At 45.3% G+C, this 138,951-nt stretch overlaps 36 protein-coding genes across 36 annotated transcripts in view; 14 read left to right on the top strand and 22 right to left on the bottom strand.

Annotated features, from left to right (window-relative positions):
• GLAREA_04507 (P-loop containing nucleoside triphosphate hydrolase) overlaps positions 1-2,778 on the bottom strand; it is a gene marked incomplete at both ends in the record, with an annotated part of 4,908 nt that extends 2,130 nt beyond the window's left edge. The window contains one exon of the mRNA XM_008086884.1: positions 1-2,778. This exon is cut by the window's left edge and continues 2,130 nt beyond it. Coding sequence (XP_008085075.1) covers positions 1-2,778 — 2,778 coding nt within the window.
• Positions 2,779-3,152: 374 nt separating this feature from the next.
• Positions 3,153-3,842, top strand: GLAREA_04506 (NADH:ubiquinone oxidoreductase 20.1kD subunit; the record flags this gene model as incomplete). Its single annotated transcript, XM_008086883.1, has 4 exons — positions 3,153-3,287; positions 3,365-3,388; positions 3,444-3,755; positions 3,819-3,842. 4 exons carry the CDS (start codon positions 3,153-3,155, stop codon positions 3,840-3,842), a joined length of 495 nt encoding a protein of 164 aa, XP_008085074.1.
• Positions 3,843-4,295: 453 nt separating this feature from the next.
• Positions 4,296-6,123, top strand: GLAREA_04505 (uncharacterized protein; the record flags this gene model as incomplete). Its single annotated transcript, XM_008086882.1, has 6 exons — positions 4,296-4,392; positions 4,450-4,651; positions 4,715-4,770; positions 4,828-5,031; positions 5,114-5,707; positions 5,759-6,123. 6 exons carry the CDS (start codon positions 4,296-4,298, stop codon positions 6,121-6,123), a joined length of 1,518 nt encoding a protein of 505 aa, XP_008085073.1.
• Positions 6,124-10,040: 3,917 nt separating this feature from the next.
• GLAREA_04504 (uncharacterized protein) lies at positions 10,041-10,575 on the top strand (the record flags this gene model as incomplete). Its single annotated transcript, XM_008086881.1, has 2 exons — positions 10,041-10,342; positions 10,398-10,575. The coding sequence occupies 2 exons, from the start codon at positions 10,041-10,043 to the stop codon at positions 10,573-10,575; spliced, it is 480 nt and encodes a 159-aa protein (XP_008085072.1).
• Positions 10,576-13,210: 2,635 nt separating this feature from the next.
• GLAREA_04503 (uncharacterized protein) lies at positions 13,211-14,078 on the bottom strand (the record flags this gene model as incomplete). The annotated part of the gene is made up of 2 exons (XM_008086880.1): positions 13,211-13,548; positions 13,598-14,078. 2 exons carry the CDS (start codon positions 14,076-14,078, stop codon positions 13,211-13,213), a joined length of 819 nt encoding a protein of 272 aa, XP_008085071.1.
• A 1,530-nt stretch (positions 14,079-15,608) lies between these two features.
• On the bottom strand, positions 15,609-16,982 carry GLAREA_04502 (uncharacterized protein; the record flags this gene model as incomplete). Its single annotated transcript, XM_008086879.1, has 2 exons — positions 15,609-15,653; positions 15,705-16,982. 2 exons carry the CDS (start codon positions 16,980-16,982, stop codon positions 15,609-15,611), a joined length of 1,323 nt encoding a protein of 440 aa, XP_008085070.1.
• Positions 16,983-20,508: 3,526 nt separating this feature from the next.
• Positions 20,509-22,477, bottom strand: GLAREA_04501 (uncharacterized protein; the record flags this gene model as incomplete). The annotated part of the gene is made up of 2 exons (XM_008086878.1): positions 20,509-21,918; positions 21,971-22,477. 2 exons carry the CDS (start codon positions 22,475-22,477, stop codon positions 20,509-20,511), a joined length of 1,917 nt encoding a protein of 638 aa, XP_008085069.1.
• Positions 22,478-24,310: 1,833 nt separating this feature from the next.
• GLAREA_04500 (P-loop containing nucleoside triphosphate hydrolase) lies at positions 24,311-27,712 on the bottom strand (the record flags this gene model as incomplete). The annotated part of the gene is made up of 10 exons (XM_008086877.1): positions 24,311-24,407; positions 24,484-24,502; positions 24,654-24,729; positions 24,851-24,937; positions 25,206-25,568; positions 25,744-25,992; positions 26,038-26,388; positions 26,824-26,937; positions 26,984-27,194; positions 27,249-27,712. The coding sequence occupies 10 exons, from the start codon at positions 27,710-27,712 to the stop codon at positions 24,311-24,313; spliced, it is 2,031 nt and encodes a 676-aa protein (XP_008085068.1).
• A 702-nt stretch (positions 27,713-28,414) lies between these two features.
• GLAREA_04499 (Adenine nucleotide alpha hydrolases-like protein) lies at positions 28,415-30,620 on the bottom strand (the record flags this gene model as incomplete). The annotated part of the gene is made up of 2 exons (XM_008086876.1): positions 28,415-29,422; positions 29,469-30,620. 2 exons carry the CDS (start codon positions 30,618-30,620, stop codon positions 28,415-28,417), a joined length of 2,160 nt encoding a protein of 719 aa, XP_008085067.1.
• Positions 30,621-31,706: 1,086 nt separating this feature from the next.
• Positions 31,707-33,630, bottom strand: GLAREA_04498 (C2H2 and C2HC zinc finger; the record flags this gene model as incomplete). The annotated part of the gene is made up of 3 exons (XM_008086875.1): positions 31,707-32,950; positions 33,066-33,429; positions 33,487-33,630. 3 exons carry the CDS (start codon positions 33,628-33,630, stop codon positions 31,707-31,709), a joined length of 1,752 nt encoding a protein of 583 aa, XP_008085066.1.
• An 831-nt stretch (positions 33,631-34,461) lies between these two features.
• On the top strand, positions 34,462-35,622 carry GLAREA_04497 (uncharacterized protein; the record flags this gene model as incomplete). The annotated part of the gene is made up of 4 exons (XM_008086874.1): positions 34,462-34,587; positions 34,651-35,033; positions 35,097-35,228; positions 35,328-35,622. 4 exons carry the CDS (start codon positions 34,462-34,464, stop codon positions 35,620-35,622), a joined length of 936 nt encoding a protein of 311 aa, XP_008085065.1.
• A 7,551-nt stretch (positions 35,623-43,173) lies between these two features.
• GLAREA_04496 (fungal cellulose binding containing protein) lies at positions 43,174-44,028 on the bottom strand (the record flags this gene model as incomplete). Its single annotated transcript, XM_008086873.1, has 4 exons — positions 43,174-43,218; positions 43,272-43,510; positions 43,582-43,888; positions 43,975-44,028. 4 exons carry the CDS (start codon positions 44,026-44,028, stop codon positions 43,174-43,176), a joined length of 645 nt encoding a protein of 214 aa, XP_008085064.1.
• A 2,254-nt stretch (positions 44,029-46,282) lies between these two features.
• On the bottom strand, positions 46,283-48,829 carry GLAREA_04495 (P-loop containing nucleoside triphosphate hydrolase; the record flags this gene model as incomplete). Its single annotated transcript, XM_008086872.1, has 2 exons — positions 46,283-48,430; positions 48,521-48,829. 2 exons carry the CDS (start codon positions 48,827-48,829, stop codon positions 46,283-46,285), a joined length of 2,457 nt encoding a protein of 818 aa, XP_008085063.1.
• Positions 48,830-49,147: 318 nt separating this feature from the next.
• Positions 49,148-49,850, top strand: GLAREA_04494 (uncharacterized protein; the record flags this gene model as incomplete). The annotated part of the gene is made up of 3 exons (XM_008086871.1): positions 49,148-49,629; positions 49,693-49,753; positions 49,809-49,850. The coding sequence occupies 3 exons, from the start codon at positions 49,148-49,150 to the stop codon at positions 49,848-49,850; spliced, it is 585 nt and encodes a 194-aa protein (XP_008085062.1).
• Positions 49,851-53,868: 4,018 nt separating this feature from the next.
• GLAREA_04493 (uncharacterized protein) lies at positions 53,869-55,340 on the top strand (the record flags this gene model as incomplete). Its single annotated transcript, XM_008086870.1, has 2 exons — positions 53,869-54,883; positions 54,934-55,340. The coding sequence occupies 2 exons, from the start codon at positions 53,869-53,871 to the stop codon at positions 55,338-55,340; spliced, it is 1,422 nt and encodes a 473-aa protein (XP_008085061.1).
• A 1,719-nt stretch (positions 55,341-57,059) lies between these two features.
• On the bottom strand, positions 57,060-59,577 carry GLAREA_04492 (E set; the record flags this gene model as incomplete). Its single annotated transcript, XM_008086869.1, has 2 exons — positions 57,060-59,060; positions 59,110-59,577. The coding sequence occupies 2 exons, from the start codon at positions 59,575-59,577 to the stop codon at positions 57,060-57,062; spliced, it is 2,469 nt and encodes an 822-aa protein (XP_008085060.1).
• Positions 59,578-61,626: 2,049 nt separating this feature from the next.
• On the bottom strand, positions 61,627-62,346 carry GLAREA_04491 (uncharacterized protein; the record flags this gene model as incomplete). The annotated part of the gene is made up of 2 exons (XM_008086868.1): positions 61,627-62,268; positions 62,344-62,346. 2 exons carry the CDS (start codon positions 62,344-62,346, stop codon positions 61,627-61,629), a joined length of 645 nt encoding a protein of 214 aa, XP_008085059.1.
• Positions 62,347-63,242: 896 nt separating this feature from the next.
• Positions 63,243-66,020, bottom strand: GLAREA_04490 (Metalloproteases (zincins), catalytic; the record flags this gene model as incomplete). The annotated part of the gene is made up of 3 exons (XM_008086867.1): positions 63,243-63,731; positions 63,780-65,712; positions 65,767-66,020. 3 exons carry the CDS (start codon positions 66,018-66,020, stop codon positions 63,243-63,245), a joined length of 2,676 nt encoding a protein of 891 aa, XP_008085058.1.
• A 1,215-nt stretch (positions 66,021-67,235) lies between these two features.
• On the top strand, positions 67,236-67,752 carry GLAREA_04489 (lambda repressor-like DNA-binding protein; the record flags this gene model as incomplete). Its single annotated transcript, XM_008086866.1, has 2 exons — positions 67,236-67,391; positions 67,444-67,752. The coding sequence occupies 2 exons, from the start codon at positions 67,236-67,238 to the stop codon at positions 67,750-67,752; spliced, it is 465 nt and encodes a 154-aa protein (XP_008085057.1).
• Positions 67,753-67,997: 245 nt separating this feature from the next.
• Positions 67,998-69,494, bottom strand: GLAREA_04488 (uncharacterized protein; the record flags this gene model as incomplete). The annotated part of the gene is made up of 1 exon (XM_008086865.1): positions 67,998-69,494. One exon carries the CDS (start codon positions 69,492-69,494, stop codon positions 67,998-68,000), a length of 1,497 nt encoding a protein of 498 aa, XP_008085056.1.
• Positions 69,495-69,733: 239 nt separating this feature from the next.
• Positions 69,734-70,540, top strand: GLAREA_04487 (uncharacterized protein; the record flags this gene model as incomplete). The annotated part of the gene is made up of 1 exon (XM_008086864.1): positions 69,734-70,540. One exon carries the CDS (start codon positions 69,734-69,736, stop codon positions 70,538-70,540), a length of 807 nt encoding a protein of 268 aa, XP_008085055.1.
• Positions 70,541-70,674: 134 nt separating this feature from the next.
• Positions 70,675-72,271, bottom strand: GLAREA_04486 (ALDH-like protein; the record flags this gene model as incomplete). Its single annotated transcript, XM_008086863.1, has 4 exons — positions 70,675-70,819; positions 70,875-71,311; positions 71,362-71,755; positions 71,811-72,271. The coding sequence occupies 4 exons, from the start codon at positions 72,269-72,271 to the stop codon at positions 70,675-70,677; spliced, it is 1,437 nt and encodes a 478-aa protein (XP_008085054.1).
• Positions 72,272-72,936: 665 nt separating this feature from the next.
• Positions 72,937-74,849, bottom strand: GLAREA_04485 (FAD/NAD(P)-binding protein; the record flags this gene model as incomplete). The annotated part of the gene is made up of 3 exons (XM_008086862.1): positions 72,937-73,775; positions 73,824-74,687; positions 74,732-74,849. 3 exons carry the CDS (start codon positions 74,847-74,849, stop codon positions 72,937-72,939), a joined length of 1,821 nt encoding a protein of 606 aa, XP_008085053.1.
• A 2,380-nt stretch (positions 74,850-77,229) lies between these two features.
• Positions 77,230-77,970, top strand: GLAREA_04484 (uncharacterized protein; the record flags this gene model as incomplete). The annotated part of the gene is made up of 2 exons (XM_008086861.1): positions 77,230-77,530; positions 77,582-77,970. The coding sequence occupies 2 exons, from the start codon at positions 77,230-77,232 to the stop codon at positions 77,968-77,970; spliced, it is 690 nt and encodes a 229-aa protein (XP_008085052.1).
• Positions 77,971-78,191: 221 nt separating this feature from the next.
• GLAREA_04483 (Transthyretin (synonym: prealbumin)) lies at positions 78,192-78,599 on the bottom strand (the record flags this gene model as incomplete). The annotated part of the gene is made up of 1 exon (XM_008086860.1): positions 78,192-78,599. The coding sequence occupies one exon, from the start codon at positions 78,597-78,599 to the stop codon at positions 78,192-78,194; it is 408 nt and encodes a 135-aa protein (XP_008085051.1).
• Positions 78,600-79,554: 955 nt separating this feature from the next.
• Positions 79,555-80,629, top strand: GLAREA_04482 (P-loop containing nucleoside triphosphate hydrolase; the record flags this gene model as incomplete). Its single annotated transcript, XM_008086859.1, has 2 exons — positions 79,555-79,932; positions 79,988-80,629. The coding sequence occupies 2 exons, from the start codon at positions 79,555-79,557 to the stop codon at positions 80,627-80,629; spliced, it is 1,020 nt and encodes a 339-aa protein (XP_008085050.1).
• A 1,258-nt stretch (positions 80,630-81,887) lies between these two features.
• Positions 81,888-84,039, bottom strand: GLAREA_04481 (MFS general substrate transporter; the record flags this gene model as incomplete). The annotated part of the gene is made up of 4 exons (XM_008086858.1): positions 81,888-82,526; positions 82,588-83,071; positions 83,120-83,620; positions 83,666-84,039. 4 exons carry the CDS (start codon positions 84,037-84,039, stop codon positions 81,888-81,890), a joined length of 1,998 nt encoding a protein of 665 aa, XP_008085049.1.
• A 1,090-nt stretch (positions 84,040-85,129) lies between these two features.
• On the bottom strand, positions 85,130-85,783 carry GLAREA_04480 (uncharacterized protein; the record flags this gene model as incomplete). Its single annotated transcript, XM_008086857.1, has 1 exon — positions 85,130-85,783. One exon carries the CDS (start codon positions 85,781-85,783, stop codon positions 85,130-85,132), a length of 654 nt encoding a protein of 217 aa, XP_008085048.1.
• A 718-nt stretch (positions 85,784-86,501) lies between these two features.
• On the bottom strand, positions 86,502-91,429 carry GLAREA_04479 (P-loop containing nucleoside triphosphate hydrolase; the record flags this gene model as incomplete). Its single annotated transcript, XM_008086856.1, has 2 exons — positions 86,502-91,291; positions 91,375-91,429. The coding sequence occupies 2 exons, from the start codon at positions 91,427-91,429 to the stop codon at positions 86,502-86,504; spliced, it is 4,845 nt and encodes a 1,614-aa protein (XP_008085047.1).
• Positions 91,430-96,334: 4,905 nt separating this feature from the next.
• Positions 96,335-97,747, top strand: GLAREA_04478 (Retrovirus zinc finger-like protein; the record flags this gene model as incomplete). The annotated part of the gene is made up of 9 exons (XM_008086855.1): positions 96,335-96,377; positions 96,697-96,716; positions 96,771-96,805; positions 96,862-96,875; positions 96,936-96,950; positions 97,003-97,046; positions 97,102-97,224; positions 97,279-97,494; positions 97,562-97,747. The coding sequence occupies 9 exons, from the start codon at positions 96,335-96,337 to the stop codon at positions 97,745-97,747; spliced, it is 696 nt and encodes a 231-aa protein (XP_008085046.1).
• Positions 97,748-98,677: 930 nt separating this feature from the next.
• Positions 98,678-104,071, top strand: GLAREA_04477 (uncharacterized protein; the record flags this gene model as incomplete). The annotated part of the gene is made up of 1 exon (XM_008086854.1): positions 98,678-104,071. One exon carries the CDS (start codon positions 98,678-98,680, stop codon positions 104,069-104,071), a length of 5,394 nt encoding a protein of 1,797 aa, XP_008085045.1.
• A 314-nt stretch (positions 104,072-104,385) lies between these two features.
• GLAREA_04476 (Clavaminate synthase-like protein) lies at positions 104,386-105,680 on the bottom strand (the record flags this gene model as incomplete). The annotated part of the gene is made up of 4 exons (XM_008086853.1): positions 104,386-104,511; positions 104,577-104,710; positions 104,761-105,499; positions 105,549-105,680. The coding sequence occupies 4 exons, from the start codon at positions 105,678-105,680 to the stop codon at positions 104,386-104,388; spliced, it is 1,131 nt and encodes a 376-aa protein (XP_008085044.1).
• Positions 105,681-106,908: 1,228 nt separating this feature from the next.
• GLAREA_04475 (Thioredoxin-like protein) lies at positions 106,909-107,530 on the bottom strand (the record flags this gene model as incomplete). Its single annotated transcript, XM_008086852.1, has 3 exons — positions 106,909-106,977; positions 107,093-107,174; positions 107,307-107,530. The coding sequence occupies 3 exons, from the start codon at positions 107,528-107,530 to the stop codon at positions 106,909-106,911; spliced, it is 375 nt and encodes a 124-aa protein (XP_008085043.1).
• Positions 107,531-108,429: 899 nt separating this feature from the next.
• On the top strand, positions 108,430-109,707 carry GLAREA_04474 (HIT/MYND zinc finger-like protein; the record flags this gene model as incomplete). Its single annotated transcript, XM_008086851.1, has 1 exon — positions 108,430-109,707. The coding sequence occupies one exon, from the start codon at positions 108,430-108,432 to the stop codon at positions 109,705-109,707; it is 1,278 nt and encodes a 425-aa protein (XP_008085042.1).
• A 667-nt stretch (positions 109,708-110,374) lies between these two features.
• GLAREA_04473 (uncharacterized protein) lies at positions 110,375-112,006 on the bottom strand (the record flags this gene model as incomplete). The annotated part of the gene is made up of 1 exon (XM_008086850.1): positions 110,375-112,006. The coding sequence occupies one exon, from the start codon at positions 112,004-112,006 to the stop codon at positions 110,375-110,377; it is 1,632 nt and encodes a 543-aa protein (XP_008085041.1).
• Positions 112,007-115,624: 3,618 nt separating this feature from the next.
• Positions 115,625-117,891, top strand: GLAREA_04472 (P-loop containing nucleoside triphosphate hydrolase; the record flags this gene model as incomplete). Its single annotated transcript, XM_008086849.1, has 2 exons — positions 115,625-117,610; positions 117,664-117,891. The coding sequence occupies 2 exons, from the start codon at positions 115,625-115,627 to the stop codon at positions 117,889-117,891; spliced, it is 2,214 nt and encodes a 737-aa protein (XP_008085040.1).
• Between the last annotated feature and the right edge of the window lie 21,060 nt (positions 117,892-138,951).

Here is a 138,951-nt window from a genome sequence, read left to right as displayed (position 1 = left end):
TTCAGTAAGATTATTCTGCAAAGGGGTTCCGGTGAGTAGTAGTCGTGCTCGAGTATTGAAAGTCAGCATTGCCTGCCACCGTTGTGATTGAAAGTTCTTGATGTTGTGAGCTTCATCAAGAATCATGTAATGCCATGGCCGTCGCTTAAAAATCGCTTGGTCGCGAAGAATTATCTGATAAGATGTGATGCAAACGTTCCACGCATCTTCAGCTTTCCATCCAATACGTTTCCTCTTTCGTTCTTCCTGCGACCCGTAGTATGTAAGTACTTTGAACCCCGGGAGCCATTTCTTGAACTCCATTTCCCAATTGAGAATGACACTCGTGGGCACAATAACTAGGTGGGGTCCCCAGACTTCATGCTCACAGGCCAGGTGGGCCAGCAGAGATATAGTTTGTATTGTTTTTCCAAGACCCATCTCGTCTGCTAAGATTCCGTTGGTATGATTGGCGTACAAACCAGCAAGCCAGTCTAAACTGTAATGCTGATACTCTCTGAGCGTGCCACGCAGAAGGAAAGGAATGGGCGTTTTCAGGTTGTTCGTCGGCTGTGGTGTACCACTTTCTGTAGCTTGGCGGCTATTTTCATGAAGTTCAACAGATGATGCCGAATCAAGTTCCGATTGACGAGTTTCCGCTGTGTTTGGGGTGGGCTGACTACTGCGATCGGGACTTCCGACTGCCAAGTCGTGAGCTACTTTTTGTGATGAAGTTTCCGGTATGGTGACATCTGCAGACGGCTCGACAACTCTTCTGTCATGATCTTGATGTTCTATCTCCTCTGGTTTTGCTACTCCACTAGCTGCCATATCCTCTTCCATTCCTTGGGCGGCAGCGGTTTCATCTGCAGACGTCGACTCAACTACTTCCTCAACATCGACTTCCAAGGCCTTAATATCAGATGGGGCAAGAAAGCCCAAAAGACTGGCGTCACCCGCATCATCGCTAGCGTCACCATCTTCCTCTTCGTCGTTGTCTTCCTCGTCACTACCGTCTTGATCATCGCTTGAGCCTAAGTCATCGTCCATATCAATTGACTCGTCACTATCATCCAGAATAGGGCCTGCTTCTGACTCTGCATCAAGTGGCGCCTCTTCCGCTGCAGCATCGGGCATTTCAATATCCTCGGTGGCATCTGGCAGGGGTTTTAAACTTGAGTACTTCTCCCGAAGCTGCTCCTGTGTAAGCTGTTCATCTTCCACTGCATCTGGGGCTGGTTGTTCTTCTGCTTCGGACTCCTCAGAAGACATATTACTTTCCCCATCATCGATTTCAGAATCTAGCCTCTCTTCATCCTCCCCATCCGATGAGCCAGTGTGTTCGTCTTCTGATGTCATTTCGGAGTCCCTGAATGCTCCTTGTGCCTGTAACTTTAAGGTGGATTTATCAACAGCTTCATTGAGGGCCTTTCGGACTCGCTCTTGCTCCTGAGCCTGCCATTCTACCAACCGCCGCCGATTAACCTCTGCTCGAGCATTACCCCATGTTGCCTGAAGTATCCTGACCAAGTGTTTGTAGCGGTTTTCGCCAGCCTTTATCTCTTCGGCTTCCAGCTGCTCGCTTGTTTTCGGCTGCTTTCTTATCCACTCATCTCTGCAGGCTTCTGCAAGTCGCTTGGCCGTGGCTTTATGCTTTCTTTGCTCGATCTTCATCAACCTCCTGAACTCAACTGCGGCTCTGTTTAGGTGATCTCGATGCGCGTATTGTTCTGGAACAGATTCGGCCTCTGGTGGCTCGTAAGCTTGGCATACACCTTCACTCAACAAACCTCCCGGCTCTGCTGCATCTTCCAGTCGTATAATAAGGCTGGCATCCTTGAGGACTGACTCGGGGGTATACTCCGATCCATCCTCTACATTGTACAAACCTCCCGCCTCCACGGGCACGTGTCGTGCGCCGGTGAAGAATTCTTCCAAAGTAGGGTATTGCCGTGGTCTTTTAAGTACCAATCCAGGATGTACTAACGGTAAAGATGTCGGTTTCACTCGAAGTTTGATTCGTGATAACTTAGTTTTGGGACTCTCTCCTAAATATTCGTCTTGCTTGGTAGGGGAGCTCAGAACTTCTACGTTTGTTTTTATGTCTCCTCCGCGTAGCGAGCGCCGACCCTTATCAACTGGCGGTCGACTAAGGGTAGTCTGGGGCGCTTTGGGGGGAGGAGATTGTCTTTCCTGGCGCGCGGGAGTGTGCCTAGGTTCGCTGGCCATAGACTTTCGATGAAGTCTTTTGGGAGATGAGGCAACCTTTTGATTGGAATGGTTTGCTTGCTGTTGACCACCGGCAGAGTTTAACGCACTTGATTTCCTCGTGCCATTCGCAGAAATGGCAGCTCCATCTCGCGCTTGGTGTGACCCATTCAAGCTCCCATATTTTCGCGATGATGTCGTTTTTTGGGCATGGCCCCTGGTCTGACGCTTGTCTGAAGGTGGTTGCAGTTCCAGAGGTATATGATTTGTCCTCCCAGATTTTCTAATTCCATCCTGCGTAAATGTCGAAGGTCCCTCTGCGATTATCTTCTTCCAAGGTGGTGACTCTGGTTTTCGACGCGGAACCGTCGCGGTCTCGCTGACTCGTCGCTTTTTGGTCGGAGGGCCCTCGTTCTCCAGGCTCTGTGTATTCTCGCCATTTGTCTTGGTAGCTTCAAAATTAACCAGCGCCTCTGGCAGATCCGATAGCTGTGTAGGAGTTCTTGGTTCGTTGAGGATATCGACTGCTGATGTTGTGGAGTCCAAGGCTGTTGGCTGACTCTCGAGAGCATCCGACGCGGTCTGTGTCATGACTTCTGGGGGTAAAAGACCAGGCACTATCGCTATCTCGGTGGAAAGGACATCTGAAGAGATGCTTGTAACGTCGGAAGAAGCGCAATCACTCAGGCAATCCTGCGGTGAAATTTGTGCATGCCTGGACGTTCGTGGCGTTGGGGATTGACAGACTTGTGAGGATTTGATGGCTATCAACACAAATACAAATTTGGCAGCCCCGAGGAGCAGTCGTAGGGATTAAGCGAGGCACTAGCGGCGCTTGGTGGTAACCTCATCCGCGTCGCAGGTCATCGTACCTCAAGACTCAGAACACGCCCGCAACGCTCTAGGAAGCTGAGAACCTCAGTACTTACAATTAATCTTTGCCGAGCTGACAGGTAATAATAAAGATGTTGTCAAGACGTCTCGCAACTGCCCGTCAGCTGAGGGCTGCGGCTCCGACAGCTCACCGGGCACTCCTCGCCCAGAAACGAAACATTTCACTACGAGATACCGCCAGAGCTGACGCTGAATATCCTCACTTGGTGGGTCACTACCGATAGGCCGTGAATTGTTTATATACGCGGTATCAAGAAGCTAGAGCTAACCTTATTGTATGCAGACTGAAGCAGAAGATCCAGAAATGGTCGGTAGCTACATACCCCTCAAATTTACGAGCAATTGATTGACGTGATTGTTAGAACGGAGGATATATCAACCCACCTCCTCTTAAACGACAATTTCGCGATCCGTACGCCGATTGGTGGGACAAGCAGGAACGTCGAAACTATGGAGAGCCTGTTCATGAAGACAACGATATTCTGGGCACATTTTCCCCTGAAGAATATACGTGGGTAACGCCAGGAAAGGGGGCATTCCAGATCGGATGCTTCGTTGCGGTAGTTTTCAGCTTCTGTGGGGTCGTGAGTATGTTCTACCCAGATAAACCTTCGGCGCCAAGGGAGTTTGAGGGAGGACTTGAGGCGGAATTGGGAGGGCCCGGTGCATTACGTGTGAGTCAAGAATCGGCAGTCAAGTTTTGCGGTAATTGGATCTTGGGCTAATGAACATTACAGGCTAGAGCTATTGGGGAGTCGTGAAAGATCAGTCGGCATGTGGATCTGTACATAAAGGAGTTTGGCTGTTAACATTCATTGAGCTCACCGAGGCATAAGTATTAAAATGCGTGAAATCTGGAAATATTTCTTGGAATCAGTCTTCTCGGGCCATTTGCTCAGGTCGCATATCCAGAATCACATGTTGTAGGTGTAGGTTGAGAAAGGAGGGAAGGAGCGAATGATGCCACGCCGATGACGCCAGCCATACTTCCCTTACCACATTTCACCCTGCCTATCTCATCACTCTTTCCGTGACTGTGCCAGTTTGTCTAGTTTCGATCGCATTCCGATATTCGTTCAGGTCGTACTGCAAAGCCACTTCTTCTCCGCTGCTGCAAACACCTTTGAATTGAAACCTCGCATCGCAGAATTGGATTCTATTTCGTTGTTCGACTTTCAGACTTACTCGTACATCAAACATATCAAGAAACCAAGATGCGCTACCAAAACTGGGACGTCCTTGTCTTCCCAGACCAGTCAAAGATTCCTCTACAAGAGTTCAAAACGGCTTGTCAAGTCATCCAGGATCCTGGTATTTTCATTAGCGACATGCTTTTAACCTTTCAAAACCACTGATCCAGTTCAACAGAGTCACACAGCTCGCAAACCAATCCTCTCCTCCTTCCAACGGTTACCTCCTTTATTCCGGCTCTCCCTGCTGGGGCAAACTTCCGCGTGTCCATTCATTCATGGCACAACCCAGATATCAGCAGATACATACAGACCTTGAAGAAGTCTACTGACAATGTTGTATTTGAAGCTCGAGTGTTTGTGGACGGCCGGATCGCAGGGTATTTCACCTCTTACTGAACATCGTATCTGGAGACCTTGAAAAACTAACAGATTACTCTCAGTTCGAAATGGTTTGGTCAACATGGCCCGTGGCCAACCATAATCGATCTTAGCATAGGTATGGGGACCTTCAGTCACGAAATCTACTTAACGATAAAAGTGCTAAGGACTGTAGATTTGGACAAGCACGGGGACTTCGAGAAATTAAAGTTCCCTGCCTTTCACAAAGAGCTGCTATCCCAAAGTTATTGGAACGCAGGTGACGATCTTGGTCGTGTCAAGGTTATCATCGCAGAAGGGTTTGCCAGGGACAATCTCACGTACCCTTTTGAGCGGATTAAGAATCTAGTATCCCTCTCTTTTCAACACGCTCCGCTAGGTAAGCCTTATGCAACATTTTGTTTGGGATTGAATGACGACCAAAGTCGGTTTCCGGGCTTAGCAGCTGACAGGCTCAGTAGAGGTCTTGGAGGCTTCTGGTATCGCATGGCCAAATTCATCCATGTGGCGCCAGGTTTCCATCGTCGGACCATACTATACGCAACAGTTTTCACCACAACAGAACCGTGATGCGATGGAAGACCACACCCATTCTCCTCGTCGAGCAGTGCAAATGAATCAACCCAACGCCAATGTCAATATTGGATCTCTTTTCAACCAAAATCAACAAGCATTTCCACGTCAGCCAACTTTCGATCCATTTACTGAGCCTGTCCATAATGCCTTCTCGTCATGGAGGAATGGATCCTCCACCGATTTATCGATGCCAGACTACTCGAAATCAAACACCCGAACAAACAGCAGCCGACAGGTCACAGATCCGGTGGTTTCTGACAAATTAGTTGGCAATCACCAGAACATGCATGCGGCGGGTGCGTATGAGTCTATCTGTGAAGCATTGGTTCCAAGAGCGCCAGACAACACTCCTGCCAACGGGGAGCGCGAGGCTTCGGAGACCTCGAAAGCAATTGCCGTGGCTATGACTGCACTCTCTGACTCCACCTCCGCTGCTGCAATTAAGTCTTCGGTCAAGAGGGCAGCAGAAATAAATTTCGGTACGGATTCCGGCGTCGCAATAAAGTGTTTACAGCTGACATTTTTATTAGTTAAGCCAGAACCAGCCGAAACATCCAACACTCGGAGTGCCGCTCGGTATCCATCAACCACCGAAAGTGTGCAAAGTAGGAAAGAAAACATGCCAGATTCGCCTCACAGCATGGAGTTACGACTTCCAAGCAACGAAGGTTTAGCCAACAAAATACCTCCATCATTTCAACCTCCAAATCATGGTGCCAATAAACGACAACGTATTGTTACACCTGCTGCCTCGAAAGTCATAGATGATGAGGATGAACCTAGATCTTCTCCATCTGTTCGAAAGGTATCGGGCATGAGTGTGAAGCAGGAGAGCAATAACGAAAGGGGTGACCACGATCTCGAAAGGCGAATCCTGGGTGAGATTCACGCTTAAGTGACGTATTACTAGACTTATTTTTAGCTCGTACTTTTTTGCACCGGGATTATCTGAGGTTTATGGATAATCATGCGTATTTATTGAGCGCGTTGCTTTCCCAGAATATGTCTGCGTCGCTTCTAACTTGGTAAAGGACAACTTCATGTATTATGATTAGTGTTTTCATCAAAGAAAGGATTTTAGTAGGGAATGGTCTTGAAGTGTGGTATTAAACTAAAGGGGGGGAGGGTGGCGGAATGGCTAGGAAGGTTATTGTCATTTTAGATCATTCATAGAAACTTTGAGATAATACAGTACGAGTACTTTTCTCTAATTTTGAATGTCAATGCGTGGAAGGTTACTGGTAGCTAGTGGCGTTATTGCACAGTGGATACTTGGAGTGAATCGAGTTAAGTTGGATTCCAATAGGTTCACAAACAAGCCAAGATGACTCGACTTACATATCAAAGTCCGTATGAAAACTCTGAGGAATGGAACTATATTTTCTTTCGCTCGTTTCTGGCGGGTAGAGATTTTGTGCCAAGGCAATAGGTGTACAGCCGGAAGGGGTTGGACGATAAGGCGAGATTGGGATATACGACTGAAGATATTCTAGCTCGTGGTTGGGGGTTAGAAAGTTTAGTTTGTTGAGGGAGAGTTGTGAATGTGTGATTCGTTTTATTTGGGGGAGTTGGTGGTGTTGTGGGAGCGTGGGGAGTTGAGGTCTGTGATGTGAATGGGATGGAATGGCGGGAGGCTTTAGATTGAGGTAGGTGTCGGAGTTTGAAGATGGAGAATAATGTTCACTCAAGCCAACTACACCTTTGTCGGTTCAAAGCATGGATATGCCTGGGGAATGGAGTTTCCTCTGTCACACTCCCTTAGGCTATAGACACATGTATTCATATGTGTATAAATTCTGGGATTTAATTTCGTGGGAGATTAGACAACTATGAAGCTGTAAATGAGTAGTTGTACAGCGCCGAACCTACCATATTTATTCTTGATCTATGGAGTCCATGACAAGTAGGTGAGTTGCTGGCCGCTAGATAATAAGTATTTGGAGTGGCAGGCTTGTTCTGTTGACGAATTGGAAGTAGATACTCTGTCTTGTGAGGTACAGCATATTGAACAAATAGTGAACGTTTGCAGGGAGGTTGAGAGGTGGAAGACGAACGCCACTAGGAGAGTTAAATCTGTACTTAGGCTTACTCCTCTCCTCGAGCACGACATCACCAGAATGTCCTTTGGAATAGTGCAGCATTTAGTGAATCAGAGAGTCCTGAAACACACCAGTAAATGTATTTACTCCTCCCCTCCGGCAGAGCACGACAGCCCATGGTGTCTTTGGGATAGCGCGGATGAAGTGCAGTCACCAATCCATAGTAGTAACCCCCACGGCAAATGCATCCCTCGGTGTCCCTACGCGGCTGTCTTGGTTGTGCTCGGGACGCCATGCCTATTATTTTCATAGCTTACCCACCCAACCATCACGGTATCACAAAAAAGCAATTTAAGAACTAGAAAAACCGTTGCTCGGCTGCAGGCCCCTTTTGACCACTGAACTTTTGCTCCTCGTAGTTATTGAAAGGGGGTGATGCTGTCAAAAATGTACGTCCGGCGTGGTTGGTGTGACGCAAAAAGATCCAACTGCTTACCCCCAATTTTGGAAGTGGATGGCCCAAACAGAGCATGGAAGGAGGACGGTAGATCTTTGTTGGTGCGCATCTCTGTTCGTCATTTTCTCACCGAGATCGTCTTTGATACTGTTGGATTGGCGTTGTGTCTGTTCTCCATCTTCCCATTCATGTCTTTCAGCTGTGTGTTGGTGGGATGTTTACGAGATTGTTTGTTGGATTTCCCATTTTATCGTGGAAATGGAAAACCGGTATCTGGAATCCCATGACCTCAAGACGAATAGGAAACCGTTGGCCGCATCCGTCGCCGTCACTGCGTAACGAATGGAGATAGATGGATATTCCAAGAGCGCAAGTGTCAATCCATGCCCTATGAATATCTTGAGCCTCTCATGCGGATAGTTCGGGTATTATATGTGGTGTTCAGGTCAGGGATGGACGGTTTCTATGATTCTTGGGAGTCGTGATAGGGACGGCTAGTGACAAGTGTCTGTTTTGATCAATCAGTTTAGAGATAGACAATGTTTTGTGGGTAGGAGATTGAATCATGGAACCACTTGTTCTTGACGCATGCCGACAGGTCCAAACTTGGGGAGAGTTTCATCCTTTCCTTCCGAGATGATTGGGCGTTGGAAATGTCAAGTGTCGTTTTTGCCTGAGGGCCAAGGTGTTGGAAGCAGAAGAAAGGTTGTTGATCCCAGACGGTCAGTCGGAATGACTGGCTGCGTCCGTGTTCTGATCGGCATCTGTGAGGTCATTGCCGTGGGGCTGATCGGTCCCAAACGCGGCGAAATCTTCCTTGCCGACGAATGCAGAAATGGACGAGGTCGGGAAAGGAGAGCCGATGGGGGTTGTGGTCACTCTTTTGAACAATAATAGACGCATTGGGTGGAAGAACGGTGTAAGGGTGTATCAAATCAGAGTTCGCTGGTTCGTTTGGTGAAATGATTTCAAATATGGCGCGAGGTACGAGTTGTCAATAGTCCTGGTGCGACGCAAGCCACCAGTTTGAAGGGCTTGAAGGCCATGTGTCCGCCACAGCTAGGATGAGATAGGCAAGAGAGGGGATTCAGGGGACCACATGAGCCACACGAGCGGTGATTGTGTGTAGAACTACTTGATGTACTTAAATACACCAGCGACACGACGCGACTATACGAACAACACCACAATATACTAATAATATCACCTCGGTATCGAGTTATTGTGGTGTAGTCGAGCTGAGTGGAGTTGAGAGAGAATCAAGAGGGGGGAGAAGAGGCTCCGAGTGAGCCGGCAACAACAATGACTTTGTCGTGTTTGTTTGGCACGAGCGAGGACGAGGGACCTGCACCTACTAAACTGGGGGGAATCAAATCAAAGGAAACACGAACAGACACGACCGACGACTTATCGCGCACTTTTGAAATGACTTGAAAGTACACGTGATGATACAATTACACAGTATAGCATTTCGTAGATGACCATGCAGTGATAGAACCAAGGTTAAACATACGACTAAACCTTACTATGGCTCGTACCGTCCTTCGTAATCTGTCCAGAGTCCTATTCCTTCAATGACGTCGTGTCTGCCTCGGAGCCTCGCCTGTGAAACTGATGATAGATTTTCCGTACTCATCATGTTTGCGTTCTTCTCACTCTCCTACGAATAAAGTTGCCCTCTCACACGCAGATCAAAACCTAACACTCATCAAACTCCCACTACACCACGACTCCACGACTCCTCCGCGCGCAGATACGCTTGTCGGGTCACAGACAAACTTGTCTAGTCTGGCAGAATCGACTTGTACGGACGTAGAAAAAGAGCGGAGAGATAACCCACTCCGACAGGGTCTCACCCGCCGATCCAAAGGTGGATCCGAACCCGCCGCTGCAAGTGGCTGCAAGTTCCCTCTCGAGCCTCCTGCTGCTGCTTGCTGCGCTGCTTGCATCAAACCCACATCCACCAGCAACTACCTCCACGCATACCACAAATCCTTTAACCACAACTTTTTCAGCACGACTTTTCATCTTATTCACTGCAAGCAGATGATCCAAGATACCCAGCTATCCTCACCACGATTTTAGAGGGCTTAAGGTTATATCACGTCGACCGTTTTCAATACCTGAATCAATTATTGCAGCAGCGCTGTGGACCTCATATACCATTTGATTCTCCCACCTTTACAGCTTCGCGAGTTGAGATCGCACACCTAAGACACAACGGCTTCTCACGGTACACCATCTAAGGACGGCGGCAAAGAAGCAGTAGAGAATCACGGAGGAGATAGAGTCGCAAACTCAACTCAACCACCAGATATGTCTTCAATAACATCACCACATCCCCAAGCCTTACCAGCGTCCCTGCGCTCCAGCGGTAGCTCATCCTCCTCCTCCTCAGTTCACGAGGCAGACACCGTCACACCACAACAAAACCTCAAGAGGCCTCGTCTGTTATCGCGGAAATCAAGTGGGACCATCATAGTACCACGTGAGGCACGTACGGAAATGAACGATGAAGATGAGGACTTTGATGAGGATGATGCCAGAGCCATGAGCCCAAGAAGGAGTTCGCAGGATTTAGAGAAGATGGGACAGGAAGCGAGAGCGCATTTAGATGCGTAAGTTGATTATTATTGTCCTTCTGATTGTCACGGTAGACTAATTACGTGACAGACATGCCAAAACCCTTCAAAAGTCCCTTTTAGAGATCTTTAATCGGATCGAAGCCGTCAAGGAGGAACACGACAAGCTAGACAACAACAACAAATTCTTACAAAAATATATCGGTGATCTGATGTCGACGTCGAAGATCACTTCAACGGGTGGCAGCGGTGGAGGAAGGAAGAGATAAAAATCATACGATCACAGCAATATAGGGAATGTGTCTCGGGGAGGAGACACAGATGGAGAGCATACATAGATACGAACCTCTTCGATGACATCAAGATACCACTTCAACGGCAACATACCCAGATCAGCCGCCCACATTTAGGGCGGATTTAAAATGCTCAGCATAGCAAGGCATAGCATAGGAGACCACGGCGTAATCAATCATTTCAATTTCATCACTTTATATCAAATCATATTTTCCACAGTCTCGACAGAATGCTCTTTCTGGACATCGACTTCACTTTCGATATGTTAGATGCGCATTTGTCGTCACTGGACTCACTTTCGTCAACTTGAGCAAATGTGGGTCGTCGTACTCACGTCATTTCTCATCATACGATACGTATCAGGCAACGAAAGCAATCGGTCAATCATCGAGTCGACATCCTCAAAGGCAAACAGCCTCTCATCATCTTGTACCAAAACACCCAACAACAGCGGCGTCCTGAATACTTTTTGCATCATGTTTCCCCACGTCCGTCATTACTTTCACAGCACAAACATCATACCCGCTTGCTTTTAGGCAAGCACAACGGAGTAGTTTATTAGCACTACAAATTCGCTGCCGAGAAGGAAAACTGGAGCAATGGGTGAGCTAGGAATTTGTATTATAGTTTAGGGAGGCTTTTTAAAAATAAGATCATGATTTGACTTGAATTGTGTGTTCATTTTTGGGATTGTGAGTATTATGTGCTTGAAGGGTGATCTATGGAAGGTTTTGGGTTTAGATTACTCTTTTTGTGTGGCAGGATAAGACTTCCAAGTACATCTCAAGTATTCCTCCTGACCACGATGAGGAATAGCGATAGAGATACTAGGATGGCGCATCGAAGTCTCTGTGGGTACTGGAAACTCATGTGTATACGCCACCAAAGAAAATTTCATATCTGGAAGACTTGTCCTGGAAGTGATATAATCACTATCACGACATCAGAACCTTCGCTGTTGGGGGATTTGGCTTGGGTGATGGAGGTACTTAAGAGAGGGTTTGTGTGTAGATGAAGAGAGATGTACCCGCGTGTTGAGTAATGTGAGTGGTAATCGATACTGGGGTGGAAAGGTAGGGTATTAATCAACGTTCTTGTTGCATTTCACTTGGGAGTATTTGTGTCGACAAGAAAAAAACTTCACTGAAGAGTATTTACATCGAGATCTAAAAGAATTCACTGAAGACTATTTACATCGAGAGGTTAAAAACTTTACTAAGGAAGGACTATTCACATCTACACAGGAAAACTATCATCTCCTCTACCTCCCCTAAACCAAACATAAACACAACCTGCTATAACCTAAGAACAAACCTCACTATCTTACCCACAACCTCTCCTCTAATCCCTTCCACATACGGATCTCAAGATAGCGTGGATCATCAACATCAATACTTCCTCACCATCTACACAGCTACACTCCTACGTTCCTCAAAGGCAATCCTTCAAACAGCGAGGCTGCCACTTGACTGGAGATTACTCTGTCTTTGCAAACTCCTATTCTAGCAACACCTGTAAACATCTCAACCCACGACCGCGAAATTGCGAGTTCATGAGGCAGTAGTAGACATACTCTGCAAATAGAGTCTGTGGAAAGGGTGTTCAAGGGATTGGGGCTATTCATTCCTTGCATGACCGTTCTTTCTTTGGTTTGGCATGTCCCTGCAACGAATCATGTGATATCTTGGCTATCATATACAATTGGTGTTTTCACTGTTATTTAGAATATCCTATGTTGTTCAATCTCACCAACGCTGGGCAGGTGACTCTGGTTGAAGTGAGATTTGGAGCTGTGATTTGCGATTTCTGTTGCTATCCAAACTTTGTCTCTGTTAAAGCGAAAAGGCCGTTAAAAAAATTCAACGTAAGCCTTTTGGGTAATGGTATTCCTTACCCTGAGAGAAATAACAAATGGAAGACTGGTGATTAATGCTACCACGCGTACAGGAAAGTCGATTATATAGTACGCGTAAGACTCTTAATTGATGCTACGACTTACTTCTTTTAAGTCTGCTCTAACTAATATGAAAAAACATGGAGAGGAACTGTTTATATATACTCATAAGTGCTGGATTTGAAAGAGATGATAGAACATAGCTTGGAAGTTCTGAGTCTTCTTGAGTCAGTCAGAAAGAAGACTGAGAAATGTTTTCATGAATGCCTGCTCAAAGTCTTAAACTACTTGCTTGACCAAATTGGATATAAGTAGAACGGTTTAACGGGAAATTCTGGGAAAGACTGACCTTTCACTGTTATTTAAACGACCCCCAATTTATATAAATCCATCTTGTTGATTCTGTAAGTACACAGTAGACGAATGTGAAATAGCTTCTCACGAGTTATTGGTAACAAAATCGTCTCAAGGGTTGCTAAAGGATGCTGTGATAGACCTTAAGATTAATAGTAAGAATGTATCTAGTTTAATAGATATTTATGTTAAGTTTCTCGCACCACAGATCTGATTAGCTGGGTAACGCATATAGTATCATACTCTACACCTCAATGGTAAACGCCAAGTGGTTCAATCTAGTCCTCACTCACTACCTCAACCATACGTCCTCCACACCCACTCGAGCATATTCGCTAGTGATCAACTCAACAAGCATCTATTCACCTCCTTTCGAAACCCCCCGGCTCAACCGCCAACACAACAACCAAACTCGTAACCATCAAACCCAATGTCACACCCGCAACAAGCGCCACACTGCCCCTACTCGCCGGAAACTTGCCTCTGATAACCCAATGCTGGGCCTCAAAGTAGCGATGAAACCCGACGCCGAGGACAAGGATCGAGATGGCGAGGAACGTCGCGCCGAGGGGTTTGCCCATCTGGCGGATGCGCGTGTGGGCGGCGGCGGAGGTGGTGTTGAGACGGAAGAGCTGCGTGATGGCTATGCCGATGGAGGCGAAGGCCAGGGAGGTGCGGAGCCAGGCTAGGAATGTACGTTCTGGAGAGGTAGGTTAGTATGGGTAGAGGAAAGGGGAGATAGAACGAACCAAGTGCCAAATGATCGCGCGCTACACTTCCTTTATTCTCCAGTTCAATACTCCCGTATTTACTGAGGAGACGAGTCCAATAACCATCTCCATCTCCCTCTTCCTCTCCTCCTAGCACTTCCCCCTCATCTACACCACCACCAGCTACATCCCTCTCCCTCACCTCCGTCCCAGCATATCCTCTCTGCCCACTCACATCCAACCTCGTCGCCTCATCCACACCCTCATCAACCCCATCCTCCTGTCCCCTCCTCCTAGCCATATCCCCAGACAGCTTAACCTTCCTACTCCTCGCCCCGTCCAGCAGATCTTCAATCCTTGTTTTACTATCCACGCGCCCAAGCGGTGAATTCGAGTTTGTATCTGCGGATTTGCGCGTGGGCAGCGATCGCACTGATTGAGTTTTTCGAACTTCAGTTTGTTTCGCAGATGATGGCGACGACGTCCGAGGACTTTGGGACAAAGCAGCTTGAGACGCCATATCCGTATACCCTCCCCACTCCAATCACGCCTCTCAGCCCAACCGCTCTCAATTCAGGTACTCAATCAATGCCTGTCACCCAGTTGGCCGAAAGTACAGGAGTGGACGGTAGGTAGGGTGTTGTGCTTTCTCCATCACAAGCACGCAATTGTTGCAGGTGGGGTGCAGCGGTACTGACGAGTGAGTTACGAGGTGTGGTTTTCAGTGGGGTGGACAGACCCCGGATTTGGATGACAGCCCACTAGCGAGGGAGCTTCCGGTTGTTGTGGCTTTCCCTTCAAGTTAGAGGTATTCGTTTTAAGGACGTGAATTGTCACAATAGATTAGAGTTTTCTTTTTCGAAGTGAAATGCTCTAGGTCCAAGCGATATTATGTGATTCATCTGTATTTCCATGGATATTGACTCACATCATTGGATTCACAAAGTATCGAAGAGTATACCGGATATTCACAGGAAACACATCCAGACCAGAGTACTTACTGAATCACCCACTCACCTACTCACTTACCATCCCATGCCAACCCAAGTCACCTTTACCTCTTTACGAAGAAAACACAACAATTCATCACTATCAATCTCGCAAAACTCAAGAACCACAATCACCTACAATAACTTCACTCACGGATCAGGCAAAAAGCAGCGAATAGGAATAATTTTCGTATACACAAGAAACTAGAAACCCAGATATTTACTTGACTTGACTTAACTCCTTGACGAAGATGGAAGGCGGATAAGGGATGCAACAGATCGAACGTCTTTCCTTGTTTCTTCTCCCTTCGTACCACTAGAACTACCGAAATCTCTTTTGGTTGAATACACAAAGGTCCCATAAGTATCTACACCCTGCAGAACCAGCCACAAGCAAAAACCATATTCCTTTTCAAGTTGACAGATTTGGATCATTCGCTCGATATAGCAGCAAACGCCGAAAAGAGCCGAAGGACAGAACATACGTAGCTATGCAAAGTGCGCCAGCGGCCTTTGGAAAAAGGCCGTAGAAATGAGAGAACCGACGAAGTATCTGTTAAGGAAATTCTATGACACAGGGTATGGCGGTGTCGAGCGTTCAAAGCTCCTTATAACCAAAGTGATGGCCAATCGAAGGAATCCGGCACCTCCATGTTAAGAGCATCCATCCGCTTAGAACACCCCTCACGCCTTCCAACAAACATCAAGAGGGAATCCACCACATCTAGCCACTGTCTCAGATGTTGTGCGTAAGAAAAGGCACCGAGCCACCAGACAATATTGTAACAAAACATTAACGACATTGGATACAAAGGAAAGAAGAGGTCCAAAAGGGCCCGAGTTTCCAGAAGGCGATATAATCGAAGCACTTTAGATAACTCATTTAATGACTTTTGATCTAGCTGTGGCGAGTATGTGATGACCGACAGACTTTGAAAGGCCCTTGGATATATGAAGAGGCGAGGAAAGCAACAGTCGTGACTCGCAAATTTTCAAGTGTACGAGCAGCAGGGTATCCACGATGAGAAAGTTGGTAATGTGGATTATAATTCTTTAATTCTCTATGAGAACTCGAAGACTGCAGATCCACCCTTGGTAACACCGGCCTGGAATATGTTAGTCATTGAATTCATCTTAAAGTCATGGGTTGAACTTACTGTGCATCCTGTTGGAGAGACAACACCGTTGGTGTAATATTGTCCATTCTTGTACTCACACTTACCAGTAACATCTCCAGTAATTTTGATGTTAAAGTCAAGTGTTCCATCTGGGTTGGTTGGAGCATTTGGGAAGATGGAGAGGAAGGTACCGAAATCGGTGGTTCCAACGCCCATGTTTACAGGAGCCCAGTTACCCATGTTGGAGCCAGCGGTTCCCCACTTGCAAGCATCAGAGACAGAAGCACCTGCTGGGTTGATGTAGTATTGAGCAGAGGTAGCAGCTCCTTCCCACTCGTAGTATTCAGATGCGATAGGGTTGGTGACTGGTAGCGTGGCACCTCCAGCACAGTCCAATGGAACAGTCTCGGACTCGCTACCTGGGTAATCGGTACGGCAAACGGCGACGTTCTTGGAGAGCTTGTTCTTGACGGAAACACCTCCGGCACCTTTCTGGCAGATGGTCTTGTAGCTTGGGCGGGAAAGCTCGAGCATACCGTTGCTGTTGCAGTAAAGTCCTCCAATAGATTGTCCAGTGTTACCTTGAGCAGATGGCCATTGAGACTTTTGGTAACCAGGAGGGCAGGCGTAGGAACAGAAAGAGTTCTTTTCGCAACCACCAGAGACACCAGTGTGAATCTCGGAAATGGACTTTGCTCCAGCGGAGTAACTTGGAGTCTTTTGGATACCGATCCATCCCTCAAGACCGAGCCAGTCAACATAGACAGCTCCGTAAGCCGAAGGGAAGGTAGAGCAAGGAATTGTACCGCTTGGGAACTCGGCGGTAACATCACCATCACCACTTGAGGGTTTGGATGGGGAAGAGCTCGTGGCAGCGGCTTGGGAAGACGAAGAAGATGCAGCGACCGGGGCGCTACTTGGTGTCGGAGTAGGGGTAGGGGTTGGTGTTGAAGAGGTGGTCGGCTTTTCCACAAAGACAGCAGCCTTGACGGCGCTTGAACTTGGCACTGGTGTGGAAGATGGTGGTGGTGGAACAGCTGAAGTTGAGGGTGCAGGAGCTGGAGCAACGCTCTGAAGAGTGTCGCCAATAAGGACATATTTGCCCGACTTGATACCTGCTTGGACGTCGTCGTAAGTGATGGTTACGCCATTGAGCTCATATACGGTGACGACTGGGCCAGCAACAACAGTGGTGTACGCAGCGTCGCGAGCTTCGACTGGTGTGCCTCGTTTTCCGTGGAGTCGGGCATGGTTATGCTGAGGCTGGGCGACCGCGAGAGTTGCGGCGCTAAGCAGCGCGATTCTGGAGAACTTCATTGTGAAGAAGCGTATTCGTGAAAGAATACTAAAACTAAAAGACGGTGGTCTCTCGGAGACTGCTGCAGGGGTTTTATATGGAAATCTCGAGAGTCATAGACTTTGTGTCGTGATCGAAACTGTGAATTAATTGTTAGTATTGACTGGACCACCAACTCATCTCGCGACCAGGACAATGCGAAGATTACTCGGCACAAAGGAAATCCCAGCACACAAAGCGAATGCAAAGCGATCGAAGGATGCGACGTACAATTTAACAAGCGATCTCGACAGGCTCTTGAGTTTTCGCGTTCTTCGTCGAAATGGATGGATAGAGTGGTAGGTTTTCTGTAAACAGTTCTGGATTTCTCGTTGGAAGCGGATAGAGGAGGTATTGGATCAGGATGTTGGAAAGAGGGATCGATAATTCAGCAGTTCCTAAATGAGTGTGGTCGAGAGTCGAAACTCTCTAGTTGGGATGGAATGTGATGGTCTTCAACGGGGAGGTCGACGAAGAGAACGAGGAAGATAGGGAGGTTGAGGCAGTCCGCCAGCGTGCCTGGAAATTGAGTGTCGCGGCTAGGCTGAATTAGGTTTAGACTAATTCTGGCCAGGAACAAGCCAAGCAGAGGCCAATGGGAGGGAGGGTAGTTATTAGCGAGCGGGGCAGGTGCGACTAAACAAGGGGAAGTGCGTTGGCATTGGAAGGAGCGATCTAGGAACGGACAGGGATGCCAAATTACTCACGAAGGCAAAGGAGGGCTGGCCAAGTGGTGGGAAGTGGTGGTGGCCAGTGAAGCGTCCAAGATCAGCATTCAGGGGCGGAAAGGAGAGCGACTTTTCGTAATTATGTTTATTAGGCTGTTGAGTGTGCGTTTAGGTGACGATCCTCCTATAATTGAATTCAAATAGTTGGATAGTCCAGCTCTTGTTAGGACTGTTGTGGTGATGTCAATTTTTGGAGCAAGTGTTGCTTCGTTTGGTCTTAATCAAGTAGTCACTGCATCACGCAGTTAGTATCGGCCGAATCTTTATCTTTTGTCTCAAGATCATGAAGATTTTCTGCTCAGCTGATGGATTCAGACGCTGTGTAATTCAACCTCGTCTGTTCTATCTGCCACCAGCCTGCGCAGCGACTCGGGAGAACTGCAGATTGACTGAGCAAATAGAAAGCGGAGTGACGGCTACCAAACAAACGGCCGAACAGTCAAACGTCAATAGCAAAATATACCAATTCCTCTTCTTCAACTGCAAATGACTCTTTCTCTAAGTCACTACCGGTAATCCAATCTCATAATCACCCACCGACGACGTAACCACCAAAGCCAAGTGGATGTCAAAGGAAATGACAATTTGTAACGAGCAAACAAGTCCGCTCAGCGTCGTCAACACTCTCCACAACAACAAGCCAAATCTCTGATCAAACCACCGTTGATATTTGGGATATGCTTGCCCGATCGTGGAGTCCTCAAGATTGCGATCTTTCGGAGAAAAAGATAGGTGATCCTGAATCCTGTTCAGGTAACCTAGTTCAGCCTTCGTGGGGTATCACGAAACTGGTCGACTTGATCAGCTGAATTGTTAGGCGGAACGTAGAATCGGATGTGTGATATATTCGGAATTCAATCATTTACCTTTTCTTTCATTGAATTCTCGTCATAGGAACGCTGTAAATACTTGTATACATTACCATATCTTCTGGACCCCTTACAAAACCAAGACCCTTGCAAATCCAAATTCCGAATCACAAACATTACTTCAACCATCTCCATATCATCCAAACCTCACAACCAAACCCTCCATCCTCCCCATCCCCAAACCCCAAACAAAACAAAAAACAATCAACAGATCTCCCTTCGTCGATCATCTCACCCACGGCCCCAACAAACCCCAATTTAGTCCACGCATAAATAAGCACCCAAAAATAACGCCATCCGCCCTGAACTAAATCCAGGAACAGCATTTTGATTCGCTCACTTCATTCGCCTCCCACACTTGAACATCGTAAATGCACTTGCGCATGCAAATCTACTAAGATCGTGCATGCAAGATCACGATGAACTCATCGCGCGGTTCGAGGTTATTTTGGTGAGTGATGGTGGGATTTGGGTTTCATAAATCGAAAGGGGAGCGCTTGGAGTGAGGGTGAGCTAAGGCGGTTAAAGGGGGTGGAAATTAGGACGAGAGACTCGGCGGCTTGAGAGACTTGACAGTGATGGAGTAGTGTCATGTGATTGGAGTTTTATTTGTGAGGATGCTTTATCAATCGTTATATATACAGAGAAATCATCAGACTTATAGTCACTAGATATAATACTGATTTTGTATCTTCTTTAGTAGAAACAAAATAACAAACACGTGACTAACCCTCCTCTCAATCCCTCTCCACAAACATCCTCAAAAAGCGGTGCGGCAAACCACATACACAACACGCAACATCCTCACCCAATCAAACCCCTCATCCCATCTATCACCACTTAACCCCTATCTCACCTGCCATTTTCATCTCATCCCAACAGTACAACCTCAAGCAATCACATCCGTCCGTACAACCCCAAATAATCCGTAACTCTGTATCTGCCCGACAGCTATCTGCCGCCCGACTCCCGACAGCTAGAACATGTCACGCGCGTGGTCGTGCTACGTATCCATGTGTTTTCGGGTGCGACACTTGCTGAAGACCGGGTAGGTGGTGGAAGGGAATGATGTAGTGTATCTCGGAAGTAGTTGGGCTTTTTGAAAGTGCCGTATTTATGCCTCAGTTCATTGAGTGTTAGTCTATACTGAAACCCTCTATTCAGAAGAAGAGGTGTTATGAAGTACTAGATAGTCGGTTAGAACATGTAGGTCCTGCTATCTTCAAACAGCCATCTGCAGCAAAAACACCAAGATCGGCCATGTACACAAGAGAACTACGCATTCTTTGCAGGATTAGCTCTTTCCTCTTAGCATATGCTGCTTTCGTGTACAAAGCACGACATATGTACCTGCCGCAGAAGCCATCGCAAGACTTCTCAAAGATAATAGACGTACTACAAATAACGTGGAAAACTTGCTATCAAAGTAATACCGTACTAGAATTCATTTCTAGCTATTATGTTTATCGTAAGGGTAAGTAAGAGCTTTCAGTATCGAAATTGTCGTAAAATATATCAGGATAGAAAAGGCATTCCGAGAACCACCTGGTAGAGTGAAACTGGCTTTACTTGGTGTATGTTCGCGCTAGCATCGACTATATTCGGTGTGTATACAGTGTACAAAGAGCGGCCAGTCATCAGAATCTAGAATTAGCTAAAAATGTTGAAGTAATCAAGAACAAGTTGAGATTAACATAAGTTTTCAAACATTTCTATTACAACATTTCTATCTCTCACAACTCACCTATATAACCACCACCTATTCAATCTTCCTACTAACATATCCCGACCCCCAAATACCCAAAAACACCTTACCCAAAAAATGCCAAAACATGCAACGCTACCACCCAATGACCTCGCATCCAAATCCCATGGTATAATAGTACAAACCGCGCCCCTCAAAATCCCACCTATACAAGTTGCAATCCATTACCTGTCGTCATCCGACTAAGACTCAACGTCCTACTATCCCCCTTCATCACATCCCCAAACGTGCCATCGCCCCAATTCCGCTCCTCATTGGGCGTTTGGAAGACCTCGTCACCGTAGCCGGCTTCGTCTTCACTGTCGTCTTGTTCGAAGTGTTCGAAACGGGCTTTACCTTGCGTGTTTAGGTTTAAGCGGTCATTCCCAGAAGACGTGACTTTTAGACTTTGGAGTTGGCTTGAGAGGGTCTGGACGATGGCTTCGAGCTGGTGGCGAGCTGTTTGCTCATTGACTATTAGGTTGGTGAGGTAGGTTAGGTGTTCGGCTGTGAAGGAGCCGTCTTTCGAGATGGTGGGGGAGGAAGATGGGATGCCGCGGATGGTGGTGGATGTGGAGAGAGGCCGGACGGTTTGGGAGGTACTGTTTTCGTTGTTTGATAAAGGAAATGTTTCTAGCGAGGGTAGTTGTTGGGTATCAGTGTCGACTGTACGTGGTCGACTGCTTCCATATGATGAGGAACGGAATTGGCTTCCATATGACCCCGTGTCGAGTGTTCGATGTCGAGTTTCATGTTTTGGCAATGAAGCCTCAGATGTGCCCGTAGCTGGTCTGTGACCATACGACACACTATTATATTTATTTGATCTTCTTGGAGGATCTTGAAGCTGTAATGCTTCGGCAGATTGATATCGATGGAGCTTAATCACAGCCTTTTCCATCCTCTGCACTCTATTTTCTAGCTGAAGAACCCGAGACTCCAAACTCGCTGCTTGAGTTATCTTCATGCCGGCCATTTCACCCATAGGTCCGAAATTGAAGGGTTGAGGAGGTTCTTCGGGTTCCACGTGTGGATCCTCACCATCGTCGGACAATATGGGGTCTTCGGCTCGGTTCGAGGACAAGGGAGATATCACCCCTGGGTCATAGCTTTCTCGCCAGTATCGGATTTCATCACTTCTCCGTCTTGCTATGGCAGGTGAAGTGATAGCTCTGAGTTCGCCCACGCTTCTGGAACGTCGGTTTGGATGGCTACCGCTGGTAACGGCCATGCCAATGCCAGTGTCTGCTTCCCCAGCAGATACGGATTTGCTTCCTCTTGCATGGCTACTAGCAGGACGAGGTGATAAGCCTGTCCAGTCACCAGCAAACCCAGCTGCTTTTGTTGGTGTCCATAATCTGCTAGGTGTGGTAGCTCTCCTCGCCCGCGTCTGCCCATCTGTCTGTGTGGAGTCTCGCTGGTTTGTCTCTGGATTTTCGCGCATCGTGAAGTCCTCTGGATCGAGTACAATCGAGTGAGACCGTAATGCGCGGTTATACTCATTTATCGGCAATGAGACTGAGCGAGTCTGGGTGTTGGAAGAATCTCTCTTGTTGCGAGTGAGCGCAGACGGATCCTGTTCAGCAGTCAGTAAAGCTTTCGCCATAATTCATTCTCCTTTTACTCACACTGCGGTGCTGATCCGCACGATCCCCGCCATCCTGACTTGGAGCCGTGGTAGTGGAGGCAACGCTCTTCCGCTTCTTTCCAAACAATTTGCCAAACACCGTCCTCAGCGACGACTTCTTCCGCTGGGGAGCTTCCATATTTATCTTTGAAGGAACGCTTGTCGTCGACATTCTCGGGGCTCTTGGAGGACTTGTGCGTCTAGCTGGCTTCTCCTCTAATGGTTTCGCGGCTACTGACGTCGATTCTAAATGGTCTGCGGGAGCACCCACTGGTAGTGCTGGTCTCTCCATTATACTCTCCAGATCGGGACTGTTGGACGACCTCAACCGGATTTGTTCTTCTCCCTTGGATCCTATGGGTACTGCAATGCCTGTGCCTGGGGTTCTAATTGGGAAATCCTCGTCTTCTATTGGAATTGGATTCGATATTGTCTTTCCGCGGATCGACCCTGTCTCTCGACTCGGCGCATCCCCATTCCACTTTCCAGAAGCTCGAAATTTACTCATTGTGAAAATCTACAATCTGTCTCTGACAATCCAGAATCTAGAGAGAAGTTGAGGCCAGACTTGTTATTGAGGGGTATGCATCTGCAGGCCAGCTCTTGCGCATGCTACCGGTGTCGGATATTGTGACAATCGAAGAGGGGTGGGCGATTAGAAATAGATCGAGGCGCAATCCTATATAACCCTCATTCCAGAGCACATAACAATGGGAAAGGAGAGAACAAAAGTCGGCATGTTGACAAGAATGCCCATTAACCAACTAAAATCATCAGTCCATGCGTGGGCGCATCACGTATCATATATCCTAGGTCGACCTGTCCTCGGTGTCCTGGAGTTGTCGCGATAGACAACAGGGAGAGATCCCTGAAACTTGAGCTGGCATGAGAGCGGGCTGCTAGGGATGGGAAGGGACAGGGGAGGTGGTGTCCACTGTCCATCAACGCGTGCCGAGCTCGAAAAGTCCCTACGAAGGGGTCGAGGTGTATTGAGAAGTGGCTCGAACGGGCGAGTATGAGAAGCGGCTTGATAGGAATCCGAGACTAGAAGACTAAAGTATATGATATTGCTCAATTATACTTGTGTTTATATTTTTATGCTATCTCAACCATTATCACTTGGAATAACTTGCAAGTGCTTTCCCTTATGCAAGCAGACCCCACTAAGGGACCACAGGACCGCCAACTCTGTCAAAAGACCCTTCAGCCTGCCAGTCTACTGCACAGTGCATCGCATCTTTTTCTCCGTTGGATCAATTCTCCGCAGACAATAAAAGTCATTGGGAAAGGTGCCGTCGACGCCAGTACGACACCTCTGCTGGCGGGAAACGCTTCCTGCGAGCTGGCGTGGGTTGCATCGCGGCTGCTCCAAAAAGACTTCACTCTGGAGATCTGAAACACGGTGGAGAGGGGTATCGACGTGGACGTGATTCCAATTCCAACCTGCAAAGGCAGACAACAACTATAGGAATAATACCCAACGTATCACAAGCCTATAGCACTCTTCAATGTCGCAATCTTATGACCAGCAACTATGATCTCTCCACCAACAACAACCTCAGTCCATCACCACCCGTCATCCTCCGGTAACGAGAGGCACAACTCATGGTACTGGCGCGATCTCCCTCCACGATTGCACCTCATCCAGGCCAAAATCATGCCGTGGCGCAATATCCAACCAAAAGTATATTCCCCGAATGGACATCTCCATTCCTCCCCCTAACAAAAGAAAAGACGAACATCCCATACACGGCTTGTCTGCATGAGACGCTACACCAGCGAAAGATGACCTGCTCGAAAGCCTAAAAGAATCCATCACTCTTTCCAGATTCAGAAGAGACTAATTTGCCGTGCGTGTTCTGGGATAGGTCTAATGCAAGTCCGCTATGAAACAAGCAACAACTAGAGTCAAAGCACTGTATGTGCGCCAGAGGCACTCTCGCTCGTCCAGATACACGCTCGTATCTTCTCACAAGCAAGTGCCCGCACACGAGGTTCATGCAGCGTGCATTCCTCTCGTTGCTGAAATGAGAGAGGGAGATGGCATGATGTTATATATGTATAGTTGCGGCTAACACAGAAAACCTACTGTATCTTCGCCGCTAGATACAACGACGAAAGTATAACGACGCCATCTACCTGAAACAACCCAGCTCCCAGTTCGTCATTCGTCTGATCCTAGAAATCACGTGGATCTCCCCGTTCAACATCTGGAGGCGAGATGAGGATGATGGCGCAAGCATAACCAATTAGTTCCACGGATCTGCCCGTGTTAATGCCATTACCCAGATCTCACTCTTTCGATCCGAGAACCGAACATCTCATCATTCCTTCCCACGCGTCATGATATACTGTTCAACTCCCCCACATCAGGATATCTCAAATCGGCCTTCTCCTCTAAAAACACCATCCAGGATTTCAAAAACTTGTTATTGCCGCTAGACCCAGCCCAGTCAGATAAGTCTATCGAAAATGGATATGGGAAACGGATGTCAGAGAAGGGTCTGAACTCACGACAGTGTTTCGGAATCGCCTATGATTGTTAAACTTCTACGGGGTCGTGTCATAGCGACTTTATCGATTTTTTTCGCGTCAGTGCTAAATTCCGATACGCAGTGCAACGAACTATTTGTTTTGCGATTCCCGGTTTTCGGGTAGATAGGAAGGGTGGGTGAGAAACATACCATTTAATCTTCTTTTCTCGCCCAAGAAGCCGACTTCTTTTTCGGGGTTGCTGCGTACCAAAGATACGATTATGGCCTTGGTTGCGTCAATGGGATGTTCGGCACTTTTTTTGCTACCCCAGACTTCTCGGGTGAGCAGCGAGGGATGTTTGATAGGCTCATGGTTTGATGTTTGGAGTGATGACATGGGAACATACTTCTTTTTCTCGGCCTTGGAAACCGTCGACACTTCCGAGTTCGATGCCGGGGAATGTTTCTTTTATGGTTCGGCTTATTAGGGCGAGCTGTCGGTGGTATTAGTGAGTTCATGATGTGTTTTGGGAGGACGAGAGGTTTGAATAGCAGATCCGACATGAACTTCTCCACAACATAGGGGTCATCTCTCTGCGGTTGAGAAGTTGTTTGTTGGGAGGCATATCTGCTGGTACAATTGTGTAAGTCATACACGATGTACCAACAAATATGCCTCGAACAGGAAATCTCAACCTTTCAAATCTTTCCTCCATGCTCCCTTCAATACGAACGCTCCGAACGGCATAATGCATCACTCACCTGCGCATTATAAGGTGTAATAATAGCAATATCCTCCTCCTTCACCCCGGCCTCAACCAAATTCCCAACATGTCTCCTCACAAGCAAAGCCTCCATCTCATTACTCTTACTATCCCCCAGCAACCTCCCTTTCTTCCCTTTCTCTTCCTCTTCCTCCTCGTTCTTTTCTGGAAAATCACCGCCTTGGGTATCGAAGAATATGAGCGGTTCGGTCGTATCTTCTGTTTCTAGTACGTCGTAGGGAAGGGTGGATAGGAGACGCGATTTCACGGAGTTGGCCGCGATGAGGAGGGATGAGTAGAGGGTGTCGGAGGGGAATTGCATTATTAGTGAGTGCATCCGGTATTGGGTTGTTAGCATTCGCTAGGGGTGGTTAGCTTGATTGTTGAGCATGAGGTGGGATGAGCTTTTAAGGAAATGAGAATGGAGTGAGTGGTTTTTTCGCTTCAGTATGAAAGCACTTCACTGCTTCATACACGATGAGACATGAATTGTCTTTATATCGAACACTACCATATCTGATGAAAAGTCCACTCACCTTAACAGTATCCCCATACAACTCAATCAAGCGATCAAAAAGCGTCGTCTCCAGCGTCATACCCTTAATGATCTCCCCTCCACCCCCCTCACTCTTTACTTCACTCTTCGTCTCACTCTTAATCTCACTCTTACTCTTCGAATTAAGCGACTTGATAGTCGGCGGCAACTGCAAATGATCACCAGCAAGCACAACCTTCTTCGCCTTCCACAACGGAACCCAACACTGAGCCTCCAATGCCTGACTAGCCTACACCCATCAGCTCTCCTCGACAACTCATCACAATCCACTCACCTCATCCACAACAACAACATCAAACACCTCATCCTTCAACTGATACCCTCCCGCACCATGCAACGTCGCCAACACCACTTTCGAGCCCTTAATCAACGTACTAATACATTTCCGCTCCCGATTCCGGAATTCCTTGCGTAGTTCGCGGAGATCTAGGTAGATGGCTTTGCGCTCACGTGCGCTTTTGGTTTTGCGGACTGAGGCCTGTTTGGTGTCCATTTCTTTGCGGACGTCTTGGATTATTTCTGCCGCGGAGGAGTCGCGGGTTAGGATATCGAGGGAGTGGTGGAGGACTGAGGGGAGGAGGCGGGCGGGGTGGCCGAGACGGACGATGGGGAGTTTGTGGGGGGCCTGGGGGGGTTAGTTGTGAGTGTGGAGAGGAATAGGTATGCAGATTGGTAGAGATGAAGATAGAGGAGGCTGTGAGAGAATGGGGATTATGAGAAGAGTGTCCCTTCCAGCTCCATACGGCGCACCTCGAAAACTTCTATATAGACAACTTTTATTGAGCTCGAGACAGCCATGTTTGAGCTGGTTTTGCTGTTTTGAGAGGCTTCTCCTTGAATGTGTCATTTGGAGCTGGAAGGGTACACTTGGAAGTAAAGCTAGAAGAGGAACATCCTCCCTTGTAGGTTGAAATGCAAGTAAAAGTCTTCTTGACTTGGAAAACGGCTGGGTTCGATCAGAGGAGTTTTGAACACGATTGAACCCCTTCATCCATTTCAAATGTGCTTTATATCAACCAGCGGCGTCACAAGATGAACTTCAAAGAAAAGTAATACTTACCAATCTCTCCACAATATTATCCACCGAAATATTAGAAGGACCACAAACCAAAACCCTCAACCCCCTCTTCACCATCTGAAGTATAAGTTCAATCAACGTATGCGTTTTCCCAGTCTAGATTTCATCAGCCCCCTCACACCTCACAGATCTCATCACTTACCCCCGGCGGACCATGAATAAGCGCCACCTCTCTCGATCCCAGCGCAAACCTAATAGCATCCTTCTGAGACTCATTAAGACTATCATCAACCCACTCTATATCCCCGACATCCTGCACCGGAGTCGGGGAGTCGATACCAAATAACACGCGTATGAGCGTGGAATACTCATCTGAACCCATTTTCTGGATCCGCGTCATTACTTGATTCATCCTACCACACCATTAGCCCATCCCATTCCCACAGAGTAAGTAAGCAAGGAAATACCGTTTAAACGTAACCTCATCCGCCAACTTCACCACCCACACCCTCCCCGTCGGCCCTTCCTCCCCCTCAACAGCCACCCAAACAGCCCTCCGTCCCACCCTCGTAACCACACCTCTCATCCCCTTCCCCTCCAACTCCTGAATCTCCCTCTTCCTAGCGCTCCCCGATGGCTGCTCACCCACGACGACGAGATCGCCAACGCGGATGCCATGTTCAGGCAGGTCTTCGGACCCAGAAGCGGTTGCGGGGTCGGGGGAGAGCTCGAGGACGGTTTTGCCGCCGAGCCCGGTGCGTTGGGAGACCAGGAGGAGGTTGGTGAGGGCGAGACCGGCGCGGGAGAGGGCGGTGGGTGTGCTGGATGTGAGGAGCGTGGTGGTGGTGAGGACTTCGGATTCGAGTTCTGTGGTTAGGAGGGAGAGTTGGGTTGTTGCGAAGGTGGTGGGGGAGAGGGGTGAGGGGGGCATAGTTAAGTTTGTGAAGTGTTGTTTTGAGTGGTTGGGTGGTGGTCATGTGAGGTTATGGTGGTTGTTGTTGATGTGAGTGAGGTTGTAGGGCTGAGGTATTTGGAGGTGCGAGGTTGAGACTTGTGGGGACTTGAGATGGGATAGCTACGAGAATCTTGTGACGAGAAATCCAAAATTCAGTTGAGTCGAAACTAAAAACTTATCAAAACATCCACTTCGTGGAAAATCAGCTAGGGTATTTTTTGGTGTTGTGTCGTCGCTTTGGGAAATGTGGGGTAAATATGTCATTGATATCAACTTCACCAAAAAATCAATTTCACCAATATTGTCTCCAGATCAGTTGTTCGTGCGAATCAAACAATGATACTACTCTATTTCCTTGGAAGACATGAATTAATCAAGATTCACCCTCGTTCGCTCACTAATTCGGTCATCACCATGGTGACACATTCTCAAACGAAAAGAGACGATCTTCTGAGAACTATAGCTCAGCAGAAATCCCAAATTTGCTTGTAGGGACCGCACCAGGGCCTTACGTATAGGAGCTCGAAGCAAGAAGCCTATCTCAAGATGCAACAGAACATAGATTTTTACACAATCCCAAACACTACACAGTACTCAATATACATAATTTCATTTCATCTACATTTCATTTTATCTACATTTCATTTCATCTGCATTTCATTTCACTCTCTATACCAATCACTCACTAACAACACCCTCCCAAACAAGCACCCCCGCAACCCTCCTCCGTCTCCCATCCCAGATCCGATTACACGGTATAACCCAGCCATCCTGACTCTCAAAATTCTTGACCTCCTTATCTAAGTAAGCCCCAATCCAGCCCATATCCCTCCCCTGCAATCCCAAAACCTGACGCCCATCCGCCAGCGCTTCATCCATCTCCGCTCCATCTTCACTCCAATAAAAAGAGAGGATGGTGTGCATTTGATTAGCGATGGAAGTCTGATAGATACTCCACCCTTTGCCAGAGACGGTAGCATGTACTACAACACCAGCAGAATCAGAAGTAGTAAACCCAGCACTAACACACCACTCAACCGCCGCACCCCTCGGTAAATCCTCAATCTCAGCTGCAAAAAACGGTGGTGGCTCTTTGGATCCTGCAACTGCATTCCAATCCGGCAACGCACTCTCCCCTTTCCTAGCCCCGTGTGTTTGATTCACAGAATCATGTTTGTGATCCCAAAGATCAATATCCTCCTCATCCTCGTCACCATCAGGAGGCGCATGAACACACTTCCAAGCTCTCGCCGCAATCCTAGCATTCTCCTCATTAAAATCAAAATTCGCACGCGGTAAAAACACCACCACACTCCCCCACCAACCCACGCCCACCTCCGTTCCAATCCGCCACAAATGCTGCAATCCCAACACAGCATCAAAGGCAAACCCCTTGTCCTCAGATAATTCCATACTCGCCGGTATCAACGGGATCTGCCCTGCAATCGTGACGACCCGCTGTTCACGTCCAGGCGAAAGAGGTAGAGAGATGGCTTGCGAGTACGGTCCGATGTTGGCGGGTGCCCAGTACGAGCAGGATTGCACGTGTAAGGCTTTGCGGTGGGTGAGCGGGTGAATGGAGAGCGTGAGGTTGATTTGGAGGTGTGTGTTTTTGGGGAGGAGAGGGCCGAGGGAGATGGTGATGCGGGAGGGGGGATTGGGGTGTGGGAATAGGGTTGTGTAGAGCTGTGTTTGTTAGTCGGGTAGTTAGGGGGGAGGAGAGGAGATATACCTTGTTTATGGTTGTGAAATCTGAGATTGAGCGGAGGAGGATTGTGGTGTGTGTTATTGATGTCGAGGAGATTTTGTGGTTGGTTAGGAGAGTATGGATCTGGGATATGAGATCTTGAGTTTGTCCTGTGATGGAGATAGAGGAGGCTGATGGGTTTGGGGTGAGGGCGATGTGAAGGGTATTTGGATCTTGGGTTGTGGTATGTAGTTGTATTGGTTTTGCTTCCGAAGAAGATACAACAGTTGTAGAACCAGGACTATCCTCCTTCATCTCCTCAAGCTCAGCAAGAATGTCACGGAACTTCGGATCCAAAAGGTCAGGAACCCGACATTTCACCTCCTCAATTCTTGACTGATCTTTCATCTCCACCCTCGCCCTCTTAATCCTCACCCAAGCCGCACCACCCCCCTCCCTAACAATTTCCCTATCCTCCTCTTCAACCACAATCCGTCCCTTAAACAACCCGTCCGGCCCATCAAGCACCAACGTCTCAAACTCCCCACCCTCACCCAATACCGCCCCATCCCCCTCACTCCCAAACCTCCTCATCGCGCCCTCAATCCGTCTTCTCACCCTCACATCCGCAACATTCTCCCACAAAAACCCCTCATCCAACCCGCCACTCGCAACCTTCACAATCCGCGCCTCCAACCCCACCTCACCCATATCCCCCAACAACACCCCCTCACTCCCCGACACAACAGGAAACTGCCACAGATACCCCAACGCCGTCAACCCCAACCTACCCGCCACACACTCCACCCTCGTTCTCTGATAACTACTCATAATCGCCCCCGTACTCACAGCATTTGCCCCCGTCTCCCTCACCACCCTCCGCAGCAACGGCACAAGACACTCCGTCTCATCGCCCTCCCTCATCTCATACACCACGCCCTCCTCGACCGCGCCCCCCGTGATCTCCTGGCGATACAGCGGAATCCCCAACGCCTTTGCATACAACGGGATAACGGTATGTCCCACCGTCTGATACATGAAAGAGTTCAGATCGTACTCAAGCTCATTGGACGACGGGGCGGGGTACAGATTGGCGAGCGCGACGACCTGGTGGCCGTGCTGGAGACAGTGGAGCAGGCTGTAGATGCTGTCTTTGCCGCCTGAGATGAGGGCGATTACTTTGAGAGGTTCGGTCATGCCGGCGTTGCGAGCTTGCGAGCTTGCGAGCACTTTTACGAGCCTATGAGCAGGAGCACGAGGTTGTAAGTTGGCAAGCACAAGCCTACCTTTGAAAGCCTAACACGCCAGCTACCCAGGTACCTTTCCCAGCTTAAAATCTCCCCAGTTACAAGCGTCTACGAATCAAACGCCGTGTACCAAGTATCTTCAACCTTGAAAATGCAACAGACGCAGTCGAGCCGCAGCCGCAAGCGAAAGGCGAATTTATGCGAGTTCGGCGTGTCCAGACCAGTCACGTACAATGCACAAACTCAGCCTTCAAATCTCGCGTGGAATAAAGTTGGGTTGTTGGTGTTTACGTCATAAGATTCTTATCGAGATTGATTGATGAGGGGTTGTTTATGCTTAGATAGATGGATGGTTCTTGGTGGCGGGGTTGTGGGTGGTTGTTTTGTTTGGATGAGGTACGAGTTGGCGTTGATGCAGGTGGTCGATGTCTTAGGCGAAATTGGTGGTTTGCCCTAAGACAACCACCAAAGATTTTTCAATTTCACAAATAATCACTCATCAAATGGTAGGTAGTTTAATATGGGTAAATCAAGTATATGTCTTGCTAGAATTCTATACATATGTTTTTTGGTGTACAAAGAGTTTCTCCGTGTCCGGCGCGAAAAGATCTGAATGTGAGAGAAGTAGCATGGCAACAGACGAGCTGCAACAATCGGACCCGCTTCCTGTTGACAGTTGTATTACAACGATTGTAGACGAAAGCAAACCCAACCCCCATCATCAAGAATACACGCCTTCCCCCTTTATGTCCCCCAAAGTCGGATAAAACCCGTGTCATGACGCTAAATCGATCGGCAAGAATAAGTGTGTGTAAAAGAAAATTTGATACAGAGAAGTGAAGAAAGGTCGACAAGAGCAAAGCAAGACTTTTGATATTGAGGCGCATCCATCGTGGTAACATAAGAGTGGTCGCAAGACCGAGGAATCCCAAAGGGGAGAAGTCAAGTCAAGTCGGAGGCCGCCATAAGAGTTTCGTAAAATTCGTGCATGACAGGATGATGACTTGATTGGAAGGACAAGCAATCGGAAGGATGCTTAATCGGACCGCTTGCGCTTCTTGCGGGATTGACTATCGGTACCTGACGATCCCTCGCTTTCGCTGCCTGAAATGTTCTGGGCAACATTGAACAGGACACCGCCAAGCTGACGAACTCGTTCACTGTCACTACCTGACATGTGATCGCCGGGTAATTCGCCATCCTCCAACACACCCATCACGATAGCTCCGCTGCCGTGAGTACGTGCGTGTTGAGAGAGGTTGTCACTGCGGGAGAATTTCTTTCCACACTCGTGACACTCGAATGGCTTATCCTCAGTGTGAAGAGATCTGTAGTGACGCTTGAGATGTTCTTGTCTTCGGAAACGGCGATTGCAGAGATCACAGACGAAGGTTTTGGATGGATCCTCGGTGAGAGATTGTTTGCGGCCACGTCGGTTGACGGGTGCGTTGCTTGGTGTGTTACCGGCCTCTGAACCCATTACACTTTCAGTAGCGTGGCGTTCGGATGAACCAGAGTGACTGTGGCTGGCAGAGTAGTGTTGTTGACCCTCAGTCGAGCCCTCTGGTGCTGATGCGGAGTTCATTGGGACGGTGTATTTGCGTGACCTGACAAGGTTGTCAAAGTCTGTTGAGTCGTCTTCCTCGTCACGGCGAGCTTTCTTGGCCTTCTTGGTCTTCTTTTCCTTCTTCACCTCAGTCTCGGATCCCGATGCAGGTGGGCTTGGAAGGCAGGCAACGGCAAATTGCTCAGAGTCCTCAAAGTCCTCGTACTCTTCGAAATCTTCCTCAGCAATGAAGGGTTCGCTGTTGAGGGAGATGAGGTCGGAACCGGAACAGGTTCGTTGTCTCTTGGTGCCAAAGTACTGTGCGTTATCTGTGGTAGGGAAGTTGACCAGTCCGTTGACGAAGTCTTCTTCCGAGTCGAGGTCAGAGAATTGATCGAATGCAGGAAGTCCGTGGTGCGCTGAGGCGGTGAAGTTAAACTTGGCGTTTTGGGACTGCTCAACTTTGTGGAAGGTATCACCCCCTAGCATGAAACGGTGCTCCTCGTCGTCTCCTGCGCACAATGTGGGGAGTGCGGGAAATTCAGCTGCCGTTCTGGTCAATGATGGAGATGCAGACGATGCAACGGTAAGATTTCTTGGATCGCAGAAGTCGAAGTCTTGTTCTGAGATGACGGATCGTGGGTAAGGAGATGGACTGGGAGAGAGCGAAGGGCAGCTTGTCGCAGACAGGAGTTCACTAGCGTGGCTGGTAAGCGAATTTGGGTGGATGAACACTATTTCGAGACCACGTTAGTCTAGTTCCATGTAATAAGTCACCCACAGCAACCAATAAGTGTGAATCAATTATCGCGATGCTGCAGATACAACAGTAGCAAATGTTGAACGTACCTGGGGTCATTGGTGGTGATCCGCATCGGGCCCAGTCACCGCCGGCAAGATTCTCAGACTGTACATCGCTCTCACAACCCTCCTTTACTCCTTCAAATCCCTCAAGGCCGAGGAATACAGTGTGCATGGGTGTGTGCAGAGACTCGCAGGTTGATGGACTGCTCAAGGTGCTTCCAGATGAGGACAAGGGTGGTGTTGATGGGTAGTAGTACATGTCAGCATCGTTGATTTGTGGCTCCATCTTCATCCGAGGAGCATGCTCCTGAATCAGAATCGTTGGCTTCTGGTACATCGGGCGAGGGGATGCCATAGGAGTCATGTTGCCCGCAAATCCGGAATTGAACATCTGCGGCTGCATTGGCGGCTGTGAGCAAGATGAGTTTGGTCTGGAATAGATTGGCGTTGATGGCATGGTGTGTACCTGTGGGTGGTACACTGGGACTTGGACATTATGTGGATGCTGGGAGAAATGGCCGTGTTGGCGGTTATCTGGCTTAGGATCCGGGTTATAGTAGAAGAAGGGAGATTGTCCCATTACTGGGGCGTGAGGGTATGCAGAGTCCATTGCGAATTGATTGAGATGGTTCGGCTAGAAGGGACTGTCAAGTGTCAGTCCTCGCTCTCTCTCGGTTCTCGAAATCCTCTTTCCACCAAACGTGCATGTCGATAAATACGTACAGTGATTGTCGAGTCAAAACGATTTGGTTTGATTGATTAATATATGTTTCGAAAGCAAAAAAGCTGGTTCGGTTCAAAAGCGTCGAGTGCTGGAAACTGGGAAACAGGGTGTGGTGTTGAGGGAGGGACTGGACGACAGCTAGGATATCCCAAAGACTGTCAAATAACTATCAAGTTATAAAAGCTGATTATACATTCGCTGATGCAAAGAGAATTCGAGGAAGAATTCGACAGATATTGTGTTTCGTTTGTTGCAGTACAGTATCGGGGGTTCGTTCGGTACCAGTGAGGTAAGATACACAAATGAGTAGCAGCAGGATTCCAAAGGAAGGTACGGAAACAAATCGAAGGGCTGAGATAAGAGCACAAGTTCGAAGATGATCCAAAGAGTGTCGATGTACAAAAGAAACCGGCGAGGCGGTATAAGAAGAATGGGTTGGCGATGGATGGGTGATAAACCTGAACGACGGACGAGCAAACGAGAGTGGTTATGACGGGGACCCTGCAAATAAAGTAAAGACGGACGGACGATCCACGAGCGATAGAGGCAAGATAGGCAGTTAGACAGATTCAGGGTAGGAAGCAGAAGCGTGAGAAAGGCATGGTCTCAGGTTGGGATGGTGAGCATGGGATACGAGTGGGCTTGCTTGGTCCACTGGTCCACCGGGCTGGCACACGATGGGCCATATGGACCCAATTGCTGGTGTGAAGAGCGCAAATGGAGCAGCTCTCGAGGGCGAGCAGACGTGCTATTCGCTGTAAAAGGGTCTGCGAGAGTCAACCCATGCTTCTGCAAGCCTCTGGGGGAGCCGGCAACACGACCATGCCTATGCCACCTTGGACGGTAAGAAGGTGGAGACAGCATAGTTTTCTAATTCCAGCCCGAGAGTAATGGATAATGGACCAGCCCCGACAGGCATCGCTGGGATTTCTCTCTGTTCCTCTCCATGCGCGCCCTGGTCTCGCAGCGCCGTTCACGAGTTCACCCACACAGCGCTGCTGGAGCTGCCGGGACTTTGCTGATGGTGGGACGTTGGCCAGCGTGGTTGGACGGGCTGGCGGGCCTGGCTGCTCATTGGGGTCTAGCGAGAAGGCGTCGCGGCGAGTGAGAGGCAAGCAGCAGCCAGACGAGCGCAGAAGAGAACAGAGAACAGAACATGACAGCTGCGAATTATTGTGCAGCCCACACATCTGTCGATTTTACACGCACCACTCATATCCTCATGCCCTCCTCAAAGCAGCGCCCCGTGAGCATCCTCATCCATACTCGTGGACGCACGAACTGCATTGGTCCATCACAAGCAAATAATATGCATGCATAAGCCCGAGGACACTAACAGCTCTTTTATCCAGCGAGACCCCTCCAGCAGTGGCCGAAATCGATCCATTCAGAGTTTCGAACCGCTTGTCGCCTCTTGCGCGCCCCGAATGCACATCACCAGTCCAGTGTACACCAGGTACACCAGGTACGAAGCGTCGGCGGACGTAGGCGCTGTGGACGCTGAACTCTGAAAAGTCGCGTATCCACCATCACGAACATTGTCTTGAAGTGTGATGAGTGTGGTTGCTGTTGACGCTGGGCAGTGGTCGACTTGAGGCCGTCGCTGCAGAACGACTGGCTTCACATTCCGTTGAGCTACGAAGAGACCAGTCTACAAACCTGCATTTCCGCCTCTGGATCAAAGATCAGCGTGACGCGGTATTCAATGGTGGAGTCACAAAGCCGCAGCAGCAGCAGCAGCTTGATCAACAGACTCTCACGGGCAATGCAAGTATCCTCGGTCCATCAACACAGCACAACCGCCGCAGCGTGGAACAACCCAATCGCCAACACCACATGGAGATTTCATCGCCTTCGTTATGCTTCTTCATGTCATAGCAGCTGCGAGCGCGTGCAGACTTCACATCGTGAGTCTCAAAAGTGCGGTGCTTCCGATACCACAGCCTCCAAATACCCCACTCAACGACGTGCTGGCTTCAGCTATTAAGACCTGTCTTTGCATATCATCATGCAGCTTGCAAACGTTGAAGACCGGATCAGAAGCAGATCACGTACTCGGTTTTGTTGAGTCGGCCATACAGAGGGCGCCGGAAGAGCTTTTTATTATTTGTTTGTTTGTTTGCAAATTGCACTCGATTTCTATTCGTCCAAAACATATACACAAAACGCAGACACGAAACACGTACACAACCAATCATTCCTGCTTGCACCGTCCCAGAGATGCAGATTGGACCAGTGCGAGGAGCAGCAAGCGCAGAATCTTCCTTGGCTTGGGATGCAGTTACCAATCCGGGCCTTCAAAGTCACCGAAAAGCGAATAATTGCTCGAAAGCTCAAAGTCTTCAGGTAGCTAACGTAGCGTACCTGACCATCTTCGCTTGCAACCGTTGTCGATATCCTATCAAAGACATCAGAAAAACGAATCTTCGCGGCGCTGCGTCAACTGTCCCACCGCTCTACCCGTCCCTTACACCAAACGTGCTACTCATCCCTACTTAGGCTGCACATCGATATCTTTCTAGCTTCCTCTTCAGCCATCTCTCCACCGGTAGAGGTGGGTGAGGGCGTACAGTCTTTGAAACATGAAACACCTAGAAATGGTGTACGATGATGACGAACAGATCGCACATGCGTGGGATGCAGCCGAATCAAGGTGACCACCGCGGGTAAAACTGCACCTTCTTGATTCCGTTACGTTGCTGGCCTGGTACAGAGATGGTACAGAAATCCTCATGTCAGATCGAGGCACGAACTCGAATAACCAAAAAGGCTGGCTGCAGGAACAGAATAGTATCATTTCCAACCAGTTACATGACCTGTCGCCTGTCTGAAAAGCTACTGCAAGACTTCTTGATTTGAATAATCATTCCAGATGAGGCTCGAAGCCACGGTATAGTATACAGAAGTCGACAGAGTCCGTCCAGCAAGCGCAACGGCTACAACCCCACAGTACACGTCGAAGAAACGTCACGTAAAGAAACCTCCGACCTAGCCTTCCAAACGCGTCTACATTAGTTCACAACACGTTGTTGTTGATACTAATAAACATCCCACGATGTGGTAGCGAGACTACACTGACTCCGTAGCTTGCGTCTGCAGGTTTCTGACGAATCTAGTACGTCCAAAAATGGATCACAATCTAAAAGGATGCCCATGAACGTTACAAATGAAGCTCACCATAATTCCAACACACAACCCTGGTCGGGCGATAGTAAGATGGGGAAGGTATTCTTATCGATAGCGCGATACGACACGATAGCCAGCCGAATAATGGCGTTCGGATAGGAGAAGATCGACCGCTTTCATAGCGTTTCCCTCACTCATGGGGAAAGTCAGCTGCATCAAGTCAGCAAGTGAGGATGCACAGTCACGAACACCGTTTTCTTTTCATCTACGACAATTCCTGGGGCATGGCGGCTCGACTCATGTTGACAACCTGTTGAATAAGAATAAACCATCACCCACGCAACTATTGGTTGGATGTGGCACACGGTGTTTATTTTTGCTTGTGCCACTTGGTGGTAATGGTGTGGAGGATGATTTCGTAGGCTCATGGTGGGTGTCATTTCTACAGTATGCGTGGGCGGGCATCCTGCGTGCCTGCATAAGACGAGTGCACCAGTGCACAACTCATTGGCTCTAATGCAGGAGATGTGCAAGCGCGGCCTAAACATAGCTCGTGCGGGTTGGTCCTTTTCTGAGAATTTCTGAAAGTCTGGAGAGGTTGCTGCTGCTTTTACTTTGAGCGTGCACAATTCTCTAGCCTCAGATGCAAGGCACGCCATGTTTGTGCACTCTCCATCTCCACCCCAGCACCACCTTCGTTCAGATCTCAACCCAATTGGACAATATCTCGACTTCACCCGTCATGGCATTGTTTGATGAAGGCCCGAGAAGGGCTGTCTCAATGCTTCGGTGGACTTCCAGAAGGAGCACCTCGGACGCCAACCGGGAATTGGCCAAATCCAGTATGGAAGAATCAGAAATGTTGTTTCTAGAACACATTGCGATGACTGTTGGGTGCGAAGATGTGCCCGCCGCACAAAAGGAATTCGGATACCACATGTTGGACGGCTCAAAAAGTTACAACGCGGCGGAAACCTGGCATCTTCATCCCATCACACATGAACGGCAAAGGTACGGAAAACGACGATATTTTGTAGCGTGCATGGGCGCGGTTGTCTGCTACCCAAAGATCGACTTTGCCCTGACCTTGGCGACCTCAAGGTGTCCCAGCCCACGGCCAGTAGTCTCCCAGACCAGAATGCTTGGGACAAAAATGGCACATGTTTTCGGACCTGCGGCCTCGACCGACCCCCATCCAACTGCATACCGTTCGCCCAATCGGGGATAGGAAAAGGTTGGCGGTTTTGGGGATGAACTCTACTGCAGGTACAGATATGGGGGCATGCAGGTACAAGAATTTCTTCTCGACGTCGTCGCACAGTCCGAGTTTGACGATATCGCGTTTATTATGCATATGTCAACTGCATACCAAACCTGACCATTCGTTTTTCTTTCCCGTCTTTGTATATCAGAGATACGATAACTCTCTCTGATAACTGGCTCAGTACATTACATGAGCCTTCTGTCAGAAGCAATCGATAAGGTGCCATCGTCGCCGCCACGGACCGTCTGAATCTCCTCATCGCTTCGTCCCGTGTCGTATCGATTAGCAAGGGACCGCTTCGCTCCGTTCGCCGGAAGACGAGTTCAAAGCCCAGGATCTTCAATGGTTTAGAGACCCAATGTCGCAAGACCGCTCTCAGGCTAGTCAGCTTCAATAGCGTACCCCACTCGCGGGTTCCGGATAAGCTCCCAAAATCACTGCGGGACTCTGCTAGGTGAAACATGAGAATGCCGACACCGTGAGGGGAATAATCGAAAGATGTGTGGAAATATAAATGCCCCACGGAAACGCAACGTGCCTTCGTGCCAGCCGGAGACCTGGGACGTTTTCCCGACCAACTGGTTTTGTTCATGTACGAGCAGCTCAATTGGTACCTGGCATGAGGAAAACTCGATGGACTCAGATTCAATCTTCAAAATTCGGCCAGAGGCATCATCGTCATAGGCTTTCTAGTTCTTGCCGGACTATTCTGCCATTATTCACAGCCAACTTAGCCAGCTTGCGTAGCTAGTCAAGACCCAAACAAGTCGCGTCCAAGCTTCCTTGACCAGAAAAGCAGCACTCGACGTACGCCTGTTTTAGACTAAATGATACACTTGGGCCAGGCTCGAGGCCTGCCTTCAGGCGCCGCTTTTTCGGCGCTGGCTTTTCTACCTGGGCCGCGGAAAGTATATTGGAATAGTCAACTTAAATGCTCCTAGCTTGAAGTCTAGCTTTTGTACGAGCTCTTTGCAAACCGACAACACCACTCACAAAACGTACGAGCAGCCTCGCCTAGGAGAAAACTTCACCTACGGTCACACAAGTTGTGGCCAGACTGGAAATGGACATCATGACTGCATGAGCAGGGAGATTGTGGCACTATCAACCAGGAACAGAAGCGAGATATTTTGCCGCTATTTTTCAACGGTCGACAACGTCGTTTTCTGGTATATTAGACTTTCCTGATCTGATAGTGATTGCCACCAACAAGCCAGTCAAACTTTTATTACCGTCATCGGATAAACCCTTCAAACTTGAGAGTTTAGCAAAGCGATGGGTTATTTCCAGAGCATCGTTGTATGTAAGAACGACAAAAACGCTATGTCGATCCGATAATTGTGTCCATCTCACTTTCCTTTGTCTCAAATCTGGCGTCTTCTTCTGGTTTATTTCCCCACCTTTCAATATCTCTGTCGATCGAGATACCTTCGGCAGTGGTGCTCAATATATTTTACGTTATCTTGGCAGTTTATCTGTCGCCTGGATCCTTGGAAAATCACTTCCGTGGGCTGTCCGCCTCCCCCTGCCCAAAGTGGTTTGGCTTACAGGGTTGAAGAGCGATCCCACGAGTGCGGATGATTAACTAATTTATGCCCCGGTCTCCGTCTCTGGAAAAGTATGGCCGGTCAATCCATGTCCGGACCGTCATGTTGCCCTCCGACGCTTCGAGAAGGTTTCAAACCCTCTTCTATTTTCCCAGGGACCAGGCAAACACCTTCTCCCCAGAGGCAGGATCCGCAAGGTCCTGATAACGATTGATTGTGGGGAACTTGGTGCCAACGCATGAATGTGTTGTTGGCTTGAGGCGTAGGTTCATGCATTTCATATATGAATTATGCAGCTTGAGTTTTTATGGTTTCGATGACCACAGATATAGTACTACTAATACCAGCTTACGTTTCCATTCATCGCCCACGTTGCGGTGGAAAGATGGTTCATCGCAAAGTCAAAGTCGACTGCTGTGCTTCGAAGCATGCTTGAGACTGTTCGTCTTTAGTATTTTGTTTCAAATATATGTTTCGCACACGTACGTTGACTAGCTTGACATCTATCTCTACGATGATTTCTGCTCTCAAAGGCTTTCTTGGTAGATTAACTTTCTACAGGAGAAACCAGGGCGGTTTTCTTTCATACCTGTTGTTGGTTTGTACTTCGAAATCACATCTGAAACAGGGCCATAAGGCAGAATCTGGTCAAATATCTATCCACTGATGTAGACTTGGGACTTCAAGTGAAGTCCACGTAAATCAATCTGTGTAGTCAACATGCCGACCACTCATCATTTCCGTTTCATGCTATAGTTCATATGCTTTAATATTCGGTCACCACTTGAACTTATTAATCGCCGGCTTTAGTGGGCGCTCCCTCGTCTCAGGAAACGATTACATCTACAAGTGGGGAAAGCGTATTGAATTGGAAGTGAGAGAATTGCTTTCTGACTTTCGAGGCTTATACTCTTCTGCCATGAGCAAGTCACCGAGTTCTGGTGAAGCAGACATTCGTCTTCTGCCAACTGGCCATAATTATTGCTCCCGTTGGTGAGGTGTTGGTTATCTACAGTAGTTCTAGATTCGAAGTCAGACGCCCACTTACTCCTTTTTGGCCCGTAAATTGTGTAACATAACTTTCTCAAAGCGATCACTTAGCTGTGCAACTTCACTTCCTTTCTTTTCGCACAGGGCACAAGAAAACCCGTGTGACAGCAAAGGCAAACGGCATGCATTATTTGAATGTCAAAGTCTATTTCCAGATCAAGGCTTTTTTACTTTTAAGGAGTGTTCTCCAACTGTTCTAGTCTTCCTTGCCGAAACTTGCGAATCAATCTCCCTTTTCGTCTATCAAACCACAACTTCTTTCACTCTTCTCTCATGGTACATCTTCTTCTAAACTTCAATTTGCCACCTCAACACACCAAATCAAAAAGAATATATACAAGAACATATCCTATCAATCACACCTCCAACAAACAACACGTTTCCCCATCCCGCGCATTTGCCTTCAAAGAATCAAAACCCAGCAGTAACACTACTCACAAACTTCTTTCACCGTCCCTCACTGTCCTGCCGTACCACCTCTCCCTACGGAAATCCAGTCCTGCATAATCTCAAAACAAATCCGAAAGAAACACCACGACTATTCTCCTATCAATCATAACCCCATCAACCAGCACGTTCCATCTCATCCCACATATCTCGGCCGTTTCCGATCCTTCTCCATCTCTCTTTGCTTTTTCCAACATCATCTTTACTTGAGAAACCCAGAAAGTTGGAATTCCTTTTTATCCCACGCACGTTTTTGCGTCATCTCTCACATACCGCTGTAGATTGGGTTGTTCTCATCTCCACCCGTTCATGTGTTTGTTTCCATCTCCGTCTATCCTGTCTACGCCTAGTATTATGGTAGTGTCGCAGCTTTTCCACAGCGGGAAGGGCTGATAGGGGTTTCGGGTGGTGTTTCGGGAGTGGGCGTAAAGCAGCAATAGATGCTTTGAGTATGAAGGCAGTGTTTGATCTTATTGCGTGCTTGAGACATGAGAGAGCTCGTGGGCTTTAGGAAAGTATGATTGGTATATGGTATATGTTTAGTCTGTCGCGGCTGCCTGCATGTTAGAAAACAAAAGCATGCACAGACTTCGTTCGTCAGATTGGTAGCAGAAGAGTTTGTATATCAGTTACAATTGCATAATACACATCTCGGGTAGCAGAGCTTAAGATTAAAAGAAATACGTGTCGTGTGTGATCTCGGCATGTTGGAAATATTCAGTTTTTACATCGCGTTTCTGGGTATCGAATTATCATGCGGTGCTACAATCATTGCATCTGAAATGTGTCTAGTGAGATCCCCCGACCATATCAAGAACGACGAGTTGTAAGATCACATGATTGTTACTCCCATGGTATTACAACGCGTGACTAGCTAACCCATCAATAAGTCCGTTTTGTGAAGTTTTGGTTATGACGTACTCCTGAGGAAGATATGACTATGAAGCTAAGAGGCAGTTTTCATTTGGACAGTCACATCGCTGGGAGTTTCTTCGATATTACTTTTCGTTTTTGCGTACAAACGACGGAAGGGATTAACTTTCTTAAAGGATGGGAAGGAGTTCTTTTCGACACAGGATGGGTGGTTTTGTTTTTGAATTGAAGGTATGAAGTCTATCTATCTAGAGGGGAAGGGGATGAGATTTGAGTTTGTTTTCGTGGGTGAGATTGAAGGGTGATTATCTTTTGGCTGTGTAAAAATTAGTTCTGGTGCTCAGGTGTAGATTGGTGATGAGTCGAGTAGACTCGTATTTGATTTCTACACCTACAGGTGAGAATGCGAAATCAAGAAAGAGGTGGTGGTATGAGTGGACAAGATCTTGCGAGGGATGTTGTGGAGATGGTGATGGTCTTTAATGTGTCTTCTTAGTTATGAGGAGTTGCGTCATGTTTCATGGACTCAGTTGGGGCTGGATGAGTGTTTAAGAAGCGATGTTGTGTTTTTTTCGGAGAGGGAGTTTGGTAGGAGTGTCGGGGTTTAATGAAGAGAAATACTGACTTACACAAACTGTTTTTTTTTTTTTAGATATGTTATCACGGAGGTCGCATAGTTTACTAGGGGTATTACTGCGATGGGTCTATATCGCACATGAACTTGAGTTCTTTAAAATAACAATATAACAAAAAGTTCCGTATAGTAAGTGTAAATGAAAATATGTGGTTGTGACTTGTGAGAATAAAAAGGGGGTAAGCGAGTAGGGTTTTGTGAGAATCATATATTTATCGAACATAATAATAGTATTACTATAAGAAAACGATATACAATATTAAACTTTAGTTTTCGAAGCTGAATATACCACCTACTAGATGATTTACATCTTGCATCAGTAAATATTTTGTAGCACGAGATGTTTCCAAGCGAGACCTCGGATTTATGACTAGAATCTCATCTCACTTCACTCTAATCAAGAACTACGGTATCCAACACACCCGCTCTACACTCTCTAAACAACAGACTTCATCCGAATCACCACAGAAACCTTACCAACCGTTATCTCAACCACTCCAAACAGCCGGTCCCGGCATAGCATAACTCGTCGGCTAATTACTCATTAGCAACGTCCCTTCTAATTCTTTACCTCATCGTAACTTACAACAGGATAATAAATATTCAACATAATCCCCGGATCACTACTCTTATACGCACCCGGGAACGCCACCAGATCCGTCGGTTTGCCACTGCCACCACCGGTGACATTGATTTGTCCACACGAGATGTAGAATTGAGCCCCATTAGCGCCGCTAGCAGAGTGTAATGCGATACTCTCGACGCGAACGAGATACTCGCCGCTGGGTGTCGCGGAAGGGATTTTGAAGTTTATGTTAGTTTGACCTGTACTCATCAGCCGGCGTCGTTCTTCAAATCAAGACCAGAGTTTAGAAATCCGAGAAAGGGGATCTTACCCATAGCAGGCCAACTCAACGAGCCCCCAAACTTAGGCCCAATCTCATAGATCTTAAACCACACATTCCCACTCCCATCCCAGTTCGCCGCCGTCTTGCCCTCTGGCACTTTAGCAAGATATACAAGTAACGGCCCTGGGTGCGAGATGGATGATTTGGCAGTGAATCCGAGTGTTGAGCCCGCGGCTACGTCGATGGTGGATACAGATTTGGTGGAGGCGCCGACGTTGCAGCGGATGTCGAGGGAGGAGACGCTGGTTACGGGACCGTTGGACTGGTAGCCTGTCCATTGACGGACGTTTTTCCACTGGGTGGTGTTAGTGGGAGATGTCGGATGGGGAGAGGACTTGCTTCGCTGGTTGGTGCACCGTTTACGATGAGCGAGGGAAATACATAGTGAGCTTTTACTGCCGAGACCAGAACGACTAGTGAAGTGAGGACCTTCATCTTGAACAGAACTGATCGGAAAATATTATAAGTTGTTACAAAAATCATCAGAAAACCGTCTCAATTATATATATCTCTCCAAAGATCTGCATATGGTCATTCCCCCTTCGGTTATTATCCAGATATTGAAAACCTCAATTTATCCACCGTCATGTGGTCAGGAACATGTACCCCACATTATCTGAAATGCCGGATCTGCGGCTCAAAGTGATTTGGTTGTGGTGTATGTCGTGCCGTTCGAGCGGGTGGTATAAATAGATCTTGGGATTGAGTAAAATTTGAGTTGGAAAGCAAAGACGAAACACTTCGATAAATTTTCGTGGTGCTTAGGTATGATCAGTAAAGAATATATATCACAGGTAGACCAGCTCTTTATGGTATTATTCGCACGTTAGATTTCGGTGAAATTCACTGTTTTTTGTGTTTGCAACTAAGAAGTGATTAACTGAGTTGAGTTGATTCAGGTCGGGCGATTGCAACTCGACCTGATCGACCTAGTACTTAAATCGAATCAGATTAAACCTAATCAGCTTATAGTTATAATGAATATACAAAATTCTCAACGGGATTCCAACATTACCATTATCAAGTTCCTCGCCACGCAACCATGACATTTCCAAGACCGAGGAATTCTCTTCCAACCCTGTCTGCAAAACGAAATCATCACCTCGCTATGCAGTCTGTATATTCTACATCAAACGGTCTACGAGTTACTTGTCTCAACCACTGGACCAGAATGATTCAGAAGACATAACTACACAGAAGCTAAACCCATCTATTCCAGACGGTACGTCAAACGAGTTGAGTTTAACCTTTTACTTGAACTTAAGTTAACTAACATGGGCTATATGCAACCCAACTTATGTTACATTCTGGTAATTTCTAGCAGGTTTGAACAACTGAATCGTTTGTGAGTACAACGAGTCTGAACGCACCCATCCTGTAACACAGAACCCTTAAAACGTCAACTAATCCAGAAACCCAAATCATACCAAATTCGCTATACTTTGCACCATGAACCTCGACGTCGTTTTTCCTATAGCATCCAAATTAGTCACATTCATTGAACTCATTCTTGTTTCCAATTAAGCGTCGCGCAAACCATCCCAAACAATCATGCAGCAGTGCAAGAAATAACTTCAACCTGTATATATAAAGTCCAATCCGCTTGTCCTTGCATCACATGTCCCTTTTCACATCTATATAACCATCCCACAAAGCCCTATAGGCATATAACGACCCACGAAATTTCTCCTTCACAAACAACCAGATCCACCGCTATTTAGAGATTATACACATCTCACAGACTCACACATTGGCTTTACCAACACTTTTACAACCATCCTAATACCCTCAAAAACTTCCCACTTCAATCCTCTCCCAGTCAATCCGATCAACGCTGACACAAATCTACAATCCACCAGAATCATGCACCAAAACCAAAAACCCAACGACCTCAACCATAACTCTCTTCATTTTTCAGAGATTACAAAACACAACTTCTCCTTCCCCATGCAGATCTCGAATCCCATACTATAGTAACCACAACCTTACTTTCGAGCACCTATCCCAAAAGAGAGAACAGCTTAGACATCGAGCAAGAGTCTTTCACCTGACCAAAAGGGGGTCGCTTAGCGAAGCGGGCCCCTTTCAAACAACCTACTCAAACCTCGTTCAAGAGTTAGTATTCTTCATCTATATCCACATACCCCTAGCCGTGCTTGTTTGAAATTAAATTTTGTGGAGTGTAGGTTTCTAGTAGGAGATAGGGTTGCAGAAAAGCTGACTTGTGTATATGATATCGGTATGTTGGTTGAAGAGAACACTACACTATTTATACCTCCGGGGAAGTGTCTCGAAGGAGGTGGAAGTTTGGTGATGTTGATGCTAGAGAATTTAATTTGTAAAGAATAAGACGAGGAGTAATACTTCGTTGGTTGTAAGATATTCGTCCTACGATTAATTTCAAAGTCCTGTGCCCAGCATGTAAGTGGACGAGATAGCTGTCAAAAAGGTCAGTTCTGTATATAACAGTAGTGTGATAGTAAGACTGAAGAAATGGAAAGTGAATCGCTCTATAATTACAGTAATATGTTATGGGTGTAGGACTTCGAATCGCGAGTTATGGTTTGAGTTATTAACCCAGAAAAAAGAAGTAACGTGTATGTGATACCATAAAATCGCAACGGCTGGGCTCATTATACATTCCGACCACTATCAATCTCCCCACTCCCATTCCGCTCACCAAACTGCACTACCACCCCCCACCCTTCCCCCCAAACCCACTGCTATCCTCAATCTTCTTCTGCCCACCCCCCCTCGTCGGCTTCTGCTGCGCCGCCTCATGTTTCCTCAGCTCCTCAGGAACCTTACTAATACTACTCTTAATAAACATCTGTTTCAAATCATACAACACATCCGCATCCTCATTCCCCAGGAACGTAATCGCCACACCGCTCTTCCCAGCACGACCCGTACGACCGATACGATGTGTGTAACTCTCGATATTCGTGCTCATGTTGAAATTGACGACCAGAGACACGTCGGGGACATCGATACCACGACCCGCGAGATCCGTGGCGACGAGCACGTCTGTGCCGCCTGAGCGAACCGAGGCGAGTGCTGCTTCTCGCTGTTCTTGCGTTTTGGAACCGTGGAGGGTGACGGATGAGAAGCCCATGTGTTTGATGTCTCTGGCGACAGCATCGCAGTTGCGCTTGATGTTGACAAAGACGATGATAGGAGGTGCGAATTCGCGGGACGCAAGGATCTCGTTGAGACGCTTCTTCCGCTTGTCTTCGCCTGAGACGAACTCGGCGCGTTGCTCGACGGTCTCGACGGCTTCTCCAACGTTACCGATTGTGACGATGGCTGGGCGACGGAGGTATTTTTTGGCGATTTTTTCGACCGCGCTGGGCATGGTTGCTGTGTACATCATTGTTTGTCTGTAGCGGTCTTTACCACCTAGATGTCTACTCATTGCTTGAGCGTCTTCGGCGTCATCTGTGTCCGGCTTTTCGTTGCTGACTGGGAGGGCATCCAGAATCTTGTTGACAGATTCTTCAAAACCAAGATCAATCATTCGATCTGCTTCATCCATGATGATGTAACAGCATTGACCGAGGACCAACACCCGTCTTTCAATACAATCCACTAAACGACCAGGAGTTGCGATGATGATTTCAGCTCCATTTCGCAGATTGTATGACTGTTCCTCCAAAGAGTGACCTCCAACAATACTAACACAAGTAAATCCGAGTGGTGTAGCAAACTTCTTTGCTTCAGTCTCAATCTGCTGTGCCAATTCACGAGTCGGTGCTAGAATGATTGCATACGGTCCGTCATTCTTCGTATACTCATTGAGAGGCGGTAACTCGGAAATATAAACGAGTAATGGGAGTAGAAACGCAGCCGTTTTACCAGACCCAGTAACAGCGACACCAATCAGATCTCTAGCTTGTAAGGCAATAGGAATAGCCGCTCTCTGTACTGCTGAAGGTTCATCATATCCAACCTGAGCAACAACATCCAATAGCCGCTTTGGCAGTCCAGATTCTTGCCAGCTTCGCATTGGATTGGGAATGGCTCCACCTTTGGTACTGATATTGAAATCTTCCTTGAAGATTCGCCAATCTCTTTCTCGCATGTGCTCCAATTTCTTTTCACTCCAATGCTTGTCGAGCGAATTACGGCCCGTCTGATCTTCTTTCCTCCGCCTTTCCATTTCTATAATCTCTTTCGCACGAGCAGCTCCGGCTTCACCGTCACGTTCTTCAAGTGCCTTCGCATATTTCAGCACTCCGCTTTCCCCTGCATCCTCGGCAAATCCGCCTAATCGACCTCTTCCATAAAAGTTCGCCTCAGCTCGAGCAGAGTATAGAGGATTGTAATCAGGACTGGTATCCTCCTCAACATTCCATTCAAAGTTGAACTTTTTCTCGGTAGTCCGGCGTCGCTTTTTCTTTGCCGAAAAAGTGGATTGATTAGTCTCTGCACCCATATATCGAGTCCGTATCAAAGAAGCTTGAGTATCATCACTGTTCGCCGGTCTCTTTTCCCCAGCCAAAGAAGCCTTTCCAGTACTTGCTACAGGTTTAGGTGGCGGTGGATTATCTGATTGTCGATTGGGATTCCCATTTCGTCCTTGTTGCGGCCCAGACGGTGGATCACCGTGGCGCATAGCTCGTGGTCCAGTTGGCACCGAAGAGCCACCTCGGTCGCCATTTGATCTCTGCTGATATTTGTGTCCATTCTGTCCATTTTGATATCCATCATAATCACCGTTGGCGTGGGGAACAACAGACTCCCTTGCAGCTTCTGCTTTGCGTTTTGCTTCTTCAACCTCCTTCGCTCTCTTCTCCAAAGCTAACTTCTCTCTGGCTGCTTTTGACAAGAACTTGGGCTGTAAAAGACTTAATTAGTATAGATACATAGAATACTAAACATGGCTTGTGAACTTGGGAACCAAATATGATCAGGAGTTCAAACATACCTTTGCAGCAGCTTCATCTGCCTCTTTCTTCTTTTTCAAGATATCCTCGATACTGAGAGGTCCTCGATCGCGTGGCGCGCCCCATCCTGACTTCTTCTTCTTCAAAGGCTCCTCGGGAGGCGGTGGTAATAATTCTGTTGGAGGAGGAGGGGGTAGATCGCTGGGAGGAGGTGGCGCAAAGCCATTTGGTGGAGGAGGAGGCGCTGTTGTTTCTGGGGGTGGAGGAGGTGCTGATGATTCCGGCGGAGGAGGAGGTGGTGCTGAAGCATCTGGAGGAGGGGGAGGAGGTGACGATAGCCTTCCGTTCATGTTCGCAATAGGTACTAAACGACTGTTGTGTCTTTCGCAGTCCTTTAGGCACTCTCTACTATTCCACGTAATCGCTGAAAGACTTCAAGTCCAAGCCTTTGATAACACCCGTGATTAGATCTTTGAATCCCTCGTCGTCACAAAATCCGTGTCGGCGCAAAAAATGTTGTTGATCTCTAACTCCAGACAAGGCGAAGAACAAGGCTGAACCCCAAAAACCTGACTAAGCGAATCTCGAAATTTATACCTCAACATCAACCACCTCCATCACCACTCGATCAGACAATTGCGCCCAACAACCCCAACCCGCATTTCAAAATGTCAATCCTCCCACCCAAACAATACATCGACCTCGCCAAAACCCTCCCCCCGCGCCTCCAACGCTTCTTCGCACGCTACCCCCCAAAAGCCATCTTACCACCCTCCTACACACCACCAAATCCATATGCCATCACACTCACCCCAACACCTGCCCCTACCCCCAATTCCACCTCCGAACCCTCAGAAGAAGCCAAACCATTCGTAAACCCCGACATCGAAACGCTCGGCTTCCCGAACCCATTCCGCGCGCAAAAATCCCCGATCACAGGACTCTGGCACGATCCAGTGTTTAGCTTAAGAAGACAGGCTGATCTGGCGAAGCTTGCGAGGAAACATGGGGTGGAGGAACTGTTGCCGCCGACGGTGAAGAGTAGTGCGGAGAAGTTAAGGAAGAGGATGGAGAATGGGTTGAGGGTTAAGGGGACGGGGATTGGGGAGAGGGTTAAGGGGAAGGCTAGTGAGAGGACGCTGAAGGGACGGTATGTTGATTTCTGTGATTGGGAGGGGAGATGGGGCAAGGATGATTGCTAATAGGTTACTAGGTTGGAGAAGAGGAGACAGGCTATGTTGGAGATGCCGCAGATGGTGCAGACTTGGAAGGAGGTATGTTTTCCATTTCTTATTCAGAATAGGTTATGCAAAGCTAATTGGTTTACAGAGAGGCCATGGTCGTGGATGGAAGAAGTGGCCGAAGAAATAGAGGGAGTAGATGGATCTGTAGGAATGCGTTGTATCAGTATCATACGAAGTGTAAAATGCATATTATGGGCGTTTGGATCATATTATTGCAAGTGTACGTTATCCTTGCTAAACCGCGTAGCGACGAGGAATGTAAATCTCCTAGACTCAGACCGAAGAACATGTGGCAGATGCTTCTGTACAAATTATGGATGTTCAAGGATATTTCAGCTCTAACGCAAGAACTGCCAAAACTTTGCTCAAGTGTTCAGTGGCGAGGAATATGAAACTTTCTATGTTAGACTGAAGCAAAATGACTTAAGTATACACTTAAGCATGTCCTCGTACTTAATAATCTTACACCCGTGCTTGATGCTATCTCATACGCATTAGTGAATATTTCAGCTCTCACCCAGAAAATTGACGTTGTCAGACGTCTACGTTTCCCCATAGTGGACAGTCTGTATTAATTTGCAGACATACCAAAAAGGTCATCGACCAAATTCTTCCTCCGAGTCATTTGAAGTAAAATGATCTGAGTATACTTGATAATCTTACACCTATACTTGGAGTCAGTTTATATAGATTGATGGATATTCCACCCCATCCAGCTCTCACGCCGCAATATTGAGCTGTTGAACGTCCACACTATCTTATTGCGGACAATCCCAAACAAGCCAGAAGTCTCCCAACAACCTCACCAACCAATTCTCCCCTCCCAGTCAACACTACAAAATCTTCAAATCCAACAGACACAAAAAATCCAACACAGATCCAATCGACTTAAAATCCCAACTCAATAACTCAAAATTTGTTCAAATAAAGTCAATCAACCGAACATCGTTCGTTGATATATAATTACTCATTCAGCAACAATTTTCATATGGTTTAGGGGGGACATAACTCAGTACTGATCTTGTATCTTTCGCTAAGGTATAGTAATACAGACGGATAGCTACTTAAAAGAATCTATTGGTGAAGGAACTTGATAGCTGTGATTTACTTATCAAGGGTTTTCAACGCTGAAGTTACGTGTACAGAGTCTTAGAATTAAGGGGCATTGAATGGTGACGTTGGGTAGGGTAGATTAGTAACGACGTGTGTGATGTTAAGTCAATTAAGCAGAGAAATATCTGCCGACTTCCATCTAGTTTCGTCTATTTCGAGGTGTGTTTTCTCCACAAGCTCCATCTTCCCAACTTGTTCTTACGAGACAACAGTCGAGAGATTACTTGCAAGCGGATCACCTAAACGCCTTAAGGATAGAGTTTGAGAGAGTATTGAATTGGGAAAATTATCCAGCTTTCTAACCAGTCTGTTAGGTGAACATCTTTCGTGGCCTACTAGTCGGATCTCTGAGATCAGCTGACCCATCTACTTATTATAAAGACAAACGGACTTAAATACTTTTCGAAATCAAACTCCGTTTCTGGTCGTTTGTTATTTATAGGAAACAACTAAACAATTTACAGTTGATTTAGCTGTATGCTTATAACAGAAGATATCTATCACATAAGAAAATAATACATTCGAGCCTCATCACTCTATTCAGTTAGAAACACAATTCTCTACGCAGGGTACAAACAGCAGCCGAGACTTTCTTAGCATAAAAAGTCGTTGTTGTTTTGGACGCTAAAAACTTTGTTACAGTTTAGATACTAAGCTTCAATAGTGCATAGTAAGCTGTGTTGTTACATTGTAACGTTAAGTCACTGTCGGATGTTTTGGCTAAGCAGCATTATGTTACCCACTGGTGCAGTACTTAAATATTCAGTACATAAGTAGTGTTAGAGAACTCCAAGTATTTGCCCGAAACGAATTATCGAGTTGACTTCAATGACTTGAAAACGCCTTATCTGATAGACATGCTCGGCTAGGGGCAGCGTTATGATAGAATTCAAGCCGATCACATGGATTGAATGGATTTTGTTGGGATCGGAATTAAGATCGAGAGGGGTTCGAGCTGTCACCGACGTATTCGAATGCGTTGACTTGAGGGGTTTGCATGTGAATGTGCAGGTTGATGGTTTGGATGAAGCAAGAGTGATTCAATACCTACCTACCTAGATAGGTTGGTAAGTTCAGCTGTCGTGTGACAATTGTCTTGTACGAGTACGACACCTCCTAGGTCTCAACAACTAGAACCGGTGGTTTGTACCTGTTTGTCGAATCTCGTGATATAAAAGTTCGGGCTGATTCGGGAATATAAAAAAGACCTACGGACATCCTCGGAGACATCCCGTGACGAGATCTACCCTCGGCTCGCACCTCCAATTCATGCCTCATCCTCAGGCCACCACAACCCCATGCCCTCAACGAAAAGGACCATGGCAATCCCAACAAAAATGAAGCGTGGGTTGTTCCCGGTCGATGCTGCAGGAAGGGTCCAGCCCTCACCGCTCCCATTGGACAATGCAACGACGGATGTCGAATTCGGTGCGGCCAGGGTCATGATGCGCAGAAATGGCATTCCTCGATTCAGTTTTATCCTGCTGTTTTGGTGTTTGGCATGTGGCCTTTTCTGATCGTTCCTGAGAGCTGCCCCTGATAGCAGAGCCGATCCTTTTTGCTGTTCGGCTTTGCATGTGAAATCTGAGGGGCTGCGATGGGGTTGTGAGTTGTTGAGTGAGGTTTTGGTGATGGTTAGCGAGGCCGTCTCAGCTGTGACTTTTCAATTATGAGCTCCTCATATCTGCCATAAGCGTAAGATTCGATGTACAGTGTGAGCTGAAGAAGACACACTAAAGCAAGGCAAGCAAGACACAACCTCTTGCAAAACCCTAAGTGAGACGATCGTTGGCGGTGAGCAACTGCAACAACACCCAACATCAAACCAGGCAAGAGGAGGCCAAGTCACCTCCCCACAATATACCCCTCCAAAGTACCCGGTCCATCTAGCTTTCTCCACGACTCGAAGACGGTGGCGTTGAAGCGTGGCGATCATGCTTGCCGCTGTCAGTTGGAGCAGGTGAGAATGGAATCGATGTCGTGGGTGAGGAGAGGTTGAATCAAGATATACTTTCAGAAAGAACTTCAGAGCAAGTCAAGCTGGTACTCCGTATCTCGTAGTACAACATGCAGTCACCCAACTGGTGGAAGCTGTGCATGCCGTGGCGCGCAGATGGTAACTCTGGTGACAGCTGAGTTGCATGATTCCCTTCATGGCGCGGATGTGGACTAGCGGAGGATTTTATTGGTAGAAATGACCGCCCAGAGAGGGATTTCTTGTAGAAACAGTACCAAGTACGCAGAGTGATAATAGGATAAACGCAGGAAATAGGCCATACTCGGTTACAGCCAGGCGGTCAGTAGTAGTACAGGTGTGAGCAATACATGAACAACTGTCTCGTAACCATTGATATCAACTTTGATATTGTAAAACTGCAATCTTCGAAGGACTAGGCTAGGGCATTCCGAACAATCAACTCGACAACGGAGCACTTACTACTAGTTGTAGCGATCGACGGAAAAATCGAGTTCGATTCCACAGCCAGACTGGAGTCGGTGGACTAGCTGGACGGGCAGAAAAGTCTTGAATCTAGACGGATCAGAAAAATTGGCTGGTTTGGTGCGGTAAATTCTGCTAAATTCGCCCTGAGCTGGCCGGTGGAAGCTTTTCTGCCGAAGTGACCCCTGCACCACCGTGTTTCGATGTTGGTCGACCTGCACCCAAGGGCCGCAGTTAGCCACAGTTAAAAGTACCCCGAGCTGCACTTTATTTTCTTCTTCCACAACCAACCACACCTAGATTCAAGATTTCCTGCTGTTCGTCTGTGGCCGAGAGTGTTCATCTCTTTGTATGTATTCATCTTTTCTTTTCTCGCACAGAGAAAGATCAATTGCTAACACCGCACCAGCTCTCGCGTTCTATACCCTCCCTTTCCCGAGTCGAGTCTCCGTCCTCGTTGAGTCCTCAACAAAATTAGACTAGAACACAACACGCTCCTTTCGAGTTGTCTACCTGCGTCGACACGGCATAAATACAACAATCTATCGTTCCAGCAAACCACATTTCGAATTAAAAATATACGCCGTTCACAATGGCTACCACCGCTCGTCCACAGAACTCGGTTCTGAAAAGAACCATGACCTCGACCACAGCCGATTCCGCACCCTCAACCGCACGCGGATCTCCAAATGACACCCCACGCCATTCGCCTTCATCATCCTCCCTCTCATCCATGTCCTCAATCGAAGATGTGATGGACAAGGGTCATGGAAAGCTTATCGATACCTTTGGCAACGAATTCCACCTCCCAGACTACACCGTAAATGATATCCGAAACGCCATTCCAAAGCACTGCTACGAGAGATCTGGACTACGAGGACTGTCATACGTCGCTCGTGATATCCTCAGTCTGGGCACCACTTTCGCCATCTGCAACAAGTTCATAACTCCAGAATATATCCCATCCACCCCAGTTCGTGCTGGTCTTTGGGCTCTATACACCATCTTGCAAGGTTTCTTTGCTACTGGACTCTGGGTTCTCGCTCACGAATGTGGTCACCAATCTTTCTCTCCATCCAAGGTCCTGAACGACACAACAGGTTGGATTTGCCACTCTGCTCTTCTTGTTCCTTACTTTTCTTGGAAGATTTCCCACGGAAAGCACCACAAGGCGACTGGAAACATGGAGCGTGACATGGTTTTCGTCCCAAAGACTCGCGAACACTACGCAAGCCGTATTGGAAAGCTCGTTCACGAGATTGATGAGTTGACCGAGGAAACCCCAATTGCTACTGTCCTCCACTCTTTGGGCCAACAACTTCTCGGTTGGCCAATGTACCTCCTTGCCAACGTCACTGGGCACAACAACCACGAAAAGCAACACGAGGGCCGTGGAAAAGGAAAAGTTAATGGCTACACTACTGGAGTCAACCATTTCAACCCAGCCAGTCCTCTTTATGAGGCTAAGGATGCCAAGCTCATTTTGTTGAGTGATCTCGGTATTGCCATCACTGCATTTGTTCTCTACAAACTTTGCCAAAGCTTTGGATTCCAAAACATGCTTGTGTGGTACTTTATCCCTTATCTCTGGGTAAACCACTGGCTCGGTATGTACCTCACCCAAATCCTGAATGTCACATGCTAATTTCATCTTCAGTTGCAATCACCTATCTCCAACACACTGACGGCTCCCTCCCCCATTACTCCGGCTCCTCATGGAACTACGTCCGTGGTGCCGCTGCAACCATCGATCGTGAATTTGGTTTCATTGGCCGAACCCTCCTCCACGGTATCATCGAGACTCATGTCCTCCACCACTACGTCAGCACCATCCCATTCTACCACGCCGACGAAGCAACCGAGGCCATCAAGCCAGTCATGGGCATTCATTACCGATCCAACGTCGAAGGTGGTTCCCTTGGTTTCTTAAAGAGCATGTGGACCAGCGCTAGATGGTGTCAATGGGTTGAGCCATCTGAGGGTGCTGTTGGTGAGGGAAAGAATGTCTATTTCTTCCGCAACAGAAACGGACTTGGTACCAAGCCTCTGAAGATCAAGGCCTAGAGCCTGATGGAGCGACGTGTTTTCAACTAGTGGTGCATTTTTCTTTGGTGGTTTGGCATTGCATGTGTTTTTTGAACGGTGTACCTGGAGTTTTCCACACAACATGGTGTGGTGTGAGGTTGTTTTTCTGACGCGTGCGAGATTATATCTATATTTGCTTCTACTAGATTAAAGGGATGGAAGAAGTTCAAGCACGATACCTTTAGAACTGAGATGATTTGGTGGGGTGGGCAGGAAGGGACTTTAGTTGTAAATAAAAGAGAAAGTCGGGATTAGAGAAAATTAGAAAGATTGTTTTCAAACACTCACGTCACTGATCGAGTCCGTTGTTTCTTGTGAGATTACATATGTCTGTCATGGTATAGATCCCAAGGAGATGAAAAATCAAACCAAAGCGTAGGATGGCGTATCATTTAAATCAGAGCAACATTATGGTCAGGCATCGAGGATAAGTAGCACTTATGCCGAAGATAATAGCGAGGATAAACGACACTTCATTTAAAACGACATATCGTCTACTCGGCAGGGAATGCAAAATCGAGTTAAATCTATATCATGACAAAGGCATCTATACTTATCAGCCGAGGGAACAGACGGAGAGCCGGTCTTAGGTGGATGGAATTGTTAGTACTATAGGTGAGTTTGGGCGTTGTGCGATGAGATGAAACGGTGTACTTCAATTATTTGTGATGGGTTTGGTGGTTAGGGTTTTCGTGGTGAGATGAAGACGGGTTGAGTTGGATTTGGATATGGTAGAATCTGAGTGTTGAACGTTCTAGATGTGAAAATTAATGTCTATAAAGGCTAATCTGGAACCGCACTATTCTGCGATACATGGAGTGGTATTTCATTGGTTCCCGAGAAAAACGACACTTTTCCTGATATTGTTAACATAGTTTTTAAGATATATATATATATATATATTTTTTGAATTATTCGCGGAGATATTTGATATATTAATTTTAATCGCAGACCTGAAAATAACATAACGAATTTCTAAACTCATAACTCCAACTAAAATATATAGTTCTTTATTATTATTAAAAAAACGCTCGCCTTGCTTCTTCGCATCCTAACGCGGTTTTATATACGTCGAGATGAGATATTAGATAAGAGGATCATGGGTTTCCTTACCGTATCTCTAGACGATGATACATGCACCACTGTGCCCTCTACTTCTCACAAATACCCACACACCATCTCCCACCCTTCCCCTCAAAACCCCCTGACCCAGAAACGCAACCTTCATCTCCTATCCCTGTGACACCAAGCTCATAAACGCGTACCCCTCTTTAATTATATTGGTGTTTGCTAGAGAGTGAGAGCTACACTTCAGACGTCACTGACGGATGATTGGGACCAGTTTGAATGTACACATGTTACTTCGTGAAATATGCAGGAGGGTAGAGTGTCTAAATCTTTGGGTAGTTTTTATATAGTTAATTAGTCTGTTAGTACTATATCTTGACGACATGGAAGTTAGATTCTCAAGGGAAAGCGTAGAGATGATGATATGTTATGCATAGTTTAAAGGTGTAGAAAGTAAAAAGGCGAATAAGAAGAATGGCTTTTCATGGATATCATTTCATTCAAATCTCCCCACTACGGCAGAGGATTTTTACAACACTATCGCAGTGCATATTCAAACACCTCACGCTCTTCATCCTCTTTTCAAACCCTCTCCATCCCCACAATCTCCCCTCCTATTACAAACTCAATTCACCTCTCATATCTAGGCAACATCTCCCCACCCCTCGCACCCGCCCCATCCCCAACCGCAAACCCATTGACCCCCCCAAATCTATCCCCATCCCCATCAACCTCGCCCAGCACCGGCGCCGACGGTTCATGCGGCAAACTACTACTGCCCTCGCCAGCATTATCATCATCAGGAACATGGTCCGCGGGCGCACTAGCTTCAATAAGCAATCGTTGGCGTTCCAGCTCTTGTTTATCATCTGTAGGATGTGAGGGGGTTAATTGGGTGAGGTCCTCTGGTGGTGGTGCGGAAGGAGCTAGGACCGGTGGAGGCGCACTAGGTAGGAGGTCGTGAGGTGGAGGAGCGCTAGGTGCGGAATTTGGAAGTTGAGGTTCGGCGTCGTAGATGTCGTCGACGGAGTCGAGAGGATGGGAAGGCGGCGCTGAAGGTGCTGAAGGACCGTTGATGGTTCTTGAGGAGGAAGATTCTTCGTTTGTGGTTTCGGCTGGTGGTTGACTTGGGAGTAAACGTTGTTCAGCTCTTCTCGCCCTTTCTTTCTCGCTTAACCCCTCTTCATTTTGGATTTCTGGTGGAGGTACATGTATCTGAGAATGCGCTGGGGGTTCGTGTGGATAATGAGGATGATGATTATAATCGTATTCAGGATTTGCGTAGTAATCCGGAAATTCTTCATCGTAAGGATGTTCGTGATATGGATATGGCTCTTGGTTGTTTTGATGCCCTTCTACAGGACCATGAGGTCCAGCTGATTCTTCGTAAATAGGGTCGACTCTGGTAGGTGACTTTGGGGATTCCACGTTCCATTCATTGACCGTTCTCTGAGCCGAACTATTCCCCCTTCCTCGCTTTCGAGCACTGTCTGTCGATCCAACCACAACTTCAAAGAGACACGAGACAACACTTTTTTCTCGTCGAATGTGATCAGTGTCAACAATATTTGAGCCCCACGCCGCCAACATATTAGCATCGCCTCGAGGTCCTGTGGAATTCCCAGCATATGTTGCCACTGCACCTGCTCTAGGAGCATGTCGCTGTAGACCAGCAAGCTTACCTCCTAGGTCCACTACAACTTCAATCAAGTATTTAAACGTAATCATTTGCCCGGGAACACCGGTGATTGTCGTAAAAGCATCTTCAGGGACGCGAACTGACGCGTTGATGACAGTCGACAGACTAACGGGGTCAACAAATATTGGAGCGAATGTTTGAGCGAGATCTTTGCGGAATACACTGCTTGACCCCGCCGATGTCAGCGACAGTCCACCTAAACCAGTTTTTGATTTCGGATAGTATTCTTCATGTTTCAAACGTTCCGCTTGCTTGCCCTTGATGTCCTTGAAAAGAGATAATGGCGGGGCAGAGTCGATTCTTCCTTGCCGGTACAGAGTTATGATTACCCCGTGCATGCTTTTCATAGCTTTGCAGTGTTTGATGGAAATCTTCAGTGGAATATTATCACCAGGTAGACAACCGGCTTTCAAACATTCAATCGTCGCAGTAATAGTCTTTTCCGCAATTGAAACTTTGCTATTCGTTGTTTGGCTTCCTTTCGCTGATCGCGCTGATGGTGGTACCGGTCCAAGTTGAAAGCTCAAACCCGTACTGCTACTCACAGCACTATCCGCACTTGTTGCTGCGCTGTGTACGCTTTGTACCTCACTTGAGGCTGGACTTCGTGGGTTCGCAGTGTGATCCGTCGAACCACATTGACTTGCGGATTCTTCCGGTCGCGGCGAACTCGCCGTACGTGCCTGCTCACTGCTAGAACTTGGATCGGTCACTTCCTGAGGACTTCCTTCCTTGGCCTTTACGGTTTTCCTCCTTCTCGGCCGTCGCGCTATGGGCTCTAGGGATATTGTTCGCGGTTTTGGTGCCATCATGGGTCCAATATCGACAGTCTCTACAAGGTTGATTTTCTGATCGCAACTCGACGTCGCAGCGATAGACGTTGGACGCGTCACAGTAGCTGTAATTAAATATGATATCGTTCCCCTCTCGAACTTTGATCGCGTCAGTAATGCATTCAACCATGAATCTTGAATGACCTACATCAATACTGGTCGGAAGGCCCTTCCTAGGGAATTCCAACTCGAATTTGAACTCGTAAATACCCGTCTCCAAACGACCCTCCCCACACAGGGTGACTTCATCGTTGAACAAAGAAGCATGGCCATTTCCAAAGTATTGTGTCTTTCTGGGGTCGCCCGCGGCCGCCAATTCGGCATCCACGACTACCGGCTCGTTGGCATCGTTTGGATTCTTGAAAACTCGCACCGTTCCATGGAGTCGGACGGTGATGTGCGTGATTCGAACAGGTTTAACAATCGTCAGGACGACGGCGCCCGTCACCACATCTCCCGGCGAATACTGACGATGTGGCTCGTCGGCGCGGATGTGAAAATCTGTGAGGTTCCTCGTCCGACTCTTCAACGGCGACGTCAATCGCGCCAAAAGCGACCGGCGAGTCGATACCACGGGCGTCGATGTCGAGGACGCTGGAGTGGCATATGCGCACATGCTCTGATCAGTTCGTCGAGATGTTTGCTTGCCAAGAGGATATTCGTGATGCCAAGTAAATCCGGATACTTTGGCAGCGGTCGTACGTCGAGAGAACGAACACCTTTTTCGTGACGGGACCAAGACTTGGTGGAACGAGTGGAACGAGTACGGAGAGTAAGGTTAAAGGCGCCCAGCATGGGAGCAGGGCAGTCAGCAGAGACGAGGAGTTGATCCGGGGGAATAATTGGATGTGAAGAATTGGCAGGCAGGAGGAGCGCAGGACGGCGGTCGAGGCGAAGGGCATTGGAGGCTGCTGCAGAGGTCAGTCGGAGTTCAGAGCGGTCGATCCGTCACACCATTTGGAGCGTTGATGCTTGGGGGGGTTTCTAGGGGGAGGGGTCATGGGCTGGATGGGCAGCGGATGGTGAGGAGTGGGCGGGGAAGGACTATTGGACCCTAGATAGAGGGATAGAGATGGATGGAGATGAGATGGATGATGATGAGTGTAGATACTAGATCGTAAGATTGACTAACCAGCATAGAAGTCGTATGTAGCCTTAGAGCAAAAGCGGTAGAGTCGAGATCTCTCTATGATCCTCTCAGCTACTCGAGTAACCACGTTCTACCGCATCGATCTGGACCAGCGCTTCGAGCCTCGACCCGGGAGCTAACACGATGAAGCTCCAGCTTGCTCGCTCACCTCACTTCTGACCGTCAGAGCGCGTATCGAATCCGTCGCATTACACGATACACAAGTGGAGAATATTATCGTACGAGAACAAAAAATACGACAAACTACGAGTAAGATTATTACAGAAATGATAATAACGCCGTCGTATTATATCAACAAACACGGACTGAAACCATTCCTTCTCCGGTCGCAGAGTAACCTTCCTGCAGAAAACATTCGCCTGCCAGAACCATCACAATTGGGTGTCATATCATTGAATGCGCAATACATCGTGGCTGAGCCAGACGGGTTTGTCTTGACGGCCGGATACAGTGTGGAGCAACATCAACACTCACATTTATGAAATTATGGTCAATTTCCTCTTCTCTCTAGCTTTTTGTGGAGGAGTTGGATCTAACGAGCCTAATGATTTGGAATCTGGGGATTGACGACGGTTGATTCAAGGATTGGGGATAGAGTTGTTTACTGACTCGTTGTACACGCATAGACCTGTGGGCTTCAAATCTTCACGACAGAAATAACAACATCACAATTCCAATTCCTCATAACCCGAACTATCCGTCAGCAACTGTCACCACACGCACCAAACGGAGTCGGCATGATGTTTACTTCCACGCAAGATTACCACCAAACATACTCCGTACACTCCGTCCCCTCATTATCCCTCACAAGGGGCCAAAAGAAGCCTTTCTCACCCGCCAGCTGAGAAAAGCTTGACTGACGTGGCGTCACGCGAGTGCATCGGTGGTGACACAAAAGCAAATCTTTTCTTGGGGTGGTGCATACGAGGATGTGATTTGTTTATGTTTCACGGGAGATTACTATGAAAGTTTTTCTAGGGAATGGAGCTTGAAGGTTACTACTCTGTAGAGAACCTGATTACTGATCGGATGGGATTTTGTGGATAGAAGTTCGAGGTATAATTAGAATCACGATTAGTGGTAAGTCAGTGGCGTGTGAGATGTACTTTGCGGATGAGCTCGGGTTTATAGAGTTGGTCCTTAATTGACGAGATGTATGAAGTATATGAAGTATATGAAGTATCTGATAGTAGTTATACTAGTACTTGTAAAAGCATCCAAGTAGGGAAGGTAGTATGAATTATAGGATCTAATCTATCTTTGTTCATTTCCATCAGTTACTTTTGAGGTTCAAGCAGACTCTCAATGGAGTAGCTATTCAGAAACAGTACCACTGTTCTTGATTCGGCAAAACCTTCGAAGCTATTACATGAAATCAATCAGCCAGTTCTTATCATAAACTCTTGATCTGGTTCCTTGAACATCCAGTAATCGTCAGCAACCCTCCGCCAGTCAGCACAGCACAGCAACAAATCCGTCACCCATCACAATTAACCACACCACACCATCTCAACATCAACCCTCAAAACCCAACTCCCTCAACCCCTCCCCAACCACATACTCCTCCCCACAACACCTCTCCATCAACTCCTGCGTCGCCCCCCTATCCCCCGTAAGCCCCCCAATAAAACTCTCCAACGCCTCAACATTATCCGTCCACCTCCCCGTCTCCTCCCTCATCCTCACAATCTCCCTCTCCATCCTCCTCATCTCCCCCGGATCACACCCCCCAAAACCCTTCAACTCCCCATCCAGCCCCTCTTTCTCCTCCACCAGCACCCTATACCTCTCAAGTAACTCCTTCCTTTCCCCATCAACCCCCCTCCTCCCCTCCTCAACCTCAACCTCCCCCTCCAATGCCACAATCCTCTCCTCCAGACCCCCCTTCTCATTTTTCAACCCCTTCAACACACCCTCCCGTCGTTTCCTCTCCTCACTCACAAAACACCAATACCAATTTCCGCTCCCAATCTTCTCCACGCGGATCAGATTCTCATCGGACAACGCTTGCAGGTATTCCTTCACTTGCATACCGTTGATGCCAGCGACGCCTGGGAGACATTTTTCGAGCTCGCGGAGGGTGTAGACGGATGTGGTGGTGCGGAAGAAGTCGAGGATTTTGGATTGTTTGGCTGCTGGGGGGAGGATTTTGGGGGGCTGTGGAAGGGATGTTAGTGATTGGAGGGGGTGGGGAGAGGTGAGGGAGATGGGGAGATGGGGAGATGGGCTTACCATGGTGAGTTGATGGAGAGGTGATGAAATAATTCTAGTAGTGTTGAATGTTGACGTGTGTTGATATGTGGTGGTGTGATAAATATACCGCGAGTGCATCCAGAATGCGAGTGACTTGAATTTCAAATCCCTATCCCGTCGTATTCTTCTCTCAGAGAAAACCTCCCTATCGATGCCCGCCCCTCAATACGTCTTCCCTGGATTTCTCTCAAGGAACGCGAACTCCGCGGACAGTGAAAGAACTCAACGCTGTGTCGAAGATCCTGGTGAGACGTAACCCTTGTGAAATTCGAAAGAAGTACTCAAGATTTAACTCCCTGACTTGGAAGACATCACAATGTATCCGGAATCTATCTCAATGATTGCCGCTGAAGTTTGTTATGAAGAAAGAGTGTCACAACATTGCGAAGTGAAGAAATTCAAAGGTGAAGTCGAACCTCCGAACCTGACCACAACCTTCATTTTCTCCCTAAACACGGCTTTAAGAAGCCCAACGTACTTTCAAACCTCAAGTCCAGCTTTGTGATTTTGCAGTAAATTTGAAATCGGAGACTTGCCTCTCAATGCTCCCTCCCAGTTCGTGTTACTCTCATTTCAGCCCGTCTTCTCGCCCACACAAGTCAGTTGCTTCATCTACCAGGCGACCCAGCCAAGATCTCTACGTACTTGTTAGCGGGGACGTGTTTGAATTCGACTGTCCATCTACGAAATGAGCTTCACTAATTATGAGTGGCATTAGCACCTCCTGCATGAGGAATGAGAAGGGAAATTCTTGAGGGGATTAATATAGATAAGAACAGCAAAAACTGAACTTATTGCGAGGAGAACTCATGTGTGTATTTATAGTGGTGATTTCTAGATTCTACTCGATAACCATCTACAATGCGCTCTGTTCAGATCTACAGCTCACTCTTAACTCCCTTCCCCTGGTAGTTAGCCACCCAATCAGCCACATCCTTTCTATCACGCTCTAGCCATGCCGCCTTCGCACGAATAGCATCAGAGCTCTGAGCTAGACTCTGATCGAAACCCTTTGTACTCTTACCCTCAAAGAACTTATGAACTCTGTCCAGATCTTTCTGGGAAGTGAAGCTAGAGGTACAGATCGACACAATTGAGCCAAGCATGGACAATCCGGCCGGGAACTTCTGCTGTAAAACTTCGAAGTTCTCAGTCATCCAAGAGAACAGGGCTTCGATACCTTCTGGGTGAGTGCGAAGAGCGCTGATTGGAAGGTAGACATCTTGTTCCTTGACCTCACCGCTGAATGGGAGAGCAATGGTGCGCTTGATCAGCTCGGGATCTTTAGCGCGACCGAGAGAACGGAGTGCAGTATTACGCTCGTCGGCGTTCTTGGACTCGCGGTAGGTGGCGAGAATGGTGTCGTACTACATTATGTTAGAATAACAACCCGAATTTCTGGAAAACTTTCTTACCTCCTCCTTGCCACCATATTTCAAAGCCATACCGAAAACACTACCTCTAATATTTGGATGAATTGCAGACTTATCACCAGCCGCAAACTTCGCAAACATCTCCTTGGCAGCCTTCTTACATGTCTCATCGCCAGACATACCGGCACTACCGAACAGCATACCCTTGAATTGTTGCTCGATGTGATCATCCGTGTCTTTGAACTCCCAGCCAGCTTTGTGTGACTTTTCGCTCACGAGATCCCGCTGGAAAGACTCTAATCCATCTCTGACCTTTTTATCCTCAAACATCCAGGCACCTTGAACAGCCCCAAGTCTAGAGATAATCTCGTTCCAAACGACAAACTCTTTCTCACTATCAAATCCCTTCAAAAGATTCAAAACACCAGATGTCTTCTGGTAACCAGATGCTGCAAGAGCGCCTGCGTCTGCAATCATTCCAGCTCTATCTTCGACACTCAACAGTCCGTCTTTCGCAGCTTTTCCGAGCTTCTCGAGACGTGCTGGGGTGTATGAAGTTCTGTATATACCGCTGTGATCAGCGTTGAGCTTGAAGAAATCCAAATCCTTGACTGGGAAAGAATCTTCCCGCTTGTCTAGGACGATATCTTCGTTGATGCCGTCTTTGGTTCGCATTCCCAAGAAGACCGGGTAAATAACCTTATCTTCCTCCGGCTTGACGTCTGCCGTTCGGAGGAAACGGTTTTGCTTGACGTGAACGGTGTTATCACCCTCATTTTCGGTAACGGTAAGGACTGGGTAGCCAATGTGCTTCGTCCAGATATCCATGGTCTCCTTCAGATCCTTGCCACTAGCATCACTAAGAGCAGCCCACAAATCGACGGTTTGAGTATTTCCATAAGCATGCTTCTTGAGATATCGGCGAATGCCCTCCATAAAGACGTCTTCGCCGAGATGTTTCGAAATCATACGAAGCACACAAGAACCCTTGGAGTATGAGATGGCATCGAAGATCTGGTTTACCTCATCTGCTCTCTTTACAGGAACCTCGATTGGGTGACTGCTGCGTAGAGAGTCAAGAGAAAGAGCACCTTGAAGAGTATCCGTTACATAACTCTGCCACACCTTCCACTCTGGGTAGAAGATATTGCAAGAATACCAGGACATCCATGTTGCGAAGCCCTCGTTGAGCCATAATCCATCCCAGAAGTCCATGGTAACCAAGTTACCAAACCATTGATGAGCCAGCTCATGCTGTACGACCTCTGCAACTCGCTCCTTTGTAGATGCGCCACTCGTCTTCTCATCGAAAAGGACATCTACAACACGGTAGGTAATCAGACCCCAGTTCTCCATAGCACCGGCCGCGAAATCTGGAATGGCAACCATATCCATCTTTGGAAGAGGGAATTCGCTGTCGAATGTTTTCTCGTAAAAGGCCAGGGTCTTGGCAGCAAGCTCAAGCGAGAATCGACCGTGCTCGATGTCTTGATTTGGTGGTGCATAAACTCGGACTGGGACTCTGAATTCTTTGGTCTCGATATAATTGAGCTCTCCAACAATGAAGGCAACCAAATATGTAGACATTTTAGGTGATCGATTGAATTTGACAGAGTTCTTCAGACTGTTGGTCATTTCAGACACAACCCCAGTGGTAGAAGCTACATCCATGTTGCTCAGGCAGGTAAGGTGTTTGTCGGCGATCAAAGTGATTGTGAACTCTGCCTTTAGCGCTGGTTCATCGAAACACGGGAAAGCTCGGCGGGCGTCTGTGGCTTCCATCTGAGTTGTCGCCAGGATGCTCTCGCTGCCATCAGCATTTTTGTATGTAGAGCGGTAGAAACCAGCCATCTTGTCATTAAGCTGCCCCGTAAACTTCATATACATCTGCGCTTTGGATCCTTTGGACAGACTCTTCTCGAAGGTGATTTTGGTTGTTTGATTCGCCTCATCGAATGCCAATGTTGGGTTAGAGCTACGAAGAGATCAGTTTCAATACTAGAGACCTGCAGAGAACAAGACTTTTTACCTGATGGTTTCTGTTCCCGAGCTGATCTTCGTAGTGTGGATTTCAAGCTCCAAAGTGTTTACCGAAATCGAAGTAGAATCCTCAACCACATCCAAATCAATCAGAATCGTTCCGTTGTATGTCAAGGTCTTGAAATCGGGTTCCAACGTAATATCGTAGTGTCTGGGAATGACATTTCCAGGCAAGATTTCTCTTCCATGGGTTACGTCCAGCCCAGCAGCTGCTACATCTTGTCCGCCATGGATTTTGCACATATTGTTCCGTCTATAAGAGCAATGTCGAACCGAGGATGCTATCGAAGGTGTATGTCTGAAAGTCGAGAAACGAGACGAGAGCAGGTCAGGCCGAGAACTGATGTTTAGAGTAAGCAGGTGGCTTGAAAAGACTAAGGCACATAAAGCGAGAATGAGGATTGATGCGCCAACCAACATATGTGATGTGCGGTTTGCAGATGACATTCGAAGCGAAGACTGTCTGATTACATACCCAAACTTGTGTAGTGAATTGACACTGGTAGTACACTGCGCAGCTGGAGTTGTGAAAGCTCTTTGAATTAATGGCAGAGAATTTGGCGATGTCGTGGGGCGAATGAAAGTGAGTGATGTACGACTCAAGCTGCTGCCTCTAAAAATGGAGGGATTGAGCCCATTGTTGGAACGAAGAAAGGGCCGCATAGGTATAGGAAAAGGAAGGTGGGGTGGAGGGGAAAGGGAAGGAGATCGCGCCGACCGGAATGGAGGTGAACAAGTCGTCGGACTCTGACAGGTGATGCAAGAGAACTATTTTCTATTCGCGTTCCATACATTGTCATCCCTGTGCGTAATTGGATCGTGCAGGATCATGAGCTTAGACCCGATGTATGAGGATTGATTGGCGAGAGCAGATAAGGCGGTGAGTTCATGTAACTCTTGTTTCTGGTGAGGCACGAGATCTATACATTTCTCAAAGGGGGGGGGGGTTAGTATAAGTTAATAATGATGTTGGTATTTGCATAATCTGGGGTATACATGGAATAGATTCTAGGAGACTGATGGGCATTCCACATAGTTCAACTACCGAGAGTCTACAAAAGTAGAAATTCAAGGGTCTTATGCGGTCAATGATTCAGATGAAAACATTTAGTTGGGGATTCGAATACTTAATATCAAAACCCCAATGAAGAGAAAGCTGTATGTCGAAAAGTGAATGTAAAATGTCTACTTTGGAGTACTCTTTTAGTCAAATTGACACTTACTAACTCATCCCCTCCAGATCCTTCCATATCGGCCTCAGGCGCCAATGATTCATTCGGCCAACAATCGCCGCCTCCCACAGCCTTACCACCGACTCTTAAATTCCATGACCCCTCGCCGTCACCACAACATCAATCAACGAACCAACCCACATTCTCACAACTCCCACACAAATACTCTCTCTCCATTCCAAACACCACCTCCTACCTCCAATCCCCAACACATAAATCACTCATCATGGACGACTGGGACTCCGTCACCAAGATTGGAAGCAAATCCCGCGGCGGCGCCACATCTCGCGAGACGGTCGTGCGTGGGAAATCAGCACTCAACGCCGCCCAGCGCAGCGGAGCCGTAATCGGCACTGAGAAGAAATTCGGCGCTGGAAACTCCGTATGTCTCTTTTCCCCCTCACTTTTGCTTACCCTCCGTCTAACAATCACAGGCATCCAAACCCGGCGTCGAAGGCCAACATCTCACAAAGGTCGACCGAAGCGATGACATCGTGAAGCCCAACACCGTAGGCAAGGAGGTCGGCTCGGTGATCTCAGACCAGAGACAGAAGATGGAGCCAAAGATGACACAGAAGGATTTGGCGACTAAGTGCAACACAACACAGAGTATCGTGGCGGATTTCGAGAGAGGAACGGCGACGCCTGATCAGAAGATTTTGGGGGCGATGGAGAGAGTTTTGGGTATTAAGCTGAGGGGAAGTGATATTGGGGCTCCGCGATTTGGTCCTAAGAAGAAGTAGAGTTGTGGTGATGGGTATTTTAGGCGGCGGTGTCGTGCGGTCATGAAAATCAATAGCTTATGAAGCTACGTTCACAGCGTTATGATAGAAGTCGAATGAGACTCGGCATGATTAGAAGAACAGGTGCAATTCATCACTTTATTCTCTCTATCTACTTTTGCAGTACAGTTTTATCTGGTTCTGTGCCAGAGGGGTATCCAACAATGCGCCAATCCAATCCGAATCAGTCATAAGGGTATAACACATCAAGCAGCTTGCTTGATTCTCTCCAAAATGCTGGCCTCAGTAGGCCTCTCATCTCGATTAACTACAAGGGCTTCCACCTTGCCCAGCTTCACAAGCTTCACCCACGCAGGCGCGATCTCCGTTGCCAGCAATCGGATACAAACTTCTCCCTCCGACTTCGAGATGGGCGTTTTCAACGAGTCTCGCAACTTTCCCCATATAGTTGGTAGGGTGAAAGATATTCGCTGTTGTCCAACCGAGCTCGAGGTGCTGAGAATGCTTAGCACCGCTGCAACTTCCTCAATTTTCTGCATTGCAACTTTTCGAGCCAGCTCTTCCTTTGTAGGTGGTGGTGGAGCATTGATCTTCTCCAATTGCTTCGCTCTCAGGCGCTCGAGAAGTGTTGGTTTTGCGCCTGCTTGATATAATGTTTCTGCCTCCTCTTTTTTTACTTTCTCTTCCTCCTTCTTGATTGTAATTCCAACTTTAAATTCCTCCAGTCTTCGTTGTCCTTTGGCAATTACCGCAGCGCCCTTTATGAGCGAAGAGCATGTTGTGATAGGTTCCATAGGGAGCGTTGAGATAAATTGTTTCGCTTCGAGATCGGTCGCAGATTTCTGCTCCCATAATCCTTCCAATTCCTTCACAAAGATTTCGTTCATCAAGTTCTCGTTAACAGGCCGAGCTATCCTGCCCGCCTTGTTTCCAGTAATGCTGATCTCTATGCATATTTTTCCGTGCCCATAATCTGAAAGTGTAAGATGTGCTACGCGATTGTCGCTTCGTTTTTGAGAGTTATGGCTATTCAGAATACCAAGTGTTCGTTGGATATCTTCGGGTGTAACGCTACGCTTCCCCCATGCTCGGGCCACGTTTGGGCAAAGCATGCGTAAGTCTGCAGGAGAATTGGTTCCATTATGAGCATAGTGTAGGGATAATGCGGTGAGGAATGCTGCGTGTAAATTTATCAGGTCCAGTAACTCGCTTGGTAATTTGTTTGTGCTGTCTTGGGAGGACGGAGGAGTGTTAAGATCGAGAAGAGGTGTGCTATCTGATTTTGGATTTGAGGATGATCGAGTGGGTGTATTGGATGTGAGTAGGAGTCGGTCGAGAAGTCCCCGAGCTCCCTTGGTTGGCGTGTCGACTGAATGTACTTTGCTGCTAAGCAACGGCTTTCGTGGAGTTTGAGGGATAGTCTGAGGTGTGATCTGCGTAGGTGGGAGTGGTTCCCTTTCATAAGTCTTTCCTGCAGAGTACGTTATGTGTAATGCTTCTTGTTCGCTTTCCTCCTCGATCTCGATAGCCTTTCGCTTCCTCCCAAGGACCGGTGATTCTTGGTCAATCTGGGTAATTGAGATAACAGGGAGTTTCTTGGGTTTTCCGGTAAGATCTTTTTCGATAACGGTATTACTTTTTGAGACTTTCGTGAACGCAGCAATGCCTCCTGTCTTGTTTACAAGGGATGCGGCTTTGTATGAGGCGGATGCGACCTTCCTTCTCTTGATTGCGGTAGGCATATTGAAAAGTATGAATTGCTATGGAAACAATGTTCAATGATCGAGCTTTCTAAGTAAAAGGTGTTTTCACAAGTATATTGAGTTGCAGATGTCTTTACATATTTTGTCCAAGGGAGGTTGGGGAGTCGCGTGTTTACGCGACGCGCTATGGTCGCGTAAAGTGATTTCTCGCATGGCCGAGTCATCCACTACCAACATCCTTGCCTACATCACCAGCAAAGAAATCCACATGTTCAAAGATGTCTTTTCAAAACCCCAAAGTCTTCAAAAGGAAGATACGCTACAGTGTACCAGCTCCTGTGAAGCCTCCAAAGCTCTTCGCTTTCCTTGATCTACCTCGCGAGTTGCGCGACAAAATCTATACCGATATTCTCGCCTCCTCCTCGAACGCTGTCACTCTCTCGCCATGGAGTATCGAAGTGACGAAATCGATGTCCATTTTACGAACCTGTAAACAGATACAGAAAGAGTGTAAAGAGATTATATGGCTCCACAATGGCTTGCGACTTCGGGAAGAAACTGAGTTGTTCGCGCGCCTCGCGTTCTTTATAGATTGCATTGGCATCAAAGGTTTGCACCAGCTACAACATATCGAGATTACGCTGGAGCTACTGGATCGGGATGAGCTTGAGTGGATGTGCAGTGGTCTGAGAGCAATCGCTGCCTCCCCGAGGAAAGGAATAGTGAAATCAATAACTTTGATCGCCATTAATGATCGTCCACGGGGCCTCAAAGAATACGAAGAAGCGTTGGACTTGATGTGTAATGGAGACTTTGTTGATGGCAGATTGTTTGGACGTGGTTCTAGCAGCGGTAATTCTTTGATATTGAAAACTAGCTGGCCGCATTTCTCTCACTGGGGAAAGCAGCGTTGGTTAAGGGAGATGTTGTTGGATCGCAGTGACACAGCGGACCTCCTTCAGGAACTGCATACGATGTTTGGAGGAGAGCTTTATATCGATGGTACTCTATGTCCTAACGGAATACCGCCCGAGTCTTGTAAACTCAACCCACGAGACGGTGAGATTAAAATCCTACCAACATAAGACGAACGAATTCTCCGCAGCCTGGTCTTCAAGCCTATGCAGTTCCAATTTCGCCAGTCCGATTCTTCGTGGCAGCATTTATGTTGATCTGGATCTCTCTGCAACCTTTTCTAGTATCTGCATATCTTCTGAAGCTAGTCCTTCCAAGTCACGGTCTTTGTCACCAAAAACTGATTCATTCCCTCCTCCGAATTAAAGCGGCCCCACCCGCTGGCTTTCACTCCACCAAATGGCAGGACAGGATCATCAAGCACCGTCATAGTGTTGATATGCACAGCGCTTTTTTTGGTAGCCATGTTAGCAACGTCCTGGGAGGAAGAGTAAAACGACTTACCCAGAGTGGATCTTCTTAGCTATCGCAAAAGCGCGTCTAAGATCTTCGGTAAATATAGCTGCAGATAAGCCATATTCGGACTTGTTGGCTATAGCAATTGCTTCCTCTTCGCTCTCCACGATGACATATCCAGCCATAGGGGCAAATGACTCTTCCTTCCAAAATTGGGCATTTTTGCCCACATTTCCAAGAATAGAAGGCACAAATGATGCCCCTGGAGGCCCGCTCTCGGGTTGAGCTCCGAAGAACAATTGTCCATCATTAGATAAGGCATCCTTAACGAGTTTTTGGGCCCGTTCTTTTGAAGATACAGAAACAAGCGTTGGAACATTAGCAGAGCTTGAGTTTGAAAGTGCCGTTTTCAACGTCTCTAGGAAACTAGTGGCAATTGAAGCATGCAGAATGATGAGGTCTGTTGACATGCATATCTGTCCGGACTGTTGCGACGTTAGCGAGCTAAAGCAAGAGCAGGAGGGGTTTGGCTTACATTTGCGAACGAACCAGCAATGCATTCTGCGACTGCTGTTTCAATATTTGCATCCTGTAAGACTATTGCGCTGTTCTTCCCTCCCAATTCCATCACACACGGTTTGAGATTCTCCCCACAAGCTTTAGAAATTAGACGACCTACTTTTGCACTGCCTGTAAAGTCAACGTGTTTGACATCAGGATGCTCAATGAGCACCTTTGTTACAGCAGCAGCATCCGTAGCAGGGCAAGAAATGATGTTCAATACACCAGCAGGAAGTCCTGCATCATGAAAAGCCTTGCCAATAGCCCAGTAAGAACGAGGTGTTACCTCAGATGCTTTGAGAATGCAGGTATTTCCAGTTGCTATAGCAGTAGCAGCTGATCTGACTCCAAAAACGAATGGAGCATTCCTGGTATGCACTTAGTATATTCTTTTGAATTCACACTTTGATGTTGAAATCTCACCAAGGCACGATTCCTAACGCAACACCATACGGCTCTTTCCAAACCATCGCACTCATCCCCTCAGCCGCACAAGCAGGCACGCTCCCACAAATGCTAGTAATCCTCCCAGCGATGTCCTTCAGCATCTGAATCGCCAAAGGCATTGCAAAAAAGTGGGAAATTCCGACCTCAGCACCCATCTCGGTGCCCATGTAAGGCGCATATTCTTCGGTCCGTTCTTCTAAAATCGAAGCTGCTTTTAGTAAGATATCACGACGATATGTCGGTTTGGTGAGTGACCAGGTGAGAAACGCTGATTGCGAGGATTCGATTACGGGGAGGATGGTGGTGGGTGTGGTAAGGGATGAGTGCCAGACTACTTTGTTGGTGGAGGGTGAGGTGATGGGGTAGGTTGAGGATGAGATTTCTTCTTTGCCGTTTATCCAGGAGGGGACGATGAGTGACTCGTTTTGAGTTGCCATGATGAAGTTCTCGAATCTTGATTTGAATTGATTTGGTCCGAACGTATATGTGAGGTTGAGTTTCTAGAAGCTTACACCCTTCACGTAAGTACCAACAAACTAACAGAATGCTTGCCGAAGGCTTGTATTTAACAAGCTGTTATTGCCTGCTATGATCTGGTAAAGCGGGATATGAAAGGGTCTACTTATCATCCACTCTTGTGTTACCATTACCTTTAATCTAGGCCCCCACTTATGCGAGCCATTATCTCGGATTTGTTACCTCTTACCTACCTATAAGGTAAGTACTACAGATAGGTACCTACTCGAGATCGGATACGTACTTTGTCGGGTGCGTACTCTATCATCTACCTGATGGATTGATGGAGGACTACGAATGGTTAAACAAGTGGATGATAAGAGAAAGTGTCGCTTACTTTAGCGGAGATCACGATTGATGGTATATCTAAAAGGTCTGTTGACGGGATCTGAACCCTTTAGTAGGGGTTCGTTCTTAATTCACTTATCGCTTTTATGTATTAAACAGACCGGCCACAGCACTGGAACTGGGTAGCTGACTAGAAGGCATGAAAGGCTCGGAGTATGCCTGCAAAAGTAATTGCGACACAGACTTTCGTTCACCTTCGATTGCAACTGCTCACCATATCAAACATCGAGAAGCATTCTCAGGCTTCCTTCTCCTTCAAAATTGCATCCGCAATCTTCTCCGCAAGCATATAGACCGTAGCTTGTGGATGTCCCGGCACTGCAAAAGGAACCGCACTATTATCCACAACTCTCAGCCCTTTCACACCATACACTCTTGCTTTACTGTCTAGAACAGCTTTCGTATCGTTTCTTCTTCCCATACTACAAGTTGAACTAGCATGGTATATACCAAATAAGTTCCCTTTTATGTACTCCTCGATTTGGGCATCCGTCTGGATGACTTCTCCCGGTGAGGCTTCAGGACCGGTTTTGATAGCTCGAGCAGCGGGAGTCTTCCAGAATTCTCGACTGCGTTTGAAAGCTGCAACAAGAACCGCTAAATCCGCGGGATGAGAAAGACGATTTAGATCAATAACAGGCTGATCTAACATGCTCGAGGAACTAATAGAGACGCTCCCGCGAGAAAGAGGTGCAACGATCGTAGCGCCGAATGCGCCAAACATCGTACCGTTGGCCCCTGGTGAAGGAGCAATACCATATTCGATTTCTGGCCAGTCTGACGGGAACCAAGACAGTGCTTGCGCGGTGCTATTTGTGAAATTTGAGCGGAGATGGGCTGGGATTCTTTCGAACGAGAAGTGGCCGCCTGCTGCTCCCCATGGACCACTGCCGTCTTCGAGGTATTCTTCTAATACTTTGGCGGCTTGTGGACCGAAGAGGAGAGCTGAACCGCTAGACGTGTTGACGGGGGTGGTTGTGATGAAGAATACGGGATCCCAGAGGTTTTCTCCTACGCCTGGAAGGTCTGAGATAACCGGGATGTTGTGGGATTGTAAGACGGCTGCCGGACCGATGCCTAGGGTTTTGTCAGAACGTGGATGTGTGCGAGCATTTTTCTACTTACCTGATACCATCAATAGTTGAGGAGAGTGAAAGACTCCGGCAGAGACAATGACCTCTTTCCTGGCTGAGATCGTCCACTCTAACCCTTGGGTAGACACTACAACACCGGTTGCCTTCTTATAACTGTTAAAGTTAATCTTCAGAGCTTGAGCGTGTGGATACACAATTATTTCTGTACGTTGAAGCGCTTGCTTCAAGAAGCTGGCATACGAAGACGAGCGTGTACCGTCAGTTGGGTCAATAGTTGAAGTTGCAAACCCTCTGTACCCAGACAAAATTCCGCTATTGAATCCCGTGGGACTAACAGAAAGTCCTAGCTGATCCAAAGCCCCTGACATAGCTACTACAGTCGGATCAACCCATTTCACATACGACACGTGAAGCGGCCCTCCAGAAGGGCTAAACGCCGTCGGATCATAAGCTGGTACGGCATCAGAACGATTCCGTTTCACAAGATCTGGCGGCGTGAAATTGCAAGATCTCTGGAAATGAGGCAACAAATTATCAAAAGCATAACTTTGATCACCCACTATATCCGCCCATCGTTGGTACGAACCTCTCGAACCACGATGATATCCCATCGTGTTGATAGCGGAAGATCCACCCAGTGTTTTGCCTTGAGCATAGTGGATTGGCTTGTTACCATAGATTGCTTGAGGCGCAGTTATTAAATCCCAATCAACCAGTGGTTGTCGAGGATAGTTCAGAGCGCTGCCAATGAATCCTGCGAGTAAGCTGTTGAATGGTACGACGCTGAAGTTCCCATTATCGGTGTCGTAAAATCCGCCAGCTTCGATAACAGCTACAGATGCAGTCTCACTCAATCTTGCAGCAATCGTCAAGCCAGCGGTACCTCCTCCAATCACTATGGTTTGTTAGAAAGATCGGCTCACGCCTCGAGAAACTTACCGACGTAGTCATATGTCCCATTGACTCCTGGAACGCCAAAAGCACTTGATGGTAATCGTCTCGCATCGCCTAGAATGCCACAGCAGCTCGCAATAATGATGAAAGCTAGGCAGTGCATTATGAGGCTATGAAACTTCACGGACCTAAAATTCCGAGTCTGAAAGCTTTAAGGGTTTTGGATGAATACCAGGAGGAAATAAGATATTTATTGAATGCCATTGCTTATTAAAGGGACGGAACCAAATAAAAAGTAAAGCTCACCTACCTTAAGCTGCAGTGAGATCACAAAATCCAAGAGTTATCAGTCTCCTCTGAATGGCTGCAATATCTTTCAACTGTCGAATATCGAGCCTCCGCATGCGGGGACGCTGTCGAATTCGTGCCTATTGGCTATTTTATGTTCCATTGCATTAGATCCCGGTCGCTCTCCCGTGATGACCGGTGATTTATTGGTCTGATATGCTGTATGATAATGCTTTGAGCTTGCTTTGAGGATGGTGAAATCGTGGCTAGATGTATAAAATGGTGTGTGCACAACATGAAGTACTTGAGGTTCCGAGCGACGGCACATTGGAGAAAAGGGGGGGAGACCATGTCTCGCTTCGAACGGCTTTGGTGATCTGCCGAGCACAACCCATTTGCCGGTACAGTAATACCAAATCCCAATCAAACACTCCGCCAGCCCCCCGACTTCGTAGCTTCATTGAAGCACGATGAAGCACCAAAGCAATCCTCGATCACTAAATAAGTGGTAGTCTGGACATGATACTAATTAATGTAGTTGACATAACATGGCATATTAAATAGTCTGACCTCTTCGGAGATCAAGAAATCAAGACATCTCTGAACTCTTGCAAAAACCTACCAAGCTCAAGTATGGGTCCAATCGATTGGTCCGCTTAGGTTAATGGCACTTATATCGTCCAGCGCCAAACAGCTCCGTCTCCATATTCGAGAACTATTGAATCACGGTTCAATCGCCGAATCGAAATTCGATCATTACAGCTCCTGGAGAGATATAGAATTAGAAGATGGAGCTTCATTTTTGACGTCGTTACCTTCGCTTCTACGTGGACTACCGTGAAGTTGCCAATGGATTTCGAAACTATCGTTAAATTCATAATTTTCCGTTCTTGCTGTGTCATCGGTGCTACGATAGAATGACTGACTGCGAGATATCTTTGCAGTACGGTTGCACGTAAAAGGGCCAAGTACAAAATGGCTTTGTCTTGAGTACCTAGGTAGTCTCGGACCCTTGGTAAGCGGGGGGGGATTGTGGAAGTAATCTTACTAACTTTACATATCATTTCTGGTGTTTGAATAAAACACTCTTTTATCTCAGGTTTGGACACTCCAACCTCAGCTAATTCATGAGACACAAAAGTCATATATGATTAGGGGGGGAAATCAATGGTTTGACTGTTAGGCGACACCAGATACTCTTTCTCGTACCAGAAGCCAACACCATTAACCCTACGTTCACAAACCTCGTACTTTCAACCCTCAACTCCACCAGCGTCTTCAACGAGATCTCTCCACCACAACCACCAAACCCTCCCGAACCACTTCCCCAAACAAGGCAACCTGAAAGCGCAGCAAAAGCCACGCATACCCGCGCACCAAACCCCAAACAAACCTCACCTCGTCTCACCTCAGCCTCTCACGAATCCGTCACCACGAAACAAGCTTTATCCCTCACCCAAGCGGCACGCTCGATCCGGGAAACACTCAGCTAACAACACACCAACAGCATACCGCATATACGGCTAGTATTTAGGGACCTGCCGAGCCATCGCCGACTCGTCCCGTCTCGGCTAGTCCAACTACTCATTTATAGCGCAAGTTGTTGTTGAGTATGAGTGTACAGAGTAAGCAAGAAATCGGGTTTGCCGTCTCAAATCATGTCGTTTATGAAAACAATAATGTGGATGTACCAATGATTTACCCAGATGGCGATCACAATGACGTAACATCTTTAATTCTCCCACCCCCTTGAAATCGAGGCGCGGGGTGATGCCTGCCCTCGCCAAGTGGGATGCGGAATCCGGGGTCCAACAATTCAGTCCGGCCCTGTATGCAGATTCCTGCCGAGTTCCTCGCAACCAAGCCATCTCCTTTAAACAAAAACCCCAAGACTCCCCTCGATAACTCTGAAAGGAAAAACTACTCGCTTATTCAAGAAAAGAAGAAAGGCCATTGTGAGTACATAAATTCTCGGTTATTCTATTTTTGGGACAGAGAGACAAAGAGTAGACGCGGCGGCGCTTCGTGAGTAACCACTCACAAGCTGTGAATGAGATGGACAAACGGTGACCCAGTTTCAAGGCGCCCGCGCGACAAAAGAATGGGTTGACTCTTTGGGTCTTATTATTCATAAGCTTGAAGAAAGTTGGCGATTTAAAGATTGTTATCATTCACTTCCTTCTTCCACTTCCAATTCATTCCCTTATTTTAAAGCGTTTCTTTCCTGGTGTTATTGGTGCTGGCACTAATCAAAAATGGCGATCAGTAAACTCCAACGAACCATCACTTCGAGAGCTTCTTTCGATCAATATCCTGCTGTTGAATTCGCACCGCCAAAAAGATCCAAGACTTCTTGGGGTAGAATATCTGGAAACGACGCAAAGAGTCTCCCGGACGTTCATAGTGAGCACTACGTGCCACAGGATCTGAGGACTAGGACCTATAAGGAACACGTCGAGACAATCATTATGCAGGCCCATCATGTTCAGGAGCTTCCAAGAGAAGAGACCACGAGAGATGGAAAGGGCACTGGGTTCCCCGAGCCATTGAGTGAACGTGAGTGCTGCTCAAGAAGTAATGTTAGAAACCAATTAACACTAAAACTAGATACCAACACAACTCTAAGACATCCCGATGCCGATACTTCAGAAAATGCAACGATCGAGGGAGCAAGCCTGAAACGCATGAACTCGAAAACCAAACATCGATCGTTCCTCGGCAGAGGCAATTCACGAAACAAAGCTATTCATGGCCGATTGAGTCCTGAGGAGTCTGGTCTTTACGACAATATCCAATACGAAGACGGCACAACCGAGCAGAAGAGCCTGAAGGAAATCAGCCGGGAGGCATCTAAGAGGGACAGTGGTGTACACACTGGTGCCAGTCAGGAATCGTTGGGCAAAGTGAGCTCCAACAGCGATGCGCATTCGGAAAAATCGCAGAGCTCGTCGAGCAAGAAAAGAAGTATCCTCAGAAAGCTTCATCTGGAGAAGTAATAAGATACCCCAGCGATCTCGATTTGTGCTTGGTTTTGGTTATTTGCAGCGACGGAGTTATCTGGAGAAAATGATTGCTGGTTTGCTAGGGCAGTCAGACCAGTAAACTCAGACGGAAAGGAAAGGCTGCGTGTCATTGATTGCATGACTAATGAGATAGATTATTCGCAGGTGATATCATAATAGATTGTTTCCAACCAGTTCCATTGCACTTTTGTTCTCTAACTGCCGCGATATGTAGTGAAGCTGTAGGGACCGAGTAACAGCGGTACGTGGAAATGCTCTCCCTCCTTGACCAAGAACGTCAACTCGACCTTTGGGAAGAAAGTGTTTTGCACGCCGTAATAACTTCCTGTGTCGAACTGGAGTTTCCATATGCTTGACCCTAAAGGACATCCAGCAACCAGTTTTCCTTCCTGACTAGCATAGTCATGGATTAGGGAAGCGATCGTTTCATTCGACCCTTCTGGGAGTTGCCAATTGGCAATGCGACCGTCTCCGTTGGTGGTGGCAGAGAAGAAATAATTCGGAAGACTTGTATTGTAGAGCTTGACTGAGATGTTTGCGCCAGGACGGCCGGTTGTTGTGTCGAGGACGTGGCAGGTGATGGGGTCTCGATCGGTTGCCATTGTGATAGCGGGGTCGATGTTCGCGAAGAGGGGAAGTGGAAAGGCTTTTGGCTTTTTGTTTTTCGTGCGGTGAGAAGCAGGGGTTGAGAGCTGGTACGTTCGCGTAGGAGAAGAGGTCGTAAATTATGTCGTCTCAAGAGAGTTGAGATGCGCCACTGGATCTCGCATTAGCAAGTCGAACTGTGTGAGTATCAATACAGGTCTGGCCCTACCTAATTGAAATCTGCTAGAAGTGAGTATTGATAAGAATCAGAAAATCAGAGAGCGGGAACCTCAAAAATATAAATAAAAGAGAACCACTTAGCTCTTTAAGTGGAAGAGAGAGTAAAGGTTGATAAGACCCAGAAGGAAAATTATAGCTTCGAAGCGGAACCGGCCGCCTCAGCCTTACGGAGCTATCCAGGAATGTATACCGCAGTTGAATCTCGAAAATTGAAAACTTACACGGATTAAGTGAACTTACTAGTCGGGAAGGAGTCCGTCAATGTGTAGAACTGCGGCAACGTGTCTGCCCGAGATATCTTCAACTATTTCTCACTCGACCGAAAGTGTGAAGTGTCAACAGCCTTTACGTTTCTCTGACGTGGGATACAGATCTGAAGAAACCGAGATAGTGTTGAAAAGTGTATTGAGTCCAAGCAATGATATATCGCAATTAAGCTTTTGTGTAGGAGAAGTGGTAATAACTGAATTAGACTGTCTCATCGAGTGGAAGCGCAAACTACTTCCTACCTAGGTAGATGGGGCTTCAAGAACCAAAGTTCACCGCCTTCGTCATTCATGGTGGGGGCCAATCAAATAACAGCAGTGGAATCGGCAGAAAGAACGCCGACGAAGCGACGAGAACCTGCTTCGAACAAGCGTTGGTGGTCATATTCCAAGAGTGGTAGTCTCTCGATCCCAAGCCTACTGTCACTCTCCTTGTACGAACAGATCATATAATTCAAACTCCACAATGTCTTCCGCAGTAGTCAACGCCGACGACGAACTCGAGCCAACCCTCCAATCGATTCTCGACCAAAAGTCACTTCGATGGATCTTCGTAGGAGGCAAAGGAGGAGTAGGAAAGACCACAACCTCATGTTCTTTGGCTATCCAGCTCGCCAGAGTGCGCCGCTCTGTGCTTCTCATCTCCACAGATCCAGCACATAATCTGTCGGATGCCTTTTCCCAGAAATTCGGAAAGGAAGCGAGACTAGTGGAGGGGTACACGAATCTCAGCGCGATGGAAATTGATCCCAATGGCAGCATTCAGGATCTTATTGGGCAGGCGGATGACCAAGAGGGAGAGGTTGCTGGGGGAATGGGTATGATGCAGGATTTGGCATATGCTGTAAGTTCTGTGTTACATGGCTTTGAGGAGTAAGTGAGGCTAATTATTCCCATAGATCCCAGGTATCGATGAAGCCATGTCCTTCGCCGAAGTTCTAAAGCAGGTCAAATCGCTCTCCTACGAAACCATTATTTTCGATACCGCTCCTACCGGCCACACACTCCGCTTCCTCCAGTTCCCAACAGTTCTCGAGAAAGCCTTAGCCAAGATTTCCGCCTTATCAACGCAGTTCGGTCCTATGTTGAACGGAATCCTCGGCGCCAACGGAGGTCTTCCAAATGGTCAGAGTCTACCTGAAATGATGGAGAAACTAGAAGGACTGCGTGAGACTATCAGCGAAGTAAACGGACAATTCAAAGACGAAAACATGACTACATTCGTCTGTGTCTGCATACCCGAATTCCTGTCCCTCTACGAGACCGAACGAATGATTCAGGAGCTGGCAAACTACAACATCGACACACACTCCATCGTCGTCAACCAATTGTTGTTCCCGAAAGCGGGAAGTGACTGCGATCAGTGTAACGCGAGGCGGAAAATGCAAAAGAAGTATCTGGGACAGATTGCGGAGTTATATGACGACTTTAATGTGGTCAAGATGCCGCTGTTAGTAGAGGAAGTTAGGGGGAAAGATCGGCTGGAAAGCTTTAGCGAAATGCTGATCAAGCCTTATGTCCCGCCTGCGGGGGGTTTGTAGATGATAGCAATGTAGAGAATAGAACGATACCCTTTACTCATTTCCCTGCGGCTTCCTCAGATACGACTTTCACTGCGTCTCAACTACTGCTTGTTCCATCAAAGTACTTTGACTGCACAGACAAGTTCCTTTTCGAAAATTACTAGCGTACCTAGCTAGCATAAGCTCCTAGCTACGTTATCTACATCAACTAACCCTACTCACGTTTTATCCTACCGCTGAAATCCCCACACTCCCGCTAGGTATGGAGGGAACTTGCAAATATCAAAACCATCATACAAAATAATGTTACGACCAATAAAACACAGAGGTTTCGAAAATGAGATCGACAGCTATCTTGACTTATACAATCCTGGCACCAAATCAGAGGTTGAGCTTGGAGTGAACTTAGAGATGATCTGAAGCTGAAAATACATGAACAATTACAAAACATGGTATTGGAGTTTGATGCCTTTCGATTGTAGATGTTGGGCATGTTTAGATTGGATGGTAGACGCGTAAGTCATTTTGGCTGTTCTGGCCTTACCTGTAGTCTTATTACGGCTCTCAACTAGCGTGCTTCACTAGCATGCTTGTAGTTTTTTTCGCATGGCTGGTATCTTACAAAGATGTCTCTGCACTTCCTGGCTAGTAACTACTCAAACTCTGATAGCCAGTGTAACGACTTCATCCCACATTTCACTCTTCATTCCTAGTCTTGTAAAAGCGAATTCAACACCAATATGAAATATATTCGATATAACGCAAGAACTCCATTCTAAAACACCCATCATCAACGCAATCACCAGCCCCTAACTAAGGATAAATGTTAAAGATAATTCAGACCTCCACATCCCCTCCCCTTCATCCTCTGACATCACCTCCCACTACGCCTTCACCCCAAAGTCACCTGGACATTCACAGACCGCACCAGCCCTCTCATGGCAAGCCGAATCCCACTCCTTTCATGTAAATGTCCAGATGTATCTTTGTAAAGCCCTTTACACCCAGCAATTTGCAATACAAACTCCGCAAATGTCAACCAATCTTCGCTAACCTCTTGCATAATAAGAAAATATCGTCGCCGTTGTCTTCTGTTTGACAACTTCCAAAATGTTCTTTATATCCATTCCATGCGCTGAAGCACTTCCTCATTTCGTGCGACAGGCTTGTTCTTATTCCCAAAAATCTTTGTGTCTCGAGACGATAGCAATGGAAATCGTCCATCTATCAGATCAACTTTATGACGAGCGAGGTGGTCGGTCAAATGGCTGAGGGTTCATATCCAGCCGTCTTGCCCGTCCATGACAGGACTGTCGTGATTGTGTCCATTGTCTGTTGTTTTCACCGGTAGGATGACGCGTCTTTCCTCCAAACACTTTATACACACCTCATAAACCATATCCTGAGCACTGTCATGTCCGGTGTATTCAGCGTGTTTTGGCGGCCAGTATGGCTCATTCTCCCAACTCCACCTTTGAAAATAGGTTACCTCACTACCACATGTTGCCGCGGTTCCGATACTGCTCTGACTAGGTTTGCTTGCGAGATTCCGAGAATGTTCTTCGCTAATTCGATCTCGATATTCGCCAGCACTCCGAGGAGGAGACTCTTGTGCCTCTTGATCAAAGAAGGGAGTTTCCGTCATTATTGGCGCTGTAGCTTTCTCTTCACCGCCTTGCATCTCTAAGCGCATAAATGGTAAGAAGGCAAGACTGACTGCAGCAAACGCAACACCGCAAAAGTAAACTTGCACATATGGGAAAGTCGAGTCGGTCATGCCCCTTGGAGTTTTCTGCACCGAGTTGTATACGGCAGACGTTATACCCAGACCTACTGACACTGATAGCCGGTAGGCCGTCTGAATTACACCTGCCGCTAATGAGGCCTGAGCGGGCATCTGCTTGTTGACGTAGAGCTGTAACAATATTAGCACATGCGCTCGAAATTGGGAGTTTGTAAGGTAGAAGAGTACGTACGTTAGAAACAATGAATTGAAAGTCCGCTCCAACCACAGTGAAGACCATTGCGGGGAATAGAAACTTCCAATATGATGTTTCTGGTCGTATGAAAACGAGAAGGAGCGCCCCAATTAGATAGCAAAACCCGCCTATAGCCATGATCATTCTCCCTGGAAGCCGGCTAACCAACGCTTGACCAATATAGCTCCAAGCAAATCCAGCAAGAGCTTGTGGAAGCATGTGAACCGCAATAAGCAATGGAGGAAGATGTTGAACTTCTTGCATGTAAAGTGGAATCCAGAACTGATTTGTGACGAATGACATGTAGCCAAACATTGTACAAAGTACACAAAGTGTATAGTTGGTGTTTTCCCATACAGCTGGGTCAAGTAAAGGATGGGCATGAAGCTTTTCCCAAAACGCAAAGCCTATTATAAACAGGATACCTAGAGTGAGTGTAGCAATTACGCGAGGAGATCTCCAACCCATTTCTGGTCCTTGTCTGAAAGAGGGTCAGCGAGTCTCTGGGTGGGAGTATTGACGTACGTACGTTAGTCCAGCTGTAAGCATGGCAAAGCCCACGACCGTGAGGATCGTTCCCAAATAATCGAATTGTTTGACTGCCATTCGGGGATCTCCAATTCGAGGAATAGACGGCATAGTCCAGACAGCAAGTGCTGTCATCACGAAGAAAAAAATCGAGATGACGATGAACGACGCTCTCCAGCTCCATATCCGGGTTGCAATTCCAGAGGAGATACTACCTATTATAAAGCCCAAAGGGTTACCGGCACCTAAAGCGCCTGCAGCCATGTTCCTTCGTTTGCCCTCCGGGTATGAGGCGAAAAGTGTACCAATCGCAGGTGGCGAAATAACAGCTGTACCTAGTCCCAACAATCCACAAAGAACATCCATAGCTATAGCACTGGGAGAGAATGCTGTGAGAAGCGAGAAGAAGCCAAGAAACGCCATGCCAGTGAGCAATTGTATCTTGCGACCGAATAGGTCAGCGGTCTTCCCAAAGAACAACATGAACGAGCCACTCGCGAGCCTGATAACGGTTATAAAATGATTGAAAAGGGAATGAACGGCCTACCCTATTGCAGCAGCTATCCACGTAATTTGCGAATCCGTCATATTGAGGTTTTCCCCAATAGCCACAGTATTGATTACAATAACTCCTTGGAGGAATGTAGTCGCTGCCGTGGCCATCATGACAGTGAACACAAAAATAGCCTCCTCAAAATTGTTTGCGAAATGTGCCGGTCTACCATTTGGATCTTGAGGCATGAGAGCTTGTGCCATGCTTACTTCGACATCGAGAGCTTCGTGCTTCCGATTCCTGACATTCGTCCCCAAAGCAAATGATGTGTATTCATTGTATTGTCGGATCTTCGGTTTCCGACGTTGATGGGTTCTATGCGTCATCCCCTGGGTGGTTCTTTCCATTCTTTCGGTGTCATCTGACATGGTTTTTGAATTCCCAGGCGTTCCTGCCCTGTCGTTGTGAAAGTCGAGAAGTGTGAGACTGCAACCGCCAATCGATTCAGGATGTGATGCGAATTCGTGTGAATACTGAAGAGTGTGAATGAAGTAGAGCGCGAGACAATCATGACAGAACCATGAACGAAGAATCGCTCCGAACACCTAGAATGGTGAAACGTTAATATCAGGATACAGATAAAGGCGAGCGCGTGCTTCCACACGTCGTCAGATTCTAGCCCACGTCGCAATGCAAGACGAAAGAACCAAAAAATTGGCGGGCAAATTTAGAACCTGTCTATACTGGAAATAATGGTTGTCAGACTGTTTCTCGTTCAAAGCAATGCTGGAGTCTAGGTTCCTAATTGGATGTGTTAGACAGTCGATAGTGAATGCTGAAATCTGGGCGATACGGAATAGGATATATGCGAATATTGAGAGGGCAGAAATGTCCTTTTGATGACTGACTGAGGGTGAAAAATGTTGTCTGGGCTAGCTTGCGTATATTTGATCGAAGAGTGAGCCACTGAGGTAAAAATTGGTGTGATGTGGAGAAATACTGCAGTCAGATCCGCGTCCGCAAAAGAAATTTGTAGAAATATACTTGGCTTGAGATGGATGTTATGTGAATCATGGGAAACCCCACGGATGACGGTACATGTAGCTATGACATGTTATCCACAACACTTGAGATGTGATTTCCACATGACGAACGTGTTCCCTTTTCAAGTGAAGACTATTTCACTGTCTGTGAGATCAGTTATGAACCGACCTTGCATTTGTACACAAAGACAAGATCCTCAAAATGATCGCTTAGAGCTGGTACTTCCAGCTAGGGCGAAGCCACCTCTAGCTTGCAATATTTTTAATGTTCTCCTGGGTTGGCAGAATTTGTCTGAAGAAAACCCCATCATTTCTGCATATGTCAGCAACACACGCTTATTCGGCTTGCGTGAAGGGTAGAATGGAGTGTGTTCCATCCATGATGCTGCAAGTGATGCTAAAAGAAGAAAAAAGAGAGCCTCGCATTCGAATATATCTCCTCAAAGGATGCAAGACTAGATTGCAACTAATGTATTCAATCAAAATGCTCATTAACGTGGTGAGCTACGGCGGCTTCATCTCCTTCAAAGTCACCGCAGACAGGACATTTAGAAGTCACCAAGGCTGGTGCAGATAGCGTCGTGGAATCCCCGTCGTTGATAACCGCATCGGTCTCCTCGGTACTCTTCTTTTTCCCCTTGCCTTTCTTCGCAGTTTTGACAACGACATAATCGGAAAGGGATAGCTCGTTTGAAGGAGGTTCGTCCGGCACATCTATGCGGTAGTCTCCATACTTGCGATGTGTAAAACCGCTCGGCATTGTGGTAGCAATACGAGATTCTCCAGATGATTCGCCATTTCTTCCAAGTCCACTCAACCCTTCTGCGCCTGCTTTCGCAGTTTCCTCACTGACAATCCTCTGAACGCGACCGACTCGGCCATCTCCTAGACGAACTTTGATACCTCGCGGATGGTTGCCGGACGTCAAGACCTCCACGACAGTACCTTGTACCTCACGACCAGTTGGTTGGTCCGGCTTCAGGACGATGGAGACCGATGCGCCTGGAAAGACCTGTTGAATGTTTGGGACATCCTTGAGATTTCTATCACGGTCAGAGAAGCCTCCCCGACGAGGTCCACGGTCACCCCGCCCCCGGCCAGACCGATTTGCATTTCGTGAAGAATTCATCTCGAGCGGTTGTGGTTGAGAAGTATTAAATCTGGCGCGAGTGACGATGTCGAGGTTCCTCTTATTCGTATTCGTATTCGTATAATCTCGGCTACTACTGTGAATATTGATCGTGATTTCACTCTCGCGGAGGACAAAATAAATGGTAGTCGAACCAGAATCGTTCTTCGACAAAGTTGACGAAACGTCGTAATTTAGTGGATTAAGCTAGAACCTTATAACTATTTCGTGAAGTGTATTAAGCAAATCAGACTTTTCAAGCTCTATTCGAAGTCGACTTGTAATCTAGTTTAGGTAGGTGACTGCCACTTATTTTGTGCTCTGCGAGACACTTTCACTTCGAGGCTTAATGTACGTTGTTTACTTGTTAGTGGCGAAAATAGTGCAATTATTTAGTTTTTGTTCAATATAGAATACCTTATTTTAAACGTTGATCAAGAGCGATCAGAACTGATAATATATATCTCCATTCTATCAGAACACTATTCGCAGTCCCCATGCCCCTCTAAACAAAAGAAATTACAGCTGATAGGAATGGTATAGGATAGTGTAATATAGAAACATGGGTATCATATACTCATACAAAAAGACCTCATCATCTCAAAACTAGATCCAAATAAACACCATGTAAATGCTTTCGCTTCTTTCACCAACCCAAATATTAGCACAACGCAACCACCAAAATTATGGCCTCAGAATTTCGGAGGCGTCATTAATCTCATTCACTTTCACTCCCACTTCCTCCGGAGCTTCCACCATTACTGAAATAACTTTGATCGATTTTAAATATCCATTCTACTTTCTCGCGCTCGCTTCGCGCCTTGAATAACCAGGTATTGTCAGTGCCGTAGACCGCGAATACTTTTTCTTCATCCCGTTCCCCGGCGCGGCCTCGATTGTTTGCACCGTCTCTCTTGAGTAGCTTTGCGATTTGAGGTTTATGGTCTACGCGTGAATTTCGTAGGGCAATCACGCAGACTTCCTCGCCGTCTGGAACGGAATGCATATGTAAATATGGCCGTCTCAATTCGACAAAACGACGTTCCCAGCGAGTGCTGTCAGCTGAAGGAGTGAGTAGGGTGCCGCCTTTGAGGATCTCGGGATTTTTGTGAACGAGGGAGATAGTAGCTAAGAGGTTTGGCGAGGCAGACGGCGCGGGAGGTGGCGTTGATACACCATTTGATGGTGGTTCGACATTTGCTGACCCGAGAATACTCGTCGTGGGGTCATGACATAGATGCCACAGGTTGAGGTATTTGTGAAGGAGTGTTTGTTGTTGCTTTGTCAATGGAGTTTCGACCAAATTTCTTTCGGCTGATTGTGCCTCCACGACATCTCTCTCAGGAAATGTGACTTTGGCGAGGACCGGTTTAGCTGCCTCAATATCTGCAATTCGCTGTTTCCGCCTCCTGGCTGCGATGTAATCTCGAATCAGAGATACACCTCTCGGTGCCCAATTTGTCAATCCCTCTTCACCCTTTACGTAGTCATTATTGGTGCTCATCCGCCAAAGATCCCCAGCACGTTTGACTGGCCGAGGCCGAACCGAAACTGAAAAGATGCCACTCATTGAGTGTACTATACGCACGCTCTGCCATAACGAGGCGAACATAGATGTAGAACGAATATGCGAGCGCGGAAGGATCTGCGAGCAGACATTCATCGAAAAGGTCATCGGCTCAGCCAGTTTATTAGAAGTTATGTCCCAAAATACAGACATTTGGACCTTATATTTGTCTGCGGTAACGCGGTCAAGTAGCAATGAAGCATGAGCACTTGAGTCCCATTGGCCAATCATCGTCACCGTAGTCGTTCCGTTAGGATTTGCTGCAATGATAGGTTTTGACACTATCTTCAACGGTATTTCTGGGGTGGGGGAGCCCAAGTCTGGTGTTTTGCCGACATGGTCAATCAGCTGTACTTTGCCAACGCGCAGATTCCCCGTCTCATTCCATGGCAAAGCTTCACCGGAACTATGCGTGAGGTTGATAAGAATCCGCCTCTGAAGTCCTTGGTGTAACTGAAAGGACCCTTTATCAAGATCGCTTGTCTGAATAATTTCAACAGGAAGATAGTCTCCGTTTTCCGCCAGTTCAAGGATTTGCACACGAGAAAAAACATCGTGCTTTTCTTCAGTAAAGAACTGTGATTCGGCGATACGAGCACTCTTGCGCTTCTTAGTAGGACGGGGTGGATGATCCTGCATATCGTCCCAGCTAAGTAATTTATCTAAATGCATAGAAGAGACTTTAGAGAATATCGCAACGCGTAAAGAGACGTTCATCGGACCAAACATAGGTACACTCATGCTGTGGACACTTTCAAAACGGATAGGCCCTTCGTCGAAGTCTTTTATCATTTGTGTTGTCGTGACGCCACCATCTTCAGATATGCCAGGCAGGAATAATTGGGCATGGACATCAGTGCCTTCTCTCTCCGCAAAGCCGATCATGTCGTGCATTACGACATTAAACTTTAGCGTGCTAGAGGGCGCTCGAGCTGAAGATGGTTCTAGCGACAATTTGATGATACCGATGGCATGCGACGTGTAAGGAGAAACCACGTCAAGACTGAAGTCCTGCACACGGCTTTCGAAGACAGCAGCTAGTGGGACATCTACATCGCCAATATGGGTATACTGAGGCATGCACGTCTCCACAAAAGGGTTGTCCAAACGAAAGTGTTGCAAGTACTCTGGGCGATCCATGTATTGATGCATTTGCCGCATGAGCCTCACTCTGTCCTGCAGTTTCTGTAGACTCCAAAGGTGTACCACACTGCTCCTATAGTCGATCACACGAACAGCAATGCAGGGCTTCTTTGCGTCCTCCAGGAACAAATCATCCCCTTCTCCCGATATTCCGTTCAACACCATGTCGTATGACGAGCAAAGTTCATGGCCAACATCAACAATCGCAAATTGAAAGACGACAGATTCGTCCATTTCTTGACTCATAACTTGAGCTTCTTTGAGATTTGCTGCAGACTGCAATACGGCCTCGGCCATACGGACGTATCTTCGACCCCTCCAGTGGTCCGTCACTCTTTTGGCGATCGAAATTTCTTGCTCGGTCAATGGTGCAGGGCCATCCAGCTGGACTTTTTTGTTGGGACTTATCTGTTGGAGACGTTCCTCAAACTCTTTCCTCTGGGCTTCTAGCTGCAAGAGCATGTCCTCTTTCACTTCTCGTAAACTCTCTTCCATCCGGGCCTTTTCTTTTTTAATCTCCTCTACCTCGACATTTGCAGCTTCGGCAGATTTGAGTTGCTCTTGATAATCCTCCTTTTGCTTGTCCAACTGTACTTGCATCTCCTCTCGCACCTCCCGCATTTTGTCCTCAACCTCGCCTTGTTTAGGCGTCGATGGCATCGTGAGCGCAGTGTCAAGCGAGAAATTGTCCAGCGTCCCATTTGACAAATATTTCTCTCGCACAGGATATGAGGTGACCGAATCAAGATCGTCATCCAATTCTCTGTTCGCCCGTTCCGCTCGCACCTTCTGCACATCCTCAAATAGCAGGTTAAGCTCTTCATCACTAAGGCCAGTGATCTTGTGTTCAGTTCCAAGTATAGCACTAGCAGCTTCTCGCCGGGCAAAAGACCAGTCTGAATCTCCCCCTTGTTGGGGCATTGGGGAATCGGGCCTGCTCCCATCCCAGTCTGCCTCAGAGGTAGCCTTACTAAATGTTCTGGAGTGGCCTGGTCTGGGGCTAGGGGATGGAGAGGCTTTGTCGTAATCCTGTAGCTGATTTGCAAGCACCGAATGTCGTAATGAGCTCTCTGCTCTTTCCGCGCGGGCTTCCATAGGATGGTTGAACCGGAAAATATGAAAATCGCCCAGAATTACTCGATAACCGCTTCTCAGTCTTCTCGGTTCCACGATACGCTTCCCATTGACCATTACTGCGGCCCCTTCCTTGGGCAAGAGTGTTACCACATTGTCAACATTTTCGAAAGAGCAGTGCTCTTCCAATATCCGAGACCCATTGAGACGAATTTCCGCAGCTTGCTCAGCGTTTGCATCAACGTTACCAACAGTTGTTGTACCTGGTTTCAGATTATACACCAAGCACTCGGCCAGTAATGGATCATCCGACAAGTTGACCAGATGCGGCATCTTTTTGGGTGTGTGTAACCCAACAAAGCCTTTTTCTATGCTAATACCTAATTCCTCTAGAGCAGCTTCCCGTTCTTTGTGAATTTCTTCCGTCTTCTGAAGCTTTTGCTCCCAGGTCTGGTTCAGGTCGGAGTAGAGCTTCTCGCTCTGGTTGAGCTGCTCTGCAATTTCCGCTTTGGAAACCTTTGTGACTGTTCCATCTGGTGCTACAATACTGACAATTTGCTTGTCCAACGGTGTTCCTTCGGCATAGACCTCCTCCGTGGCCCCTCCGCCGCCACTTAGTTTACTTCGGAGGCTTGCCAATTCTTCCTTGAGCTCGCGTATCATTCGGGCATTTGCATCCTCGTTCACGACCGCGTGGTTCTTAATTCGCTTAGCGCTGTCTGCATATCTCAACGTGCTCAAGGTCTCATCAAAGTTGATGTCCGCCGGACTGATAGCTGCTATCATAGCTGTCATACTGTTTCCACCGAGAGAATCCTTCAAAAGCCAGGTGAGAACACTGTCACGATAAGGCACTTGGTTCGTAGCTTTCCCTTTCTTTTTTTTCCCCTCAGAAAGATCCGCTAGCGCGGCTATAACTCGACCCAGTGTTGAGAGAGACCTGTTAATCTCAGCACCTTCCTTCAATCGTGCCCCGGTTGCGCCAGTAGAATTTGCACGTTCGGATCCAGCAAGATCAACAAGACTGATCTTTGCAACCTTTTCCATAGCCAGGTTTGTTTCCACGTCATGTTTCTTCTGCGTGAGAGTAAGAGTAAATACGGCATGACTTCGACTACTTGTTTCATTCATATTCGTAGCAGCAACCGTACGAGCTTTGTTTCCTTCATCCATCAAATTCTCAATTTCGTTGAAGCTACTCACCACCAACTTCGCCAGATCTTCCACATACGGCCCAGTAGATGGATGTTCGCGGACCTTGAGATTGCCCTTGGTTGAAGGATTTAACAAATCTCGAACACGCTCATTGTAAATTTCCAAGTAGGATACCTCCACTGTACAGCGGTGGTTCTTGTCCTCTTGCAGGGTCCCAATTCGTTCGAACATGTCCTGGCAAATTTTGGGGATAACTCCTGCTTCCGGACCATAGCCCATCATCGAATAAGATTTGCCAGATCCCGTTTGTCCGTATGCGAAAATACAATTGTTATATCCCTGAAATGCGTTGTCCAACAAGGGTTTCCCGAGGTCATTGTGCAAATTGTCCTGTCCAGCATAATTCGAGTCGGACTTGTCGAAGGACCAGTACGATCTGTCGAATGCAAAAACTTTCTGACCTCCGTCTTTCCCAGCTTTCCCATTCCGAGCTTCAAATTCTGGGGGCGGTGTCAGGACCGTCTGGGCGTCTTTCATTTGCACGATACATTTTGCTCCACGGTCAATTTCTGAGGATGAAGGTTAGCATCCTTTCGTTCGCTCAGTCGAACCAAGATCCAAGCAGTTATGCTGATCATGGGAACATAATTACCTCTTCCATTGAAGGGCCGCACCCGCACCACCACCTTGATGTTCCCTCCCGCCATGTTTGCCCTCCTTGTATGCTCTGTTGAATATCCGTGCCACTCCCTTCTAATGTCCTCCAGAACTCCGTTGTTACTATGCAAATTGACTCGAACTCAGCGGCTCTGAAATACCGCAGGACGAACCATCTGGTAAACGAGCTACGCTGGCAGGTCAAGCTTCGGGACTCTCCTGATATATTTTTCCTCCTCGAGAATGTTATTGGGCTGCAAAACGAAGAGGGTGGTAGTTGCGACCCTGTTCTTGTTCCTGTCGGCTCTTGCAAGATATTTAGTTTAAAACCCAAGCCGGTGGTAGTGGTCGCACGGATAATCCACCTTGTACTGTATGTTCGGACTAATGATGTGAGGATATTTTGGTGAATGAATGTATTAAAAGTCGGTCGCGTCGTCAATATTATTATTATCCGCGTCTCCTGGGCTTAACGTCTTGAAATGAAATGGTGGCCCGTGCTGTCCTGCAAGCCCAGAGTGCGGAGTGTAAACAACATAAACTAGGACTCCCTAGCAATAAATAAGATGAAACATCATAGAAGATCACGTGTAGTGAGATAAAAGGTAAGTTTTATTGCACATCGGAGTAATTTTATCAAAAGCCACATATAAACCCCTAAGGGGTCAAGCCAAGCCTCCCGTCTCTGTCAAAGTGTCAAAACTTTCCGGATTGGCAAATGACATTCATTTTCCGACACTACACACTTCAATAATTGTCTTCTAAATTCCGAACCTTTCAACTTATTGTCATTCGTTTCTTGCTTCCGCTATTTATCAATTGCGCGGTGCACAGCTCTGTATATTCCTGCGTCCGGATATTCTTACGGTATCCCTCATACCGGCGAAAGTGCATTTCATAGATAAATATATGCACCTAGAAGAGTTTGGGTTGATGCCATAAAGGGAAGATATCTGGGGAAGCTGTTCAAACCTTGTTTGTAAACTATCTGCAGGTGTTTCCTTGGTTTATGTCCCACCAGAGTCATTACTTGATGCCTGTAGATCATATCCTTCGGAAACCAATCATCTCATTTCCAGGCGAATTGGAGGTCAAGCTATTGACCTTATATTCATCGGTCAGAGAAAACCGAGACTGTTTCTCCCGGACAGTTTCCCACCGTTCAACAAAAAGCATCTTACTTAGATCTAAATCTAGATGTTGCAAGCGATGTGGTAATAGCATGATGTTGAATATCAAAATATCAGTCGACGATACATTGAGAGCATGACTGTTGTTATATGGGCAACCACAAAACTTCTCCAAAACCGAGGCCCATAATTAGAGGCCACTTTTCGCATAAAGTTAAGAATTTTTCAAGAAGTCCAGCAAGAAGTAATGTAGTGAGTTTTCTTTCTAGCAGAAAAGTGTGAGCTAACATCACGACCTGCAGGTAAGTGTCAAGAAATTTAGTTCCAATTATTGGAAACAAATACGTTGTTTTCAACGGAATTGCCTATTCATATTCCATCCTAGGAACCACAAGGCCGAAATTGACGCTTTACATCTCTAAGCGCCTTTTCGAGCAGAAAATCTGGGATCTTGTTACCCAATCAAATATGCCTGGCTGTGCAAGAAACACTGTAGCTAAGAAAGAAGTCGAGATCTGGACGCGAGCCTTCCAGAGTCACTGCGAAACAGGACAAGCTTTCCGGAACTTATCACCAATCCATGAATTCCGCGGACTCTGCCTATGCTTCACCGAATGGAGTCGAGAAGAAAGACAGCTGCATTGGCTCTGAGTATCTTGTTCCGAGACTTAGAGAAGCGAAGGTTGCCCATGAGCTTATAATCCGAGATCGTACACGCAGAGGACGCGGATGGTACAAAATGTCCTGTTTGCTGTCAGTCCTGGGCTCAAATAGTGGGAATCAGTAACATGAGAAGCGAGTTCAGGTCGCATGAAGCTGATATCTTTTTGAACCCGGAATGATGGCTAAAGAAATAGCGAAGAGTCCAAGGACGTGACAGCTCTCGCAGAAGCTATATACATCTGCCATTCTTGAGTACACTCGTATCCGTTTGCTTGGACAGTTTGTGTCAGATAATGAACGCTCTCAGTCTCTTTTTGCGGCAGGCGGAGTTTCTTAACTTGGCCTTTCAATTTTGTGGCGCGACCGCTATTTTTTTGTCTGCTTTCTGTGGCCAGCTGGCATCGCCAGTCTATAAGCTCTCCAGAATGGACTTCAACATATATGTCCTCCTACTTTCTGAAATCGGTAAAATTGACTAGCGTGTAGTCCTCGCGGGCTCGATGCGCTTGAATGCTTCAAGTGAGGAGATAATAGGAGCAATTGCAAACTGGCTAGGTTCACCGCCGGTGCCTAACTGCTATACAATTCCGAGAGTTGACGATATGCCCATGATGCTGGAAATCGAGATGTACATTTCTCTATCAGCCCTTTCTTTGCGATGCTTTTGTCTTGAGTCTGCGGACTGCAACCTTGCTGTTGGTTCCAAACTACTTTCCGTGATTGGTTCACCAAACCGTGGCCTTCAATGCTGGGAGAGCTCTAGGAATGGTTGTTGAGATTTGAAGTTGGCATAACATGCTACTAGGACGAAGACACTTTGTTCATACTTAGAATTCTAAGAGGTAGTCTCCAGCCCAAATGTGCTAAGTCCTTCGGAGGCAAATCATGGTGTCTCGCTTATCAAGGTGCACTTATACCACATGCCCAACACGCCAACTTCCAGCGGAACGATAAGAGGCAATGGCGCTAAGCTCATACGATCTTCGTATGATTTCCGTCAATTACCTAGCATTAGATCAGCGCACTTTCTTAGCGGCAGTATGAGGCTTTCAGCTCTTGTTTTAGATTGAGCTAATCGCCAAGCTCCTTCAGCTATACTTGGTGTTCATGACGGGATATGCCTTCCTGGACTGCTTGAACCAACGTTAGGAGACCTGAAGTATAGTCTAATATTGTATACGTCCCGGCAGCTTCCCGATCTTGCTCCGGAACATGAAGTCCGGAATCTGGGGATCCCACATTGGAACGCACATATATGGATGTAAACCCCACCACTACCTATGCGACATTTCTCCACCATTCCAATTGTTTCCCAATAACAATGCTGTCCGACGTCTCTCTTGTCTTGCCTGACGCGGAACGCATCGAGAATCCGGAGTGAGAATCGCCTTCTAGCACTTCAGCCGTTCGTCTCCCGCTGCAGATATGAAGACGCACCCACACCATCACTTGAAGCCCGCTTCTTATATCACATCTTGCATCTTCCCTCCAGGCCTCACCGTCCATAGGTGCAGAAAATATGCCGAGAATGAGGGGTACTTTTAGGATCTCCAGCAGAGGCTTCTCGTCTGCTTTCAATTCTGCCTCCGGGGTGGCTATCCGCTGGCCCGAGGGGAAGTATATTGCTGGTGATATGATCAAAAGCATGCAGGTGATTTGGCTGTGCTATGGTCTTAGAAACATTATGATCTCCATATTCTCTCGTAACCGTTTTGCTTTTTAATATCAGCAAAACATGGACTGAAGGAGTTCCCGAACGGCAATCACCCACAGTATTATGGAGCCGGGATGAGATTTCCAGATCCTCTCTCACCAAGATAATAGACATTACTAAGTACAGAAATCGAGAAGTGATCTTGAAGCTACTGAGACCAAGGCCAGTCTGCACGTGATAGGTCACATGACCAGAACCTCGATATTTCGAAGGATTCGTTTCCCTGCTCGCATCAAGTATAACTGGGTGTTTTATAGTTCGTCTCTTAAAATCCAATCAGTGGTACGCTAGAATCCGGATGCATTCACCAACGGATACTCCCAGACGGGAGAGGGTGCAGTGAAAGGTTCCGCCCGTTACAGAGCACCGCATGGAGCAATATCGTCGTCCTATACCGAGCACGAGAATCTGCAACACCTGCTTGATCGCCAGATGTAATAGTGATATATTACCTGCATGGTATTATCTCACAAAGCAGGCTGCAAAGTCTCGGCTGAGCATGTAATACGTGAAAAGGGAAGGTAAGTGCCACGTCTCTTCCATGAGGAGGCCAAACATGCGGCCTCGGAAGGCAGTCTGCAAGGAACCGTGGGGGAGGGAGTGTAAAATATAAGGGATGCAAGATGAAGTTGTACGAGTCGCAAGATCCTCGTCATCCCGGGAAATGCTCAGTTGGCACCTAAGAGCGCATACGCTACCAGCTCATCTCTACATGACAGTTGGTGGTACGAGGACAAACACCGGTAAGGATAGTTAGGCCGCATTATAATAAGAGTCGTCCTAGATTAATGTATAGGTTTCTAAAAGCCGAAAAGGGAGATGCGAGAAGGGGTGGTGGTTGATCGCTGGCAAGCGAGGAGGTGAATTTGTATCGGGTTAGGATAATATTCCGACATATTATTAGCAACTGCTTCACCTACCAAACGCAGACCCTGATCATTGAATAGTTGCAAATACTGTATCATAATTCACTTAAATATCATATAACCCTAGTTCTTAGTCTATCAGACCGCCTCCTCCTACCTAACACTGCCAGCGACGGGAGCGGCTACACCCCGGCGGTCGGTAACTCTTGCCCCACTCGCTTGCTCAATTTTTGGGCCACAGACCTTTTCTTCCGAGCAGGATATATTTCTTGCTTCCTTCCAACTCTCGAATCTCCAACACAATCACAATCTTCGAAAATCCTAGATTCTTCGCAGATTTCTATTTTCGACATATCTTCTGTACGCTGTACAGATACTCTTTCTCTTATTACACTTCATAAACAAAGTATGTTTAGATCCTCTTTCATCTCAAATAAACAAACCCCACCTTGACATTGGTCTCCCCGCCAAAACGACCTTCATCACTGGCTTTCTGACCGATGCGAGCCCCGAGAATTTCACCATTGATCTCTTACTGACAACTCAACTACACAGAAGAAAACCACTTTTTCTATCAGCAAGATGGACTCTTACGGTGGAGGACAAGCACGCGGATGCTACAACTGTGAGTGTTTTGCGAAAATTCTCACCTTCATTCCACACACCGCCCCTACGAACCCCTCGAAAGCATCGACAAGCAGCACGCGTCTGCCAGTTAAAAATTTGCAAGGGCTTAGACTCTGAAAACCAATAGCCCTTTGCAGACCGCTCCTAGTTACGATCCACAATACGAGTGGCGGTCTGCCAATTTTCAACGCAGAGTCAACATATGTGGCAGAAAGCTCACACGCTGCACAATCTCTGCGGTCTCCCTACGCATAGTTAACCCCCTGACTCATTTCACACAATACATTGCTGGGGTGTAAGCTGATTCTGAAACCTAGGTGGTGATGCTTCTCACCAGGTACGAGACCGGGAGCTGGAACTGAAAGGTTCTCCATATTAACAAGAATTATAGGCCAGAGACTGCCCAACCAGAGGCCCTGCCAAGTGGTAAGTCGCACTCTACTGTATTATGTGAGAGAGATTTGTGCTAATACATGGAACAGCTACAACTGCGGTGGTGAGTGACGACGAATGAACTTTTGATGATGCGCGAGACTGATGTTGACGATGAATATAGGCGAGGGACACATGAGTATGCTGAATATTGGTACCGATTTGGGAACCGATTGCTCACATCGTCATAGGCCGTGAATGCCCTGAGGGACCAAAGGACAAGACCTGTTACAAGGTAAATAATAATTGCTTAAGAGTCTTAGTTTCTATGTTAACTCTATTGACTCTAGTGCGGTCAACCTGGTCACATCTCCCGCGATTGCACCAACCCAGCTTCTGAGGGAGCTGGACGTGGTGGTGGTGGTGGTGGTGGGTTTGGTGGACAAGGTGGTGGCAACCAGGAATGCTACAAGGTTGGTTTAGTTGACTCGAGGAACCATGATCAGAAATTGATGTACAATACGTAGTGTTCCAAGATCGGCCACATTGCAAGAAACTGCCCTGAGGCTGGTGGCTACGGAGGTGGCGGTGGTGGATATGGAGGTCAACAAGGTGGTGGTTACGGAGGTGGTCAAGGTGGCTTTGGCGGTCGTCAAGGTGGACAGACCTGCTACTCCTGTGGCGGCTATGGCCATATGTCAAGAGACTGCACTCAGGGACAAAAATGCTACAACTGTGGCGAGGTTGGTCACTTGAGCCGTAGGTCGCCCATACTCCTTGCCTTCGAGAGTAACGACTAACTTTTCTTAGGTGATTGCCCATCAGAGACTAGCAGCGAGCGCACTTGCTACAAGTGCAAGCAGCCTGGTCACGTTCAGGCTCAATGCCCAAACTAAAATCGCTCTCTTACCATACAACAAACGAAGTGCCAAGCCTTACACCTCGCTATATCGAGATTTGACTTTCTACACTTCCGAGAAGATGCTATGCGAATGACGAGACAAGATACGAAACCCAGGGCCTCTGGATGGGTGATGGCTTTCAGACATACAGTTGATTTGAGGATTTGCGGCGACACGATACGACCATACGATACGGCCTTCTTTGTATAAATGTACGCGACTTAGTATCACGATTTCTTTATTTTATCCACTCCACATTTTCACTCATAAAAAATCTACACGACATTGGGAGTTGCGCTTGCGTTGTCCTTATTACCTATGTTTCCGACTTTCACCAAACCGCGGGACTTCCTATTTGCTGGGTTGGCTCGGTACCTGAAAAGTTTTGCGGTTTACGACGGCATGGAAAAGGAATGTTTATCTGGTCTCAATATTACACGAATCGAACGGAACACTTGGAAGGGAGAAGTTGCGAGGATGACTTGACTGACGGTGCATTGCTGATTTGCTTGCGAGCACCAGCATTCTACTTATGATATGATTCATATGGCGGCGACGAACGGACGATATCTGATGGACGCTCGGATCTGACAGATAGACTTAGGATCAATGGACGGATAGTATGGGCGCCTAGGATTTTGACTCTGTCGTTCTTATAGTGACCTTTATTCGGTGAGATGCATGCAAAATAGCCAAGTCGATGATTTCTATGTATAACTAGATGGGTTCCGCATGCACTCCTTCCATGCTTAAGGCTATAATCCATTTCTCTGGCCAACATCCATTGGCTATGAAGACCTGGTCAACAAGTATTCACCTCGACACAGATGTAACTAGTCCACATCACATGACCAATTTATCTGGCCAAGCGAATCTTGATTGGATTATTCACATCGCTTAGGTTGGATTACGGGGAGGAGTCATTCGCCAGGTACTTCTTGACTCCACATATTCCTTTATAACGACTGCGTCTGATCTTTTAACTCATGTCACAACCAGTTCTTTCTCCATCATCCAATCCATCATGGTTGATATCAAGTTGCTTTTGCAGTCCCCTGCAGAGGGAATCGCGTCATATCTTCGCGACGAAATGAATATACAACATCCAGATGAAATCACAGACGAACTCTTCACCGCTGCCAAGACTGACCTCATCCCTCCAACAGTGGTCGACGCTTGGCTTTCTATTGCTTCGAAATCCGGAAATACTATAGCTCTTGCGTTGCAGCAAGATTTCTCGGTGAATTTGCGGTCAACTGCCATCAAGAGGTTTGCCAAACAATTACGTGGAGACCGATACTGGACCCAAAATTGGACAACACTGGGAGGAACGCAAGGAGTACTTGATCTTCTAAGTAAATTCTCAATCACACATCTCAAAGACTTTCTTCGACAGATATTACGGCGTATGCATGGTGGCCAATCCGATGCCAAACGGGTGATGATCACCGAATTGCTGAAGGGCCTCCTTCCTGATCTCTACCCAGATTCCCCGTTCAGAACCACAGACACTCGACCGCTTATCAGCACTTATGCCTTACTTGTCCCATCTTGTACTCCCGAATTTGTAGAGGAACTACTTCGGGATGAGAACAGTCCTTTGCTCAAGAGCGCTCTTGATCGTCCAAGCTTTCCGGAGAATCTTCTCAAACAACATCCAGGCATTCTTCGCGTAAAATGCAACGAGGAAATTTTTGAGAACAAAAAGTCCAACACTATCAAACCTTTGGACTACTTGCCATCTGTTCTCGAAGCTAAGAAGTACCAAGATGTACGCAGCAAAACCTCAGGTTGGACGGAATCCATGCTCTACTCGGTCAACCTGCTCAAGGAATTGATCGCCCAACCACAAATTGAAGTTAGAGGCCACAATGTGGTGAAGATCCTGATTGACCCTCTTTTTGTGAAAGCAAAGAAGAAGAAGTTTGATGCTGCTATGACGGGGGAGCTCATGGAACTTTACATCGCCTACATCTCATCCCGCCCAGCTGAGTCGAAACATGTGTCGCTCCGTGGCACCTTCATAGAGTTCGCTATACGATGTTGGGCTAAATATCCTCAAAAAAGACAAGAGTTCGAACGCCGCCTTATCACCATGTTGAAATTCATTGCCGCAGATCGCCAGCACCCAGATTCTCAAACGTATCAAATTCTGGTGGACATGGTCTTGGGCTCTCTCAGGTGGCGACTTTTAAAGATTTTGATCATGTATACCCAGAAAGATAACCCCGATATCGAAAGCGATGATGACCTACGAAATGTCAGCCAATACAGTTGGAGCATTCGTTTGCTCTACACGATTGGCCACCCTTGGAACGTTTCTCTTCTCCGCAAGCTTATTAAAATACATGGTAACGATATGTTTCTTCGTTCAGACGGTTTTGTGGACTACAGCATCTTCAACAACATGGTTCGCGGTAGTAAAGTGGACGCTGTCTCGGTTCTTACCGACCTTGAAATTACTCATCCAGATTCCGATTACCAGAAAAGTTTCGAGCTTGCTCAAGAGCAGGTCAAAGAGCAAAAGTCCCGAGCCAATAAATGCAGAGATCAGGCAGAACGGGCTGGCTATGCCCGTAATGCGCTTCGATATGCCATTTTGAGTGGGTCGCTACAGCTCTATGGAGAGACTTTGCAGTACATCAACCGTTTTATAAAGGATCCGCTTACCGTTAAAACATTATTCTCGCAAGACATTCTCCACAGCCTCAAGTCAATCAGACTACTGTCTGGTATTCCTGTGGAATACAATGTTTCTTCGCTGACGAAGCTGGACCTAAAATTGATACACGAACGGGTGCTAGAAGCAAACAAGTTAATCTTCAAACTTTTCGAAACATCCTGTTCAGCTTTGAAGGAACCTTCATTCGCAGCTCATCAATGGAAAAGTGCTGCAACTATACTTGGACCAGTCATGGACCACCGCTTGACACTTGCGAAGATGCTTCACACAACCAACGGTGTTACCGATGAGCAATTGAATAAATTGTTCTGGGAAAACACACTGGAGCTGGCCATCCGGATGGAGAGAATATGTTTGGAACCTGAATATGAGCGTCTGGAATTGCAAGTCCCATCGGGACCACTAAACTTGCGGTACCAGCTAGATGATGTGGATGAATTGGACTCGACTTATCGCTTCGTTGAGGACTATGCAAGAGCTAGAGATGGTTTGTGGAAAGAGCATCGCCCGTCTGTAAATGCTTCAGCTGCTATCATTCCTCCTCCACTACCTAGGGGTCTACCAATTCATTGCTTGACCAAGATAAATGTCGGTCACGATTTTGCTAACAATCGCACTCCATGGTTGCTTGCACGAGCCAAAGCGGTCGTATTCGCTGGTGAAGAATCTCTAGCTCCAATTACGGAAGATCAAGATTTATTGCGTGCGATAGGACGGTTCGTAGATGGCTATGAGGTCGCTCTAAAGCTGTACGTCGACCAAGGACCAACTGAGGAAGCACAAAAAGAACGTTCTGTTCTCGCATGGAATCACGCAATCAAAAACCTGAGTCCGGGAATGACAAATGAAGAGGCCCATCGCAAGTGGAGAGTCAACTACAAGAAATTCCTTCCCGAATTTGAGATCGTTGATCCAGATGAACAGCGCTGGAAGTCTGTTACTTATCCAGTTCTGCCTTTCAAATCGCCTAACGAAACCTTTCAGGAGTGGGATCCTCTAGATGAGTTTCGACCTTTTCCTGAAATCAAGTCCAGGATTCTTGAACCAGTCACTTATTTAGACTGCTCTGTTTACAACGATCGTTGGTCAAGTGTTAATTTCGAAAAGTCCTCGTCTTTTGATCCACCAACACCAAAGACTGTCGGCGTTCCATCTCGTGCTGGAGATCTTTGGAAGCTAGAAAGGTTGACCAACTCGCAACTCCGACAGCCCGAGGTTCGAGAAGGCTTCATCGTCGCCGCACTTCAGTACCTAGAATTACGTCTAGAGCCTGCAGACAGTAATGAGTACATTCTCAGCAGGGCATTTCCGGAGGAGACAGATCATCGCTATCCAAAACTCTGGTTGGATGAGGCGGCCATCGACAAGAACTCGACTGACATCGCGGGCCCCGTACATCTTCTGAAGCTCTTGTCCGACACGACGCCCCCCAGCCTTTTGCTCAAACTAACCAGTTCTGCATTTAACAAATTACTGAAGGCTGGGCCCGAAGAATCTACAGCTCAGTTAGGCGAGATTGTGTATCGCCTTGTATCTCTGCTGGGGCATAGCGACCGCCCACATCTCGCATATCCCTTCATTCTTCAAGCTATGATGAAACTTCCAAGTGCCAGTGCTTGGCACAGACAACTCTTGTCACAAACGTTCCTAAATGGCCTGTCCCCGAACCAAGCAAAGGCTTTCTTTCGTCTATTTGCAGATTCAATATCGCAAGCCTTGAAAGAGGCCCAAGAAAGAGCGCGGAAAAAGGCACAACAAATTTCAGAGGAGATGATTCTCGTCGACAGGAAGCCTGAATCCTCCAGTGATGCACCTGCAAAAAAAGTAGAGCCCTTTGTTAAAATCACTACTATTAAATATCTCGCCCAGCTTCTGGATTCTCCGCCCTGGATTCCTGAGGACTTCTCGGTCGATATACTTGTGCAGCTTTTCAAGGACTCGAACCACATTGATGTTCGAGTTGCAATTGTCAACAGCATCATTGCAATGCTCGAGGCAACCGTCATCGGAGGCCAGGATGATCTCGAAGAACGGCTCATTGCTGCGCTCGAAATGACAATTCCAGTTGCCACCCGTTTTGATGAGGCGGTCAATCTTACTGACGCCGATTGGGATGAAGCGAGACGTACTGAAATTTTGCCTGAAGCACATGATATCAACAGATCACTGACTCCGGGTCGATCTCTTCCTCCAATTTTTGCATTAGTTGCTAAAGTTCTTGGATCTGAACTCTCTCCTGAGACTCAATCTAAGATTGTAGATCGAGTCATCGTTCCAATCATTCATGGATCTATAGCGACAAATACCAAGTGGTTAGAAATGTACGCTGAGAAGCATGATATTGACTTTCAACACCTTAACCTTCCCCGTTTACCTGTCAAACCTATCTTTCTCAAGACACTTCTCAGGGTGGCACACACCACACGCAAGGAGATTCTAGATCTACACTACAACTTCGTGGTTATTAACGTCGAGCCACCTCGGGAGGTTGTGGATTTCAATAAAAGGCTTCGAGATGATCCCAGACTTGTCGAGCTCGCGGAACACAAACATTGGCTCTCACTCTATGGGCAAGGAGACAGAGTCCATGGGTACGATGGTCTCTCGTTTGCAACCCTACCCAGCCGTTTACGAGACACCACAATGCTTTCTCAAGCACAAAACCAAGCTTTCAACATCTTCCGAACACTTCTTGATCACTCCGCCTTCGAAGCTACCTCATTCATGTCCTATCTGACTGTTCCGTCCCTCGAGAGTAGCGAAAAAGCTCAAACCTGGGAACGCGCTAGCAAAATAATCCTCGAAAAAGCTCTTGCTTGTGTGAAAAGCCTTCGAACACCAGAGTGGCAACGAGATGAGCATCGCAAACCTAAAACTCTGCCAGACACATTGGAATGGCAGTCCTCGCTCCTTCCATACCCACAGCTTGATGCTTCGTCTCAAGACATCAGAGCCTTTACCGACGCTTACCATGCATGGATATCGGGTATCGTAACAGATACTCAACCCTACCACAACAACCTGACTCACATCAAATTCCCTCTCAACCATCTTCTCGGCGAACACAAAGCCGAAGTCGCATGTATATTGGGCCAACTCCGTGATAAAATGTCGCCAATCGACTTTCTCTGCCTCGAACTATCCGAGACCCTATTCGGCCACGCAAAGGTCCCAAGTCACGACGGCGTGACCGAAGTTTCCAAAGACATTATGCGAAGTTGGAAGAGAAGCAATCTAGAATGGGTCCGAAAAATCGGGAGCAGAATGGATTCGAAATCCACGTTTACGAATGAGGCGTGGAGGGTATGTGTCTTGGGGAAATCAGGTACGTTATATGGCAAACTCGGTGGGAGGGCCCCGGGGTTTGGAAGGAGTGGACTGATTGGAAGTAATAGTTTAGAGACGGGTCACATTTATCATGCATCGGAGTCGTCAACAAATAGCTCTGGGTCGTCGACGGGCGGGTCTGATAGGATGGATATTGAGCTTTCAAGTCGGGCTGAGAATTTGAGAATTGAGGGTATGAGACTGAGGCAGATCGCGGCTATTAGACGGGGATTAGGAAGAGGTAGAGGTAGAGGTAGTGGAAGGGGTGTAAGGAGGGGTAGAGGAAGGAGTACGGAGAGAGGTAGAGGTGGAGGTAGAGGTCTCAGAAGAGCCAGAGCCAGAGGTGACAGTGGAAGGGGATCTATTAGTGGGCCTCCGGGATTCGATAATATGGATTGGGTGACCTAGTTGGGTGAAAGCGTCATATTTTGGGTACTTATCATTAGCGGGATATTATCACATATAGTTATGATTAATCAATAAAACAAGTATTGGGACTTGAGTACTAGACTCACTTACACCCAGCTAATGTGCGCGTTTAAAAGCAATGTTCAGCTACAACTCATACACCATACGTAGTAGTGAGTTTAAGTACTGCCCGTATTTTGACTATATGTTAGGTGCTCGTTCATTCTGGCCAGGACGTATTTGTCTTCAAAAGTAGATGTTCCACTCCAATACTAATACCGATACCAGCTCATTCAATTGACAGCATAAATAACTCATTTACCCTCCTTCCTAACATATTCAGTCTCATACGGCTTCTCAGCTTGTGGTGTGATTCTAGCCAGATGTCTGCGTTCTCCACTATCCCAGTCCAGAGTCGCCGAATGAACTGTAACACGATTCTGCATGATACATCAGCATCATGTTTGTCACGTACACATAGGCGAGGAATTAAAAAGCAACTTACATCCCACACCACAACAGTCCCCGGCGCCCATTTAACCCTAGCTTGCCAATCAATACCCCTCCCAATATGATTAAACAAAAACGCCAGCAGCGCATCACTCTCCTCTTTCTTGAGACCGACGATACTGCGTGTAACTACTTCTCATTAGCCCCTCTTAATTCGCAGAGACCTAGGAAGTACTCACACCCGGTATTAACATACAAAGCCTTCTCCCCCGTAACCGGATGTGTCCTCACGAGCGGATGTTCATTCTTCACCGGCTCCCGTCTCACCACGCCTCCTTTGTCTCTACTGAAAGCCGCTTGTTCGAACCCTGAGTGTACTGCCTTAAGGCCATGCAATCGCTCCTTCAACGGCTCGCTGAGCCGGTTGTACGCCTCAACCTGATTCGCAAACAACGTGTCGCCACCTGTCTCAGGGGCATCGAACTGGTACAGGAATGTGGTGCCAGGCGGTTGCAACTCATAAGATACGTCCGAATGCCATGAGACACTGGAGTTGCGGCCTGCGAGGAAGGAATCAAATTCAGAAGTCCCGGGCTTGCCGTAGCGGTGGACGATGTGCAGTTCTGGAAATCCTTCGGGGGAGCCGGAGGTTGGGTGGATGTGGTGAGGGCCGAAGTGGCGGCCGAAGTCGAGGGCGGTTTGGAGGGGGAGGTCGGCGAAGTCTTGGTCCCGGAAGGCGACGACTTTGCGTTGGGCGACGATGAGGGCAAGTTGGTCTTTTCCTGCGGAGGTGAGGCTGCTTAGTTGGATGCCGTGGATTTCGGAGCCCGTTGTGGGGGTTAACTTGATGTGTTTTGTGCCGGTGGGGAGGAGGTCTGGGAAGGAAGAGTCGGCGGAGAGGCCGGGGTCGACGTGGTTGAAGGGTTCGAGCGCTGGGTATTTTTGACCGTGGTTCCAGGTTGGGAGATAGTGAGGGTACTGAGGAAGTTAGCAGTTGAATACAAGGCAAGGCAAGTGAGATTTTTACCTTTGCATCTGTCTTGCCTCCTTCGACTTCGATTTGTCGCTTAACTTTTGGTGCCTCCTTGTTCGCGAGATTGAGCTTCTCGAGCGAGACTGAAGGGACCTCAATTGGTAGTTCTTGGATTGATGGGGCCATTGTGAGTTATTCGAGTACTGTGGTAGTGATAAATACAGCTTTGGAAAAGGTCCTCTTCCTCAGATTTCTGCACTTGAAAGGCTGACTTTGGTTGAAGAGCGGGGTATTTATACTTGAGTTCCCCATACTTCACTTACCCGTACAACAATGACAAGCATTTGACTCGCAGCGGTCATAATAAACGGAGTTAGCAGCAGACGCCGTGTTCCGACAACCTGGTGTAGTATACCTCCCTTCTCCTCATATAACACAAGAGATGGTATCTGCAAAGATGGTGTAAGAGTGGGAAACTGAGCTGTAATGGGTATAGATCTCTCATCAATGGCAAACCAATCCTCCAATTGAAGTGGTTGGATAACCTTAGATCCAAACACGCAATAGCAACAGTAGTTTTAGTCATCTGATGTGTTTGGGATTGGATATTGTCGTTGAACTGATAGTAGCAAAGACTGCCCTAAGTAAGCGAATGGTGTGCTGTGAACGTGGAATGGCATCAATACACAACGAACCACCAAATCGAAGAGTGGGATTCAAGCCAGCCAGTTGGACGTGCCATATGCCAAGGATCTTTCAACATGTATTTGATATGAAAATGACCAGTTATAGGACGACTATCGGATGAATCGTTCCTCCCCTCTGGTCTCCTCTGATGATTTCGCTTAATCTGGGAAGGGGACTTCGATGTGTAGAGTCGATGTCGTTGAACATAAATCGTTTTTGGGAAAGAAGTCTTCCAGACAACGAACTTAGCAGGTTTTGCAAAATCGTTCTCGAAATTGTATCTGGAGCGTAGCGGTTGGAGTAAGTAAAAATCAACTCCGAGATCAATGGACAATCATCACTTCCTAGCACAATGGCCTCACGCCTTTTCCTCGATGTCACGAAAACCAGCTCCAAATGACCCCCAAATCTGGAATGCTACCATCATGATTTTCGAGAAATTGGTGTTAAGGACCATGATACCGAGGCACAAACGTGATTACAGAATGCATATTCTGCTCATTTCGTTGACAGCACTCGATGTAGCACAACTAAATGTGTCCGTGAGAGTCTGAAAAGCCACAAGTTCGATGCTTATAGGCATGAAACTCCAATGCTTACGTTCTCGACAACAAAGACTGTAGATGGCTCAAAGATAGACTATGAGTTTACAACAAGAAGATGGCGCAGGGATAAGAAATACCTCATTGCTCAAACCCACGCTCGAGCCGCGAAGATAAAACCCATTTCAATCCTTCAAGAAAGCATCCAACTTGGCTTGATCATAAACATCAGCTTCCACAAGCTTGTCCCATTTCTAGGCACAAATCAGCATCGGATATGTCACACTTTTGATCCAACTCTCAACGCTCAAATCCAATTGCCCTTGCTCCGTATCTTCTACAAGAACAACAGTAAAAGGGAGAACTCACATCTCCAGTAATCTTCAGCAACGTAGGTAATTTTTCAACCGCAAAAGGCTTTTTCTTCCAAACATTCTCGGGATCTCTCCAGCTGCAATCATAACAAGTTAGCCATTTTTAGTCTCTCGTCATATCTTATCCCCTCAAATTAACCCTCACAACCCCCTTCGTGATAACCCCCATTCTAGCCTTGATTTCCAACTAAAACACAAAGAATACTCACACAGTCTTCACCCCCACAAAAACAACTTCCACATCCCTCCCCTCCTCCGCGAATCTCCTCTCAATTAGAGGCTCTGCATCTCGACAATCGCCACACCATGACTTCCCAGTACTGGGGTTTATGGAAGCGTAGAAGATGATGTATTTTGTATCCTCAGGCGTCTTTGAGAGGGAGGTGGAGAGTGAGTGAGGGGTTGTAGTTGATGAGTGGGTGTTGATTGTCATTTTTTCCTTGGATATTTGGAAAGGGAAGGAATTTTTGGGTTGGGTGGTGTGAAATAGAGTAGAGAGTAGGCGGGAAGGGAAGGAAAGTAGTTTGATGAATGAGATGAGATGGTTGCGAGTAAGTATCGAGGAGGAAATATGCAGGTGGACCTCGGGAATCTGGAGTTCAGCCACGGAAGAATTTAATGGCGTCAGCCACAGTTCAAATTACGCGAGTGGGTCCTTGACTTCGACGACAGTGAGGTCAACCACTGCAAGTTTTACGTGGCAACGACTTTTTTCAAAATTGTACGCTTTTAAACTATTCTAATTTATATTCCTAAGACGTACACTATCGGAAAGATGTTCTCCATCTAACTCAACCTTGCCTCAACTCCACCACCATATCAACAGATATCAGGGCCTTTCTGGCTACATCAAATGTCATAAGGACGAACAACATCCACATCCCTCTCCATTTCTCTTTCCTATTCAGCAATATAGTTTGTATTTCCCTCGTATGTCTCACTTTGTCGGTTCTTGCACTTTCAAAGTTTTTCTTACTCGAGTTCGCGGAAGGACAGATTGGGACGTCGTAGGTGCTTTTGACATCCTTTCCATTTTGTTTTTAGTTTGTCAACACTGCTTCTTTAAACCTCGATGGCGTTTCCTAGGCAGAGTTTCATCTGCTAGATGAAATTCATGAGAGACTTGAAAGAGAGGATAAGCCATTTATAACTAAAGGCGAGTCTGTATCAGATATCTGAAAATAAGTTTCTTCCCTAACGTCGGTGTAAAACCTCAACTTTCAGCTTACATTTCCTCACCTTCATTTTCAGAATGCCCCCATCACCTCTCCACTCCATGCAAAACTCTAAACTCCCCAAAATCTTTTCCCATCAACCTCGCCCAACACCAAAATGAACTCTCAACATTGCACAGTGTGCAGTGCCCCCAGAAGCCGCCCCTGCAAGCAGTGCGGAAGTGCTGGGTACTGCTCCCAAAAATGTCAAGAAGCAGATCTACCAACCCATCAGCTTCCTTGCGAATCCTTCTCCCAATTCGATCTATTCAGTAGACCGAGCGATAAACACTTTCTGGCCATCCACTTCCCAGTCGATGAGGAAAAGCCTAAGTTCTTCTGGCTTCAATGTGCCTGGGACGACAGAGATCATAATGAATCCAACCAGTATCCCGATGACCGTTCAATTCCTAGACTCGACTCTGCTATCGAGCAGGAGATCCTTCGTCGTAGTTACACGTGCGAAAAGCCCTTGTCAGACACGCTGTTCGTTGCCTACCGCGAACAATTCAAAACAGATGGATCGAAACTCAACACCAGCATCACGGCCATCACATATAAACAACCCATGAAACCCTACGAGTGGAAAGGTCCGGTGGTGGCCTATGCCAAGAAGGGACAAGGACTCGAGCACCGCTCTTGCAAAGATATCGAGATGAGTGACTTCAAAGATATCGCCGATTACTTCAAAATCTACAGAGCAGGCGACGATGACTTCAGAATGTTGAGAGTTTTCGATGGTCTCCAAATCCAGCAGCCAGCTCAAAAGCCAAACCAAAAACCGACTGAGCAACCAGCCCAACAGCAGCCCAACAGTCCAGTAACAGCCGTCGAAGGAGTCCGAATAAACTGTTTTGGCGACCAAAAGATCTTGAACAGACCAGCCTTTGAATCCGTCGTCCTATCATCCAACGACCCTATCTTCTCCGGACACTTCACCTCTGACATCGCCGCAAGCATCGGTATCCCAATCTTCACTCGCCACCTTCCGCACGATCCAAAATGGGCCAAAGACCCCCGACCAGCAGCCCACGACGGACGCAGTCCTTTCGTGAACCAATATGCCACATTCCTCCATCTCTCGCTCAACCCCTCCAAAGACACCTGGCCCTTGGCTGCGGACGATTGGCGGAGCAGGGGAGGCAGCGCCATCATCGTTCGGCAGGACAAGAAACCGCTATTACCGATCGATGCAGAGGCGTTGTGCAGATACTGTCAGTTTGAGGTTCTTCCGCTTCTCAGTCACTCTTTGGGGGAGTACGATTGTGAGCGGCCGATGGAGAAGAGTCTTGTTTTGAGCATGATATGTCGTCCTGTGTTTGAAATATACTGGCACAAGTTGGCTGATGAACGGAAGGTATCCACGGTCCGTGGTGCTCCTTATTATAATGACTGATGTGGAAGATACGTGCTTGGGCGTGTTCTACCAGAATGCGAGTGATGGAATTCATTTATTGTAATCTGCGAGAACCATTGGGAGAATGTCGAAGATGTCTTTTGGGTTTAAAACCAAGATCCAATTTGTTGTCAGCTACCATAGCGGTGATTATGATAAGTGTGTTGGCAATTGGTTTACGGGGTTTGGGCAGAATGTGCACCTGTGTATTCTCTCTTTAAGCCTAGTGACTAATAGAAAGAACATAATCGTCGTATAACGATCGGTTCTGCCTTCTCACTTGTGTATGCTAAGACTGAAAGAAGTAAGCAAGAGCTAGAATTCTTCCATACCAATGCTAGTTAGATCTTGGAGTTGTAACCTACAGGTCTGCCCAACCGACAAAATCTCGCGGCAGACATCCTTCTCCACATGACGCAAAGCACTGAGAAACTTAAGAATACTGTATATTCAATTCTATCCCACCCATCTCGCTTTCAAAAAGGATCGTAAAAACCAGAGTAAAGGTACATGGTATAAGGCAAAATCGGCGATCACAGTAGCAAAACGCCCTGATACTCATCTAACCAGTTGACCGCTCCATCTCTTTCGCTGAAACATGAAAAATAAACCAAGAAAACTTCAAACGCCAACCCCATCTATCATGAATCATCAATCTATCCAATCCTCATTCCTGTTTCCCAAGACCCCGTCGTCCTAACCAACTCTTCTTCCTTCCCGCATCAATGCTCTTCAAGATCGTACATAGACCCCTCGATTGACATGGTTTGCTTCTTCCCAAGTTCTTGAATCGCGGTCCAAATGGTCCGTTCACGTAGTGATACTGACCTACAAACCTCCACTGTCTAAAGTCCCTGAGGGTGTAGAACTTATCGCCCCAGCGTCCAGCATACCACCACCAACCCATTGGTGCTTTGGGATTGTTGAGAGCGGGTTGGAGACGATCGGCCATGTCTTGAATGGTGAGACTGCCTGAAAAGAATTTCGCGTCGGCATTGTGCGTGATGGACGTATTGTAGTGATATGCTAGATAGTTTTGGGCGGGGTCCCACAGAGGACCTTTGTCTGTTACGTCGGCCAGCAAGCCGAAGGGGAGGATGTATGGGTGTTTGCCGGGTGTGGCATACATTGCGTGCGAGCCGTAAGCGCTGTACAAAACCGGTCGGCCTTCTCTTCCTCTCCCTTCGCCCTTCTCCACGGCGTCATAAGAGTAGGCGAGGCCGCCAGAATGAGCGGAGAAAAATACAGCTTTGGGTACACCGTTGTAGAACCGGATTAAAGAATGTTCCCAATCTCCCACATGATTTCCAAACCGGACGTTCATAACAGTGGTCCCGAGGTTATAACTGTAGAAGTAAAACCAGAATGCATCGACAATCCCATCTCCTTTGTCAACAATGACTAGGGTTACAGGCGCAGGAGAGTAACCCCCAGGGGACGAAAGTATTGGGCTTCGAGCATTCTTCTTCCTCAATTCCAATCGAGGAGATCGGTTGTTGGACTTCTCGGTGATAGGATCCGCCTTTTTGTTTCCCTTCACACCAAAGGGGTCATACCAAGGCTGCTGCTCGAATGAAGCCGAATCATCTGCTGTGAATTCGATATACTCGTCCTCATCTACTGCATCTTCATCGACTTCCTCTTCATCTTCGTAAGGGACAGGCTTGTTGTAAGCACTACCTAGCCATTCCGGACGTTGTTCAACATCATCCTTACTTTTCATGAACAAGTGCCTCCAACTAGCCTTCTCGTTCAGCTTATGTAAATTGTAGACTGTATGATGAGAGCTGTTTTCCATCTGCATCGACGTGTGGTTTATGTATGGCATTGTATGCATCAAATGCTCAGCAATATCGGAAGGCCAGAATTGTTCTTTCGAATAGAGATGAATCAGAGGCGCATGGTCCAGAACATATTGGGGAACCTCTTTAAGCACATTGCTATCTCCATCCCAATCCCCAGGAACTGGCTTGTTGTTTCCTGCAATGTCCTTCCAGTCAATCTTATTCGTATATTCATCCTCGCCCAAAACTAGTGGCTCCTGAGCTCCAGCCCTCTTCCTGTTCTTGTACGAGATCGCGGCAGGATCTGGGTGGTAATGTGCCAGCCCGCAGATACCCAACCATCGACATGACTGGCGGTCAAGGAAGTACTTCGACGTCGCAATCCATTGCCGGTCCTCCCTTTGCTCCTCGGACTGCCTCGTGTTCGGATCGAGGTGCTTATGCAGAGCGGTAGCCGCGAAGTATAATCCAACGAAAACGACAATGGCGATGAGCGATCGCCGTAGAGCATACATGGCGACGCAGCCTCGACGTCCTCGAGACTCTCTATCTATAATTCCCGATATCCAGGTTTAAGCATTGAAAGCTCGACGAGGCCGGCGGAGCTGTTAATGTTGATGATCACCTTGACATAAAGGCAAGATACGTCAAATACCGACACTGGCACAGCGAATGTTGATCCGACTCAATCGACGCAGTCGAGAGGGAAAGGGAAACAGAAATAAAGAACGAGAAAAGACGGGCGGAGTAGTAATGGTTATGTAGATGACATGACTAGGTGAGAGGAGGATGATAAATCCACTACGACCGACCAGCCAGGTAGGTATGTTCGGACGATGAATAGCTTCAGACAGAATGTTCGAAGGCCGAAGGATCCGGTTCCGGTCCCAGGCTGGATCAACTTCATGGGGCCTTACGTGTGAATGGGCGACCCACCCTCGACCTGCCGCCACAGCCATTCTCCCCTTCGAGACAAAGAACTTGGCCAATACCACGCTGCAACGAATCTTACGAAGTAGGACGTGTGAAGAATTATCGCCGTCGTCGTGATAGGATATCATGCCCCGCATTGAAGCTATCCCCGTCCATTTCGTGTCGGGAAAAAGGTTGAAATGATGCAAATGGCTGAGGAGAAAGAGGCCGCTACGCAGACGATATCCTTGTCTAGACACTTGCCATATCCACGATTGTCGGCAGTGACACTCGTGACATGGGGAGAAATCATGCATGTTTACAGCTTCAACTTCATATTAATTGGTACACGTTTCAATCGATGTTGATGGTAGTATGAACCACGATTTAGTCATGACTTAATACGGCTCTCCGCTTAACGTCTGTTTACATTGCACCCAAAAGTACGGTGAAATCCGCAGGCGCTTCATGCAGTCATTCAAGTTCCAGAACCCGAGGATCGACCCGATGGTGGAGCACCTAATCGGCGTTATCGCCCTCTTATCTACACTGCACGTGAGAGCCCCGCGCTTAGTGCACTTCAAGTCCGAGAGCAACTCTTTCTCCCCGATTAATCGTTTTCACATCGGGACTTGATATTCAACCATACACCGGAGCTATAAGCTTGGAGGCATATAAGCTTGATCTTATGCATAGTCCAGTTCAAGTCAGCAAAACACCACATATCGTCTGCAGCACTCCCGTATCGCGCTGTCTTTCCCTGCATCTTGATGAATAACTCCAACATATCATTATTCGGTCTTGAACGGAGGCTCATCGGAAATGCGGCAGATTGCCAAGCGGCAGTATGCACACTCGCCTGATACATATTTCTATGAGTACCGAAGTACTTAATGCTTGATCAGCTAGAATTCTCTACAGCTCGTTCCGGACGATCCGGGGATGGGCATACGACACCAGTGATGCCTTTACTCTTTGGCTGAACTCGGCGTCAACGGCGCTCTGAGATTACCGAAGAGCTGGTTCTCTACGTATGTTTTAAGTTTTGCTGATCTGGTATTTCTTGTTTCTTGTTATGAGGCCAAGAGCCGGATGTCGTGGAAACTAGAGAAGCTCAAGTAGACGTACTTTATCTATTGGTATCCAAACTCTAGAGGTTATCGTTCTTGAAATAGCCAGAACCGTGTTCCATCGTCGTAGCTTTTCTGTTTTCGAATTACGTTTCCATCTTAATCAGCTTCCTCATGAGTATGCATTAAGGAGACATTTATACGAGTAGTGAGGTTGGCCTCAACTAATCAACTCGTTTCTATTCTGATCAGCTGGAAACCAGGAATCCAAGCACTCTTTTCACTTCCTTTAGCTTATCACTCAGATCCTGCATTATCTTCACCTGCGAACCGTCATGTCACTGCCCATCTGCTGCTCTTCATCCAGAATTTCGAGTCTCAAATTGTCTATCTGGTATCATACGAGGACCAAAACCCGAATTTGCCCAGTTCTGCCTCATGTTAAATGAGAGAGAGATTCAAAATCCGAATAATCGAGCAATAGAAAAGGTTCGTGGTTATCCAAAGAGTGTGAAATACCGGATATTTCAAATCTATTACACTTGTGGGCAGTTTTTTCTGCGACTACTCATGCAAATCTCCGATGCATGTGGTATCTGTTAACACGTAAGGGTCAAGCGCAGGCACCCTGTTTTGTAACAAATTCTGCCTTGGTATACTATTAAATTCTTTGGTTCTATAAGCGGCAAACTATCGCACAGATTAGTCAGACATGGTGGTCGGTATCCTTATACTTAATACACTCCAAAGTCTCCTTCATAACTGTCCTAAGAATGGAAGATCAATAGACGATGGCCTAATGTCTATTGTTCGCTGCGGACTGTGCCGGGTCATTAGCCAAGAGCCGGTCAATGTCTATCATGTCAGTCGAATCAAAGTTGACAGAGACAGTTCCAAATCAAGCACTAAAGTCATATGGCAGACACGATCTTGTTCCTCAGAAAAAGCTTACATTCAGACTTTGCACCATCAGTGCATCGCTGAATCCGACAAGCTTTCATCTTTCAGTAGGAAAATCGATCTGTCCGCGTGGGTTTGTTCATCCATTTTGCATCTTCGCTGATTACTTGTTAGTGGTTAAAACAGAACTATGATCTGGAAATGAAGCAACATAACAACACCATAATATCAACGTACGGCTTCAAATTTCCATTGACAGCGAAAGGATGATTGTGTACTCGACCCGCCGGGTCGCCAAGTTGTATGTGGCTGAGTTTCCAAATCTGCCCTTTCTGTACGACCAACATTCAATGGCGACTTTGGAGCAAACAGCCTCGACCTCAACTCAACCTAAGACTTGACCAAACAAACATTGCTCAGAAGCGCCGTTGTTCCAATTCTAGAAACTAATAGTAGTAACGAGGTCTCGCTGGTGGCCTGGCTGAATTCGATCTCCTGGTCTACCTGATAGACATGTTTTTAACCACAAATCGAGCTTCTTTCTTTCGCCATGGTCGGGAGAGATCCACCAGTGTTTGAAACATTCGAGTCTGGATTCACAAGTACTCACCGAATGATTGCTTTGGTCGATGTCTGTTTGGCTGCGCCTAGCCGGGGTAACGGAAACTCGCAGGCTTTCCATACTTGCACACATACCTCAACACCCTTGAAAACTTTTATACTGCTTCGGACTCATCAAATCGTCAAACAAGAGATTAATCTCTGATTCATGCGCCGAACGAAGCTGTAGTTACTTTCCGTCCGATCTTTAAGCTAGTTTGCACCTGGTTAATTGATTTCATCTCTCCTTCCTATCCGTTTTTCACTTCGAAGCCATTGGCTCATTTATCAATCAAGGACAACTCTCACTAGGAAACTGCCTGCCCGGAAGCGAGAATGTTGGAGAGGGCCGCTGCATTTGAGTTTCTTCGATTGGTGTTTCTCGTCGTGGGTCGCTCGGGAGGGGCCACCCAGCCTCGTTATTGAGCCCAGCGAAATGACCAGACTCACGGCCAGAACCAGGTAGAAGTCTCCATGTTTGGATCTTCTTTCTTCGGTGAGGGTTCAATTTGATGATAAAGGCCTCATCCACCTCTTTCATATTCTTCACCACTACCACTTATCCAAACAACCCTTATTACGCAACACACAGAACAACGAACAAAATCTCAGTTGAAGCACTCAATCATTTATCACACAAATCAGACTGCCATGTCTGGCGAGAGCAGCCCTTTGTCGGACAACACTCCAATGGATTCTCCGATGTCAGAAGCGGTCGATTCTCCGTCATCGCTCGCAGAACTGCAAACGGAAGAGCAGCGCAAAGTACTCGACACTATCGCTCGAGTCCGAAAATGCGGCTTGGAAGGTACAATTTCATTGCCTCAAATAGTCGTATGCGGTGATCAATCCGCGGGGAAGAGCTCCGTTCTTGAAGCACTCACTGAGATCCCATTCCCCAGGAATGATCTTCTGTGCACTCGCTATGCTACGGAAATCATGCTTCGAAATGCTGCTGAGGATTCAATCACAATTAGAGTCATTCCAGATTCTAACCGCCCATCAGCTGAACAAGCTAGCATCAAGCTCTTTGAAAAGTCCATTACCAACTTCGACGATCTCCCAACTATCATGGATGATGCAATGGCGATTATGGGGATTGGGGTTCTCGATGCCACTGATGGTAACGCTAAACCTCCTGCGTTTGCCCGAGACGTCCTCAGCGTTGAGTACGCTGGTCCTGATCGACCACAACTTACTCTCGTGGACATACCCGGATTGATTGGAGCTGAGACCAAAGCCACCACGAAGATGGACATCACCCTTGTTGCTGAGATCACCAATCACTATATCAAGCAACCTCGAACAATTTGTCTCGCAGTAGTGTCTGCTGGTACGGATTACGCCAATCAATCTATTCTTGATAGGGTCAGAGAGGTTGATCCGGAAGGAGAGCGTACTTTGGGTGTCATTACTAAGCCCGATCTTCCTGATGATGGATCCGGTCACCAGGCTGGCTATATTGACCTGGCGAAGAACAGAGATATATTCTTCAAGTTAGGATGGCACGTCGTGAAAAATCGCGCATGGAAGGAGAAGGATGCCACCCTTACTGAGCGGAAGATGGCTGAAGACACTTTCTTTAGAACAACCAACTGGAGAGAGCTACCTAAGGAGTGCGTTGGTATTGATGCGCTTCGACGCCGACTGAGTATTCTTCTCTTTGAACATGTGAAGAAGGAACTCCCCAGCCTTCGGGAGGAGCTCGAGGACAAGCTGGTAGAGACTCAGGGACAACTTGAGCAGCTTGGAGACCCACGATCCTCTGGAGAAGAGTGCAAGACTTATTTGTCCGGTCTCAGTCTTGAAGTCTGGCAAACATGCAGAGCGGCTATTGATGGCCATTATGAAGGAGGATATTTCCATCATGATGTTGATCCACAGTTTTCGATTACATCTCCTTCTACGCTTCGCCGGACTCGAGCGGTTATCCAGTTGCTCAATTCAAAGTTTGCCGAGGACATTCGTTTGAAAGGTCACAAATATCAAATCCACATGGACAGTGGTAATGACGACGCATCTCCCGCGGAGTCTATGTCTTTCGGTAGCAAGTTATCCGCTTCGCCAAAGAAGCTCAATAAACAAGCAGCTCTTGATTGGGTTCGCGACGTCCTCGTCCGCACTCGGGGGAAGGAACTCATAGGGAACTTCAACCCTCTAGTCATCGGTGATCTTTTCTGGGAGTTGTCCGAGAAATGGGATCGTCTCGCACATACTCATGTCGACCAAGTCGCTACAGCCTGTCAAAATTTCCTGAAGAACTTGCTTACGGACAAGTGTCCAGAAGATGTTGAACGACGCATCTGGAACACTAAGATCGCTGATGAATTGAAGAAACGCCACGCCGCTGCTCGAGCAGAATTGAAATTGATCATGAACGACCACAAGAATTACCCAATCAACTATAATCATTATTACACTGACACAATCACCAAGCGTCGACAAGACAGACAGCAAAAGGAATTAACTAAACACATCGAAGATGCTACCACTCAAGACTACAACAAGCAAGGCTTCCAGGTAGTTAGCAAAATCAACGTTGAGCAGGTTGTCACGGCATACAACAAAAAAGTCGATCCCAACATGGATAACTTCAGTTGCGAAGAAGCTCTTGACTGTCTCTTCTCTATTTACAAAGTAAGTCTCCTCGCCTCCCTCTTCCCTCATCTTTCTGACCCTCTCCCCCATAGGTCGAGCAAAAAACCTTCGTCGCAAACGTCACCGTGCAAGTAGTCGAGCGTCACATCGTCCACGGCCTCGAAACCATATTCGATCCCCTTTACGTTAATTGTCTTACACCTACTCAGGCCGAGATGTTGGCTTCGGAGCCGGCGGCTTCGAAGAGATTGCGGGAAAGACTGACGGATCAGATTCGAAAGTTGGATGAGGGGAGCGAGATTTTTAGGAATGTGTTGTAGGTGGTGGATGGGTGATGAGTGGGAGGTGTTGATGGAGACCGCTCAAGGGTTTTGGACTGGATGTTTGGATCATTTTTGTGTTCTTTGGTTGTTTGATTAACTGATTATAGAAGTGCGCTATTTGGTTGGGTAATACTCTCCTTTGCAAATTAAAAAACTCCATTCTACATCTACAAAATATATCGCACGTGTCACTACTGATCTGTGAGTTTTCCTCCCACATATGGCACGAATGCCACCAAGTCACTGACCTAACAATGCTTCCTCTTTCCTTCTTCCTCATTTTTCGCTAGGTAACAACATGTTCTAATCTGATATCTCAAACTATCAACGGGGAAGCGCCCATGAGTCGGGTAGGATTTCAGTAGGCCTTTAATGCGAAATCAAACCCAATAATGCAAGAATATTCTCTCCGATAACTTCAGTTACGCGTCGAGTACATAATGTCTAATGAAATCATCATCCTGTTCTGCTACTCGTCAAATCAGTATCAGACTATCGGAAATACGCTTAGAGCTATCATGTACTTCAGTACATCAATATACTATAAATAACTCTATGCAAGGCCAATGAAATACGTCTCCAGCATCTCGAGTTGAAAAGCTGAGTTTAAAAATATCAAATTCTGTGCCTAATAGAACCTTAATAATGAAATGTCTTACTTGGAACCTTTCGTGAAGATCTAAGGATAAAATAAAACTATCGTTTTTATCGTTTTGGGGTATTTAATTGGAAGTATACATTTATGTTGTGTTATAGATGTCATCTGATATTGAGTAGGATATGGCGAAGACGCGTTATAATAGCGTCATTGTATCGGTATAGATTATAAATTAAGGTGTTCTTTACTCAGCGTAGCTGATGTCTCTTAATTACGAAACATAAGAACACACCAAGATGACTTTTCTCAGTTTGTCAACGACATGGAACTCTGCTTAGAAGTTATCTATTTTGGATCTCTCGAAACAGGTCATTCAACACATAACAGCTCGGTGATTGATGTGGAATTATCAGAACACTAGGATCCCACCGCAATTGGACAATCAACAGGTCCTAAAGAGAGAATCCAAACGTCGTCCTCTTGGTTTCCGAACGCTGAAAGCTCTGCTGAAGACCGGCCTGGAGATGTTTTGCGATCTGTTAACTACTTGCCATTTTTCAAATAACTTTACCTATACTAGGGTAAAAAATTCTTGCTCGCGATTCATAAGACACCTACACTTTTTTTTCTTTTGAATTCTCTTATATAAAGCAAAAACCACCCTCGAAATAAGAAATGGCGGATGACCAGCAATCCGTATCAGATCTGTCAGATGTCGGGTCATTCTGGACGTAGATTGTATTCATAATTCTCAATGGTTATCCAGCTGATCAAATTTAAATTCTCTAGTCCTTTCAGAAACACAGATTTTGAATTTGAAAGAGTACAACACACCTCTCAAAGCTACTATCAAGCTCCCTCGGAATCATCTCCTTTACCCTCACTCACAAAATCACCAGATTCCAACACTATTCCAATAGTCTAGACATGAAACCCTCAAGTCGCAAAAAGTTCTGATGTATGCTTGTCTAAGCATCAAATACCCAGTCAAACTCCATCCCCGCCCAAAACATCGCCTTGCCATTTGAAAATCGCAACCCCCCCAGAAAATTATTCTCACAACACCAAACAGGAGCAAACCACCCTGGGCGCGCGAAACCAAATCCACAGGATCGATAATAATCAAACTCCTCCAAAACCCGTTAGTTATTAAGCACACATCCCCACGTCCTTCGCACCAGCCACGCCACCACGAACCGCTGAGTTTTGAGTTTGCCGGTTCCAAACGCTAGGAGAGCAAGACGGAGTTTATGGGTTGACAGGGATGGGAATGTGAGAATGGCATGTGTGATGTATTAGCGGCTTGGTGATGCGTGGAACCTTTGTGCGGAACGCTTCTGGTTTCTTGGTATGCGATTGACAAAACAGGGTGGGGAGTTAAAATTTGGAAATCATTATTGTAGAGTATGATTTATGTCGAGCGGGGAGGTTTCTATGAGAAATGGAAGAGGTAAAGGATGTGATGATAATGCAAATGGACTCGGGAGGCTCGAAAATGAGTTTGATGCATTAAGTGTCGTTGCTGTTGACTTACTCTGCAAGTCTGCAAACCCCGTGGATTCTCCCATTGCATAGACGCATTGGTTCCGCGGTGAAGTAGCCGCCTTAGAAGTTTTCAATTTCAATTGGAGCGTGCTTTTTGTTATTCTAAGGTTGGTAAGTAATTCCGCACATGTCAAAACTTTCCTGTGCTGTTTTAATAAAAGCAGAAAGTCCGTTGCCAAGTAGGCCTCCGATACCACATTGCCACCTCAAACCATCGCCAGTTTGTTCTCGATAATCGCTAACAAAGCACCTAATCGCCCAAACGCCTGAAACCTTATTGTGCTGTCCCGAGACTCACCTCCCATCACTGAATTCCAAAAAGGCAAAATGTCGAAAATCAACGCACATCACACTGAGATTCTCACATCATGACATGCGAATCCAAACACCTGCAATAACGACACGTTCCAAAAGAGTAGCGGAAAACAAAACCAGCAACAGAACCTTAAAAGAGGACATAGGGAAGCTTATCGAGAAAATCAATACGGTTGTACCCGAGGTAAATACGGGCATTTTGATGATGATATGATCTACAGAGACGCGGTATCCTTCCCCAGTAAATCCGTGGAAGCTTGGATGAAAAGGATCTACAGTTCGTGCAGGAAGCGTGATCTTGTGAAGATCCAGTTCCGTTCTGCACGTTACATTAGCGTGTCTGGGCGTCAATAGCAGTATGGTATGGTTCCGATGTCGACTACTAAACATAGGGGTTGAAAGTTGTATCTCAACTTCGCTATGATCAGATCATTCTTTGGAGAAGCAAGCTGATGCGAGATGATGTAAATGCTCAGGCGGTGTAGAGTGAGGGAGTTTGGAACTCAATGTCTGACACCCCAGGATTCCAGGATAGTAAAGTTAGTTATTCAGCAAGACTGCTTGATCCCTTCCGTGCCGTTTGGAGCTCCACCACAGTGTCCACCTATAGAACCCCCCTACACGGTCGCATGATATGGAATGTCAATGTTCTTACAGAATTGTACTGTAAGTACTTCATAGAACAATAATAATGTCTATCTCGTCGGCAAAGTACGGCAAATGGGATGTTTCCGTGTGCCAAGGGGAGGAGACGACGGGAACAAAGCCGCTGAATGAACGGTGTGCCAAAGTTAACACTTTAGCCCGCTTGCTGAAGGTTGCCAGAAACCCAGTCACAAAACGGGTTTGACCAGAAGTTGCAAGCAATGTGAAAGACATAATTCTAGTTTAAGAAAAGTGTGTAATGGTCGTTGTGAATCTAAAAGTCATGAACAATTCTGCGGTAGCAAAACCGACTAATCTCACGAGTTAGGAGGTGATGATCAACAATTCGATGCATTAGACAAACTCAGCGACGGGGCTTGATACAGGTAGGGAAATTAACTGTAAAACCCACGTTCGCAGCATTACTTCTTCTTTTGACCCCACATAGAATCCCACATGAGCCCCATCTACGTTCTGAAGAGGCGACATGCAAAAAGATGCTCCAGCCACATCGATGTGGAGCAGAATATAGCCATAGCACGCAAGAGATTACGCTCGAGCATACTTGACCCTCCGAAGTAAACTAACGTAAGAAGGCTGAACTACTGTAACCACTTGCAGCTGACGCCGTACAGTACTGTAATCGTCGGGTGTTAAGCGAGCCCTCCATCGTCACCAGGACCTGGTGACGATGGAGGGCTCGCTTAACACCCGACGATTACTCAATCTATACGTGCCGCAGATTCTAAAGTTCGAGAAGAAGCGGTCTGCCTAGCGCTATTTTGTAACACTTGTTCACTAGAGAGAAGCGTATATGTAGATGAGAATGGCAACTTACGCCAGTCAAAAAAATAACTACTCACTTGAATGGACAATCTCATTAGCTTGCAATGGTGCCATCGTCGGCTTAAAATTAGAGTCCTTGAAGTCGATCCGGTAATTAATCGATCGTCAAGGACCATAAACAGTATTCCATATCCATGATATATAAGGCTGATGGTTGGCTTGTCCTCCGGATTCGCACCCTCTTTAAGTCTAGCCGACTTTGATTGCAAGATTCGACGCTATCTGCCGAGCTTAGCTCAGGTCTAAGTAGCAAGACTTGAAGCCTGACCGAGTCCAGAAGAGTATCTTGCGAAGATCATTTGACAGATTGTTGTTTTGATATCGAAATGGACCAGATACTCAACGCTTTGCGAGTAATGCTTTGGCTGTAGTGCGTACAGATTTAAGCAACGAATATCTTCCTTCAAATAGTTAATACTTGAGGCTCGATCGCGAGAAAACTGCTGTAGCGCGGCGCGACTTAGACACATCAATCTAGCAAGTTTGTTCTTAGCATTGTAAGAGAGAATCGATCCCATGTATGTTTTGAGCCAGTACTGTAGTCAGCTAATGAAACTCACAAGACGGAGGCTTACCGCAGTGTAGGCGCATTACACGCCTTTGCCGATCCGGGGCTCCGAGGCTATTGTTGAAGCGGACCATATTCTCCTAGTGGTCGTCAAATGAAAGTATAAATTATCGTAGACTAGAGTTCATGTAAAATTATGAACCAACGCGAGATGGCTCTGCGTTTCCATGTTCTGCACCTTAAAGTCAAACGCAGTCCAGAAACCCAGCTGCGGGTACCCGTACGTCCGAGTTTTGAAATCGAAGAACAACGTCTCACCTTACAGAGAACCTATGCCTCATTTGTCCTTCTCAGTACTGTTGGCCCCAAACTCTCCAATTTGAGAACCAGCTCGGGGAGGCGTAGATCGGAATGAGATGTAATTCGCATTACTGAAACTGGGAAATAGTGTGGCTGGTGTTTGTTTTCAGTAGAGAACCGTTGTGTTAAAACAGTGGAGTTTTCGTGGAACTTAACGCCTAAATACTTGCTCACCAGAGATCCAAATAAGCGTTACGTGGCCAGAAAATGTCGCTATTCGAGGGGGGACGAATTTCAGATCAATATGGAGGGTCTTTCGGGTGCACGTTATACGAACACATTCCCCCGTGTTAAGGCTGGTACGGCTTTAAAGGTTGAGGGGAATCTCAGACTCATCGCCGATGATTAGGTAAATATATGCCGTTCAGAAACAATTTTGGGTCAAGAAGATGTCTCAAATCCTAGCACACAGTGAGCTGTACTTGGTACGCAATCTTTCAGCTCATCTCTCCTTCTGGCGCCGTTTCGAGAAGCAAAAATGGGGCATTTTGGTTCCTCTTTAGTCCGCCTGCGTAACCAAGGGTGCTGCGTCTTGCAGGAAATGCAGGCCCTGTCTCGCGATTCGTTGCTCTCTATCTTTAGCTCAAAAGAGTATTTTAGCGTAATTGAGACTTGAATTTTGTCTTGGCGAGTTGCGTGGAGTATGATGTGGGCGATGCACAACATCGACGCTTGGTCGAGTAGATGTTTTACTATACTGTACTATAGGCAGTAATCGTCGGCTATAGTAGGGCGCTCCCTCGTCACTAGTTCCTTAGTCGGTAAAAGCGAGACCGTACTTCTAGTATATACGTACTCGCTTTATAGCTAGTAAGATTTAGGTAGAAGTTTCTATAGTAAAATAATAGTTCTTATAGTAGCTCTTTATTCGTAGCTAATATAGTTTAATAAGTAAGCTAGTTAATTTAGAGCTACTAACTAAACTACTATCTATATTCTATAATACTACTAATATTATTACTAATTATTACTTAATTAATATACTATACTTTCTAATAATATACTATCTTCTATTAAGTTTAATTATATAGATTATAATTTATTACTACTACTAATAGATAATAAAAAGACTTATATTTAGTATATAAAGAAGTATATCTAGTGTCACGAGCAGCGTCGGCCTCGGCGTCGTAATACTCCTAGGACCGAAAGTCTTAGGATTAGATAAGGTTACGAGAACTAAGTAGTTTCTAGGGCCGCTGTCTAATAGCTTAATTCGGTTAAAGTTAGTAGTATTTATATTAGCGGATAGGCCCCGGTTTAGGGTACCGTTACGTGACGAGGGAAGTTTAATAAGTTCGCTAGGCGAACCTATCGAACTAGCTAGGAGTTTAACGAGTTCGACTAGTAAACCTATCGAACTTAAGGAAAGGAAGTTCTATATAATAATTATAATTTCCTTAGATAGGAGCTTTATACTTAACTTACTATAGTAATAGTATATTATCTATTTAACTTACTCTTATTATAACGAATATACCTTCGAGTATATAATCTAATAATCTTATACGTACTTACTTATATACTAACTCGACGAAACCTCTATCTATAGTATATAGAATATTCGAATTGTTATACTTTAAGTATCTATTCTAAGTATACCTCGATTATTAATAATAGCTTTATCTAGTAAGAAGACTACTCTACTATCTAATAAAAGTCTAATAGCTAGTCGCACCGACCTTACGCCTACTACTAACTCTACCTAGGAAAGCGGTAAGAAGGCCGACGATATTAGTATACCGGACGACGATAGAAGGAATATTACAGTCGAAAATATAGTACTACTTAAAGTAGTACTCTCTAAACGATATTTAGAAAACTATTCCGAACTCGAGACCTTTCTCCTTTAGGCCGAATTATACTTTACCTTTAATAAAGACTAGTTTAGCTCGGAGAAGTATAAGGTCCTCTAGGCTACGTCTTACCTTAAGGGCCTAGCTTACCTTTAGATCTAACCTTTTTTAAGAGACTATTTTAAGTATAATAACTAACCGGCTAGTATAATAATAGCGACTTAAAAGATCTTTAAGAATTTCGGAAGCTTTAAGGTAGAAATATAACGAATGTTTAGAGATATTAACGCTAAGAGAATAGCTATATATAAGCTATTAGCTCTTACCTAAACCGGCTCTATAATCTAATATACTATAGAGTTCTAACGTTACGGAAATAAGACTAGATAGAATACTACTATACTACTTAAGATCTTCTAGAGAGAATTAAAGGTCTACCTTAGAGAAAAACTAGTACGCTAAGAAAGGGTTGTTACGAGTAGCGTCGGTCTCGGCGTCGTAATACTCCTAGGACTAAAGGTCCTAGGATTAGGCGAGGTTATAGAAATTAAGTAGTTTCTAGAACCGCTATCTAATAGTTTAATTTAGTTAATATTAGCTATATTTAGGATGGTAGATAGGCCCTAGTTTTAGGGTACCGTTACGTAAGTAGCTAGGCCTAACTCTATAGGAGTTACGTAGGTAGCCGCTCGGTCGACTATATCGACTATGTCGACTACGCCTACGTAGAGTATAAGGTAGAAAGTTCTATATAATAATTGTAATTTCCTTAGATAGAAGCTTTATACTTAACTACTTATAGTAATAGTATATTATTAGTTTAACTTACTCTTATTATAACGAATAGATCTCTAAATCTATAAGTAATAATCTTATATCTACTTCTTAATATACTAACCTTACAATAACCCTAGTCTACTCTAGATAGAACCGAATCGTTATACTTTAAGTACTAGTTCTTAGTAAGTACTAGATTATTAATAATAGCTCTAAACGTTACTAGTCCGGCCGGAAGCGTCGTAGGAACTCTAGTACCTCTACTACTACTAACCTCTACCGTAATCGAAGTAAAAGAGGGCCTACGAATCCCTCTACTAGACAAGTATAATAGAACTTTAGCTAACCTAGAGTAGTTTATTATAAAAGCTTAACTCTATATAGGTTTTTATAGAGACAAGTTTAGAAACAAAATAGATAAAGTCTTATTTCTAATCTCGCGCTTTAAGGGGAGGGCTTATAACTAGATTAAACCTTATATTAGCGATTACTAGGAGAATAAGACCTAGGCGGGCTTAGTATCTATAGTTTACTTCTAGTTCGTTAAAGATTATTTTAAGTTACTAAGAGACTTTATAGCCGGTATAAGGAAGGCTTTCGGGGATATTAATATTAAGAAAAAATTAGAGCTAGCTCTACTTAAGCTTACCTAGACTAGGTTAGCTATTCGCTATAATATCGACTTCTAGTAAATCTTAGCTAGGTTAGAACTAGGTAATAAAGCCCTAAGAATATTATTCTATAGAGAATTAAAGGAATTTATAAAGGACGAATTATTATATATAGATTCTCTTAAGACCTTTTACGAGCTAAGTAAAGCTACTATTAAGATTAATAACCGAGCGTATAAGCGCCGTATTAAAAAGAAAGAAGTCTATTCTTACTATATACGTCTATTAAAGAACCGCTATAGCGATTCGATAGAACTTAATATAATCGATAGAAGAGAACTTAATACTTTAGAAAAGAATAGAAAGAAACTTTCTAATAAAGAGAGGATATATCGAAGAGAGAAGAGACTCTACTTTAAGTATAGAAAAGAGGGTTATATAGCTAGCTTCTATTATAAAGGAAAGCTATAGAAAGGCTAGAAAAAATAGTTTAGCCTTACTAGACAACTAGTAGTAATAGATAGAGCTACTCTACTAAAAGGTAATTAGGGTAAGTAAGAGGCTTCTAAATCGAGTTCGGCGGTCTAGGTAAGATCCGAAATACCTCTAGTAAAGAAGAAATACTAGATTAGAGACTTCTTATACTAGATAGACTTAGAACCTAATAGCCTCTCGGTCTACTAACCCGAGAAAGTAGTCCTAAAACCTAGAGAATACTAGTACTTTTAGGAGATAATAGAAGAGAGAAATATTTAGATAACTAAGAATAGCTAGAAGTTTACTACCGACTAATAGATATAAGAAGAGAAACCTATAATCGATATATATTATAAAGTATCTTTTATAGATATAAAAAGAGTAGTATTCTAATAAGAACGTATCTAGAAAACGACTATTAAACTACTTAGACTAATTAGGTAGTTACTCTACTTAAATAATATTCTTAAGCTAGAAGATATATAGGAGATTATTAGTAGATCTCTAGGAAAACGTATCTAGAAATAAGTCTTCTTTATTAAAGAATAAACTAACGAGTTTACCTAATAGAAAGCCCTGTTTCTAGATACGTATACTCTACGCCTTAGTATACTCTATTATTTACAAGAATAGGCAATATAATACTATATATAGACCGACCTACTTCGAGATATAGAGGTTATAGAGATATTATTAGACTCTTATAAGCTCTATACTACTAGAGAATAGAGATAAATTATAGTCGAAATAAAGATTAGAGAAAAACTAATTAGAGTTATAATTAACTTAGAAGCTAATAGAAACTATATCTTACCCTATATAGTAAAGAAGTTAAATATTTCTATAACTAATATTTAACTATACCCTCTAAAACTTATAGATAGTTTAGATTATATTAATAGATAAGTTAATAAAGTAACTATTTTGTCTAAACTATTCTTACTAGATAGATATAAGGCTAATATCTAGTTTAATATTACCGAAATCGAAAACTATAAGGCTATATTAGGAATAGCCTAGATCCGAGAGTATAACCTCGAAATAGACTAGTATACTAATACTATAACCTATAGGAGATACGCCTACGAGGGTATATAGGGTTAACTATAAGGCCGGAGAGAGGTTTACGCTACCTCCTCTAAAGCGCCTAGACACCTTAAAGGAATAGAGAGTTCTCTATAGGTTATTACCGACGAAGGTAGAGAAAAATAAATACCTATATAGTATAGAAGACTTAAGAAGTTATTCGAAAACCTAGAAGACTTTCGAGCTTTACCTAAATACTAATTATAGGATTATAAGATTAATCTAAAAGAAAAAAGATAACTCTCTTTCGAGAAATTAAGACGATACCGGTTTAACGTCTCTAAGACGTTAGAGGAATACGTCGATATAGTACTTAAGAAAGGATAGATTAGGCTATCTAAATCGCTAGCTACTTCGAATATATTAGTAGTAGTAAAGATAGGTAATAATAAAGGAAGACTTTATAGAGACTTCTAAAGACTAAACGATATTACTATTAGAGACTAATACCCTTTACCGAATATATAGTATCTACGGGATAGACTAGCTAAAGTAAAAATATTTATAAAACTTAACTAGAGAAACGCCTTTAACCTTATTAGGATTAAGGAGAGATATAAATAGATAACTGCGTTTATTATACCCTCTAGCTAATATAAATATACTATTATACTATTCGGACTAACTAACGCCTCTACGACCTACTAGAGATAGAATAATAATATTCTACGAGAGTATCTCGATAAGTTTATTATCTATTACCTTAATAATATCCTCGTCTATTTAGAGAACGAGAATAAATATAAGGAGTATATCTACTTAGTTCTAGAAGCCTTAGCTAAAGTAGACTTAAGACTAAAGCTAGAGAAATATAAATTCGGTACTTAGAAAACTAAGTTTCTAGAATTTATTATTAAACTAGAAAAAATAAATATTAACCTAGAGAAGGTCTAACAAATAAAGGACTAGCTAGAGTTAGAAAACGTTAAAGACGTCTAGTTATTTCTCGGTTTTAGAAACTTCTACTAATAATTTATAGAGAGTTATTTAAAAATTACGGGACCGCTTACTAATCTTATCCGGAAAGACGTACCTTTTCTTATAAGAGAAAAAGAGAGAGCGGCTATATAAGAGTTAAAGAACTAGTTCGCTAAAGAACTAGTTATTAGAAGTTTTAGTATTAATAAACTAAGTATAGTCGAGACTAATACTTTAGATACTACTATAGATACTATTTACTTATAACTAGACGAGAATAGAAAGATATACTCTATTATATATTACTTTAAGAAATACTTACTAGCTAAATAGAACTATAATATCTATAAGAAGAAACTTATAGCTATAGTTAAAGTACTAAGATATTAGAAGATTTATCTTTAAGAAGCTAAGTTTCTAGTTATTATCTTTACAAATTATAAGAACCTATAAACGTTCTTAATAATAAAGAAATTAGATAATTAATAAATAGTATAATAGGCCAAAGAACTCGCCTATTTCGATATTATAATTAAATATTTAAAAGAAACAAATAATCCTTAAGCTAATACTTTAAGCCGTTAACTAAGATATAAAGGAGATAAGATCTATAAAAAACAAGCTATTCTTAAAGAAGATAAAGATAGAAATCTTATCTCTAACTCTAAGGTAATTACTACTCTTACTAAGGTCCGGGGCCTATAGTACGATAATATTATAGACGCCTAGAATAAGGAACTAGTAGCCTCTAAGAAGAGCTCGCTATATAAAGATAGAAAACTTAAAGTACTAAGCTTATATATCTTAAAATTTATCTAGAAATTCTATAAGGCCCTAAAATATAGTTATTAAGAAATTAGAAGAACTCTCTAGAGAATTTAGTAGTAATATTATATCGATAAGCTATAAACTTTAGTTAAGAAAGTAGTAACTAAGTACGATACCTATATTCGAAATAAGTCTATATACTATATACCTTATAGACTTATAGAACAAATACTAATTCTAAAGAAACTATAGAAAATAATATTATAGAACTTTATCGTTAAACTTCTACTATTAAGAGACCTAATAATAGAAGTTAAATACGACGCGATTCTAGTTATAATAGAAAGACTTACTAAGTATATAATCCTAATACTATATAAGGAGTTAAGTACTACTAAGAAGTTAGTATACGCCTTTATTCGGTATATAGTTATAGATTATAGTACTCTAGAAGAAATAGTCTTAGACTAAGATAAGCTATTTATATCTAAATTCTAGATAGCCGTAACTATCTATATAGAAATAAAAAGAAAGCTATTAATATCGTTCTATCTATAAATAAATAGAGGTAATAAAAGAATAAACTAAGTAGTTAAAGTATACTTAAGATATTACGTAAACTATAAGTAAAATAATTAGGTCGCCTTATTACTAATAGCCTAGTTCTCGTATAATAGTATAGCTATAGAGATAATATAAGTATCGCTATTTAAAGCTAACTTTAGATATAAGAAAATAGTGTTCTAAGAACTTTATAACGCGTCTATCGATAGTTAGATAGAAAGAATTCTCGTTAATAACCTTTTCTCTCTTTATAAATAACTTATCGAAGAACTTAAGTTTATCTTAGAACGAAACGTATTCTACTATAATAAGAAACGTAGTTAGGAGCCTATACTAGAAGAGAGAGATAGAGTTTATTTAGTTAGGCGAAATATCTAAATAAAATAACTAAGCGATAAACTAGATAATAAGAAACTAAGACTATTTAAAATTAAAGTATATAAAGGACCTTTAAATTACAAACTAGCTCTACTAAAAAGTATAAATATCTTTCTAGTATTCTATATATCTCTCCTTAAACTAGTACCGCCTAGAGCGCTACTAGCTCTAGTTATAGAAATAAAACTAGTAAACCTTAATACTAAGTATAAAGTCGAGAAAATCTTAGACTATAAACTCGTTAGAGGAAAACTATATTATCTAATAAAGTAGAGAGACTACCTATAATTAGAAAATATATAAGAACCGACAAATAACCTTAACTACTCTAAGTAGCTTAAGAAGTTCTACTAATAGTATCTAGGTCTACCTAGAAAGACCTAGGATCAAAGTTCGAGTTAAGTAAGAATAGGTTATACTTAGAGTAGTCGACGGGCGGGGTAGAGTAGGCTAGTAGCCGTTTTGTTTCTACTTTCCTCTCTTTCTATTTCTTCTTCTTCTCTACCTTACGTTTTTCCTTCTTCTCTAGCTTTACTATAGAGTTTAACCCGGAACGTATTAGATCCTTCTCGCGCTCGTCTAGCTACTACTAGAGCTTACGTAGTTAAAGAATCTTAGCCGTAGCCTCTTATTAAGACTACTAGGCTCTCTCCTCCTTATCTTTTAGTTTTTGCCTCTACTAGTCGATCGAAGACTAGTCTATTAAAGAAGGTATTCGATTTCGCGACTAGACGTTATAGAATTTCTTTAGTTAAGTATACTTAGAATACTTATTTGACTCGTCGTTTAAGTCTAACGTAACGTACTATCGCTCTAATCTTATATATCTAGAGTAAGGAGCTATTTTATTACTAGTTCTCTCGATACGCTTAGTAAGTTCGATCTAGCGTTTATAGTTAACGGAGCGACAAGTAGTTATATTAAAAAAGAAGAGAGTCTATAGCCTTTAACCGACGCTTTTTTAGTTATACTTAAGCGTATAGACCCGCTAGTTCGAATAGGGGATAGTATTACGAGTAGTGTCGGTCTCGGCGTCGTAATACTCCTAGGACTAAAGGTCCTAGGATTAGGCGAGGTTATAGGAATTAAGTAGTTTCTAGGACCGCCGTCTAATAGTTTAATTTAGTTAATATTAGCTATATTTAGAATAGCGGATAGGCCCCGGTTTTAGAGTACTATTACGTAAGTAGCTAGGCCTAACTCTATAGGAGTTACGTAGGTAGCCGCTCGGTCGACTATATCTACATAGAGTATAAGGTAGAAAGTTCTATATAATAATTATAATTTCCTTAGATAGAAGCTTTATACTTAACTACTTATAGTAATAGTATATTATTAGTTTAACTTACTCTTATTATAATAAATAGATCTCTAAATCTATAAGTAATAATCTTGTGCCTACTTCTTAATATACTAACCTTACGATAACCTTAGTCTACTCCGAGTAGAACCGAATTATTATAAGGGTTTACTATAATATAGTAACTATAATAGAAGAAGTAGTTAAGATAGATAACTGCCTTTATAAGTTTAGAAAAGAGTATAGAAAGCTAGATTACTACTATAAAGAACACTATAGGCAATATAGTAATACTAGGCAATTAAATGTAGCTTTTAAGAGAACTCTATAACGAGAACAGCTCTCCGATAAAGAAAGATAACGACGTCGAGAGAAGAGACTTTATTATAAGTATAGACAATCTAGTTACCTAGCTAGCTCCTACTATAAGGAAAACCTTAAAGGCCTAGGGAAGTAGCTTAAGGCTATACGCTAGTTAGTAATAATATACTATATAGTTCTAACTATACTAACCTTAGTATACTCTAGTACTAATACCTTACCTCCTTATATAGAAACTTAAGACGATATATAACTACTAGTAAACTAGAAATATTACCTAGGAGATAGCTATTATCTTATAGCCGACCCCGAGAATAGCGACTTGTCGTATTCTAAGTAAGGAGAGGTTAAACTAGAACTAGGAGAATATTAGTACTTTAATAAGGTTACTATAGAAGGGAACCTTTAGAAAATACGTTACGGCTACTACTTTATAGTAACTAATTAGACTATCGAGGAAAATCCCGAGACTAGTACCTATTACGAGGTTATATACGTCGATACTAAAAGAATAGTATTTGTTTAGTAAGGTATAAATAAAATAACTACCGAGTTATTAGGCCCGTTAATATAGCTACCTTAGCTAGTAGACTTACTTAAACCTAGAGATATCTAGAAAATTATTAGCTAATATCTCGAAAGACGACTATAAGAATAAGCCTTCTTCGTAGAGAGGTAGGTACCTATCTTCGCCTAATAAGAAGCCTCGATACCTAATATAAATACTCTACGTATAGGTACGCCCTACTAGCTAAAAGCCTAGAAATCTCGTTACTAAGTTTAGGTTAACTTAGTAAGAGACGTAGAAGTTATAGAGTTTCTCTTAAACCTATATAAGATTTATATAACTAATAGTTAGAGATAAATTATAGTAGAAATAAAGATTTATAGTAAGAAAATCCGAGTTATACTAGACTTAGAGGCTACTAGAAATTTTATCTTACTCGATATAGTAAGAGAATTAAATATTTCTATTACTAGTATAAGACTATATATACTCTAACTAGTAGATAGAACTAATACTAACTATAATAAAGGAGTAGTAGACTAAGCTATAGTCCTCTCTAAACTATTCTCTCTAGATAGATATAAAGTAGATATCTAATTTAATATTTCGAATATAGAGAATTATAAGGCTATCTTAGGGATACTCTAGTTCCGAGAATATAACCCGGAGATAGACTAGTATACTAATATAGTAACTTATAGAAGATATACCTATAAGGGTTTATAGTAACTAGAAGGCCGGAGAGAGGTTAGCGCTACCTTCTCTAAAGCGCCTAAATACCTTAAAAGAATAGAGGGTCCTCTATAGGATACTAGTAAAAGTATAAAAAAATAAATACCTATATAGTATTAGAAGTATAAGAAGTTATTCGAAAACCCGAAAGACTTTTAAGTCTTATCCGAATATTAACTATAAGACTATAAAATTAATTTTAAAGAAGAAGCGAAATACTCTTTAGAAACCTTAAGACGCTACTATTTCGATACTACTAGGACGCTAGAGAAGTACGTCAAAATAGTACTTAAGAAAGAATAGATTAAAGAATCTAAATTACTAATAGTATTAAATATACTAGTAGTCGCGAAGTAAGGCGATAATAATAGAAGGCCTTATATTAACCTCCGACGAGTTAATAATATTACTATTACTAATAAATATCTATTACCTAACGCCTAGTACTTATAGGACAAGCTAGCTAAGGCTAAGATATTTACAAAAGTAGACTAGAGGAACGCCTTTAACTTAATTCGAATTAAGAAGAGCGAAGAATAGAAGTTCGCCTTCTTAGTACTCTCTAGACTCTATAAACCTTTAGTTATACTATTCGGGGCGAAGAACGTACTAGCGATATACTAAAGGTAGAATAATAACATCTTACGAGAATATCTCGGTAAGTTTATTATTTACTACCTTAATAACCTCTTTATCTATTTAGAAAATAAAGAGAATTACGAGAAATACGTTCGTTTAGTCCTAGAAGCCTTAGTAAAGGTAGACTCTAGGTTAAAACTAAGTAAATATAAGTTTAGGGTTTAGAGAATAACGTTCCTTAGATATATTATTAAACCCGAGAGAATAAGTATTAAACCCGAGAAAATCTAACGAGTTATAGATTAGTTAGAATTAACCTATATTAAGGACGTCTAATTATTTCTTAGTTTTAGTAATTTCTACCGATAGTTTATTAAGAAATACTTCGATATAGTAACTCTACTAATATAACTTATACGAAAAGATATACTATTTATTATAGGAGAACTAGAGAAAGCCGCCTTTTAGTAGCTAAAGAATAGGTTTACTAGTAACCTAGTAATAAGAAGCTTTAACGAAGATAAACTAAGTAGAATTAAGACTAATACCTTAGATACTACTATTAGCGCTATTTATCTATAACTAGACAAATCTAGAAAGTAGTACCCTATTACCTATTACTCTAAAAAGTATTTACCTACTAAATAGAACTACGATATTTATAAGAAGAAACTTATAACTATAGTTAAGTCGTTAAAATATTAGAAAATCTACCTCCTAGAAGCTAGATACTCGGTTAAGGTCTATATAGACTATAAGAATCTACGTACGTTCCTTACCTTAAAGGAACTAGATAACCGAAGAATAGTAAGATAGGCCGAGGAGCTCGCTTATTACGACCTTATTATTAAATATATTACTAGGAAAGATAACTCTAGAGCTAACGCTCTAAGTCGATAGCTCGAATATAAGGATAATAAGGTATATAAGAAATAAGCTATTCTAAAAGAAGATAAGGATAAAAACCTTATCTCTAATACTAAGGTAATTACCGCCCTTATAAAGATCTATAGTCTATAGTATAAAGAAATTATAGCTACTTAGAATAAAGAACCTAACGTTTTAGAAGAAACGTCTAGATATAAAGATAGTAAACTAAAGATACCTTACTTATATACTAAAGAATTTATCTAGAGATTCTATAAGGCCCCGAAATATAGCTATTAAGAAATAAGAAGAACTCTCTAGAGAATCTAATAGAACTACTATATTAACAAGCTTCGATCTCTAGTAAAAGACGTAGTAACCGGCTATAATACCTATATCTAAAATAAACTAGTATACTATAGCCCTTATAGACTTATAGGAAAAATACTAATTTCTAAATAACTATAGAAAATAATATTATAGAACTTTATTATTAAACTTCTACTATTAAGAGATCTAATAACTAGTATTAAGTACGACTTAATTATAGTTATAATAGAAAGACTTACTAAGTATATAATTTTAATACTATATAAGAAATCTAGTACTACTAAGAAACTAGCCTACGCCTTTATCTAATATATATTTATAGACTATAGTACTCTAAAGAGAATAATCTCTAACTAGAATAAGCTATTTATATCTAAACTCTAGATAGCTATAATAGTATATATAGAAATAAAGTAAAGGCTATCTACCTTATTCTATCTATAGACAAATAGAGAAAACGAGAGAATAAACTAAGTAGTTAAGGTATACTTAAAGTATTATATAAACTATAAATAAGATAATTAGGTCGTACTACTACCTATAGCCTAGTTCGCCTATAATAGTATACCTATAGAAATAATATAAGTATCGCTATTTAAAGCTAACTTTAGTTATAAGAAGACTATATTCTAAGAACCTTATAACGCGAAAATCGATAACTAGGTAGAAAGAATTCTTATTAATAATCTTTCCTCTCTCTATAAAAAACTTATTAAAGAACTTAAGTTTATCGCGAAAAGAAATACGTATTACTATAATAAAGAATATAGTTAGAAGCCTACGCTATAGAAGGGAGATAGAGTTTATTTAATTAGACGTAATATTTAAATAAAACGACTAAGTAATAAACTAGATAATAAAAAACTAGAACTATTTAAAATTAAAGTATTTAAGGGATACTTAAACTATAAATTAACTTTACCTAAGAGTATAAATATCTTTCTAGTATTTTATATATCTCTCCTTAAGCTAGTACCGCCTAGAGCGCTACTAGCTCTAGTTATAGAAATAGAACTAGTTAACTCTAACGCCGAGTATAAAGTTAAGAAAATTTTAGACTATAAACTTATTAGAGGAAAACTACGTTATCTAATAAAATAGAAGGACTACCTATAATTAGAAAATATATAGAAACTAATAAATAACCTTAACTACTCTAAGCGGCTTAAGAAGTTTTACTACTAGTATCTAGGGCCTCCTAGAAAGACCTAGGATTAAAGTTTAGATTAAGTAAGAATAGGTTATATCTAGAGTAGTCGTCGGGCGGGGTAGAGTAGGTTAGTAGTCGTTCTACTTCTACCTCCTTCTTCTCCTATTTCTTCTTCTCTTCTTCTTCTTAGCGCTCTTTCTTCTCTAACTCGTCTAACTCGTCTAGCGAGTTAAGACCCGCCGAGATTATCTTCTATTTCTATTTCTAAAGGAACTTTTACTACCGGCGGATATAAGTATAATAAGCTAGTATCTCTTAGATCTAGGCCTTAGTCTACTTGTCCTCTAGGAAAAGTTTCTCTTCCTAAACCTCGATACTCTCCTAGTCGCGAACTAAGGGTATTCGATTTATCTCTTTAATATTATACGACTTTCCCGCGGATATATAGGTACTATAACGACTATATTTTAGGTCCCGAGAGACTATATACTCTTTTCCCGTCTTTTTATAGCGAGAATAAGGCGCTATCTTTCTTCTAGTTAAATTAATTTATTTTTCGAGGGCTATAATATTAGAACGTCTAGTTATATAGTCGGGTAGTATATTAGAAGGAAGAGAAGTCTATAGCCTTTAACCGACGTATTTCTTAGTCGTACTTAAGCGTACAGACCCGCTAGTCCGAATAGGGGATAGTATTACGAGTAGCGTCGGCCTCGACGTCGTAATACTCCTAGGACCGAAAGTCTTAGGATTAGACGAGGTTACGAGAACTAAGTAGTTTCTAGGGCCGCTGTCTAATAGCTTAATTCGGTTAAAGTTAGTAGTATTTATATTAGCGGATAGGCCCCGGTTTAAGGTACTATTACGTGACAAGAGAAGTTCGATAAGTTTACTAGACGAACCTATTAAACTGGCTAGAAGTTTAACGAGTTCGACTAGCGAACCTATCGAACTTAAGAAAAGAAAGTTCTATATAATAATTATAATTTTCTTAGATAGAAGCTTTATACTTAACTTACTATAGTAATAGTATATTATCTATTTAACTTACTCTTATTATAATAAATATACCTTTAAGTATATAATCTAATAATCTTATACGTACTTACTTATATACTAACTCGACGAAACCTCTATCTATAGTATATAGAATATTCGAATTATTATATAAAGCTATAACTACTACTATATACTTAAGATCTATATACTATTAATAAAGAGATTAATTTAATATTTATTTCTTTTAAGATTAATATTTAGAGTAACTTAAATTAAAATCTAGTAGATATAAAGAGCTAGTTAAGTTTAAGAAGAATAAGATTAATATAATATTAGAAAGAGCTAGAATTAAGTAATAAAGAAGAATAGAAAAAGAGCTAGATAATATTATAGAGAGAATAAAAGAAGTAAAGACTAAATAGAATAAGGCTAAAGATAATAATAATAATAATATAAGTCTTATAATTAATTAGATCTAAATTAGATCTTATTAGTTATTAATTAAAAGTAATTTAAATTATAGAATTAAGTACTTTTAATAAACTAATATAAAAGTATATAGTTATCTAATTAGATCTAGCGTTAAACTAGTTAACTAATAGTATTACTTCTCTATAATTAAAATAACTATTAAAGTAAATTAAGTCGAAATATTAATTAAAACTATATAATATTATACCTATAGTAATTTATTAGAGAGAGTTATAATTTAATTAGAAATTAAGCGAGTACGTATACGCTAGAAGTACAGTCTCGCTTTTACCGACTAAGGAACTAGTGACGAGGGAGCGCCCTACTATAGCCGACAATTATATACTCGTGCTGCGTACAACAAAAGCGTGGTGTATGCCGGAGACGGACTAAAGTTCCTAGCGGGGAGAGAAAGAGTTAGATCGCCGAAGGCGTCCACTTTTGACGCTCTATTCGTGGTGCAACTTTGAATGAGCGAATCAAAACGTCAAACCCCCTTCTTAGGCTCGGCAGTCCTTCCAGACAACTGTCGTCCTCAAGCAAGATACAGTACAGGGTGTTGCTCAAGCATCGGCATGTGTTAATACCTAAACAGCGAAGGGATTGACCTAGTTTTCCAGAAGATGTTGCAGTGAACAAGGAATAAATCACGGAATACTTCGTATTTCATACCTGGGTTTTGTTAAATACAGTAACAAATGTGGGCGACGAGCCACTGGGACCAGGCCACAATGGTTGAGTGAGAGGAGATTGGCTAGAGCAGATACGGTCCCCTGGGTCGGGAAAGCTTTTCAGGCTGACAACATTCAAGGGCGAAGTGCGAAGTAGAAAATAGTGACCAGACTGGCAGAAACAATAGTTGAGGACAACAGCTCAGAGGATTCTTAGCCCGTCTGGCTCGCCACTTTTACTGTTCTTATCCAAAGCAAAGCGGACCTTCGGTAAAATGCGGAAATGGATGGCTACCCATAGATGTTTTTGCACGTCGAGATATACGGCTCGAGATCAGTTCGGATCAGATCTAGCGATTTAATTGGCACCCATGGCCGGCCCATTAGGAACTCGTGAGAGCTCAAAACGTTTGGCTAGGCAAGGAGTAAAATTGGTAGCTAGATGGCAATGGCTGTTTTGAAGATGGCTTCCGCTTTCCAGCCTCACCGCGGTTAACCCGATTTCTGTAGATGATGCTTAGTCCAAAGTTGCTGGTGACGAGGAATAACAAGTGTTTGCTCCGACCAGCTAATCTGAACTCATACTGTACAAATTCAGCACATGACCAAACAGCCATACTACTTCGAAGTAGTGCCAGCTGTTAGTTTTGACTTTGAGATGGTGGTGGACAGGCGGTGTATCCAGGTGGCTGGTAGTTAACAGAAGTCGGCATCAACCGTCGCCGGTTGAAATTGGTTGCTTCGGTGCCACATGAGACGTGTTTTCAGATTCGTAAATACAAGCTGACGACAAGTGCCTTGAGTTGTTGAGCTTAGGCTGCCATATGTATTATTAGGCCACGAACTCACCTACCAAGTACCGTATTGCCAGAATTCGGAGGAGTGTCGGGAGCGTCGGAGGTTTCGGATGGATAGTGCTTGTTTCCAACTCGTTGAA

The sequence above is a fragment of the Glarea lozoyensis genome (genome assembly GCF_000409485.1).
Source record: "Glarea lozoyensis ATCC 20868 chromosome Unknown GLAREA5, whole genome shotgun sequence".
NCBI lineage: Eukaryota > Fungi > Ascomycota > Leotiomycetes > Helotiales > Helotiaceae > Glarea > Glarea lozoyensis.
This window is presented reverse-complemented; position numbering and strand designations above follow the sequence as displayed.